At 35.4% G+C, this 144,179-nt stretch overlaps 1 protein-coding gene and 1 non-coding gene across 4 annotated transcripts; one reads left to right on the top strand and one right to left on the bottom strand.

Annotated features, from left to right (window-relative positions):
- Positions 1-53,117: 53,117 nt before the first annotated feature.
- TRNAC-ACA lies at positions 53,118-53,189 on the bottom strand. Its single transcript has one exon. It is a non-coding gene; the product is annotated as a tRNA-Cys (tRNA).
- A 27,551-nt stretch (positions 53,190-80,740) lies between these two features.
- AADACL2 (arylacetamide deacetylase like 2) lies at positions 80,741-138,408 on the top strand. Of its 3 annotated transcripts, XM_032486220.1 has the most exons (8): positions 113,961-114,026; positions 116,174-116,412; positions 117,266-117,527; positions 117,726-117,790; positions 129,456-129,678; positions 132,760-132,829; positions 134,812-134,983; positions 136,506-138,408. In XM_032486220.1, the coding sequence occupies exons 5-8, from the start codon at positions 129,459-129,461 to the stop codon at positions 137,106-137,108; spliced, it is 1,065 nt and encodes a 354-aa protein (XP_032342111.1). In that variant the 5' UTR covers positions 113,961-114,026; positions 116,174-116,412; positions 117,266-117,527; positions 117,726-117,790; positions 129,456-129,458; the 3' UTR covers positions 137,109-138,408. The 3 variants fall into 3 exon arrangements, with proteins under 3 accessions (XP_032342105.1, XP_032342111.1, XP_006189147.1); XM_032486214.1 differs by lacking the exons at positions 113,961-114,026; positions 116,174-116,412; positions 117,266-117,527 and adding exons at positions 80,741-80,963; positions 87,515-87,705; XM_006189085.2 differs by lacking the exons at positions 113,961-114,026; positions 116,174-116,412; positions 117,266-117,527 and having other exon boundaries at positions 117,580-117,790.
- The last annotated feature ends 5,771 nt before the right edge of the window (positions 138,409-144,179 follow it).

The following is a 144,179-nucleotide window of genomic DNA, read 5'->3' as shown; positions in this document are numbered from 1 at the left end:
TCTCCATGAAGGACTGGACTAGAGATTAACACCTATCCCAGTGGATTCCAATCTGTTGGCTAGCCTGTTACCAAATATATTTGCTGAGACCCAGAGTCTAAAATCAAAGGAGTGTGGGGCCTATGAATTAAATGGCTCTATAGAATTGAGCCTACGGCAGCCACTTCCATTCTCCTAAATTTATCAAAGATTGGGCAGAATAGCCAACCATCAGGGAAGATGAGTGGAATAAATGGGATACAGGATTATACGTGGTCTTGGAGACAGAGAGAGAGCGAGAGAGCGTGCAGGTGAAACTTCTCGCATCTTCAGTGGTTCCTAGATCCCAGTGCCTTTTCCCGTGAGGCCCAGTTGTGCCTCCTTTCTGGCCTGCTAGCTTTACAGCCTTTTAATAAACCCTCCTCTGAGCCATTTGATTATCCATATGAATGAACTGAGAATCCGAATCACTCCACCTCTAACTAGATTGTCATCCCTGGTCTATGCCAGGTCTATGTAGAAATTTTGGAATGCATGCTGGGGTGTATGGTTTCTAATAGAAAAGAAACTTTATTAACTTAATGTTGTTATTTTCTGTGTTCTTGATGCTTTGGTATCTGGGGCCTCACTGACTTTAAAGACACTGTCCCTCTCAGATTAACTATTCCTAGAGATAGAAAACATCTTGCAGGGAGTATACCTTTTGTATGCAAACAACCAGTCTAGGACCCTCTTCCCTTTCCCAGATCCCAACCCCTCCTCGAGTAGACTCTTACACTCCTAGCCAATGTTCCCCTGCCCGACAAGCTCTAGGGTGAGGTACCAGACCATTCAGGACAACCTCTACACCTCAGAGCCTGCTGACATTACTCAAACCAGGCAACCTTAAACCTGCTTATCCTAGCTTACCCTGCCTTGATCATTCCTTCCCACAAAAATCATAACAAAGGCTCTGGCCTCTGGTTTCCTCTTACTTTCTTGGACCCCAGATTGACCCCAGTGCTTCCCGGTGTGGCTCCCCACTCCTGCTTGGTGTGCTACATCTCCTGTTTCTAGGGATCTGTGAGTATAAAACTTCATTCTTCACAACAGACATTTCTGTGTCTGTTGGTCTTACCATACATGATTAAAACAAGTCTGAGGTACATGTTAAAACAAAACCGCTCTGTTTTCTTCTGGGCCTCCATCTTATGTTACCTATTGATCTACTTGTCTGAAGAGTAAGAACTCTCTATTCTGGTAGATGGCCCTCTCAGATATTTAAACTGTAAGCTGTCTAGGTGCATAGAAAAAACAGAGCAAAGGAAGAACTCCCCCTCTCTTAAATTTATATTTATGATTACGATTAATTATTCTTCTCTCTAAGCATACTTTTATGTAAAAAGTCAATGCTAATTGTTACAGGCATGCTCTCTCCTGGGCAGAACATGAAAACACACGGATATATTCTTCCTCTTTTTTTTCCCAGACACTGTGAAAACCACCATTCTTTTATTATGACAACAAAACAATGACCTCAGTTCTTTCAGAATTAAATTACTGATATTAAAATCCTCTTGTTAGGGTTTTAAGTGGGCTTTGGGACACTCCTAGACAGTATTTGGCTAGGGGACGTGGAAATGCTTGAATCATGATTTTGATATATCTCTCTAGGGAAGACTCATGGCACAAATTACTCTCTCTATAAACTCATGGCTTTGCTTCTGTTTTTAATAACCTGGCATTCAACCATATAGTTTTTGTTGAAAATATTCATCTCCCTTTAGCTTCAGGACCTCAAGAAAGGGGAAAGTTTAGGACAGCAATATTTTCTTCATTTCCCCACTTAGTGCTGGTGTGAGAATAGAAGTGTATCCCAGCAGCCTTGGGTTCCCAGACATCAAATTAGCAGTTTTCTGGCTCAGGAAGAATGGGCTACACCAGCTTAATGTGCAAGGTAAGGAATCCCCCCAATTGCCCTCTGGTGTATCTGTCAGCGTTTAGTCATGAAAACAAAACTACTTTAAATATTTCAAAGAGAAAGGAATTTAGTATAGGGACTAAGGAGATTATAGGAAAGTGCAGGAAGCCACAGCCACCTCACAGCCCTGGAATGAAGAATGAGAAGCATATGCACTCTGAGGTAGCTTCAGCAAGCCGCAGCTGCTAGTCTACCATAGTGCTTCTACAGCAAGAATACGTTCAGCCTCTTTCCACCTATTGAATGTCACCATGTACGTCTCATTTGTTAGCTGTACTAAAGTCTGATAGGAAGAAACCATGGAAAATGTAGTTCCTAAGCTTCCAGCCGTGTGACACCAGAGGAGAGTATAAAAAGGCACAGCAGTGATGCTGAGTGCTGAAACACAATTTGTCCCACCATTTTTATCAGGACATTATAAGACCTTACCACTCAGACACAAATGCTGTTTCTAAAGGCCTAATAATTTAAAATGCAGTCACAGAGTCTTGCCCTGGTGCAAAGGTAAGGAATACTGACATCATCTGCGGACTTTAGGAATATGAAAGCATTCGTGAATGTTTTCAAATGATCATGATAGGTAGTTACTTACTTACTTATTTATTTATTTATTTATTTTCTATTCATTTAAATTCGGGGGGGGATAATTAGGTTTATTTATTTATTACTTTCGGTGTAGATAACAGAGGTTGAACCTGGGACGTCGTGCATGCCACTAAGCTGTACCCTCCCCCACTATATTTATTTTTAAAAATTTAAAGCAGGCTTTGTTGTAGACTTAGCAACAGGCAATTTTCACAAATGTTCCATGTCCATTTGAATAAAAAGTATGTTCTTTTTTACTGTGGCACAGAGTTTAATGTGTTTTTTTCCTATACAGTCTACGTTATTGATTGTATTATTTAGAACTCTGATATCTTTTCTAATTTTTTTCACTTGATTTTACTAGATTTGAGAGGAGTGTGTTACTCTACTAGTTTATGTCTTTCTCTTTCTTTATTCATCTCCTCTAGTTTCTGCTTTATAAAGTAGCTGCTATCCTATTTTATGTATAGTTATTAATAACATTTTAACATTATGCATTTTAGTCCTTAGAATTACAAAGTATACTTTTCTTGGTCTCATTTTGTACTTTGGTGGCTAAACTGTGCTTGTTTGAAATTAGTATTATGATGCCTTCTATTTATTTATTTATTTAGAGTTTTGTTTGACATCTTCCAGTCGGCATCCTCATCTTTCTGAATCTCCTTTTTGGGATATTTCTATACACACAGATCACACTTGTATTTTGTTTTGGTAGTTAATCTGAACTTTTTCTTAGATATGATATCCTATTTATATTTTATCAAGCAACCAGCACCTTTGGCCCAGGTCAGTCATGTTATTTTACATTTATTTTGTTTATATGTTTCTATATATAGAAGTATATGTATGGATACACATACTTTCAGTAGGGACAATTGTTGTGGGGTTTTTCTTGGCATTTCTTTTGATATTTAGGAAGTTTTAAAACATTTTTGTTTTGTTTTGTTTTTGTACATTGGTTATAGGTTCACAAAAAACTGAGAAAAAGGTGCAGAGATTTCCCATATATTCTCTGCCCCAACACATGCATAGTCTGCCCCATCATCAACATCTCCCACCAGAGTGGCACATTTGTTACAACTGGTTGACCCACACTGGCACATCATTATTACCCAAAGTCTGTAGTGTACCTTACAGTTAACTCTTGGTGTTTTACATTCCAAGGGTCTGGACAAATGTATCCACCATCACAAATCATGCAGAATATTTTCACTACTCTAAAAATCTTTTGTGTTCTACCTATTCATCCTACTCTTTACCCCTCCCCCAATCATTGATTCTTTTACTGAATGCATAGCTCTGCCTTTTCAAGAATGTCACATAGTTCGAATAATATTTGTTTCCATTTCAGATCGGCTTCTTTCATTTGCTAAAATGCATTTAAGTTTCTTCTGTGTCTTTTCATTGCTTAATAGGTTTTTAAAAAATTTATTTATTTATTTATTTATTTATTTATTTATTTATTTATTTATTTATAATGCTGAATAATATTCCATTGTCTGGATGTACAAGTTTATTTATCCATTCACCTACTGAAGGACATCTTAGTTCCTTTCAAGTTTTGGCAATTGTGAATAAAGCTGTTTTAAACATCTGTGTGCAGGTTCTTGTGTGGAAATAAGTTTTAACTCCTTTGAGTAAATACAAGGTATAAGATTACTGAATAGTACAGTAAGAACATGTTTAGTTTTGTAAGAGACCACCAAACTGTCTTCCAAAGTGGTTGTAGCATTTTACATTCCCAACAGCTATGAATAAGAGCTCCTGTTGCTCCACTTCCTGGCCAGTATCTGATGCTATTCAAAGCCATTGTTGTCCAAAGCCATTTTAATAGGTGTGTAGTGATATTCACTGTTATTTTAATTTGCATTTTCCTTATTCCTTTTTAATTAGTTCACATTTACTTACGGTGTGGCATCTTTTCAAATGCTTATTTGCCATCCATGTATCTTCTTTGGTGAAGTGTCTGTTAAGGTCTTTGGGACATTATTCAATCAGGTTGTTTGTTTTCTTATTGTTGAGTTTTAAGAGCTTTTAAAATATATTTTATATAATGGTTCCTTATAAAATAAAAGCAAAAACAGACAAATGGGATCTAATTAAACTTAAAAGCTTTTGCACAGCTACGGACACCATCAACAAAATGAAAAGACAACCTACAGAATGGGAGAAAATATATGCAAATGATGCAACGGACAAGGGACTAATTTTCAAAATGTAACAACAGCTCATACACTTTAATATCAAAAGAACAAGGAACTCAATTCAGAAATGGGCAGAAGACCTAAACAAGCAATTCTCCAATGAAGACATACAAATGGCCAATAGGCATATGAAAAAATGCTCAGCATCCCTAATCGTTGGAGAAATGCAGATCAAAACTACAGTGAGATATCATCTCACACCAGCTAGAATGGCCATCACTGAAACGTCTACAAATGATAGATGCTGGAGAGCGTGTGGAGAAAAGGGTACCCTCCTACACTGTTGGTGAGAGTATAGACTGGTGCAGCCATTATGCAGGACAGTATGGAGGTTCCTTAAAAAACTAAAAATAGACTTACCATGTGATCCAGCAATCCCACTCTTGGGCATATGCCCATAGAAAAATAAAATTCAAAAAGACACATGCACCCCAATGTTCACAGCAGCACTATTTACAATAGCCAAGATACGGAAACAATCCAAATGTCCATCAATAGATGACTGGATAAAGAAGATGTGGTGCATATCTACAAAGGAACACTATTCAGCCATAAAAAAGAATAAAATAATGCCATTTGCAACAACATGGATGGAACTGAAGATCGTCATTCTAAATGAAATGGGCCAGAAAGAGAATGAAAAATGCCATATGATATCACTTGTAAGTGGGATCTAAAAAACAAATAAAATAAAAAAATAAGGACACAGATAAACTACTTATTATTTATAACTTAGATGACTAATTTTTTGATTATGTGTAAGCACATCTGATTGCCCTTTATGATTGGATTACCACATTCTGTTGATTCTTATTTTGTGGTTGGCTTTATTCCTTTAATAACTATGTAAGTTTAAAAAGCTAAAGCTCTAATCTGTTCTTAGAAATAATGATCAGTACATACATGTAAACTAAAAAAAAAAAGTGCAGTATATTGTAAATATGCACTTACATGCAATATAATGTATATGTGCAAAGTGTAGTAATTCTACCTAATAAAACTGAAAAAGGAAAATAAAATAAAATATAATATAATAATGGAGAACAAACAAACAAATCAACACCATACCCAAAGTCATCTTTGTTTTTTGCTATGTTATCTTCTGGGACTTATATAATTTTGCATTTTACATTCTGGTCTGTCATCCATTTTGAGTTAATTTTTGTGAAGGGTATAAGGTCTGTGCCTAGATTCTTTTTCCTTTGTTTTCCTTTCTTTTCTTTCTTTCTTTCTTTTTTTTTGTGTGTGGATGTCCAGTTGTTCTGGCATCATTTGTTGAAAAGACTATCTCTGGTTCTTTGTCAAAAATCAGTTGACTATACTTGTGTGGCTCTATTTCTAGGCTTATATTGATTTATTTGTCTATTTTTTAAATTAATACTGTATTATATTGTATTATATATATTATATTGTAGCTTTATAATGAGTCTTGCAGTTGGGTAATGTCAGTCCTCCACTGTGTTGGCTATACTGGATCTTCTGCCTCTCCATATAAATTCTGGAATATGTTCATTGATATCTACAAACTGTTGGGAATTTACTAGAACTGCATTGAATCTGTAGATCAAATTGGAAGAAAAAACATCTTGACAATATTCCTATCCATAAACATGAAATATCTTTCCATTTATTTAGTTCTTTGATTTTGTTAATCAATTTTGTAGTTTTCCTCATATAGATTTTGTACATATTTTGTTAGATTTATACCTAAGCATTTAATATTTTTGGGTGCTACCATGATACTGTATTTTCAATGTTAAATTCCCCTTGCTTATTGCCAGTGTATAAGGAAGAAACTGACTTTTGTATATTAACCTTGTATCCTGCAACCCTGCTTATTAGTTCCAAGATTTTTTTTTTTTTTTGCCAATTCTTTTGGATTTTCTACATAGATGAGCATGTCATATGTGAACAAAGATTTTTATTTCTTCCTTCCAAAGCTGTATACTTTATTTCCTTTTCTTGTCTCATTGCTCTGGATAGAACTTCCAGCAACATGCTGAAAAGGAGAGGTGAGAGGGGACATTCTTGTCTTGTACCTGATCATAGTGAGGAAGCTTTGAATTTCTCACCTGTAAGTGTGATATTAGGTGTAGTTTTGGTTTTTTTGTTTTTTTGTAGATATGTTTTATCAACTTGAGGAAGTTTCCTTACATTCTAGTTTTCTGAGATTTTTTTTATCATGAATGGGTGTTCAATTTTGTCAAATGTTTTTCTGTATCTATTGATATAATCATGTGATTTTTCTTTTTTAAGTCTGTTATTGTAATAAATTACAATATTTAATTTTTTTTGAGGAACCAACCTTTATACGTGGAATAAATCTTACTTGATTTTGGTGTATAATTCTTTTTGTACATTGTTGAAGTCAATTGTCTAAGATTTTGCTGACAATTTTTGCATCTATGTCCATGAGAGATATTGGTCTGTAGTTTTCTTTTCTTGTAATCTTTTGTCTGGTTTTGTTATTAGGATAATGCTAGGCTTGTAGAATGAGTTAGGAAGTATTCCCTCTGCTTCCATCTTCTAGAAGAGAAGAGGGAATCGGTATCATCTGTTAGTTAAATATTTGGTAGAATTCACTAATGAACCCATCTGGGACTGGTGCTTTCTCTATTGGAAGATAATTAACCATTGGTTTAATTTCTTTAACATATATAGGCCTATTTAGATTGTTTATTTCTTTTTGTGTGAGTTTGGGCAGATTATTTCTTTCAAGAATTTGGTTCAGTACACCTGGGTTATCAATTGGTGGTCACAGAGTTACTCATACTACTCCTTTACTATCTTTTTACTGTCCATGGGATCAATAGTGATGGCCCTCTTTCATTTCTGATACTAGTAATTTATGTACTCTCTTTTTTTCTTAGTTAGTCTTCCTAAAGGTATATTGATTTTATTTATATCTTTAAAAAAACCCAGCTTTTTTGTTTGGTTGATTTTCTCTGTAGATTACCTACTTTCAACTTAATTGATTCCTGCTCTAATTCTCATTATTTTGTTCTCTTTACTCTGGATTTAATTTATTCTTCTCTTTCTAGTTTCCTAAGGTGGAAACCTAGATTATTGATTTTGGGTCTTTTTTCTTTGCTAATATATACGTTCAGTGCTATATAAATTTTCCTGTAAATACTGATTTTGCTGCATCCCACAAATTTTGCTAAGTTGTGTTTTCATTTTAAATTAGTTTAAAATACTTTAAAAATTCTCTTGAGAATGTAGAAGCTATATAACAAGGTCAAGAACTAGGATTTAGAATTGTAATTCACATCCTGTAGCATTTTAAGGATTCAATGCTTTAATTTTAGCTACTATGCTTACAATGCTATACAAACCTTCTCCAGTGGATAATCTTTTCCATTTGTATATAAAGTTCAGATTGTGTCATTTTCTAAACTTGTCCTCAAATTTTAAAGATGCTCCCTATGTCCTATCTGTAACATCTATACTGCATATTGATTATCAACTTTCTGATGATTAGAATAAAAAACTATATATCATAGTGAACTAAAAGCTTGAGGGTCTTTTGCTAGAATGAAAAATAGGAAAAGCATCACTTTCAGTATAATAATAAGAAAAACCTGCAAAATCTATAAAATGCCAGCACTTCAACAAAATCATAACTTTTCTTCAACCAATCAGAGAACTGAGTTTCATAGGGTAATAAACAACCTGGAAACTAAGGAAAAATAGGTGGCTCTATTAAAATATAAGAAAGTGAGTTTACCTGGGGTAAAGCATGGGGGAAATGGGGGTATGTATACCAAACAAGTGGGTAAGAAAAAAATTACCTAAATTTATAATGAATTGTTAAAGGCTAACTGTGGGTTGGAAAACTATTCTTAAAAGGTTAGATAGTAAACATTTCAGGCCTTGTGGGCTCTGTTGCAACTATTTACCTCTGTGTTGATAGTACAAAAACAGCCATAGACATTATGCAAGTGATTTGTGTGGCTGCATTCTACTGAAAATTTATTTACAAAACCAGATGATCGACCCACAAACCATACTTTTCTGGGCCCTAATATAGAATACCTGAAAATGGCAGACACAAAGGCAGTTTGTTTTTGTGCCCACTTCCAGACTCTTTTCCAAGGACCTCACTGGTTTCTCATGATACAGATTGGGAGCAGGGCAGTAGCTCAAAGAGACACCCCTGGCAGTGCAGGACTGAGGTAGGGAAACAGCAGTGGGAGACAGAAACCCCTGCCTGGATTCTTTCCCCTATCTTTTCTATGAAACAAAAACTTTAAACCTCTAGAGGACTGGCAGCAAATACTGTTTTTTCTCAGACATAGTTAGACTCATTGGAGCTTCATATGAGGGAATAGGAAAACAAAACAAAACTCTACTCATGAGAAAAGGACAGGAATTCCCCTTGGCTCAGACCACTAGAGGTCAACTACAACTACTGGCCAGGGGGCAGAATCACTGAACAATCTCTTCCTGTGAGACTCTAGGCAGAGGTCCTGCCTAAGACTGAGGCTAAAGGAGGAAACAGAGAATACCCACCCCCCACCACCAGGCTTGCTAGCACAGGATAATAACTAACAAGCCTATCGCTGGGGGAGGGGCAAGAAGACAGAGATCTCCTTTGAGGTTTAGGTTCATAGAAAAGGACTAAACTTGAGAGTGAAAATGGAAGATTGAGAAATATTTGAAAACTCAATCCCTACCTTAAGCACAAGGCAATGTTAGTGGAATCTGAAGATAGTAGTATGCTAACTGTAAACACAGAACTAACAAAACACAAACTTTACTCAACTTTTGACTAGATCGACTCAACTTTCCATATTAAATGTATAGTAGAAGAGATGTGCTTAAGTCCAGGCATATACCTCTATCTATATCATCTACGTATATCTCAGTCTTTACTGTCCTACACATGATAACCAGCTTTCAATCAAAAATTATGAGATACACAAAAATTCAAATGAAAACAACTTTCTGTCAAGAGACAGTGCAATCTGCAGAACCCAGATGTTGGAGCTATTAGGCAGGGTACCAAAAAGAGAAAATTACGATTAATATGTTAAAGGTTCTAGTGTAAAAGATGGATAACATACAAGAATATGTGGAATTTTCAGCAGAAAAATGGAAACTATAAGAAAGTATGAAATGGAAATGCCAGAAATAAAGATATAGTAACAAAGATAAAGATCAGTCAAAATAAATTATTCAAATCAAAACACAAAGAAAGGGGGGGGAAAAAGCCAGTGCATTCAAGAACTATGGGGAAATGTCAAACAGTGTAATATATGAGCAATTGTAATCCCAAAGTGAAATGAGAGAATGGGGAGAAGACATATTTGAAAATATCATGACTGAACATCACCCCAAACAATGAAAGACTTCGTAGATTTGAAAAGTTCATAGAACACTCAGTAGGATAAATACTAAAAAGAAAAAAAGAAAGAAAGGAGGGAGGGTAGAGAGTGAAGAAGGGAGGGAAGTACATAGGAGGGAGGAAGAAAACACTTAGACACATCATACCTGGACTACTGAACACCACAGAGCCATATAAAGTCTAGAAGGCAGCCAGTTGGAAAAAGATACACACAGAGGAACAAAGTAAGAATTATAACAGACTTACTAGGAGCTATCTAACCATGAAGATGATGGAGTAGCATGTCTATAGTGCTGAATGAGAAAAAAAAATTGTAACTCCACAAGCTAGTGCCTAGTTAATATATCACTGAAAAATGAAACAGAAATAAATACTTTATGGACAAGGTAAAAGAAGAGAATTCAATCAGCAAACTTTCACTACAGGAAATTTTAAAAGAGGTACTTTAAGAAGAGGAAACATGTTACCAGACAGAAGCAGATCTACACAAAGAGATAAAAAATGTTAGGAAGGGAAAAAAATGAAGGTAAATATGCAACTTTTTTTCTTATTTTGATTATGCTAAAAGATTTCTGACTAAAGAAAAATTAATAACAATGTGCTCTGTGTATACAATGTGTAAATGTTTACTGAAATCATTTTAATATTTGATAATTGGGGAAGCCTGTCAAAGTTTGTTGTGACTCAGAACTATTATTTATAATAGCACTTATTCAGCCAACAACTAACCATCCAACAAAAAACCTCCAGAAGTTTTAACATTAAAAAAAAATTCTGTCTAAAATTTTTGTCTTATTGTGTGAATACTTATAGATGATTTTCACTGTGGTACAATTTCCAAGGAGGTCATTCTGATTTTCCCGCTCTGATATCTTTCATGCTTTAGCGAAGAAAGAGCTATATTGCCCAATTTGATCCATTGCAGCAGTCTCCATTTGTTTATACCAGACATTTTTCCAGTAGTGCTCTCTAAATTTATGGTATCATTTATCTACTGTCTTCCCATGTCATCTAAATTCCATTTAAAAAATTTAAAATTTTTTTAAAATCAGGGTTTATTTTTTTCTTGTGTGTGTGAGAGAGAGAGAGAGAGAGAGAGAGAGAGAAAGAGAAAGAAAGAGACAGAGAGATAGAGAAGGAGGAGGAGAGAGAGAAGAAAGGGAGGAGAGGAAAAGCCTTCTATTAAAGCAGAAAGACTATTTTATTATACAATTTTTCATGTTTTGGATAGAAACATTTGTTTTAAAAAGTTCATATTTTCCTATGCATGTTCATGAGTTTTCTTCTGTACATAGAAATGAACTATTATGCTTTGAGTTTAAACCAAACATTTAACTCAGTTTTCATGTTTCCGTGTTAGACTATGGGCAAAAGAAGTCTGCCACAAAAATTCTGTGGTGCTTAGTAAATATGAATTTGATACACCCAGAAGTGATGTAATGTGGTAGATCAGAAACCCCATTCAACTTAGACCCTAACTGCTTCAACAGAACTCAGCAGTTCTCACATTTTCTATTCATCCCACAAGCCTCCACAGACTTCTCATAACCTACAATGATCTCCATCAAAATAGAAAAATAGAGAGATGTTTTAAGAACACAATTTCTTTTCATGCTCACTGTCACAACTAAATACTGTCTGGAGGACTGTTGTTTCATTGTGCTTTTTGGTATATATTCTTTAAAAAATGTGAATCAATATATTGTACATCTATAATTTATATAATATTATACATTACTATAGAGGGAGCTGCATTAAAAAAGTAAAATGAGATTATTAAAACAGTGCTGGCGTTTCTTTTAGTTGAATGGGGTTCCTGGGGTTCCTTAGCTCACCTTATTCACACTCCAAAGATTTCTGTTGCCTCCACCAAGTAATGGATCTAAATTTCACATCTTTTCTTCTCACTGCTTGAAAAAAATCCTTTCCAGAACATTTTGAAGATGAGACTCCTAGTGTGAGAAGCAATAATGGAAACTTAAAAGGTTATCTAAAGTAATTTTAGGCCAAGTTTATAACCTTTCTCAATTCTCTGTATTTCAGTTATTATTAAATGGTGACTGCATTTGTACAATATAGTCATTGTTATGATCAACACAAAATGTTGTTTCTAAAATATATTTCTAAAAGGTAGGTAGAACAAATAATAATTCAATAATAGATTGTCTCATAAAATCTAATCTGCCTTTTGTAACAAACATATTTTCATAGGCTTCCAGAAATACCCAAGGACACCTAATAGTTATCATACATTTTTATTTTTAAATTAATATTTTATTGAAAATATCAGAGACAGACAAAGAGACAGAAAGAGCACAAATTGTAAGTGTAAACCCATGTAAACAATGTCAGATCAAAAAAGAGAATACTAATCCAGTTTCCCAGAAGTCCTATTTGTCTCCTTCCCCATGATTTTTGCCACCAAATTAACTATTATTCTCACTTATTTATTACCATCAATTTATTTTTACAAAATTTTGACCTTTATATAAATAGGCTTATATAGTATATACCTTTCTGTGCCTCACTTCTTTAGCTCATTGCCATGTTTGTGAGATTGATTCATGCTGTTTTGTGCAGCAATAGGTTTTTAGTTTTCATTTCAGCATAGTATTCCATTGTAGGGATATATCACCATTTATTCATCCATTCAACTGTTGATGCTATCAATCAATCAATCAATCAGTCAGTCAATCAACCATTTGTCCTTATCATCCTAGATATGATTTGCAGTGCAATGTTGAATACAAATAGTGGGCACACTTTCTCATCCATTCCCAAAGTCAGGGGGAAGTTTTCAATATTTCACACTTAAGTATGATTTTTGTGATAGTTTTTAATACATATTCTTTGTCAGTTTAAGGTGATTCCCTTCTTTTATTAATTTGCATTTTTCACTAAATCTGTTTTGCTAAAGAAAGCTCTTTTATTCCTAGTTTGCCTAGAGGTTTATTTTTTCTCCCCTGTGGTCTTACACTTTATCAAATGTTTTTCTACATCTTGAGACCATAGTAATGTTTCCTGTTTCATTCTTGATATATGTTATTTGTGGCTTCTTTACTTTTCACTATTTAGTCTTGCTAGAACAGTAACAATTCATTGGTCTTTCCAAATAATCAATTTTTTGACTTATTGATTTTTCTCTTGCATGTGTATTTCCTATTTCATTTATTTTTGTCTTTTTATTGTTTATTATTTTTATTATTTCTTACTATTATTTTTCCTTTTATACTTTTTCTTGGGTTTAATTTGACATCTTTTTCATACTTACTGAGATTAACACATAAACAATTGATTTTCAGGCTTTTTGCTTTTCTAATATATGAATTTTTTATAAATTTCCCTTCAAGCACAGTGATAGCTAAATTATGTCTCAAAATATTACATTTTAGATATTATTCAGCTCAAATATTTTAATATACATATAATTTCATCTTTTGACTTTTTAATCATGCTTAATTTCTAGACATTTGAGGATCTTATTTATCTTTTAGTTATTGATTTCTACCTTTATTCCATTATGTTCAAATAATACATTTGAATTGTTGGAGTCCTTTTAAATTTATTGAGTTTGACTTTTTGGCCCAAAATATGTCTATTTTTGAAAATGTTCCATATACACTTGCCAAAATTGTGTATGCTGTCATTCTTTGGTGCATCTAACAAATGTTTTTATTTTGATAATAGTGTTGCTAAGATTACTTATAGCCTTACTAGTTTTCTGGATATTTGTTTTTATCAATTGTCCAAAAGATGTGTTAAATTCTCCCTCTTTAGATTGTAGATTGGTATAGTCTTCTTTTTTAAACTGTCAATTTTTGCTTTACATATTGTGAAGCTATATTAGGTCTATTCAATAGAATTTTTTATCTTCCTTTTACATATAGAAGGATAGACCCTTCTATTATTATGAAAGATTTCTTTCATCCCTAGGAATACTTCTTGCCTTAAAGTAGATCTTAGGTGTCATTAGTATAGCAAAACCAGCTTTTTTGGGGTAAGCGTTTGTATAGTATATCTCCCTAGGTCCTCTTATATATCAGAGTATATATTTTGGCTTTCTTAAAAAAATTTTTTTTTTATCATTTGATAACCTTTATCTTTTAATTAGAATATTCAGACCATTTACATTTGAATTTATTTGCTGATATTCTTGGGTTTATAGCTACTATATTATTAATACTTGTTTTATTTGTCTTACTTGTTTTATGCTCCTTTTTCTCTCCTTTTTACTTCCTTTTGGATCAATGAAAGTCTTAGGTTAGGTTCTCTAGAAACAGCCTGAGGCAGGGATTTGGATGCACAAGGATTTGGAGTGCTTTTGGAAGAAAGGGAGTAAAGGAGGTAGGATAAGGCAGGGAAGAGCTAAGCTAAGAAGTGGTTGCAGGTGGAATCTAGCTTTAGCTTAACCCCATGGGGAACTTTGGAATTTAAAACTGTACCAGAGAGTTGGTCCAAATTTTGCCAAGGGTGCCAGCCTTTTTCACCCTGTGTCACTTAGTCATTTCCTTTGACTTTCTCTTGGGGTTGGGAGCATATCCTGAAGGGGGAGCTGGTTCCTCTTTGATTAAGGGCAATTCAGATAAGGGAAGCTGTGAGCCATTACTAGCAAATACTCAGTTGGTGTACAGGTGCACTGGCCAGCTAAAGGGGATCTGGACAGGGCACCATCACTATTTATTACTCTACTAATTTTATTTAATATACCATTTTTCCCATTTTCACACTTGAAGACAATATATTCTCCTACTTTTAGTACTTTTGGTGATTACTGTAAAGACTGCAAGATATTTCCTTGACTTATTAGGTTCTAATACTGTTTTGTCCAACATAGTAGCCAGTAAATGTGGCAATTGAGCACTTAAAATGTGGCTAGTTTGAGTTGAGATTTGCTGTAAGTATAAAATACTGAATACTGAAGGTTTGGTACAAAAACATACATAAAATAACTCACTGATGTTTTGAAAGTTGAAATTTTTGGTTAGATGCAATACATTAAAATTGATGTTACCTATTTAATTTTACATTTTATTAACATGACTACTAGAAAATTTTAAATTATGTAAGTGACTTGCATTATATTTCAATGCAACAACTGTGTCTGATATAAACTGGCACTTTTATTACTTTCTACACAATACTACAACCTTACAATCCTTTTAGCCTCTCATATTTGTTATTGTTGCATTTTTAATTTATTATTGTAAACCCCATAAATATCATTGCTATCTTTTTACATGATCAATATTCATTTATAGTTGCCCCCATTTTTATCTCTCTTTCCATTGGTCTCCATTCCTTCTGCATTTCCCTGTTCCTTCTAGAATGATTTTTCTTCTGTCTGAAGAATTCCTTTTATTATTTATTTTATTTTGGGTCCGCTGTTGATAAATTCTCTCAATTTTTGTTTGTCTAGAAATAGTTTCTCTTTCTCTCTCCTAAATCAGATATCCAGATACATATCTTTTTGTTTGTTTTTAGCTCCATGTATTTGGGAGAAGAAGAAAGTGTCTATCAACCTTTTGTGGCCTAACAAACTCACAAACCTTTATACATTCTAGAGAACAATGCTGTCAATCTAACACCATTATCAGGACAATAAGCTACGAAATAAGCGAATCAGTCAGACAGGGATTTGGATGCACACAGTTCTGGAGTTCTTTGGAAGAAAGAGAGTAAAGGAATCAGGATATGGCAGAGAAAAGCTGAGCTAAGATGTGGTTGTAGGTGGAGGCTAGCTTTAGCTTCATCCCATGGGGAACTCTGGAATTGAAAATTGTATCACAGAGTTGGCCCAAATTTTGCCAAGGGTGCCAGCCTTTTTTGTCCTTTGTCAGTCAGTCATTGCCTTTGACTTTCTGTTGGGGTTGGGAGCATAACAAATACTTTAAAGGTTAAAGGTTATCTTTAATAATATGTAACCGTTGCTGAAGTTCAGCTATTTTATAAAATTTCTTTATTAGAATTAACTTTAAGATGGACATTATAATGCAAAATAATAGCTACTTTTCTATAGCTTCAGTAAAAGAGTATATATATGTTATTATTATTTATATATATATATATGTAATATATATATATATTATTTTTAACCTTGCTGGTATTTCTTCACAAACGTTAGAAAGGTCTAAAGGTCTGTAATTTCAAGGCTAAGTGCTATCATTTTACTAATTAGGACTAAGATAACAAAGTTTTTTTGAGGAAACAAAACTTACAAGAGAAGGGGGAAAAAAGTGTTACAACCAGGAGAAGATGAAGATGGAGCATGTAATTAGATAAAAAATATCACTTAATCAGGGCCAGTGAAATATAAGGATAAGCCCCCAGTTGGTAATCTGGGAAAAGTTTCTCTTCAGACTATTCTTATCTCCTCTTGAAAGGGTCATGCTTGAATGTAGCATTTGTAACTACCCTGGATATCTTGCTAAGCTGACATTGATGATTTCCCTGTGGAAAGATGCAAATTCTGGGTCATTGATAACACTGTTAAATTGATTAATCAACCAAGCATGACGGCTGCCAGTGAAACAAAAGATGTCCTTGTTCTTTAAAGCTGACTTGAGGGGTTTCTGTTGCTAGCCCAAATATGCAATGAAATGACATTATAAGGTAAAGGGGAGAAAACAAACAAAAAGAAGTAAACCCAGTGAAACTATTGGCAAAGGAAATGAGATAACACTTGAAAAAATCAGGCCCTATTCTTCCCTGAGCAAGGGTTCAGCATGCACTGAGGTCACTTAAAGTTAGGGGTAGTTAACTGAATTAAAATGACATCAATCCATTGGGAAGGAAAAAGTGCCAACATACTTATAAGTTCCACTCTATCCTACTTTATAGCGTTTCTTTTAATTTAGTAAGAAATAATTGAGGGAATTTGTTTAAACAGTGTGTTGGAATAGAAGAAAATCTCATGACTTATGAGCATTCACTCATTAATTCAATATCCATGAAGCTCCTCTAAGTCCTAGACAATGAGGGTGTAAAAAGATGAATGAAACATGGTTCCTACTGCATTCAAGAAGCTCCACATTCAGGAGATTCAGGTCAGAATTTTCTCCTAAACCACAAGTAGAGAATTTACCTCTGAAAGCCATACTGTTTTTGCGGTTGTACTGAATTAGTATCATCTTGCCTTATGAACTAATATGTAAGTTTGGATTCTTGTTGAGAATGTATATTTTTTGGTCTGGTAATTAAACTATGGTGATGCTTTAATTTGCTTAGAAAGAAGAGCTAACTTTAACTACTTGTACTACTTGAATGGGTAATTTGTTTTTTGGGAGTTGAATCAGGCTGTTTTTGCCCCCCGCCCCAGTTTTTATTGCTTATGTAGGATTACAGATTTATTTTCAAATTGATATTTTATAAATTATGTTTCTTGTTAACATTTGCCCAAACTCCTCCTGTAGCATACTGGCCTACATAAATTTCAACCTTTAAAGACATAAGGTCAAAAGTCTCAGAAAATACTACAAGAATTATACTATAGTATGAAATAGATGAACAGTTAATGTAAACTAATTTTGGAGATTCTAAAAGTTGAGGATTTGTGGTTTCAGATCATAATGTATCAGCTATTTTCTGTGTTTCAGGTAGATGCACGTGTCAGAGATAGACAAATGAAGGGAACTCGTTTGAGCATGTAAAACCATGCTCTAGGATTTTAAAATTCACTTCTATGGGTCTTCATGATGATGGTGTTTTCCCTAATGATCCTGAACCTCCAGGAAAACGTCACTGGGGAGGATTCAGAACAGGGTGCAACAGTGCTCTTTACTATGTCCTGTAGCCCCTATGGCTCGTTCTCCACATTGTCTCAATTCCAGATGTTTCCTGGCATAGTTGATACTTTCACTTTTTTCCCCTGTAGCAACAAGCCTCTGTCTTTCGGGGGTTTATGAGCTAGTCAGAGAATTGTAAGAAAATCATGTGCATATATACAAACGCTGCCATGTAAATTCAGGGACTCCCACATATGAGTCCTTGTTATAAGGTTATAGCCCAGTTTCTGATATGGTGTACAAATTGACGTCAGTTAGGACTTACCGTAAATTAAGTAAATCATCCGTGCATTTAGTAAGTGTTTACTGAGGAGCTACATGCATTGCTAGAAATATAATGAGTAAGATAAACTCCCTGCCCTTATGGGGCTTATATCCTAGTAAGAAGAGAAACTGATAACTATAAGCAGATAAACCAAAGAATATATAATATAAAATCAGGTTAATCACTTATATCACTTATATGTGGAATCTAAAAAAAAGACAAATGAACTTATCTACAAAACAGAAACAGACTCACAGACAGAAAACAAACTTACAGCTACCAAGGGGGGAAGGGGGTGGGAAGAGATAAATTGGGAGTTCGAGATCTGCAGATACTAACTACTATATATAAAACAGATAAACAATGTGTTTATACTGTATAGTACAGGGAACTATATTCAGTATCTTGTAGTAAACTATAATGAAAAAGGATATGAAAACAAATATATGTATGTATGTGTATGACTGAACTATTATGCTGTATACCAGAAACTGACACAACATTGTAAACTGACTATACTTCAATAAAAAAAAATATATATATATATATATATATAAGATCAGGTTAAGCGTAATGAAGAAAAAACAAAATACGGTAAGGGGACAGAGAGTGATAGCATGCTATGAACAAAAGCATTTCAAAATAAAACAAAGTGCAAAAGTGTGCATTTTAAAAATGATTTTTAAGCAATAATTTAAAAATTACTTTTTAAATTTTATTATAATTTCTTTATATTAATAATATACTGGGAATGTAAGATGCAGGAATTATAATAAAAGTCATTAAAGCTTTTTTAGGGTTACTTAAATAAATTGATAAAAAAGAAATGATGGGTAAAATTAACACATTTTCTTTGGAAAATCAGAAATAATCAAAAAGAATTTTTGCTAGATTTTATTCAGTAAAATTTGATGGGAAATTCAGTGAGCTCTTTCTAAAAGTCTTCTTAGCTTATTGCACTTTTGGCTTCTGTAGAGTTAGAGATCAGCTAAAAGCTGGAAAAGACTTGGTTTCCACAAATGAAACCAAATGGAAATGGCTGTAGACGCATATTATCTTCCCACAGACCTTCTGAGAGAGGCAGTGGAGTTAGGTTTTATTTAATGCAGATGTACTGTCATTAATATTCCGTCTGAAGATGTATTTGACAGTGACTTTACAAACACATATACACAGATGTATAATGTTAATATATTTAACCCAGCTGACCACAGAACCCTTGTGTTGCCTTTAGAAATGGCAGAAATACTGAGGAAATTCATGGCCAGTCCTTCCATAGTAAAAATCTCCATTGCTCTTTTGGCCACAGAAGAAGGACTTGCAAGCACATTTGTCTGCAATTTCAGACAGTAGAGTGTGCTCTCCTATTATTATTGCTCAGTCTGAAATATGACAAAATATTTCACCTTTTCACGCCATGCCAGTTGGGAAAAAGGTTTTTTAATGGGAAAACCACTGCTTAAGTCATTGCCAAAAGTGATGCAAATAAACCCTACAGGACTCCAGGGTGATTTGAACTTCTAGTTCCTAAAGTAAATGGCAATAGAACTGACCCTAGTTATTCCTTTATCAATTAATCTAAGGGAAGGATTTTCTTTTTTAATCATGACAAGGAATATATGTTTTTAGAATCCATGATGTACTTTTTAAGAATGTCCTCAATTGTAGTCAACCTTTTCCCTCTGAAGGAAGATACTTTTTTAAAAGAAACAATAAAAAAAAACTTTGGAAGCTGATTTTGCGAGAGGATGAATGATCAAGTTGGGTCATTTTTTTCTTTTATAAAAATCAGAAGAACTTATAAAATAAAGTGGTTGACTTCCTAGAGCAGCTGGGGCTGCTATTACTGGAAAAGAGCCCTTGAAATATTTGAACCCATGTGAGCATTATTGGAATAGTCCCTGAGGGGAACCTTTAAAAGACAACATTCAGTGGAGTGCAGACATTTCAATATACATCACAATCACACCTCAAGTAAAAAGGATAACATGCAATAAAGTAAATCTGGCATGGCACCACAGAGGAAAACGTGAGAATGGAGGCAGTATTCCTGACCATAGTGTTAAGAAAAGCATCATGGCCAAGATGGCTTACATTTTGCTTTTGAAGAGTATGTAAGATTTAGATGTATAGAAAAGGAAGTGTATTCCATCCCATGGATGGAAAAAGAAGCAGAGAAATGCAAAGGAGACTTGTGAGATAGGAGTAGGTCAATCTGATTGAAGTAATGCTTTCATATAGTAAAGAAGCAGGCAATAGGTGTCATCAGGAATATTGGATTAAATTTGCACTTGAGTGCCAAGCTCTCAAGGAATTCTGATTTATATTATGATCAATGGAGAGTCACTGAAGGTTTCTGAGTAGAATCACAGTGTAGAGAAAGTAGGATATTATGAAGATTCATCTGTGGTGGAATGGATTGGAGAGAGGAGGCAACTGGGGAGACGGAGGCCAGGTGTGGGCTCTAATGGCAAAAGAGATGTGATGTGATAAAATCTCCGTTGTGATGGCTATCATGTGCTGTTGAGTGGGAAAACATGATGAAAGTATACATTTCTCACCCCCAAAATGTCAGAACATTCAACTAAAGCAAATATGTATATATGAATAATGTATCAGGAAAGATACAATAGTTCAATAAATTTTCCTACAACTTATTTATAGTGGGGAAAGATTAATTCTGTTGTCAGGCAATTATAGCAAAGATGCTCCAAATATTCTTTGTTAAAAAACATGAAAAATTTCGTATTTCAATTTATTACTGAAAATCATTTTTAATCAGATACAGAAGATGGTTTCTTAACCAGTACTTATTAACAGTTGCAAGGCATCATGCTCAAAGTTGTGAAGGAGAAAAGGGAATTGTAAGTAGAAGCTGCCTTTAGGGAATAGACTATCTAGACGGGGGGATGACCTACACTGGATAAGGAGAATGCAAGGGCAAAGGTGCTAAGTTATAGCTGGATATAAAATGATAACAAGGAGGAGAGAGCATATGCAGCTATTTAGGGAAGACTTGTTAGGGAAATGGCATTTGAGCTTGGCCTGGAACAATGCATGAGATTGGTCATGAAGGTCTAGAGAGAGGAAAATTATTGCTATGCATTCATTATTCTTTTTATTTACTGTTTCATGAAAGATGCAAAAATTTGGGAAATATTTTGGCAGGGAAAAAACATTTTGGCTGTACTAATATGTCATTGTATTTCATTACACTGGGTATACTGCTTTAGGATAAACATTTTAGTAAATTTTTAGTATAGTTTGTAGTGCTAAGAGAAGGAATTAAAGGTGTTTTTAAAAAAAAAAGGAGAATGAAATAATACATCTCCTAAAGTGGTAACAAAGCATAGAGGTTAAAAACATGAACTCTAGGAACAAACTGCCTGGCTTGAAATCCTAGCTCCAACCCTTATCAGCTATTCAGTAGGTGAATGATGGGACTTCTTGAGTGTGTCTTAGTTTCCCTATCTGTAAAAAGGGGGGCTAGAGTAGTGTTTACCTTGCAAATTGTTGTGAGATTACATTATACACATACATACACAGATAAGGGACTGGAATTTGATTTCACCCTACTTAAAATCTAATAAATTACACTGTTATTGTTCCATGGATGTTGGCAAAAGTGTAACAGCTGTGGGTCAGAGACAAAGGACTTCACTATTCAGCAAGCAGCATGACTATCAGGTTTGCATCAGTTCTCTTGACCTCCAAGTCCTGGGGCGGGGGGTGACGCAGAGGATCCAGATAGATGTTATGCTTACAGTCGGTTTGTGTTGTAGCCAGGGACCTCTAAGCTTGGGGAATCCACCTCTTTCATAGCAGCCAGTAAGTCAATCTGCTCTTGATCCTAATGGGAGACATTATCTCATTCCTCAGAGTTACTTGTTGCAAATACAGTCCTGAGCGATGACATGAGTAAAGGGCTATTAAGGCCTTGCATTATTGCCATGCCTAGCAAGACATATATGAGCATGAGAAACTCATGAAGGATTGTCTCTTTCAACTATTTAAAGCACTAAAAAACAGTGCTGTGCACATATTAAGGACTCTTAATGAATATACACTATTATCTTTACTGTGGGATAGTCTATTATATGTTCTAAAATGCAGTTGTTTGAAAGCACAACTATTATGAAATAATCAAACTTCAATTTAATTGAAGGCTTGAGTTTCACAATAGTTAGTATATATTCAGGTAAAAAGTATTACACAGAAATGTGTTTTATATTAACAGGTCTCTCTCAGAGGTATACTTGGAGAAATTTGAAATTTTGTTTCTGACCGGTAGCACTTAACTGCTTTGAGTCCATTGATCTTTTTGACAAATTTTAAACACTCGGTCAACATTTTATTAATTAACCCAAAGTATAACAATTAGCATTTTAAAATGATCTAATTAATGTTGTGATAGCTTTCAGTGAGGGAGCTACAGGCTGTTACCACCATTTATGCACAGCAAATTACCTTTGGAGTCTTTTTCTTTTGATTATTATGTTGTTTAGGACTTTAGATTTTTGGACTATTTCACAAATGCTTGCACATATGTACATATGGAAAATCATCTGGAAAAAATGAAAATTTGTTTTTACTAGAATAGGACAAAGACGTATTCCAACAAATATTTGGAAAGAAAAGGAAAGTCAGGGACTACTTAGGAAGGAAGACAGGGAAAAAAATAACAAGTATATGTAATATTGGTAAAGAAATAATTTTGGAATGTTGAGTGCTTCAGACATTAAATTCCAGAAAGGGATGATATAAGGGAGATTACTGACAGAAAAGACAACCAAAGTTAAAAACTGTAACAAAAAAGGCGACCAAAGTGCTTCTTGGGGGGACCTTTTTTTTTTTTTAAAGAAAATCTGAAGACAAAAGAGAAAGCCTACTTGTACAAACTTCGATAAAAAATTGATAACAGCAACAAATAGAAATTCTGGGTAGATTTCATCTCAGGGGAAAAAAAAAGAGATTGAGGAATAGGTTGAAGGAATGAACTTGACAGATCAGAAGAGACTTTTACTGCAGAGTACCTTCAACTGTGTCAGCTATGCTTTGCCTCCAGCCTGCTCTCTGATTACAGTTCTTTCTTGCAGTTACATTTAAGTGGCTTCTATGTGGTCTGTACCACACTACATTTTAAAATGACTCATTAATAACACTATTTAGAAGCCTTGTACTCCAAATCCTAAGAAACATGCCTAGATTGAGTTTAAGGCTTTTTGGCTAAGCTATAGGAGACAGACTATGAGTGCAATGTTGCAGAGATTGTTTCTTTTTTAAGGGAACTGTGAGTTGGGTTTCTAAGGTTCCATTATGTAACTAAGTAAAAAAAAAAAAAAACTTCCCTTATTTATTCACATACATTTGGGAGGTATTATGAACACCAAACTAGGGAAATGAACAAACAAACCAAACTTGCAGTTACATCTTGTGGTTCAATGGGTTTTACTCAGTACTTGTACTTTCAGACTTCGTTTTTAGTGCCATTCTGTTTTAATTAGCTGAGCCATGAGTGACAATGAACTTGCCACAGTCAATTTAAAAAAATTGTGCCATGAACCAACAGGCAAAATAATGTTTTTATGGGAGTGGGCCTGCCATCGAACATCCATTTACTAGGTACCTGGTAGCCCCTGTGTGAGATGCTTCTTATGAAGTTTATTTATTATTGGATGCATTGGACAAGATGGGGCTATACAGTTTTTAAAGTTTTCTTTGCACTCTTGCCAGGCTAGAGGATAAACAAAAGGCAAAATAGTAAACCAAAAATGTTTCTCAAATAATGAAGCTCAGACTAAATGAATTCAAAACAAAGATATTATGGGGTCTGTGTGTGTGTTATCTGTGCATGCCTGTATGAACTTTGGTCTTTGTACAACTGCCTATGCATTTCTCATGCATCTATGTCCTCTCTCATACCAGCCTCTTAGAAGACATAGTATTCTTATTCACAGCCTCTAAGGTACCTTGTGTTGTATCCCTCCTTCAGGCCACAGCTGTCTAGACCAGAACTGGACTATGGACTAAATTTATGCTGATCATATTTCTTGTCCTTTCAAGAACTGGAGTTAGGTCACTGAGAAGCTGATCGTGAGGTGATGTTAAACGTGTAAGCTAAGTTGACATGTTAGAGTAAGGAGCTGCGTAGGTGCCACGATGAGTGAAAGAAAACCATGGCATGCAAGCCAGAATGGGTGGGGAGTTTGAAACTACAAGTAATGTTTGAAATCATGCAGAAAGGCCGGTGGGATGATAAGCTCTCATGGATTGAATGATGGAGATGAACTTCCAAACTCTGCCAGCAGTTCTTATTGGATCTCAGGCAAGTTATGTAACTTCTCTACATTTCTGTTTTGTTTTTTTTTTCTCCCAGTAAAATAAATGAGTTGAACCTGGGAATCTCTTATCGTTCCTTTATGTTGCTTATTCTGTTCTCCAATGACAAGACTGTGTGTCTCCAATACAAACTATTTCAGAAATAGTGGTCTTCCTTTGGGAACCAGAATGAACCCTAGACCTCATTCTATCTTCATTCACCCATTTGACAATTATGTATTGAGCATCTACAGCTTAAGGTAAAGTGTGGGGTTTATGGACATAATGAGAAAAACAGACATGAATTCTGCCTTCATGGACCTTATGAATCAGACACATTAATCAAGTAATCACACAAATACATCATTACAAGCTTCAGTAAGTGCTATAAAGGACAAGTACAGGAGGGGGGACAGCAGGGCTTGGTTGCTCTGGGTTGAGATCTGAGGCAGCTTCCTTGAGGAAATAATGTGTGAGCTCAGAGAGTTGAAGGATAAGTAAATAAAGATTAGGAAGGAGAACATTCATGGTACAAGGAACTCCTTAACAGTCATCATCAGAAAATATATCTCACTTGGAAACTTTTACTGCATTCTATTTTATCTTAGTCTGGCACACAGAAACCCACAGCTGACGGTAAATATTTTGTCATGCCATAGCCCCCAAGTTATGCATGACAGAGACTATATCTATGTGGAGGCACAAACTAAAATATTTTGGTGAAAACTTTTTCCTGAAACCCATGAAACCCACGAGGAGAACAATAGCAGTAACAGAAAGTTTTACTAGTGCAAACGAGTAGTGATTTTTTTTTGAGTGTAGATGGATTCTTTACCACTTTAAAAAGATTTATTCACAGAGGAATGAAACTAGACCACTGTCTTACACCATACACAAAAATTAACTCATAATGTATTAAAGGCTTTAATGTAAGACCTGATGACATAAAACTCCTAGAAGAAAAAACATTGATGGTAAGCTACTACATTAGTCATGGTGATGAATTCTGGACCTGAATCCAAAAACAAAGGTAACAAACCAAAAATAAACAAGTGGGACTACATCAAGCTAAAATGCTTCTGCACCACAAAGAAAACTATCAATAAAATACAAAGACAACTTACTGAATGGGAGAAAATATTTGTCAGTCATATATCTGATAAAGGGTTAATAGCCAAAATACAGAAGGAACTCATATAACTCAATAACAACAAAAAAATCCACAAACAACCTGACTGAAAAACGAACAGAGGATCAGAATACATGTTTTTCCAAAGAAGACAATACAGATGGCCAACAGGCACAGGAAAAGATGTTTGGCATCATTTATCATTAGGGAAATACAAATCAAAACCACAGTAAGATATCACATTATACCTATCAGAATGACTATTATAAAAGAGATGAGAAGCAACAAGTGTTGGTGAGGATATGGAGAAAAGGGAACCCTTATGCAGTGTTGGTAGGAATGTAAATTGGTGCAGCCACCATAGAAAAGCATATGAAAGTTCCTCAAAAAAATTAAAAATAGAACTACCATACAATCCAGAAATTCTACTTCTTGGTATTTATCTGAAGAAAGTGAAAACAATAATTTGAAAAGATACATGCATCCCCATGTCCACTGCAGCATTATTTAGAAAAGCCTAGATATGGAACCAAACTAAATGTCCACTGATGTATGAGTAGATAAAGAAAATGTCATAAATAGATATAATGAAAAACTACTCAGCCATAAAAAAGAACGAAAATGAAATCATGCCACTGTGACAACGTGGATGGACCTTGAGGGAAGGAGGTTAGACAGAGAAAGACAAGTACCATATGATATTACTTACGTGTGGAACCTAAAAACAAAACCAACAAACTAAACAAAAACAAAAACAAAATTATAGATACAGAGAACAGAATGGTGGATGCCAGAGGGACAAAGGTGTTGAGGAGTGAGAAAAACAGGTGAAGAGAGTCAAGAGGTACAAGTTTCCAGTCAGAAAATACATAAGTCATGGGGATGTAATGTACAGCATGATGAATACAGTCAGTAATATTGCAGAGCATACTTAAAAGCTGCCAAGAGAGTCAATATTAAAAGTTAACTTTGTGTGGTAACAGATGGTAAGACTTACTGTAGAGTTCATTTTGCTATGTATACAAATACCAAGTCACTTTGTACACCTGAAACCAGTATAGTGTTATATGTCAATTATATCTCATTGTAAGAGAAAAAAAAAGATGTATTCCCGACCTCTTCTTCCCACCCCATCCTCCATACCTGCCCTGGGTTTAAATTGTATAGTAGTGCTGGAATACTTTAGCTCAAAGTCTTCCTGCAAGTATTATACATTTTTATGAGCCAATTCTCTTCATGGTGAGCTGGCTTTTGGGACTATGTGAACAAATTTCAGCCTTTAGGTACAACAGTGCTTGCAAAAGTTCAGATACCTTAGTCAAAAGAGAGAACTCTTCATTGTTTGAACATAACTGGAGATGCTAGTGCTGAAGAGTTTCTCTAATTATTTGATCCCCAAAATACAAGTCTGGGACATTATTAACACCATACCTGCTAAGTGGGTGGATGGTGGACTCATTTGTATTCATCAACAAAATTGTTATATAATTGATAAAAGCTCAGTTTAACAAAAATTATTGAGTAACTACTGTGTTCTAGGCATATTCTAAGGGCTAAAAATACATAAATTGGACATAGGAAAGGCAACAGACATCTAGCACTAATAAATATAATAAATGTTATCCATTCAAGAACAGAAGAGCACATAAACTACAGAAGTGGCGAAATTATTTTTCTAATGTGGATGGGGTAGGGGGAGGAGTCGCCAGGCTTCCCAGAATGGGTGAATGCTGAGCAGTTTGTGACTGGGAGCCCCCAGGGCAAAAAAGGAAGGGAAGTGCTCCAGGCTGGGAAGCAGCAGGTATGAGATGATAAAACAGCATGCGGTGTGCCAGAAAGTAGTTGAGGGTTGTTAGAGCAAAAAGTGCCTGTGTGTCTGGGATGAGAGGGGTGCTGAAGGCCGAAAAGGAAGGAGATGAAGCTGAGACTAGGCAAGAAGTGTGCCAGGAGGACCCGGCACGATGGGTCAAAGAGCTTGGGCTTTGTTCTCCAGTCCAGTGGTGGGAAACTGTGGCAAAGTTGAAGCCGAGGAGCGGCTGGTCACACTAGGGATCAGCAGTATCTCTGAGGAAGAATGGCTGTCAAAATACTAGAGACAAGAAGGTAGACTGGTAGGTGAGGACTCTGGTCTTAAAATTAGGGGAGGAAAACTACGGCCCTTGGGCCATGTCTGACCCACCACCTCTTTTTTATTAGGCCCAGGAGGTAAGAAAGGTTTTTATAGATAAACATTTTCAATTGACTTGATAAACATTTTCAGTTGACTCAGCCTTGAACCTCAATCAAGCAAAAATTATTTTCCTAAAAAGAATTGTATTTTTCTCATTAGTAGACCTATATTACAAATTTTTCTCAATCATTATTATATTTTTAATTTATTCAATAAAAAATTAGAGAAATTTGTTTTGTCTTTTGTTACTTAAGCACATAGATAGTATCCTCAATTTTTCCTCTTGGCCCACAAAACCTAGAATGTTTACAATCTGGCTCTTTACAGAATGAGATGGCCAGCTCCAGATCTAAATGAGAAATACTGAGGATAGTAAGAAAGGAGAAGAGGTAATGGGCCAGATAGTTAGGACCATCCACGTGTGAGTTCCTGTAAGAGGAGATTAATTTTCTGACTATATATTGGTTGATTTGGAAAACACATGGGTGTAACAGATATGTTTTTGCCACATAGACAAAATAGTTGTCTAAATTAATCATTTTCAATCTGTTGTATCATGAAGTTGCAAGATCAATAATATTTTGACTTTTAAAAAGGGCTTTATATCATTTTTATCCACTTTAAAGCAGGTAAATAGAACTCCTCTATACATACTGGCATTTTTCACACACCTTCATGTAGCTAAGGGCATAATTTCTTACTTTTTAAAAACAGCTATTAAAAAAATACAAGTAATAGTGCTGATGGTTTTTTTTTAATCCAAAAGGAGAAAAAAATATACAGTAAAAAATGAATTTCCATTTTACTTTAATCTCTAGTCCCTCATTTGGCAGTCCTCTCTGTAGGCAATTTCTTTTGCCAGCTTTTCACACTTCATATCCATGCGCATGTAACATGTATGTGGATATAGCTCCTTTTTTTACTCACACAGTAATGCATTCTACATACTATAACATATCTTCCTCTTGCCAGTCAATATAACTTGGAGTTGGTTTCATATTCATTTCTATAGTTCTCATTAATATCTGAATAATATTCCAATGGACAGATGCTACAATAAGTAACTATGTACAAACATCTATGCATGTATTACAGGGTTTCTATAAGAAAAATTTCTAGAGGTTGAATTTCAATATAGAGGATATTTGTGTTTTAAACTTACAAATATTGTCAAAATTGGCTTTCGAAGGCTGAACTAACTTATACCACCCCAACTATATATCAGAATGTATGTTTTCTAATCTCTTTGTCAAAATAGAATAATAGTCAACTCTTAAATCTTTGTTAGAGTGATAGATGAAAAAACAAGGCATTCCCTTGTAATGTTTCAGTATGTTTCTTAAATGATCATGAAGTTACATCTTTTCATGTATTTAAAAGCCATTTCCTTATTTTTGAATTGTCTGTTCATGTTCTTGGCTTACTCTATTGGGATCATGTTCTGTTTTAAAAATAAAACAATTCTTGAAAGTACTATGTCAAGGAAAAAAATTGACTTCAAGCCAAATTTTGTAGATGGAAAAGAAAAAACCCTTATCGTTCAAAGATTTCAATTACTTTACCAGAAAACAAGAATTGTTCCACTTAGCTTCCTTTTATACCACATCCTGTGAAAGGGGCACACAAATCTATGTGGTCTACAATCAATATTTTTTGTGACCTTGTCTCCCTATTGAATAACCAATTGTTGGCCCAAGGTCTAAATGAACAACTTCAGAATACAGATCCAGGATAAAGAAAAAGTAAAGTAAAACCCTTTTTAGGTAACAGAGCCTTTCCCAAGAGGACTAGAATAGTAATCAGAAGAGAAGGAAAAACTAGCTAATTTTAACTCATGCAGAACAGCTGAAAATTATGCAAAAATACATTTGAAAGAATGGAATTTGGAATTGAAATATACTCACATTTATTTGAGCAAATTTTAAAATCAAGTCTTGTATTGCCTTGGAAGAAGATGCTTACCAAATAAAACACTGTTGCTTTGGCTCAAAGAGCCTGTTTTAAACGAGACAGAGGCTTAATGATCAGACTGCTTTTCTTGGGACCTGTGTTCTCTGCCTATGTATAAAATTTCATGAGATTTAACACATAGGCAAAAATCCAAAGTAAAGTTTCTCAGAGGTGTGAGTTTGAGCTCAGCACCTTTGTGTTTCTTTCTGTCCGTGAGTTGTTGAAGATTACAGAGACTCAGATGCGCACCTCCATAGACAGAGGACCAGTAATAGACACCCAGGAACATGAAATCGCTGAACTAAATGAGCTCAAGAGTCTGTGCTTATGCGGGGAGGACCCTTAAGGGAAGCTCAGTCGAAGCTCTGACATACGTCCCCTCAGGGCAGCAGCCACAGTCTCCAGAGACTTTCTTCCTACAGAAAAAGGTGGCTAAATACCCTCTCAGGTATTTCTCCTGAAGGATCATGGATGTCAAACACATGTCATCACTCAAGGAGCACTGCTATAAGTCACACTAAAGCCTTGGCAAGAATGTCCTACTTTTATCAGTGATATTTAATCAGCAACCCTTAAAGATGAAAACAAAACTGGAGGAAGCCTGGGGGCATATTTATTGTGAATTTCTCTGCTAAGGCAGGCTTTGTTGTGGACAATTTTTGATGTTTTCAGTTGTGAGAAGGACTGGTTATTCTGATGTTTTCCCCATAATAGAACATTTGATATCATTAACTACATATGGAAAATTTACTGGATAATCCCTTTATGCATTTTAAAACAAAAAACATGTATCTGTTCAGACTCCTTTAATAATTTATATTTGATGCTCACGTAAAACTTGGCTTCAACACACGATTTGATTTCCTGGGCTTAATCACTGTATGTTGAGCCTAAGAAGCTAAACTTTCCCTTGGTAAATTGCTATTCCAAATGGTCCCATGCTACATGTGTGGGCTTTGGAACATTTCTGGATCCGCCATAGACAGCAGTGAAATTCTGTCAAATTTAAATTCTATTTAAATTCTATTTAAATTTCCAAATAAAAGATTGATTTTAGTTGGCTTATCACATTCATGTTGTTCGCTTATCATATTTATACAAGTTTGATTTTATGATCTCTCTTCTCTTTCTACTTCTCATCACCACTTCAACATTTATCATCCTCTGATCTGCTGCTCCTGAGCATGGCAGTACCTGCCACCCTCCTGTCGTCTTCACACAACTTCACACAACATTTTCCCCCATTTTTGCTCTTTTAAGTAATAAAGAACTTCTGAACATCCTTGGGACAGCATCCTGAGATTACTGAAGGGAGTGGCATCTTAGTCATTCTTTTAAGAAGACATTATGTTAAAGTTGTTTGTATTGTTTGAGTTTTTGCTTCTGATATTTTCTGGAGGAATTTAAAATATTCATAAATGTTCAATTAAAGTGACTAAAAGAAAAATTTTGTATTAAGGCACAAATCACCTGTCTTGCTACCTCCATTTCATTTCCCTCCCTGTTATTATTTCATATCTGTCAAAATGTGATGTCACTCTCCTGCTTTAAACATTCCTTTCTGTGGTTCCTACTGCTTTTAGGAAAAAGCTCAGATGCCTTAACAGGGCTTCCAAGATTCCCTATGATCTGCTATTTCCCATTACCACTTCCTTATTCTCCTCACCAACCCAAAGGAGAAGTAAAGGAGTCATGGTTAAAAGGATGGACTCTAGAGACAGAACACTTGGCCATGGAACCTGGTTCTCCCATCCATCTCTTTGGCCTTGAGCAAATTATCCTCTCTGTACCTCAATTTTCTCATTTGTACTTTGCAATAATAACTGAGCCTGCTTCATGAGGTTGTCCTGAGAATTAAATGAGGCAACATGTGAAGGGAACTTAAAACAAGGTCTGACATGCAGTAAGTAAAATGTGTTTGCTGTTGCAATTTTTATTTCAATTCTTTTAAGATGCTATACTCTCTTCCTCCAAGTTACTGCACCTTTTTTTTCTTCCTAGAACTTTCTCTCTTTATTTATTATCATCATCTGTATAATTTTCACTCCTTTTTATTAGTCTGGCTTCACAAGAGAAATAGAACCATGGGAGATATATATATGTATATATATGGATTGGCTCACCTGATTATGGAGGCTGGCAAGTCCCAAGAGCTTCAGGGTGACTCAGCAAATCAGCAGAAGAGCTGACATTTAGTTCCAGTCTGAGTCTAGAGGCCTAAGAACCAGGAGAGCTGATGGTGTAGTTCCTGTCTGAAGGCCGGCAGGCTTAAGACCCAGGAAGAGTTATAGATTTGAGTCTGAAGGCAAGACAAAAGCCAGTGTCTCAGTTTCAAGGTAGCCAGGCAGAAGGACTTTTTCCTTCCTCAGGAAGAGTCAGCCTTTTTGTTTTATTCAGGGCTTCAATTGATGAGATGAGGCCTACCACATTAGGGAGGGCAATCTGCTTTACTAAGTCTAATGATTTAAATGTTAATCTCATCTAAAAACACCCTCACGACACACCCAGAATAATATTTGACCAAATATTTAAACACCCCTTGGCCCAAGCAAGATGACGTATAAAATTAACCATCACACCTTTTAAGCCTCAGGTGAAAGTCACATCTTTGAGGAAGCTTACCTTGACTCTGAATCCTCTGAGCACAGGTATGTGTTTCCCTTGTTTTCCACTGTATCTCTAGTACCTAGCACAGTGCACATGATAGACTTTCAATAAATGCTTGTTATCTGATTAGTTAATAGATAATTGTAAACCTTTTCCATTTCTGATAATATAAATATTCAAAAATATCCAAAATATTAGACAAAATACTTTGAAGTATAGTAAGTAACTAGAAGTCAAGATTATCCTACTTACATTTATTGGAACTATTTAATCTTAATCACAGATTCTGTGATTTAATCAAACCCCCAAACTGCCTTGGCTGTAAGCGTCTAGCGAAATGTGCTGATATTCACTGGTAGAAAGCATCATGTATTTTAAACTCAATCTGGTATTTATATCCTTTAACAAAGTAGATATAAACAGGTATTTAGTTTACCTTGGTGAATACTCTACTTGGTTTATTCAATATATTTATATATATAATTAGCTAGGAAGTAAATTTAAAAAATAAGCATGTCATATAATCTTAGACTTGAAATGTCCTTCAGCAAGAAGCTTTTAACAATTCATGAAAGATATATATATGTGTGTGTGTGTATACACACACACACAAACACACACAGCCCCCAACTTTCCTCAAAACCTTTGCTGCTGAAGACCTGTTTGGTGACCTTTGTTTTCAGTTTTCTTTTGGCTTTAGACATTTAAATATGTTCAGTTCTCATTATTTGGAATAGTCATATTCTATACAGTCACCATGAGCACTGAATTAGCAAATATTGAACCATTGCTCCTGGAGGAAAAACAAGGTTAGGTTACTGTAAGGCTCTGGTCAGAACAATTTGTCACAGAATCAATCAATAAACCTTGTTTAACGTGTGTTTCTGTTTAGAGACAACTTAATACTGAACTTACTAACACTGAACTTACTCATTAACACTGAACTCATGGCTAGCAGCACTTGTAATTCATACATGAACACAGCAACACACATTTTCTCCATAAGGCACATCACAGCCTTCTTGAACCTAGGAACACTAGACAGCGCTTCAGCATATGCTTGGGGGTCACTGTATATAGCAAAATCATCAACAGAATGCCGAAACAAGAAGGTGGAGTGCTGCCTTGTTAAATCTCAGTTGGGAATGAATGTGTATTTAGGGCAACTTAAATATTTCACTGTTCTACACGACTGCAAATGACTGCAAAAATGCTGTATTGACTTTGGAGTCACAATTTTAGTAGGTAAATTTGCAAACAGAGAATCTGCAAGGATCAACTGTACTAATATCTGTGGATGTTTCTTTATATATATATATTTTATTAAAGAACACTTTACAATGCTGTGTTAATTTCTGGTGTACAGCACAATACTTCAGTCATACAGGAACATACATATATTCATTTTCATATTCTTTTTCACCATAGGTTACTACATGATGTTGAATATAGTTCCCTGTGCTATACAGTGTAAACCTGTTGTTTATCTATTTTATGTATATTATTTAGTATCTGCAAATCTAGAACTCCCAATTTATCCCTTCCCACCCCCTTCCCCACCTGGTAACCATAAGTTTGTTTTCTACGTCTATGAGTCTGTTTCTGTTTTGTAAACAAGTTCATTTGTCTTTTTTTTAGATTCAACATATAAGTGATATCATATGGTATTTTTCTTTCTCCTTCTGGCTTTCTAGCTTACTTCACTTAGAATGACATTCTCCAGGTCCACCCATGTTGTTGCAAATGGCATTATTTTATTATTTTCTTATGGCTGAGCAGTATTTCGCTGTATACATATACCACAACTTCTTTATCCAGTCATCTGTCGATGGATATTTAGGTTATTTCCATGTCTTGGCTATTGTAAGTGGTGCTATGAACATTGGGGTGCATGTGTCTTTTTGAATTAAGGTTCCCTCTTGATATATGCCCAGGAATGGGATTGTTGGATTATATGGTAAGTCTATTTTTAGTCTTTTGAGGACACTCCACACTGTTTTCCATAACAGCTGTACCAAACTGCATTCCCACCAACAGTGTAGGAGGGTTCTCTCTTCTCCACACCCTCTCCAGCATTTACTGTTTGTGGACTTTTGAATGTGGATATTTCTTAAGAACTTTTAGATGGAATTTTTATAAATATTGTAAAGAGCCTTGTAGTTGTATGTGACTTCTATGACAAAAAGTTTCAATGCACTGTTATATGTGATATTACATACAAGCATGTGAGTTCTGTTAAAATTTCATTTTATTATAAAAGTGGATTATTAATTTTGCTTTTCTGGATTTTATTTCTTAGTATTGGGGATAGGTGTGGTCTATGGCTATGAAAATTATGGTACAATTATTTTAAAATTTTTGATCAGAAAGATATCATGAATTGCCCCAAATTTGATTTTCAAAAACCTTACTATTTTAAAGATGAAAGAAACTAAGGGTTAGACTGGCTAGGTGACTTGATCAAGGCCATAATACTTTTAGTAATGACAACACCAGGACACAGCTAAGTTTCCCTGACATAGCCTATGATCATTTCTTCATCTCGTTTCTGTGTGGAAAGATGACCAGCTTATGGCAAGTCAAATTAATGGCCATGGCCTCAGTAGCTTTCTATTGTAGTGGTTTCCAAAGTTCAGAATGTATCAAAATGGTCAGAATCAATAAGAGGGCTGTTTAAAACAGATCTGGGCCCCACCCATAGAGTTTCTGATTCTGTGGGTCTAGGCTGGAGTCTGAGAATTTCTATCTGTAAGTTCCCAGGTGTTGCTGACACTGGTCCCAGGCCATTTTCACTTTGCTACTTGAACCAGTTTTACTGGATAACATTTCCCAGTAAGGTTGCTGAAAGGAAACAGATCGGGCTCGCTACTCTGCTGAGTGTTTACTAAGTTCTGCTACCTGTCTAAGCATGTACGTGGAACTGTTTTGTCTGTGATTGTGTCCTTGATGCAGTTCAGCTTTGAGCTATTTAAGTTTTAAAAATGTTTTGAGAGTAATTTAAAAAAAATCGTTTCTGGAATAGAGTTTTCAATACAGGACTGGGCAGGAACTACGACTATTAACCTATGACACGATATGGGTCAAAGAGGAACTAATTAAGATTTTTGCTATGCAAATTTTGGAAGTTTCACTGTCCTACTAAGTGAGGGTAAGATTGTTGTTTAGGATTGTGTAAGTAGACACCATGTGCCCCATTTCTGAGAATTTCTTCCCAGAACTCTGACTAACTGTAAGGTAACCCTGTAATCAAGCAGGACCCTATGGGGCCTTCCCAGAATAGACCCTCCCCCATGTCCTCCGCTTGTCTCTTGTCTGTAGGAAAACTTTAAGTCTCCTAGGCTTTCCCCAAGTTCCAACGAGTACATTTAATCAGAGAAGTGAGAAAATGCAGAAAGAAAGAAAAACAGTAAAGCAAGACAAGATAATAATAATTTAACCATTAAACGAAGTCAAGGACCTTTAGTTCCTCCCGAAGGGCTGTGGATAATATTCTGAGCCATTTGTTTTGAGCTGTTTTTCAGATACTAAAACCTTCATCAGGTGGAAGAAGCTAACTGTATGCTCCCCACAAGCACTTAGACCCCAGACCAGTTGGGACCTGTCTGTGTCTAAGAAAGGTGATGATGGTGACTCCCGATTACCTCACCACCAACCATTCGGAAGAACATTCATCAGCTGATCACACACCTCACAACCCACCTCCCTCACCCTGTCTTTAAAAACCTTTCCCTGAAAGCCTTCAGGGATTTCAGGTCTTTTAAGCACTAGCCACCTGGATTCCTTGCTTGGTGCCCTGCAATAAATGCTGCACTTCTGCTCACCACATCCTGGAGTCAGATAGCCTTGACTGTGCGTGGGCAAGATGACACAAGTTTGGTTTGGTAATGGCCCCGTACCCATGTTTATTTCCACAACCTGACTTTGCTCCCTGCTCATTTCTGGAAGGGGAATGGGTGAACACCTGACCAAAAGGGCTAATCAGATTCCTGCTCCTGAGACTTGGAAACAGAGGTATTTGTTAGATTCATTTACTTCTAGAAACTGAAGGACATTTGTATGCAGAAGCAGGGGAGTCCGTTACTTACCTTCAGGTGCAAAGTGAAGTGGAGGAAGTAGCTTGGAGACACGTACACACCTCCACAGAGGGACGGGGAGAGAATAATTGTCTGGGTTCTTGCTGCTTTTCTAGTTGCAAGTTCCAGTTCCTAAGGAGGCCTGACTGGGGATATGTAAGATACTCATGAGTCTTTCTGAGACTCTCTGATTTTTGTTAGGTTGAATGAGTTTTTGTGCTGGCCCTCTAAAATAGCCCGACTAAGAGAGTTTGCTAAAGACACACTCTTCCTATAGCACCACCTTTCCTCAGGGACAGAATTGTAATTGGCAAGGAATGGAGGACCAGCAGTACCCGCTCTGGAACTGGTTACATAACCTCAGGGACATTACTTCCCTGCCTTAAATCTGTCACCTGTAAATAGAGGAGAGTGGATTTAGATGATGTTTTAGAAGAGCTCTTCCAGCTCTAGTATTCTTGCGTTAAAGGGAAACAAAGAAAATCGAAGTTGTCCATTCTTGATCTGGAATTTTAAATGAGAGCCTTACAATCTTGAGGCTGAATTTGGGCGGGGGCAGCAGAGTTCACGTGAAGGACCCGAAAGGAAGAACCAAACTAAGAGTCATGCGATTTGAACAATTACCCCTAAAAATAGAAAGCTTGGGTCATTCCAAACTTCCTTATTAAGACTTTGTGCAGGGTTTTCAACATATTAGATTCATCTGGGAACCAAAGAAAATCAAAATCAAACCCAAAAAATAGCTAATGCTCGTTCTAGCCACACTTCTGGCAACTTAAATCATGAATTCTAGGGTCTGAAGAGGGAGGCAGGCATCCATGGATGTTAAATCTCTCCAGGTGATTACAATCATAGCCAAGATTGAGAACCACTGTGTGTTTCTATTTGTATTTGTTTAAAAAGGATTTGATTACCTTTTAAAGCTCACAACTGAATATAATCAAGATGAGCAGTGAGGGCATGCAGGTTAAGAGGAGAGCTCCTGTAAACTCACAAGAGAAAACTTAAATCTTAAAAAAGAAGTCAAGAGCCATACAAGTCCTCTGTTCCAAAGACTTTTATAATATGGTTTATATGTTTAAAGATTTCTTAAGAATATCAAGGTAATACAGATGGCAAAATATCTGACTTGGAAAATCCTGGACTTACCAAGATTATGTGAAATTTTCTTCATATATTTTTAAAGAAGATAAGTAAATGTATTACTTTTAAGAAGGCTTCTATTAAAAACAGTTTAACTAAAAAGAGAAAGCTTCAGGAGTTAAGGTAAGTTTTTTCCATGTTAAAAATCAGTAATGAGATACCCTTAATCTCAGTGTGTCAACAAAGTAAGCATTATTTGTGTGGAACTGAGTTTGTACAGAAATTAGTGTATGTTAGGGGGTCACAAAAAAGGATTCAAAAATAAACAACCCAATCCAAAAATGGGCAGAAGACCTAAACAAGCAATTCTCCAAGGAAGACATACAAATGATCAATAGGCACATGAAAAAATTCTCAAGATCACTAATTATCAGAGAAATGCAAATCAAAACTACCATGAGGTATCACCTCACTCCAGTCAGAATGGCCATCATTCAAAAATCCACAAATGACAAATGCTGGAGAGGCTGTGGAGAAAGGGGAACCCTCCTACACTGCTGGTGGGAATGCAGTTTGGTGCAGCCACTGTAGAAAACAGTATGGAGATTCCTCAAAAGACTAGGAATAGACTTACCATATGACCCAGGAATCCCGCTCCTGGGCATGTATCCAGAAGCAACCCTACTTCAAAATGAAACCTGCACCCCAATGTTCATAGCAGCACTATTTACAATAGCCAAGACATGGAAACAGCATAAATGTCCATCAACAGATGACTGGATAAAGAATATGTAGTATATTTATACTATGGAATACTATACAGCCATAAAAACCAACAACGTAACACCATTTGCAGCAATATGGATGCTCCTGGAGAATGTCTTTCTAAGTGAAGTAAGCCAGAAAGAGAAAGAAAAATACCATATGAGATTGCTCATCTGTGGAACCTAAAACAAAACAAAACAAAACAAAACAAAGCATAAATACAAAACAGAAACAGACTTACAGACATAGAATACAAACTTGTGGTTGCCAAGGGGGCAGGGGGTGGGAAGGAACAGACTGGGATTCCAAAATTGTAGAACAGATAAACAAGATTATACTGTATAGCACAGAGAAATATATACAAGATCTTATGGTAGCTCACAGAGAAAAAAATGTGACAATGAATATATATATGTTCATGTATAACTGAAAAATTGTGCTCTACACTAAAATTTGACACAATGTAAAATGATTATAAATCAATAAAAATGTTAATAAAAGAGACATTAAAAAATAAAAAATAAAATTGTGAAATTTTGTGTATGTTTCTGAGAATCAATTTTCTAGTCTTCATTAAATATTTTAAAAATATTTAGTAGTAATAAATTCTTGAAATGTACTAATTGACATATTGATGGCTTGTAAATATGCATCTTCTTTATGAATAAAATTATTTTTCATTAACTCCAAAAAAAAAAAAGGATTCAGTCTAGCTTTTGAACATTCAGGCTTCATTGGAAGAGACAGTGGCCCAAGAGAGCCTTCTATGGTCCATGGTTTATGCTCATACTTTGTTCTCATCATTCAGTTTCTCTCTGGTTTCTTCATCCATTTTCACCACTTTCTCTCATTCTAAATCCTTACTACTTGATGGATTCTCCGTACTGCCTTTCATATGCTTAAAACTTCTCTGTCTACTAACCTGAAGGATTTTCAGCCCTCCTTTCACTGACCTATTAGATATTAGGCATTGGGCATACAGCAGTGAATAGGTAGAAAACTTCCCTGCCCTCATAGAAGTAGCATTTAATGGGAAAAAATAGACATTTTACAGGAAAACAAGTGAACAAGATAATGACTGAGTAGGATACATACTAAGAGGCCACTAATAGGTGAATATGATAGAGGGGAGGAGATTGCTGAGTCACAAGTTGGCTGCAATTAGAATAACCTGTAGAGGTGTGGTTTGTTTTGTTATAATTCTGATGCCAGAGTTCTACTCAGATTAATTTGGAGTGGGACCTGATCAGCTGAAATTTTAATAAGCTCCTAGGTGATTCTGATACACTGGAATGATTGAGAATTGCTGTTTTAGAGGAAGATCTCTTGAAGAAGATACTTGAACTGAGATCTAAAGGAAGAGGAGGAAGCCAGCCTGCTGGGGAGGGAGGAGATTGAGAGAGAGAGAAAATGGCATTTGCAAAGGCCCTGAGATGCGGGAGACCTTGGCATGCCTGGGGAAGAGAATGGAAGCTAGCATAGTAGGCGAGAGGGAGAATGGAGATGTAAAGAGGCAGTCAGAGAGAGAAGTTCACATCAGAGCTTGAATTGTATGTGTTTTATATGTTTGAAGTTTAAATGGAATGAGAAGTCACTGGAGAATTGTAATCAGGTGAGCAATATGATCTTGTCTATTCTTTAAAAGAACACACTGGCTGCTGTGTGGAAGATGGATTTTAAGGGGCAGAGGTGGCAGTGGAGAGAACTGGTAAGGAGATTATGGCCTCAGCCCGATAGAGAGAAGATGGTGTCTTGGATAGCGTGGTGGCAATGGGGTGAAAGGAATGCATAGACGTGGAAAATATTTTGGAAGATGAACTGGTAGGACTTGATATGTATCTGTTATCTAACTTTCTAAGAAGGAAAATTTGAGTAGTGAATCAATCACTCCTATTGATAGACTCACTCCATTCCCATTACAGAGTGCAGTGCCATCTTAAAGGCTACTGGTTTTCCTTGTGTTAATCAATGGATGGCTGTCTTAGTATCTGGAGCTCAAATGGGACATGGCCCATGGGATGCATATGGGATGAAGCAAGGTAATTCATACAGAAGGAGGAGCTTTATTTGGAGAGGGGTTACAGGTATGATAGTTACTAGACTTTCTTAGATTCCCCTTTAATTATCATTTTAAAAATAAGATTTGTCTTTAGTTGAATGACATGATGGTCAAATAAATAATGATAACTTTGAACTTCCCACACAAGGTGTCTGTAAATGTGTTTCAATTAAACTCAGGAATGCATACTTTCAAGACAAAGGTGTTTTTGTTTTTTTAAATTGGGTTTATTCTGCTGGCCTCAGGATGCTCAGCTAAACTGTGACTTTGTTTTTAAAAAAAGTACATAGTAGGTTAGTTATAAATGAGGAGGAAAACGTAATTATTGTCATAAATTTATTGTCATATATCAAGTTTGGAAAAAACAACTAAGAACGTATTTTCTAATGTAGCTTCTTGTCATATGCAAAAATCCACGTATGTTCAAAGAAATTATAAATGAGGATATCTCTATAAAAATGTTATAAACAGTCTTCAAATTTCTTCTGAAAAAATAACACCTGGAAAAAATACTTTCACGTTTTCAATGAAAACTCACCAAATGTTTACTTTAAGTTTTCAAAACTTAACGCACTGAGTCTTTGGGCATTTATTATTCATACATTTTGAATGTAAAGTCTGTTACTTTTGCCTGAGACCACATGGGCAAAACATACGTTCTGAGCCTGCACAGATCCAATGTCTTGATTAACTGACCTATAAAATAAGAAATTCTTGATTTTCTTTCTATAAAAAGGGAAAGAGAAAACATAAGAGCCAGAGCAAAAATAGTGTCCTTTAATGTTTCCTTTTCCTCATGGATTTCTCAATTCTCTGTAATGGATACCTTCCATGAGTCCTTAAATGGGATTTCTGTTAGCCAGAGAAACTTTCCATCAGCTCTCTTGCTTGCCAGAATTATTAAGACCTCCTGACATGATGTGTGCTAGCCCAACAATAACAAATTCTACCTCTAAAATTTTAGCTGCATGTAGAAAAGCAGGTTAAATCATATGTTCATTTTGCCACTTGTATTTTAACTTGAATTCTGCATTCCTTCCTCTTCCAAGAATTAAGATTTATTACGTGAATAACTATACTAGGTACCAGACTGGGTAAGGAATATTAACTAGTTAACAAAAAACTATGCAAGAATCCCCTTCCAGGCTGAGCCACAGACTAACCTTTAGTCTTAAGATAATTCTACTAGTAAATAGGAAAATCAGCCAGATGTGAAAAGTTATAGAAGCTCAGATGATCTGAGTAAATGTTGCTACAGTAGGGAAGTTAAAAGTATTGATCATAGGACTGTTTCCCTCCTTATCTTCCAGTCCTCTAGACTTCTCCTTGTCTCCAGAAGAATGTCTAGTGGTTCTTTTGTTCCAAGCTCCATCTTTCACTTTCTTGTCTTTAGCTTCTGGACCTAGTATGTACTTAAAAAGTCCTCAAAGCATCTTCTTTCTCTCTTTCACAAACTTCCTGAAATCTCAGCACACCAGGAGAAGCCCTGGAAATGAACTGATTAACATTTTCTTTTTCATTCAACTCCCTTGGGTGTGGCCCACACACAGTGTGAGTAAGATGATTCCACAGCACAATCTTAGGCTGTTCTAATCATAGAAGATGTCTGATTGTGTGATACACACATACCACAGAACCGGTAATTTCAGCACCACAGGAAATGTTTCTCAGGTGGTGGTTAATCTTCAAGTTTCTCTCTTCCAAAATGACCCAGAGGGAAAGAATGACGAAAGAGTATAGAAAGTAGAAAAGAAGGGTACTCCACCCCTAAAATAAGCCATTCCCAAAAAAGTTATCTGCACCCAACACTTTGCTGAGAACACAACTGAAGGAAATACAGATACAAATAAAAGAGCAACAATTAGAGATATGGGCATATAGGCTATAAGATTTGTAAGGGAAAGACAGAAAACTCTCTGCAGTGAGAATTAAGGACCTGATATACAGAAACAAATTTTGAAACAGATGCTTATGGATCAGGACCAGTGCAGAACATAACAGAAGATTAAGAAGCCACATCCAATCAACAAAAAGGAAGAATATAAATTGAACCAGGGAAGATTAATTTCCCTGTTGTATTAGTTTCCTATTGCTGGTGCAAAAAATTATTAGAAATCTAGTGGCTTCATACAATATACATTTATTATCTTATAGTGCTGGAGGTCAGAAGTCATAAGTTTGTCTTACTTGGCTAAAATCAAGGTGCTGGAAGGAATGCAGGGTAGCATTCCTCCGGAGGCTCTAGAGGAACATCTGCTTCTTTTTCAGCCTTTAGAGGTTTTCAGGGACCCTCATACTTTATTTTATTCCATAGTTTTAGCATAGTGACTGCAGTGTGTGGTGAGAGGTGGCTATGCCAGTAAATGTCACTGTTACGGAAACAACAGGCCAGTCAAGAAACAAGCACCACTCGGAGGGTTGGAGTACTCAGATGTATTACGCCGGCAGGCTCAGAGGGGCTTCTGCTCTGAAGCTCTGAGCACCTCCAAGACGTGCGCATGAGGTTTTATAGGGTAAAGTACAAGTTTGGGGAATTCGGCCAATAGGCATGGAACAGCTTTAGCAGCATTATCACAAAAGTGGAGGCGGGGAGGCAGCAAACCAACATTCCAAAGCCAGATATGTATCTTTGAAAACCCAGCTGGCTAGCAAAATAACACGAACAGCAAACCAACACTAATTATAGCCTAGATTTACAAGTTAGTTTAGCAGAACTCAGATCAGTATTCCAATATTTAGATTTGTGAGTTATCTTGTTAGCCCAGCCCAGCCTCTCCTTCACATTCCTAGACTTGTGAGTTATCTTGTAAGACCAGCCCGGTTTTTCCTTCACATCACGTGTTGTTGGGGAACAAGAGTGAATGGAGGTGGCTGTAGAGATTATCCAAGGAATTTAAGTACATGCAAATCATCCTCTGGGTTCTCCCAGAAATGCTTGCAATTTACTCAGCAGAAGACAGATATTACTGGAAAATGCAGGCAAGAACCAGTGTAATTTGAGTTGATACTATTGTGATCTTTGGATCTTGGTGTAACTCGGGTTACATGTATATAGTCCATTTCTGAGTTTTTAGTTCAGACATTCTCAGCTAACCTTTTCTTTTCTCAGCTGTATAAATTCTAAATTCTATAATCCATTTATATATTGCTAAAGATAATTACTTACACCAGATAAATCCCAAATGAACTTGTTTGTACATTTTGGTATTGTAGTTGAACAGTCTCAGTAGACAGCGCCCCTTACAGAAAGGGTCTAGCAATTATTCCTGTTTGGGTGAATTACACATGACATGAATAGCTCTAAAGTGTTATGACATAAAAGCCACAATTGTTTTGGTTTGCCTGACATAAAAAAATTTATATATTCCATACTTGATTTACTGTTATGTAATTTTAAATTATATGTGCATGTTCTTATTCAATTTAGGAGATTCTTTCCATAAAATTAATTTGCACTTTGAAACAACTTTATTGTGATATATTATTATATAAAGAATGCATATATTTAATGTGCACAATTTGAATTTGGACAAATGCAAACATCTGTGATACCATCAGGACGATCAAAGTAATGGGCATATCTGATACCTCCCAAAGTTTCCTTGTGTCCCCCTGCTCTTTTTTTTTTTTTTTGTGTGTGTGTGTGGAACAATGCTCTTAATTATGAGGGAAATGCAAATGAAAAATAAGAGATACCACCTCACACTGGTTAGGATGACTATTATCAAAAAAAAAAAAAAAAAAAACCCAAAGATAACAAGTATTGGCAAGGATGTGGAGAAATTGGAACACTTAGACACTGTTGATGGGAATGTAAAATAATGCAACAGCTATGGAAAAAATTATAGAGGTTCCTTAAATTAAAAATACAACCACCATATGATTCAGCAATCCTCCTTCTGGATATATATCCAGAAGAGGTGAAATCAGTATCTGGAGGAGATATCTGCACTCCCATGTTCACTGCAGTATTATCATAATAGCCAAGATACAGAAACTATCCAAATGGTCATCCACAGATGAATGGATATACATACAACAGAATATTACTCAGCCTTAAAAGGAAGTCCTGCCATCTGCCACAACATAGATAAACTTAGAGGACATTATGCTAAGTGAAATAAGTGTCACAGAGGAACAGATGCTGCATGATTCTGCTTATAGGGTATCTAAATTAGGTAAAGACATAGATGCAGAGAATACTAAATTTGCAATTAAGTGCTCCATATGCTCATGGATACAAGGTTACATTTTGTACACACGATCCTTAATGTGTTGGGAAAATGTGTTTATTATCTATTGTTTATAATACCGTTAGATAACGCATTGTTAGAAATATAATCCTTTGTGTTGAGACATTCTCTCCAAACACTTTTGTATAATGCATATGCTCCTAAGAAAAGTGGCTCATTTGGTTTTGATTAATGTTAGGTCATATTCTTTATGAAATAGTTTCTCAAATAGTAACTACTTTGCAATGAAGTTACTGAGGAAATGTGAAATTTATATAACTAGGGAAACATTAACAGAGCACTGAAGGAGGTATTCTGTTGCAACGTAGAAAGGCATAATACTTCTTAAAAAGCCATTGATATTCAAGTTGGGGAAAGGATTATCTGTATGGAAAGAAGTATCAACAATGCCAAGGTGAGTGAATAGACTCCAGCGATGATCTTTGTTTAATTTATAGTTTTTTCTGGGTATCCCAGTGTGAAGGAGTTTACCTAGACTTCTGAGTATGTCCCAAATATGCTTCTTAAAACATGCTTTAAGAGCCAATGATACAGTGTTTAAAATTTTGGCATATGAAAAAACTAATGGTGCTATGGAAGGGGCATGCATTTGGTTTGGTGTTCACTGACTCAATGACTAAGCAAATATCCACAGAAACCCTTACAAATTGTTTAGGTAATTCTCTTCAGTATGGCTTCTGGCAATTTGCATTCTTTATTATTACAATTCTTCAATGCCAAAGAATATCTTTTCTAGACTTCAGAGTTGGATCTTAGAAAACTGAATGTTTTTCTTGATGTCATTAAAATGACAGATAATTTTGGAGGCTAAGAATTTGTGTTTATAAAAGGCAGTTTCTACCTTACAAACTGCATTTTTAAAGTTCATCTTGAAGTTCACTGTTTGGAACCTAGAATACATTTTCCCTGAGAACCAAACGTTCTATATAGTAGCTAGGTTCCCACAACAGCTCTCAGAAGCCTCTTTAACTCGCAGCATTCCTGAAATGTCCACAGATACTAATACCATTAAGGAAACAGCTATCACATATAACGCTGCTCTTGGGAAAGATGAGCTTCAGTGCCAACTGGGGATTCTGGAGCAGTCTCTTCCCCTTACCTTTTGCAAGTCATGGCAATAAGAGAAACTCTAGAAAGAAAAACCAATTAGAGTGCTAAGGAACTTACTCAGACCAAAGCACAGAGAAATCAATTAAATAAAAGAAGAAATAGAGCAGTTATAAGAGATGGAAAACAGGTTTTTAGAAGAGATACCAAAGGAGAGAAAATAATAGAAAATTAGAGAAGCAATATTTGGACAGAAAAATTTTGAGAATTTGGTATATGGAAGAACAAAATGCCAAGAGTTGCTAAAATAACTTTTTAGAAAAATAAAGTAAAATTATAAAACAATAATAAGTTATAAGTAATAGAAATTATAAAATAATGGTAATGCAATATGGTATTCAAGCAGGCTAGATAAAGGGCTCAACTGAATGGAATAAAAAACTCAAAAACAGATCCACCTATATATAAAAATTTGATAAAATAATGAAATTTGTATTGTGTATTAATAGAAAAATGATGCAACAAATTGTACTGCATAGCTATTCATGTTGAAAACACTGTTATATCCCTTCCTAACACGATGCACAAACAATAATTCTAAGTATTATGTACTGCTAGTAAGCTTATAAATCAACATGAGCTCACATTTGTCTAGCAATATGGACACATATTAAGTTTCTATTACTGTTGTAACAAATTAAGTAGTTTAAACAACACAAATTTGTTACTTTACAATTCTGGAGATCACAAATCTGAATGGGACTCTGGATTAAAATCAAGCTGTAGTAGGGCTGTGTTCCTATCTGGAAGCTCTAGAAAAGAGTCTGCTTCCTTGTTTTCTCTGGGTTCTAGAAGTAGTTAATATTCCCTTCATCTACAAAGTCAGAACATTCAGCTGAGTCCTTTCCATGACGCCATCTCTCTGGTTCTTCCTCTCACTCTTTTGCCTCCCTCTTGCATTTATAGGAACCCTTGTGATGACATCAGGCCCACCTGGATAACCCAGGATAATCTCATCTCAAGGTCAGTTGGTTAGCAACCTTAATTTCCCTTTGCCATGTAACTAACATATTCACAAGTTCTGGGGATTAGGACATGGACTTCTTTAAGGGACTATTATTCTGCCTACAACAGGAACTATCTATTAAAATTGAATTTGTTTGTGTCTAATGACTTTGCAATTTCATTTCTATGTATAAACCCTTGAGAAAATATACCACATTTTCAAGGGAATTTATATAAGATAGTTGCAGCATTGTTTGATAGTTAAAAATAAATCTAAATGCCTATCATCAAGAGCAGAGAAAAACTGTGGTCTACAGATATACCAGAATATTATACAACAGTCAAAAATAATGAACTAGAGGCTACAGGTGTCAACACAGACATTTCTCAATAACAAAATGTTGTAGAAAGCCATTTATGCTGTGATACTATTTATGTAAAGTTTAAAAACCTGAAGACAATCATATTTTGTTTATGGACATACTACATGAGGTATAAATAATTCTCACCTAAACTACAATGTTTTTAGACTCACCCTTTAGCTTTCACTTTTGTGTTTATGCCTACTTTTCTATAGCAGGGGTTGGTAAATTACATGATGTGGGCAGCCCATCTTTTTTGTGAATAAAGTTTTAGTGGAATACAGGCTGCCCACCTGTAGAGCCATGCTCATTTTTAAAAAATGTATTATCTATGGCTGGTTTCATGCTTCAGTGGCAGAGCTGAGTAGTGACAGAGGTTAGATGCCCCTCAAGTCTACAATATTTACTACTGGCCCTTTAAGGAAAAGCTTATTCATATGATTAACACAGGTTGAGTTAACATCATTTGTTCTGTCGCAGGCATTGAGCTGGTTCCTGGAGATACAAAGGTGCTTTGAGGGTCTTGCCCTTAAGGAGCTTAGACTAACAGAGAAAGAGATAAGTTTAACGAAATGGTTAATACTCTAGGAAGGAAGTTGTAAAGTGGGACATAAATCTTTCTTCAGAGGTCAAAAGGACAAATAAATGAGGACTTGAACTATAAGGTGCCTGGCTCATAATAGGACTTCAGTACTGTGTACTGTGGGTTTACTATTTATATTCCTATGTTTGTGACTGCCATCATCCTATGAAACACGTGAATAAGAGTAAAGAAATGGAGGGAAGAAAAAAAGGCAGAAAAAGAACATTTAGAATAGGAGAACACTGAAAGTGTATTAAATAATGAAAGATAAGAAATACTCATCTTTACTTTTTTACAAGTTAATATTTCAGAATAGTCAATAAAACTATTATTTATCTTTTTATATCAATGAAATACAAATCAGTAATTTTTGCCAGAAACACAGCCATTTGATCTCCCTAGTGCTAACTTAAAATAAGGTAAATAAGATTTCTCAAATTATCTTGCTTGGGTTTGCACATTAATATTTCTAGAATATACATGTCTGTAAATTATAAATATGGCTTATTTATAGTATACCAAATAACTTTTTTGAAACAAATTCTTTCTTTTGAGAGAACCCATCTATTTTAATAGAATCTTAAGGTTAAAAAAGAAGGTGTAGATAAGTTGTTATCATGATCATTATTCATTTTTATTTACTGATATCCCAAGACCTGTTCAGCTCTCCACAGAACATGTTTCCCCAAATGGCCATTAAAGTTATTTTGGCTCATTGTTATTTTTCAAGAGAGAAACCACTTTTATCTGTCTCCAGAATAATAACAGTTTATGTGTAATAGATTATTCTCTTCTTCACTTCCCTTTGATCATTTAGTGGCTTCATGTGTTTGTTCTCTTGGGAGTTCTGCTGAGGAAGAGTGGGGCATCTGCCTTAAATAATTTTCACTCAATTACAAAACTACTATTACTTGGTTTTCCTTCCTGGATATTTTTAAAAAAATTTTCAGCTATCATTAAAATCTCATAACTATGGGATTTTCAGAGTTAACTTAATGAGAGCAAAGCTTCATAAAAGTGCATTTTGCTCTTACCTCTGGTAGAATCTTCCTAAGCTAGTAATTTGCTTTTAGGGCTAAAGTTTCTTTCTTAGTTCTATCATGTAGAGCATCAAAATGATATTTCATGAACAAATAGGGAAGAGAACTTTTGTCTTTCTCTAAAAAAATGTTCATTTAAATTCTGTTTAATAGTACTCCTATGGTTTTTATTGGGCTTCACTTTTTTCTTCAGTTGGCAGTGGCGTTCTTAAGGAGGACAAGTGGAGAATCAACTAGTAACATTACAGAAAAGTGTTACATTTGGGAGGGCAGAGGGACAGGAAATCTAGCTGGTGCTGCTGGTTGAACAGGAATGAAGTACACAATTGACGAAGGTCAGAAGACATGCATGTTCCATGAACTTTCCTACCAACTATGAATAAATGACCCAACTACCCCAAGGCCACATCCACGACATCCAGTAGATGCAGTTTTGAAATGGCATAATAGTTGAGAGATGACACATTTCATTCTGACTTTGACCTCAGAAACCTTTGTTTAATTTTACTCTTAAGAATTTTATTTTCTATTAAAGTAATGAAACATATTTGGAATTCTAAAATCTAAAGTAACAAAATATGTTTAGATTTCAAAATGGTTGCTTTACCATTGGTGCATTTTACAACTATTTATCCTCTAATGCCTGAGCTTTGGTGTCCAAATTCAAATGCATTATTCTCTTGGCTGATGTGGTCCATGTAAATAAAAATTACATGATAGATGTTTTTGACTATTTTGGATGGATTGAACAAGTAAGATCAATGTAATAATAGTTTGAATTGAATTAATAATTTAGTAGAACAAAGTCTAGAAAGTCACTGATTTATGAAAATGTTTTGTTGGCTTGATTAAAATGTCATAACTAGTTTTGGGGTTGGTGTGTTCAGAAAGGAAATAACATAACATGATGGTAAAGGGTAGAAATTTTAGGGTCAGCCCTGATCATGTTTCTAGTTATTAGTTCTATGACCTTGTGAAGTCTCTTAATGTCTACTAAGCCTTAATATTCTCATTTCTAAATGGGGTAACAGCATTGTATATAAAGAGCTTGGCATAATGCTTGTCAAATTATAAGGGCACAGTAAGTGTTACACTACTATGACAGTCACAATGTATTTGAAAATGGGTGGCAAGCAATAAAGCACTACACAGATGTGAGGTGCTGTTGCTACATAATTTTCATGAGAAATATGTAGATCTCCTGCACAGAGTTGAGATGGGGAGACTGTCAACCAAACATTGTTTATATTGCCAGTGGCTCAATAAAAGGGAGAAAGGCTTAGTTACAAGTAACAAAATTTAAAATGTGGGATATCAAAGATGAGTTCAATACAAGGGTTTTTTGGTTTTGCTTTGTTTTACCTGAAAGCATGAGCGAGCAACCAAGAAACAATGTTCTGAAAATGCCTCAAGGGGTAAATGAATCCTGTAGAGTATGATCTTCCCGAAGCAATTCTAGTATAGCGAAGATCTGGCTACTGTTGGAGCATGTATGTGGGGCAGAGGAGTGTGAATGCAAACTCCTGGGTATGATATGCAAGGCCTTCACAATCTGGTCCCTGACACCTTTCCAGTTTTTTCTTTGCATTATATTCTTCCATATTTTGTATAATCTTCATCATCTCTGATCAAGTCATACATTTGCAAACATCTTTGCTTTTGTTTAACCTAAAATATCTTCTTTCTCTCCCTCACAATTGTACTTGACATAATCAGCACTAAAAAAATCTTGAGAGCTTTTCTAGTCTCACTTTTAGAAATCATAGTCTCTCTCCCTGTGTCTCCCTATCATATTTCTTTTGTCTCCATTTGCACAAATACGTCTAATTTTATTTTATTCTTTTACTTGAAGGCCAGCTCCTTGAGGGTAAGTTCCTTGAGAGTATTCTCTATGCTTTCTAGGCTCTGTAGCCCCTCAGTGCCTGGTCCAAAGCCTTGCATAAAATGAGGATTGAGAAATGATCGTTGGATTGAGTTGAAATCGGAATTCCTTGAATAAAGTCCATTACCTATGGGAGTATTCCTTCTGAGGTTTTGGGACATAGTTTTCCAAATGGCCTTAATAGTTGGAAGTAGACTCTCTAAATCATGGTAAACTTTGCTTGTTCCAGAGAAAGGGGACTTTGTAAAAAACTTTGCTCTTATTACTGAAAATGATCAGGCTGACATCAGGTATTAGAAGACCTTGAACCGAATAATTTTGGTCAGATCACTGGAAAAGGAGCTTCTTACTAAAAACAGCACAGCTGTTCCCTTAATGATATATTACCCCAGAAGCCTGTGGCCTTCTGAAATCTGTTAACATATGCTGAAGGCAGAAAATTTTAATACCACAATTTTTGGTAAGTTTGTTTAGATACAGCTGAAGAAACATGCGTACTGAGCCTCTACTAAGGGCCACACAGTTCAGTGTTCTAGTCTCTAATGTGGCATTTGATCAAGACATATAACTAAAACCCACTGTGTTTAGAAGACTGGATGTCAGATTTTGTCTTGTGATTTAAAGCAATAAAAATTAGTTCACCTAAATGGAATCTTTCATATGTCTTTAATGTCTGTATCACCTTCTTATTTAGTAGTTTTCCTTAAAAAGTTTTATATTTATTTCATCTATATAAATATAGACTTAATTTCCTTTTAAAATTTCTTACCTATTACCAGCAGTATCTAAAAATAATACTTTTTTCTTACTGTTTCATACTGTGTTTTAATTATTCCACCTTCTTTTTTTTTTAACTTAAAAAAGTAAACTCCAAGGAAATTAAGAAATTTGCACCAAGGGGTAAATAAGAGGACAAAGTTGTGCTAAGCATATGAAATAAGCTTAATGAGAACCTAGCAATGCGGAATTCATTTAAAAAAAAAAAAAAGCTTTCTTTATAAGCTCTTTATGGATCAAATAAACTACAAAGGGAAGCAAATAAGTAATGCTGAAAGGAAATGAAAAAGGAAAATGGAAAATAAAACAATTAAAAATAGTGATTAAAATAGCACACAGAGGTGGAGATGAGTCTTTTGAAGGACAAAAGAGAAATACTGGCAGACAGTAATTCTTAAAATGTCAAAATATTCATTTAAATACTTAACAGTCAACCTTGGCTTCCTGAAATTGCATCAATTTATAACCACTTATCCATTTACCACACACTTATTTTGTTAATGTTCTTTCATTTTCATTTCATTCATCCAACATAGATTACAGGTTTCAGAGATAGATGGTTTTAACTTGATGCAGTAAAGCAATGGAAATATATAAAATTTCTGTAAACATAATAGAATGGTGGCAGTATGTTTTCTTTTTCACGGACATTCATTAGGTTAAAATATTTTAAAAAGGAGGCAGTGATTTTATATCCTGGGAAAATTCTTTCATAGGAAATGTACATTTCCTGTAATAAATACTTAGAGCCTAATAAAGCTTTTAAAAATAAAATAAATGGTTATTTTTAAGGTGATACCTGTCAATAAAGTTAAGAGTATGAAGATACGAGGAAATATTCTTACCAGAGGAAACAAGTGAAAAGATTCATAACTTTAACTGTCATTTAAAAAATGAATAAAATATTTTGTGTTTTTATAAATTAGCTCATGTCTTCTCATATTTGGGAAAAAGAATAAAATAAATAACCCAAAAGTAGCTTTCCTACCTCAGATATACTGTCCTTCAAAGCTGAGTATAAGTCAAATTCCTTTTAAGGCTACTTTTGGCCTTTAACTCCACCAAAAGACTGCTAGAAACACATACTGATCAAGCAAATCTGGGTTTGTCAGACTCAGTACAGTAAGGGAGAACAGCAGTGTGACAGATTTTTAGCCAGGTCTCTAAAGGGAGAGTCCCCAGGAGGAAGTACACCAGGCCTTATGTGATTTTAAGGCAGATGTTTGCAAGGAAGGAAACTGGGATTGGCAGAATTCGTAACAAAATAGCTTTGGTCTGGTGGATATGGTAAGGAGGTTGTCTTGAAGTGGCCTATTAGACTTTAAAAGTAAGCTGTTTTGGTTGGTGCATAGATTTATCTTCCAAAGTATTTCTTATAGCAAGCAGCTAAGTTGCTTTTGCTCAGTCTGAGTTTTGTTTAGCACAGGAACAGTAAAATACATTAGGTCTTGAAACTTTTTAGCCCAGGAACAGTATTATTTCCTCACTGCAAATAACTTAAAATTAATTCAAAGACTGCACACAGATATTTTTCTTTTAGGATAAGCATGCTTCTAGATCTAGTTCATTCCTTCACCATGAAGAAATCTTAAATGACCACTGTGCCTCTCTAATGCTTTTGGTTCATAAAATATTATATTCCATCTCCTTTTTAAACAGTCAAACTCCTGTTGTTTAATTCACTTGTTTTGTTGACTTCTGTTTTGCAGTGTTGTGCTAGCTGTCAGGTACATAAAATTGAATGAGTGGAATCTTGGATGTGACAAACATGTAAACAAATACATGCAAGAACTGATGACTTGTGCTGTTGAAACATTTTGCAGAGGGTACACAAAGAGGGTGTGGGCGATGTGACAAAGTTTTATGCAGGAGCTAACACTTTTTTTTTTTTAATGGAGGTACTGGGGATTGAACCCAGGATCTCATGCATTGTAGGCATGAGCTCTACCACTGAGCTCTACCCCCACCCCAGGAGCTAACACCTGATCTGAGTTTCAAAGAATAAGGAGGAGAGGGAGAGAAAGGAAGGGAATTGTAGGCTAAAGGAACAGGTGTGAAAGTTTGGGAAACTGACAACTAAACAGAATGACAATTTTAAATAAGTATTACTTTATATTAAAATATTTCATTTTTGCTCACATTTTCTTTGGAATATAGATCTTATTCCCTCAATAAAACTGAAAGGATCTTGTACATGGGAAATCTTTTTATATCCCTCATGTCATCTAAATCTGTATCTAGAGAACATGCAATAAATACTTTGATTTATTTGTAAGTGGTAACTGAGAAGACTAGGAGGAAAAGTATTGTGGGTTGGACTATTTACTTTAACTAGTTTAGCAGAATACTGTTATTTTAACAGGATTTTCAATGGGTAGAAAACACTTGGGTGATTCCTATAGTAACTCAAATGTGTAGCTCTCCTCAGCTCTACAATTATGTTTTCAACATTCAAGGTCAGATTATTAATAACATCAATTATCAATAATAATAACTCATAAGAAGAGTATTTGCCTGATACTTAGGTGCAGTAATTTTGTGTGGAATGAATGGATGCATGTGTGTATCACATTAATATTACTAAGCGTGAAAGGAAGTCAGCTAGGGGTTTGGGGAAAGCTTTTCTTCATGCACTAAAAAGACAGCCCTGTGAGATTTACTCTCCTTCTTTCTTGTCATCTGTGATGCTCATGTGATACAGTCATGCCTAAAGCTCTGATAGCTGAGTTGTTTCAATGAGGTTACAAGAGCATAAACACCAAAAGCCCCCAAACTGAAGATGGCTGAGCAAGAGGCTATAAATAGGCTCGGGTTTTGACGAGTTTGAGTTGAGGAGCCAATTCTGGGCTTCCTAGTTTCTGACTTCTCCTTATGGAAGATTATTAAATTGCTTAAAGAACTGTTTGTCAGGTCCTAAAAGTTTTGTAGGGATAAGCATTCCTTACAGAAGTAATCCCAGTATATGTCTCTTACTAGCTTTTCAATGGCTATTTGTGTAATGAATGTTACTGAATTCAGCGGGGCTTGTGGACACCTGGTGGGCTAAACTAAATTGTGTGAGTCTGCCAGGGCTTCCATAACAAAAGATCACAGAGTGGGTAGCTTACGCAACAAATTTATTTTCCAACAATTCCAGACACTAGAAGTTGAAAATCAAGGTGTGTACTGGTTTGGTTTCTCCTGAGGCTTCTCTCCTCACCTTGCAGATGATCACCTTCTTGCTTTGTCCTTACATGTTCTTTTGTCTGTGCATGAACATCCTTGGTGTCTCTCTAAGTGTCCTAATATCTTTGTATAAGGACACTAGTCAGATTGAATTAGGGCCCATCCTAATGGCCTCACTGTAGCTTAATTACCACTTTGAAGGCCCTGCCTTCAAATACAGCCACGTTCTAAGGTACTGCAGGAACAGACTTCAACCCAGTGATCGTGAATTTGGGAGGACACAGTTAATTCCATAACATAAATATTGTGATTTAGAGACTATTACTGCTTATTTCTTCATATGAACTTTTGAATCAGCTCGTTTTATTCCAAAGAAAATAAATTCTTATTTTTGTTGGGATGCGTTAGATTTGCTGACTATTTTGGGAAAAATTAGTAACCTTATGCTATAAATCTTGTATAAGGACAGGTAGGTTTTTCTTCTGATCAAGTGCTTTTCTGTCTCTTAGGAGAATTCTAAAGTTTTCTTCTTAGAAGTTCTTCATTTTTCTTGCTAATCATTATGTAGCTAGATTGTCTTTGTTTAAACATACTGTATATATTTTCTTTATTATGCTTTTTAAGTGGTTGTGTTTTTATTGAAATCTGATTATATTTGTACACAAATCCTTCATATAGCTTTTAACAGTTTTGATTTTGAATCTCTTGGCTTTTCAAGTACTACAGTGTTATTATTTGCAAGTGATATTAATTTTGCATTTGTCCTCTAAGTTTTACAACAGGTATTTCTTTCTTTTTTTCTTTTCTTTGTTCTTTGTCTAGGTGTTTTAGCTAGAAGCCAGTTTTCATCTTTCAGTGTTTTCTGATTAAGTTTGATGATGGATTTTGTATTTATAAATAACTAGAAAATATCCATCTGTTGTTATTTTATGAATGTTTTTAACCCAGAATAGATATTAAATTTCATCAAATGTTGCTTCAGCAACTTTGGCACTTATGCATCAGTATGGGTGCAGATCTCATGCAGTCTTTCGGTACTCAGATGAAACGTCTCTAGTTGTTAACTGTGTGAGTGGATAGAGCTATTTCACCTCTTATAATAGGCAGGCAGTATGGTCCTGCTTTCTGGGCTCACATGGGGAGCCATTTCCTGTTCCCTGCTATGTGTGTGGCAGATTTGACTTCCATACCTACGGTCCCTGAGGTACCATCTCTAGTACATGTATATGGTTACAGCTCCGTCTGGCTTTAATACTGTAATCTCTGCTATTGCTCTGGGCTCCTTCTGCTTCTGAAGCATGAAGATTTTCCACACTTTTTGAGTGTGGTCCTGTACCTTTTAATATTTTAAAAATATTTTATTTCTGTTTTGGTGTGGAAAGAGAGATATCTGAATGAGGAACTCCTCCATCTTGACCCAGACATTCTATTCTCTCTGTGCATTGTCATGTCATTGAGATACTGAACAGCTTTTATCCAAAGATGGGTAACTCTAGTCTACCCAAAAATTATGAAGCAAAATGTTCTCTTCGGTCAGGCCATGTGGAATAGTGAAAAGTCCCTAAGCTTTGAGGCCAGTAAGACTTGATATTGAATCCCAGCTTTGCTATTCACTTGCTTGGGAAACTATTTTAGGACAAATTATTTAACTCCCTTGATACTGAATTTGCAAAATAGAACTGATGATAGTTACTACTGATTAAAGGACTAAATAAAATAATAATTATAAAATGCTTCCCAAATAGGAGAGGTTCAATACATTTGTCATCAACACTTGCTCCCCAGGAAGAATACATATGACATACAATTTTATTTTAATATATCCCCATTTCACATTCTTAGGCAAGAAGGAAGGAATTGAGGGCAGGGCCAGAGGGCTGGAAAAGAGAAGAGGAATAATGGAAAGACTTTAGAAGGGCAGTAAGGTAAATTTTCAAGGCCCTAATTTGCTGAACGTACCTCAGATATTAAGAACAGGGTAGTGTGGATAATTGAATCACACTGGAGTTTTTGGTGGAACTATTAATTTGATAAAATTACTCTGTTTGTCAACACTGAATTCACTGAGAATGCCCATTATGATTTTAGATGGTGGGTCCCAATTTGGATTCATGTGCTACAGTTTACAAAAAATATCTTTAAAGAGCACTAAGACCTTAAAGAATACCAAAAACATTTTGATATTTGGGGGCAATTGCTAGCAAAGGGAATCAAAGAACATATGGTGAAAAGCTGTGCTTTTTTTGCACAAACTCTGAGTAGGACTGGACTGGGAGAAATATGAGATAAAAGAAAGTGGCCTGAAGACTTCTCTTAATTCCACCAAACCCAGCAGCCCAGACAGCTCCCCCATCCTTTTTATCTCCCATCCTCTACTTACCCCTCTATCACCGTCACCAATGTCTTTTGGTTTCAGAAACAGATCTGACAAATCTCTTCACTTTGAGGTATTCTTTGTTAGGTCATGATATATAAACACTATTAGAGACTCTTAAATAAACAAAGTTTACAAAAGTTTTAAGCCAACAAATGAACATCTAACTATGGAATGCAGGCCATGAAGGAGCTGACTGAAGGAGAATTTTAGACAGTATCAGGCTTCCTACCAAAGTTTGCCTTGACCCTGGAAGATGATGATCTGAACTTCTCTGAATATACAATTTAGAAGAAAATTCAGAGAGCATGAAACCTACATGGGAAAAGTTCCAGTTGTTCTAAGTTTTTCGTGTTTCTTTTTGGTTTAGTATTCTTTTTTCCTTGACAGTTACCTGGGGAATGTTTTCTTTAGAAGGGATCTTCATTTTTAGGATACCTAAAACCAAAATTCTCTTCAGTTAAAATGGCTGCTGTGAAGGGAATGGACTGGAAGGGAGTAATGAGCTGCTTGCTTAGGGAGAGGGAACCGGAAGCTATGCTAGGAGTTCTCAGATCAGGGTAAGGAAGGCCGACAGGAGGAAGAGTCACAGGGGAATCAAATTATTCTCTCCACTTACTGTGGCTCCTCCAGTGCCTCCATCATTATCTGATTTCCACAGACTACTGTACTTCTGGGGTTTAACCAAAAGTGCTCTCAACAAAGGAATCCTATTCCTGCTCACATTACTTTGAAGGAATTAACTAGAATGTTTCACAAATAGCCCAAATGAACAGGTTGAAAGGGCAGATGTTAAGTTTAAATGCCACATATGTCTTGGTTTGGTTCTTGGAAGACCCAATGCTAAATGACATCAGATATATATTTTTTGCCTTACTTATAACATAACAACATTTCACCAACTCCTTATTGTTAATGTTACTTCCAAAGGATTAAAGAAGGAAGATCTAACCCTGCATTAAAGCTCCTTAGACTTTGAACACAGCACATGTTTTCCAAAAAGAAATCAGTAAAATTTATGGGTAGATTCAAATAACATTTTTTGCTCTGAAGCATTATTTAGGTGATTTGAAGTTCTTCATTTTAAAACTTTGCAAAAAAAAAAAAAAATCATTCAGGTCTGTGTTCTTGGTTTTCTTATTGATTAATTCAACAAATATTTATTAAGTACTTAGCATAGGCCAAATATGGTGATAAATTGTTGAAGATATAAAGACAATTCTGAAGAACTTCATAGTTTAAAGGGGAAGACTATGTCATGAAGTAACAATTAGAAATACAGTGTCATGGTTACTACCAAAAGAGGTAGAGGCAAAGTGTGACCCCAAAGGAGACCAGAATTCTGGAGGGAAAGTTAGGAGGAGCCAGGGAAGGCTTTCCTGCCCAGTCTGATGAGGAGGGCACAGAAATTAGACAACACGAGCACAAAAGACATTCAGGCTACAGGACAACATGTGCACAAACTTCAAGTTGCAGCATAACAGCAAATGCACACAACTGTATTCAGCACAGTCCTACGGCTCACTTTGTACCATCAGCTGGAGCAATGCTGGATAGTTGTGGGGCTTCTGCGTTTGATGTTATAAAGTGTTCTAAAGTTCGACAACACTGGTAGGTTTTTTGCTGTTGTCGTGGTTAAGTTGGTGATCTTGAGTGCTAGCACATGAGAGAATCAACCTGAGCTGATTAAAAATATGAAACCTGGGCCATTTTCCCAAAGGGACTGACTCAGTAGGACTGGGTGGGGCCTAGAAATCTGTATTTTTAAAATCCCTGTAATGATTTTCAGTAAAGTATTAGGAAGGTTACACTGTAAGAAACACTAGGTTAGGGCAATTAGGAAGTAATGAATTTTCTGTTTCTTATTTAGCTTTTTATTTGCAGAAGGAAAAAGTGAAAAAGAGAAAAGATTGCTAAACAGTGTAGAAAACAGGAAAATGGAGATAGTTTGGGGGAGGAACTGAGCTTTTGGCCAGCAGGGATCTAAGAACCAGGAGATAAGTAGATGATTATTTGAGGCTGGGAGGGGGGTTTACAGACAAAGGCACATAGTGGAAGAAAACAGCGATCACACTATTCATTGTTGCAAAAATCGCAAGAGAGAAACAGGCTACAGTAATACTAAGATAAAAATAGCCTTTTTAACAAATACATTAAAAAGGGTGACCAATGATAAAGAAGAGGGTCGCTCTTTTATTTTTATTTAATATTTGGATATTAAATAAAAGGTTGGCCCCAGAAGGTTTTTTTGTGTTCAGGCACCATTTCTGCTTGCTTGCTCAGTGCTGGGAGGCATCTCTTTATGTCTGTTCTCTCACCATGAGAAGAAGGTAGCAAAGCTATTGTTACAATGCCACAACTCTTTGGGACATGTCTGCATTGAAACAATAGAGATTTTGCTTTGAAGTTTCCTAATATCATTTATTTAATTACTGGTTAAGTCACTGAATGATGTATCATCGTGAGTATTGTGACTGCCATAAATATTGGTTTTCAGTGACTCTCAAACATTATTATTCTGGTCTGTTCAGTGCCACGTATGTATTTGTGACACATACAAATACAAGTCTTGCCCACAGTGTGCAGAAAAATATGAAAACAATAATTCATCTTCTGCTCATGGTAAGTTTAGTGATTGGAACTGTACAGCATAAACTAAAGCAACATATCACTCAACCACGTCTTTAACTTTTATTTGCAAGGACTGCATTCTGAGAATGATTCTTTTCAGTGTGGACCCTGCCTGTGTCTTCCATATGCTGCCACCACTAGGGAGAGACATGCACATCCCAAGGGCAGGACAGCAAGAGCAGTCCCATTTGCATAAGAAACATCCATTCCTTATCTGGCGTGGATTAAAACTGACCCAGGAGAGAACAGTATCACCACGTCGATCAGAGTCAAGCACGGGCAGTGATGACAAGGCCAGTGGGCACAGTCTCTAGAGCCCCCAAAGGGCAGCTGGATGCAGGACGCAGACAGAGAAAGGGGTGGGCTGACCACTCTGAGTGCCAGTGATGGGGCACACGGGGTAAAAGACCACTGCCCCACCATCCTCAGGTGCTGCAAATAGTTAAGTGACACCACGGTTGAAACAGACAGGCAAGTGATGATGCAAGGACTCGTACATGTGGCTCAAGGCCAAGTATCATCAGTGACCCACAGTAGCCCTAAGCCTGGTACTTGGCCTGTGAGTAAGGAAGGAGTCAGCCATCCTATGGCCCACTCTCAGATCCCGTGAAAGAAATACTGCTCTAAGTCAGCAGGAATGACCCCCTGTCAGGTCACTGTCCTGGAACCCATTCTCTTGTTACCCAGAAGTGTGAGTTCTGAAGCTTCTCAGGATCTAGTTGATACCAAAGCAGAGCAGAGTTGAAGAGCATTTGGGAGAGAAGAAATAGGTCCAGGATCCACATGGTTCTTTATCCAGCCTCAGGGCATTTTTCCCAGATAGTACTGATCGGTCTCAGTTACTTGAGGGGAAGTTAGAACATTTTGAAGTAGCCATGCCACGGCACAGAGCCTCAAGCATGGGCCCTCCTTACCCAGATCTGTCCAGGCTCATAATCCCAATTCCACTGTTTGTAAACCCTGTGATCTTAGACAAGTTACTTAGCTGAGCCTCAGTTTTCTCATAGGTAAAATGGGGATAATGCCTTACAATGATGTGAAAATTATATGAGCTAATTTATAAAGTGCCCAACATGTGGAAAATGCTTGGTAAGGTTGGCTATTACTAGCAATTCTTACCTCAGCCAGGGACCTGGTTGGGGTCAGATAGAATTGTTTGAGTATATAAACAACTTGCTACATTCAGGAAACTCTTCTACATAGAAAGTAATTTTTTTCTGATTATAAAAATGGTTATTTTAGAAAATTTGAAAAAATATACAAAAACACTAATTTATTCAACAAATATTAAGCATCTACTGTGAGTGGTAGTGTTGGTTTTGAACACTGATGATCCACAGTGAACAAAATAATGACACTCTCCTCTTAGAGGAGGGATATATAATAAAATAGACATACAAGTTACATACACACATGCATATACACATAGACACATAAATTATATATAATATGTCATGATATGTCAGATGGCAATAAGTGCAAAGTAAAAACAATAAAGCTGGGAAGGGAAATATGGAATGCCAGGAGGTCCAGAGGCAGCAGTTACAAATATAGTGGTCAGGAAAGGCCTCACAGAGAAGACAAAATTTGAGCAAGGTCCTGAAAATACCTGGAGGAAGAGCACTCCAGGCAGAGGAGCAGTAAGTCCACGAGTCCTGAGCAGGATTTTACCTGGCATGTGTGAGGAACAACAAGGAAGCTGGTATGACCAAAGTAGGGTGAGTGCTTAGTAGAGAGACAGGAGTTTGTAAAGACGGAAAGACAGAGGGGTGGAAGAATGCAGACAGCGTAGGTCTTGTATGTTATTATAAAGACCTCGGCTTTTATTCTGATTTACATGGGAAGCTATTGTTGGGAGAAACTGTCTTCTAGGATCTCTGGCACTCCGATATGTCTTGCTAAGTATGCCAAGAATGCAAGGTCCTGACCACTCTTTATCCAGGCCATTTTTCAAGGTTGTGTTTATAATAAGCAACCTTGAGGGGTGAAGCAATCTCTTTCTTCAGGACAAAGAGCAGGCTTGCTTAGTGCCTTCTACAAAATGATGGGCTTCCCCACCTCAGTGTTCCTCTCCTACAATGAGACCCATTGTCTGTGCACATATTCATTTAGGCCCATTGTGTTGCCCTCTTGGAACCTGGAGGATATGAGGAACTGATGCAAATATGCTGGTGCTCATGCTGCTTGCCAGGCTGTGAGTAATAAAATCCTTGTTTTGGACCCAGGAGTCTTTAGTCTTTTGCCAGCATCCATGAAACAGTAGCAGGCTAGTTTATTTACTTGTAAATAGGATAAAATCAGATCTCAGATGCTTCATGGTTCTTGGCAGCCATTGCAAAGTTTTGATCAGTAGAATGACATGATCTGACTCATGTTTTAAAGGGACTGCTCTGACTACCCTGTGGACTATAGACTTATGGAGCCAGGATGAAAATGGAGACCACCAAGGAGACAGCACAATTATCCAGATGAGAAAAGGTGGTGGGTACAATCAGGGTGCTTTTGTGGTATTAATGAAAAGTGGTCCCATTCTGGATATACTTGGCCAAAAAGGATTTCAGATAGACTGGCAAAGAGTTTGTGAAAGAAAGCGAATGAAAATGAACACAAGATTTGGTCCAAGCATTTGCCATTTGTAAGATGGTTTTTTGCTTTGTTTTTCTAACTAAGTGGGGAAGAATGGTGAAGGATTTTATTGAGAAGGCCTAGAAATTGAGTGTTTTGTTTTGTTTTTTACATGCTACATTTGAGTTGCTTATCAGACATTTAAATAGATATTGAGTGGACAGTTCGATATCTGAATCTGGAGTTCAGAACACAGGTCAAGACATGAGATATAAAAGTGTAAGAAGAAAAATTACTCCCATAATTCCACTTGCTGGTTTACCTCCTCCCAGTCTTTTTATGCAGAGACATTATTTGAGCAAAAAGAGTATTTAAAAAAAATAGGCCCTTAGCCAGAGGCAATGACATTTTATCTCTTAATTTGATTTGGAAAGACATTGCTGAAACTCTAAAAACAACAGTCACTTATTTATAGTGATAGAAATGCAAAATTTGCAATGATCTGTCAGGGTGTCGCCTGGGCTTACAATGCAGATATTCTGCCAGATGGATTTGCCTCTCTAAAAAGTTGGGTAACTTTTTACCTGGACCAGACTCTGTGATTTACAGCACACTGCTTGTTAGCCAAAACCATTCCAGTTGAAATTGAAAATGGGCAGATGTGGAAACCATGCTGGACAAGAAGGAAGTGTATTTTTCTCCTCTAAGCCACATACTGACAGTTTATGCCATGAACATTACCCTATTGTGGGTTTTTAAGTGAATTCCTTTCAGTAGAATCCAGGGCCTCAGGGTAAAAATTAAATCCAGAAATTCTGAAACAAGTTATCCTGAGCCCCCCAGCATGGGGATGAAATCTAACAGCACGACCTTTGTGATCTATGCATGTTTGTTACCACACTGGTGCTTCTGAGCAGGGTGGTGTGTTGCTGTATCTCTCAAACTGAGCCTGCATCAGGGTCCCCTGAAGACCTTGTTAAAACACAAATTCCTATGCTCCACCTCCTAATTTTCTGATTCAGTAGATCCGATGTGGTGTCCAGGAATTTAAATTTCTATCAAGTTCCCAGAGGATGCTGCATTGCATGGTGGTGGGGACCACTCTATGAAGACCATTGGTTTAGTGGTTAAGAATAGGAACCCTGAAGCCAGACTGTCCACATTCAAATCAAGGCTTCAGTTGGGTAAATTACTTAACTTCTCCATGCTTGGTTTCCACGTGGATATAATGAAAGTAGTGATTATATCTATTTCATAAGTTAACGATGAGAATTAGAATAAATTGTGTTTGGCACACAGTAAATATGTTTGCTACTCTTATTAAGAAAAACTTCTTTAAAAATTACAGGGATTCTCAGTTTCTGGAAAAATTCCTCTTTTAATGTCTACAATTTTGGGTTAATGCTTACTGAGGGCAGTAATGAGAGATACGAACAAATTGCATGAAATAAGGTAAGTGGTACAAAACTTGAGAACAATCAGCTACTCAGACATTCAGGAATGACCAGACTGAAAAGGTGAAAGATCCAACTTTAAATAAAGTGAATCTGCTTCTCTTCCCACCCCCAACTCATGTTGACGATTTTAGAGCTACAACAACCACAGCATATACACACAAGATGGTACTTCTGCCTTCTGCTTCTAATCTATTCATATTGTGATCATTTAGTCACTTTTTCCATAAACTTCCCTTTATCCTGTGGCTGAAGTGACTGGCTTCACTTCAAGATCAGGTTTGTTGATATTTAAGCAGTTAAGTAATTCTTGGCTTCCTATCCTTGAGGCCTTTGCTCAACCAACCTAAAGCCAGGAAATCTTGCACACTGAGTTGCAGTAATTACTTCAGCATTTGATGTTTAATGCAGTTTTTCTGAGCCCTGCATATAGTAATAGGTAGGTTAAAATTGCCCCCAAATTTAGGTTCCCAGTGTGTATTTTTTTTTACACCCCTAACGCAAAACAAAGAGTTGCTCTAATAAGAATTTCAGTGTGAGCCACATGGAGAATTTGTGACAAGGATAGAACTGTTTTGATGGTTCACCAAATCCCCTGGAGTTTTTCATGGCTCAGTGTGCTTCCTTGACATAATTCTGGGCAAAATTCAGCATCCACATTGACCCATCCTAATCCCTTAGGAATTCCGCCAGTCGCCTACTTCAAGGACATTTTTCTTCACTCAATTTTTGCAAGGCCCTTTCATGCCAATACTCTGAACCTTTTATCAGTTGTAACTTTTATCTTTGAAATCTGGAACTTTGACATTCCATCCTTTAACCAAAACTTTCCACCCCCTTAACTTGTTCTTCCATCACGTGGTGGTCTTGATTGTTACCTGCACTCTCATTTTCTCGTGTCCTCATGTCCTTCCCTCCCCAGCCTGGACCCTACAATTGATCATTTTAATCTACTTCCCAGTAATTCCTCAAGCCCTTTCTTACCACCACTGCAATCCTCAACTCACAGCCCATCAAACAATCCTTTCTCCTTGAATTGACATGAGCTGAAGAAAGCATGTATTTGGGCTTAACTGGTGTCATCACAAATTTGTGGTTTACAATTTTGGCTGAACTCCTAATAGTGCATAAACGCAAGCATGAGCTGTCAGTCACGTGAGCTGCTCCACCTCATGTGTTACACGGGAAGAGCAAAGGGCTTTACTTATTTAATGATGACTAACACTTCTCCAGAGAAGAGTTCTAGGAAGGCAGCTAATGGAACAATAAAATTAGTCACACAAGGCACAGTATTTTTGGACATGTTAATAAAATTCACTGCTTTCACTGCCAAAATTTCCTCTGCTATACAGGGACGTGGCAGCTGCCTTTTTGGAATCTGATCTGACAATGACAGTACTCTCTGCTTCCTCATGTCTTCCTTACTACTTTTCAGCAACAGGATTATACTTCAAAAACTACTTAGAAATCAACTAATCATTTTACCACAAGCATGAGACTTTGCAGGGCCCAAACCGCCTATCAGAGTAAACTGAAGGGCACAGTGTGGTGACAGATTCCGGCAAACTTAATGTTTCCTGTCATTTACCTAAGTCCTATCTCTTCCCAACTCATATTTTTGATTTATTCCTCCCTCCTAATGCAATTTCCAAACTAAAGTCAGAATATTGCCTTTAGGATCCCCTTCACCAAGGAATCTTGGAGGATTTTGGTTACTTCCTTGGCTGACAAACCATCCTTATTTGCCCAGCACTGAGGGGTTTCTCAGGGTCTGGATTCTCAGTGCTGAAACCTGGATAGACCTGGGGAAATCAGAATGTCTTGGCCCCTATATATGTCTTGTTCCTCACTGTTACCTGAAACTCACTTATATCAGAAAAAATACTCTTATAGCCTTAAAAAGCAGCCCCCTCCAGGGGTTTAACACAAGTTACCCTGTTCTCCAAGCAGTTAATTCTAAAACTAAATCTTTTTATGCTTTTTGTAAAAACCAGCTCCTGGTTACTAGTTTGATGTATGGTAGCAAACACCCTTTCATCAAATATTTCACTTCCTTTATGCTGGGGTACAGCTCCCCACTTAGGAGACTGGTGTTCTCACAACAAAAGTTGCATGCTCTTTGTATGTCCTCTTACCTCCACTCCACTCCACTCCACCGTGCCTTCTTTCTACCCATCTCCTCAGCTGAGAGGCCTTCTAGAAAGAACAAAAATGGTGGGTCAACATGGTTTCTCCTTCATGGTTTCTGCTTTGTGTCCTGTAATATCAACCTGTGACCGTCCAGTCCCCATGGCCTAATCATGCCTTTACCACTTATTTTCCTATGACAGAATTACTGGATACGTCCATACGTCCTATGAGGCCATGATACTCATTTTGAGAGAGAACTGTATCTTGCACCAAGTCTGATGTAGCACATATTTTCTTTCATTATCCTTCAAAATTTAGCAGATGTCTCCCAAATCATACACTGAAAACATGGCCGTTTCCTCGACTTATTGAAGATTATGTTTCCTTCTCTATTTTTCATTGTTTTGACCTACTCAGTGGGCCTCAAAGAGAGGAGTGGAGAAAAACACCTTTATTTGCTGTCTTCACTAGAAGAAAAAAATTTACTGATTACATTTTTCTATTTCTCCATAAATAGTATTTTCTTTCTCTTTTCTTGGGCACATATGGTATACTGAGAACCCACACAGACATAGGGTTCTTGAGGACTCTGCTGGGGCTCTCATCTCAACCTGACAACCTGGAGATGGGCTAAGCACAGATTCAGTCTGGTTGTTTTCATTACTTTTTTTCCATTCTGTCACTTCCCTTTGCCCCATGTCAAAGAAAAAAGGTATCAAATTTATCAAAATATAAATGACACTTGGAAATTCTTTACACATTGGTGGAGAAAGCCTTTTGCAAAACTCCTAGTGGTCCTGCATTAGACATTTTTTTTCCATCTCTTTTTAGAAGACAGGTTAAAAACCTAAGCTTTCCCTGACCCTAATGAAAACATTTTGTGGAAAATCAATAAAATGTTTCTGTACTTAAAAAACATAAGAAATGGCATTCTCTGAAAGACCCGAAATTTATGTTTAAAGAAGAGTGTATTAATATATACTTATTTCTTTGGTTTCTAAATAATTGTAAAAAAGAAATGTTTCTTTCTATGTAATTGAATACATGTCTGGAATTTAATGAAGCTGTTATAATTAAAAATCCACATGTTCCCCTTGTAAATCTGACATTTAACAGTTCTATGTACTAGGTTTCTAAATGTCAAACATTACTACACATTTATTACTACATGATGTAGTAGTGTAACTCTTTCAAAGATTGACCTCTGCTCTGTAAATAAGACCTAAATCCCTAGTTCAAGCTGTGTTGGAACTGAAGTATTTTTTAATTGACTGGTATGGCCCTGGGCAAAAGCAAGGGAAGAAAACTGTGAAACTACTCTAACTCTGAGACCTCAAACTTTGCAAGTCTAATGACATTAAAAATAAAAGGAAAATAGTATTTTTTCCTCAAAATTACTTATCTTCTAAATGAATCTTTTTGTGTTATGTTCAATGTTAGTAAACTCTTTTTTAGTGTCTACTGTGTTCCAGGTCCTGGGAATAAAAAGGAAACTCCTTCTTTGAAGGAGCCTACATTCGTTATTACCCTGTGTGATGATGGCCACTGTGCTTTGGGGTTTTTGGAATACTCTTCAATTCAGTTGTCCCATAAATTCAAACATATTTTGGAAACCATGGTTACTAGATCTATGCTAGAAATACGGCTTTTCATCTGGAAAATGACTCTGACTTATTACTTGAGACTTAAAGATTCCACCCCTTGCTCCCCCCATATTATTACACGCGTATTTGATTTGATTACATTTTATGCATTTCTTTCCTTTGTCTTTCTTCTTCTTTTTCATTTTCCAGAACCTTTAAACAAAGCTGACCATTCTAAACACACAATGACATTGAAGAGGGTGGCAGGGTACCAAATCTCTGAGTTTTCCTCCCACCTTTCTGGTCTTTCTTCCTTAGTCACCTTTTCTGAATCCTCCTTTTCTAATTGACCTCAGAACATCAACTTTCCATAGGACTTGAATTCTCCTTTAATGACATGCTCTCCTTAAACTGTGTCATCCATTTTCATGGCTATAAATACCATTTATTGACTGACTGCACCACAGATTTCTCTGTCTCAAGATCTTTTCTCTGAGCTCAGTTTAGGAACTACCCAAATTTAAATCCTGGGCTCTGCCCCTCATCAGCTGTATTGACTTGGGCACATTTCTTAACCTCTATACACTTCAATTTTTTCATGTGAAAAGTGTGTTTAAAAATAGCATAAAACTCGTAAGTTTGTTATGAGGATTAAATGAGTTAATACATAAAAATGAGCTTAATAATAATAAAAATGCCAGGGGTTGTTATGTGGCCTGAATTACTTATGTCTTAGATTGGACTGCTGTAACACACTATCATAGAATGAGTACCTTAAACAACAAAATTTATTTCTTATAGTATTGGTATGTCTTCTGGAGGTTGTAAAGTCCAAAATCAAGGTGACGGTAAATCCACTGTCTCATGAGGTACCCCTTACTGGTTTACAGATGCTGTCGTCTTCCTGTATCGTCCAGATCAGTAAGGGAAGTTAAGCTCTTGTGTCTGTTGTCAGGTTACTAATTCCATTTGTGATAACTCCATCCTCATGGTCTAACTCTCAAAGGCTTTGCCTTTGTTAATACCATTTATTCAGGATTAGGACTTCAGCATATGAATTTTGGGGAGACATAAACATTTAGTCCATAACAGTATATAAAGCTCTTAGATCTGGAGTGCAGTCGAGTCATCAGTAACCACTGGCTATTATACCCAAATACCTACCCTACTTCTCTGCCAAGTTATATCAAAGCATCTTAAACTCCTGTTGTCCCTCTACCCTTTTGTGTCTTATTTTTCCCATATCAGGAAAGCATTAACTTTCACGTAGTTATCAAGCCAGAAGTCAAGAATTATATTGTCCTTCATGCTTGCCTCTGGTATTCTAGATGTCACTGAATTCTCTTAGTCTCAAAATTTTTTTTAATTCACTCACTTTTCTTCATTTTAACTCTCAATTCTCTGACCAAGTACTTGTTTGTTGTTCTCTGGACTTTTGTAGAGGACTTCTAACTGCCCTGACCACCTCCTCTTCTACCTCCCACCCCTGCCCTTTTTGAACCATTGTCCATACTGCACATACCAGTACATATTATCATTGCTCTGCATGAAATTCTCCTTTGAACTGAGAAATGGGACATCTGCACCTAGGGAAGAGGAAGCTGAAGCAGGGCTAGTAACTAAAGGGGGGGTTGGGGGTGGTGAGGAGGGGAATGCCCCCTAGGTGTGCTGAACTAATCTGTAGATGTGGGTGGAGTAGGAGTAGCCAGTGGGAAACTGCGCTGGGGCTGGGTCAAAGGGACTGTGATGAGAAATCCAAAGCAGATGGTGGGATAAAGTACTGCTTGTGTCCTTAGTGGATGTAGATGAGAATAAAGCTATCTTTGGAGGGAGTAAACAGGCTGATTTAGGGATCCCAGAGATGCCTGCTTAAAGCAATCAAGAAGCCAGGCGCAATGGAAGTCATTTCAACCAGGAGAGCAGAAAGGCGGCCAGCCAATAATAGAGCCAGTCAGGCACAGTAGCTGAGAGTGTGTAATTTAAGACTACTGTTTTAACAAGCCAATTTGGCATTTCCTGGGAAGCTCTACCTTGGGTGTTGTCCCTCCTTTTTTTTTTAAAGGGGCTGTGTCTGAAAAAGAAACTGTTAAACCCTCAGGCAGGAGTAGGGCGTTGATTTTTAGAGTTCTGATTCATTTTTTTAAGTTGAATAAATGTTATAAAAATAAAAATTCAAAACCATATACAATGAACAGTAAACCTTCCTCCCACTCTTCCTCTGTAGCCACCTAATCCTCCTCCCAAGAGGAAATCACTAGTACCAGTTTTGTGTATATTTTGGAGATAAGCCATTTCACAAACTAACTATATATGCCATGTGAAAATACGTTAGGAGAATAAACACAATGCTTGATGCCTTGATTTTTCACTGTAACAGTCTACATAGATACATCTTATTCTTGTAATCAGAGGCTGATTATTCCATTGCATAGATGTGCACCACAATTTATTTAGCTAGACTCTTAGTAATAGACATTAAGGTTGTTTTCAACCTTCTGATCTTATAAACAATACTAAAATGAATAACTTCTGCATATGTTAGTTCCCAATACAAATCAGGTTGTATTTATAAAAGTGGCTTTTCTGGGTCAAAGGATATGCACACTTTTTATTTGAGTTGCCACTGTTAAATCACCCTTCTCAGTGGCTGTTTGAATTCATACACCCACTAGTAATGGATGAAAACGTCTTTTTCCACACCTTAGCAAGTAATTTTTGTTTTTTGAAAATAGTACTTTGTGATCTTTGCTAGCTTGACAAGAGGAAAATATCTGTAGCTGCATGTGATTAAGAGCTATTTGAGGTTTTATTTTGTTAATTTATTTGCCTATTGTTCATGGCTTTTGCTGAGATTCCAGTTGGGTGTTTAACACTTTATTACTCATTTGTACCAGTTCATTATCTATTAATGAAGTTAGAGCATTGTCTATGATATGTGTTGTAGATTTGTTTCCCAATTTTATTTCACCTTCTGTAGATTATTTTTCTTGGCCCTGATCATTTTTTTTTTGGTAGTTGAATTTATCAATCCTTTAATCTTGCTTCTGAGTTTTGGGTTAACACCTAGAAAGAAAATTTTTACTCCAAGTTTATTTTAAATGTTCCTTCCATATTTTCATCTTGTAGGTTTAAATTTTTTATTGTTGATGACAGCATTTACTGAATAAACTATTTTCTTCATTGATTTGAAACGCCACTTTTATTATATACCAAATCTCTTTATATGTTTCATCTATTATTATATTTCCTTTTCCCATTATCAGTTTTCATTATCATATCTAATTATATGCTTTTCATTCTGGGTTTATAACATTTATGTACTGGCTTAATTATTATAGTTTTTGTAATATGTTTGACTTTTAAAAAACTGATGATCCCTCAGTACTATTCTCTTTCAGAATTTCCCTAGTGATTTTTCTTTGTTTTCTATATGAACTTTAGAATAAGCTTGTTTCGTTTTGAAACAGACTGCTGGATGTTTTCATGGTGCTGAATCTTTCTTCCTGAGGACCTGTACTTTCCATTTGCCTCTTTCTTCCCTTGTGTCCCGCAGAATTTTAAAATTTCTTTCAGAGAGACCTTGAAGGCCTCTATTTAATTTTATTCCTATATGTTCTATATTTTTATAGATAATTTCATTTGGGACTAATTTATAACAGTGTATCTTCTTTACAGGTTGTTTTTATACGTGGGTTTAAAAATTTCTGTGCATTAATTTTATATTCACTTACTTTGCTGAATTGTCTTACAAGTTATCCTTTTTCATTTGGTTCTCTTTGGATTTTTAGTAGCAATGGGTTTTTAATTAGGATGTATATATGAATCCCCTGTGGTTTTCTTTTTTCTTTTTAAAAATACATACAAATTCTTGTTTCCTATCTTTGGAGATTCAGTAATCCTGGGATGGGTTCTGAACATCAGCATTTTATATAGTTTTCTAGGTAATTCTCAGTCCTGCGCAGGACAAGGACTATTTTTTTAAACTATTTTTTAAATTGAAGTAAAGCTAACTTATGGTATTATCTAGTTTCAGATGTACAGTATAGTAATTTAACATTGTTACAGATGACACTTTATACAAAGTTATTATAAAATACTGACCATATTCCCTGTGCTGTACATTACATCCTTACAATTTATTTTATAACTGGTAGTTTTTATCTCTTAATCTCCTTCACCTATTTTGGCCCCCAACCCCTCTCGCCTTTGTTAACCAACAGTTTGTTCTCTGTATCTGTGAGTTTGTAAGATGTGTTATTTTAAACTAAGAAAGATGACCTAAAAATACTAAATCCCAGCTGGTTGATATTAGGGATAGCTGCAAAATAGAGAATCTACGGTTCTCTGAACATTGAATGTGTGCACAAAATTCTGAATTACAATCACAACAGTTCTTTCTTTCCTTCTTTCTTTCTTAATTCCTTGCTTCCTTCCTTCCTCCCTCTGGTAAAAGGGAAAGACTGATATTGTAACCTGGAAGTATGTATATAAATGAGGGCTAGGGCACATATATCTGTTAACTTTCTCTTCCTCAGAGTTTGTTTTTCATTAATACATTGGTTTTATGTTCTGAGAATTTGTTTTCACTTTTTTATAATAATGATTATGGTGTAGTTTTTTAATTGACAAGCAAATTTTCTGTGAAAAGGAAAAGGAAATCCAGGTTACTCAACTGGCTTTGGTATAGGTTCTGCTGTAATAGAACATCTTTTTAAAAAATTCTCTTTACACAAAATTTTTTTGATCAACTGCACAATTCCCCATTCAAGGAATAAATGTTCTGGTATCTGTACCTATTTTCCCTAAAGTCCTGAAAAATTATTACTCTTACTTTCAAGGGGAGAGACTGACAAGTACATTTGCAATTCTATATAAGATGCTATAAAAAGAGTAACTTCAGGGCACTCAGGATTTTTAACTCAGGCCAGAAGTCAGGAATATATTCTTGAATCCTTAGTAACATGTCTCAAAGAACAAACTACTGAAAACAGGAAGGCAAAACTAAGAGAGACCCACAGAAAATAAACACACATGTATTTTGCATTCCTGGGATAGTCCTGTTGTACTGTCTCGAAATGTTAATGATTTTTATTTTCCTTGAGATATATTATCCTTTCACAGTGATGTTTTGGAAAATATTATTTGCATATGGGAGATGAGCAATTTTGTCAAAGTGAAGCAGGTCTTTTGTGTTTTGGGTTGAGTGACTTTTTCTTGGATATTGAGGGAGGTTAGACCAAAGAGGGCTGAAGTTAATCTGGGTTTTTTCAAGCATGCCTTATTTACAAAGATACAGGAAAACTGTTTCCAGACTCTCTTGAGTGTTTTTTTATCTCTGTCTTTTGATTTCCAGTCTCAGAAGCTTTCTTTTTCAGTCTTCTGTGTAAAGAGTGAGATTGGTGCACACAGCTCAGGTGTTTTAGGTTCTTAAAGCACTTTAGTGTCATTTGAAAAGTCCTAGAGAGCCTCTATGTCAGGCCCCTAAATGTACTGATACAACCTTGGAATACTTTGCTGAGTAACGTAACATTCATACTGCCTTTCTCTAAAACCACCCAGTCCTGGGTTACTTTGTCGTTATCCTCAAAGTATCGTTTTAAGAAACAAATGAAAGTCAACTCTTTTTCTAATTATTAAGGATCAGAGTCGTATGTCATCCTTAGAAGGAGGGGCAGGAAAGTAGAGACCAAGAAAGAAAAAAAGAAAGCTCAGCAGGATGCTAACCACTTTAGCTTGAAATTTCTAACTAAAGCCAAACTAAATCAACTTGGATTTAGTGTTCTGAGCCCTGAAAGTGGTATTAAAAAAAAAAAAAAAAAAAGTGGGATCAAGCCCTGAAAATTACACATAGGAAGGGGATAAGTAGGAAATTCACTTCATAAAACAGCCCCGAGAAAGCCATTTTCAAGTAAATTTTGAAGAATCAAATTGACTTCTTATGTGTGCTTCTCTTCTTTCTTAATTTTTCTTTCATTTTTTTCTTAGAGTATTAATACTCCATAATCATCCATTTGAAAAAACATGGTATATATGTAAAAGTTAAATGGATGAAAATCAATTTAAAACAGAAAATGTATGTAAACACAATTAAAATTAGTGAATTCCAGAGTTGAGTAATTATTTTTGACTTCTTAATAAATGTTTTCTTCTTCTTCTTGGTCAAATTGTATTATGAAAATTTCCAAACATAGATGATTAAAAATAACACAATGAACACCTATACCCATTATTAAATTCAACAAAGATTATTTTGCTTTCTCTATCTTTATTATATATTTTTAACTTTTTATTTTGAAATATTCATAGGAAATTGCAAAGATAGTACAGAGACATCTAGTGTACCCTTCCCCTTGTAGAAACTATTATTTTTAAAATCCTATTTGCCTTTAATTAATTTGAAAGGGCAAAATTTTTCTCACAAGTAATTGAGTCTTTTAGTGAAAAAAAATGCATTTCTTTTTTTCCCCAACTTTACTGAGATATAATTGACATACAACATTGTGTAAGTTTAAGGTGTACAATGTGATGACTTGACACACCTACATACTGTGATTACCACAATAATCTTAGTTAACACATCCATAACCTTCCATAATTACCTTCTTGTGTGTGTATGTGTGTGTGATAAAGACATTTAAGATCTATTCTCTTAGCAACTTTCAAGTATATAATACTTTTCTCCCTCTTTTTTAGTTTAGCTAAATGTCTGTCAATTTTATTCACCTTCTAAAAAAATCAGCTTAGTTTTGTTGATATTTTGTTATTTTTCTAGTCTCCATTTCATTTATTTATGCTCTGATCTTTGTTATTTTCCTTCTCTTTAATTAGTAGGTTTTCCTGTTTTTTGAAGTCTTTCTTTTTTCTTAATGAAGATGATTATCACTATAGACTTCCCTCTTAGAACCGTTTTTTTCCCTGCTTCCCATAAGTTTTGGTATGCTATTTTCATTTGTTTCAAGATATTTTTTAATTTCCCTTTGAGTTCTTTGATACATTGGTTGATCAACAGTATGTTGTTTAATTTCTACATATTTGAGAATTTTTACAGTGTTCTTCCTTATTAATTTTCTGTCTGGATAATCTGTCTGTTGCTAGAAGTCAGGTATTGAAGTCCCCTACTATTACTGTCTGTTTCTCCCTTCAGATCTGTTACTATTTGCTTAATATATTTAGGTGTTCCAATGTTGGGTGCATATATATTTTGAATTGTTATATTCTCATTATAAATTGACCCCTTTATCATTATATAATGACCTTTTTTGTCTCTTGTTACAATTTTTGACTTAAAATCTATTTTGTCTGATATAAGACTGGCTACCCCTGTTTTCTTTGGTTTCTATTTGCATGAAATACTATTTTTCATTCTCCCACTTTGAAACTGTGTGTCCTTAAAACAGAAATGAGTCTATTACAAGCAGAATATAGTTGTGTCTTATTTTTTTAATCCATTTAGCCACTCTGTACCTTTTGATTAGACAGTTTAACCCATTTACTTACTAATGGCATTTTATTAATTATTTTTGACTGTTAGTAGTCACCTTGTTTCTTCTTCTCTTGCTGTCTTTTGTAACTTCATGATTTTCTGTAACAGTATGCTTTGATTCTCTAACCTTTATCTTTTGAGTATCTGCTGCAGGTTTTTGCTTTTTGGTTACCGTGAGGCTTACATAAAACATCTTATAGATAAAACAGTCTATTGTAGGTTGATAGCAACTTATTTTTGATCTCATATAAAAATTTTACTTTTTTACTTCCCTATTAAAGATTCTGAGGCTTTCTCAGATCTTTTACATGAATATGTCCACTTTATATTTCTTGTGCCTTCTTGAGGAGGAATTCTCAAAATTGTATGCCTTCTCTGGGTCCTGCAAAGCCAGGCCAGGTGCTCATAGTCTCTTGCTTGCTTTCCCTAGGCTGGTGCTAAATGCTCACGTTTGTGTATTCTTCCCTAAACCTGCAGAGGTGAGCCTCTTTCTGAACACATTCACTAGCTGTCTGCAAAGGCTTGCTCTTACTGCTGTTAGGAGCACACAGAGGAAGCTGGCCATGGGGTGTGTGGAGGGGTGAAGTGTTGGAGAAGCCCATGGGCCAGATGGGGTGATGTGCAGGTGAGGCAACCCCAGAGGCTCATGGGTGGACTTCCTGTTGGAGTCTGCAAAGCAGTTAGTAGGATCTGCATTTCTTTGATATGTTTCATTCGTAGCCCAAGCTGCTATTCTCCCAGCAGCTCACTGACCCCTAGTTGTGCAGTTCATGACTCAGTATTGTGGGTGGGGCAAGAAAGAAATGGCAATGATCAACACAGCTGGGGAAATTAGGTGCTTATTCACATGTTCTCAGTTTCCGCTGTGGCAGAAATCATGGGCTGAGAAGGTCTCTCTTGGCATTGAGTTGTGTCACCCTGGGGGAAGTGACACAGGTAAGGTAAAACTGTTCCTCTTACCCTCTTCAATGTGTCCAACCTTAGACTTTTTTGTTCCATTGATATGCTGGATCTTCTCTGCTAAACTTTGAAAACCCACAAAGGCTCTCTCATTTGTGGATGAGTGTCAAAAATCTATTTTCCTTGGGGAGGAAGATAGTAGAAAATTCCTATATAGCCATTTTGATGATGCCACATTATTTTTATTCGGTAATTTTTCTTATGACTAATACAATTGGCTTCATAAAAACCCAAATAACATTTGCAGTTGACCTTAGCATGGACAAAAGAAAATTAATTTAATAGCTGTGAAATCCATTTTATTATCATTAAACTTTTCTAAGCCTCATTTTTCTCCTCTCCCTATTAACTCAAACATTTGTAGGTGGAAATGGAAAATGAACGCTACAAGGAGGAACAATAAACAGAACGTAAAAGAAAGTTGTTTTGAAGATAAAGGGAGAATGTACTTTTGGAACAATTTGGGGAATAGAATTAAAATGATCAAAAACAAAATGAAAACACACACCATCATTTACTCCTTTTTTCCTCCATAACCTCCACAGTCATCTTGGCACTGAAACATAAACTTGTTAACAACCAAAATAAACTTTAGATCAAGCCTCGGTTGTTTTCTGACTTTAACTTTTTAGTCTTCATTTCTGCTGGTGATAATTTGTATGATCTGTTTGTGGATGTTCCAAAGATGGGTTAAACTAGTGTAGTGCTAGAAAGAAAAATATCTTCAATCATAAAGGTGAAATAAATACACCTACAATGCTTTGTCCTATTTCATTACATAGGAGCAATATAAATACCAAGAAAAGCTTTTGCAGAACTATGGAAGAACTTCATTTAAAATTTTTCCTGCAAAACAGGAGCAGTAAACGTATGTAAAGCTTGTATTTTGGCATCTGGCCTTTATTCAGTAAGCCCTCAACAAATTATGGAACAAAAGCCTTCAGTAAATCATAGAATAAGAGCACTCAACAGATTAAAGAACAAAAGAAGGGTTTCCATATTCAGTGGTGATCAGGTCCAGGCCAAGGGGGTGTTATTTGTCCTTTATGGAAATTTTGGAAAAGCTATTCTTGATTCTTATTGGAGCTTGGCTCCAACGCTCTGAAAAGCTATAAGCAGGCTCGCTGATGTGGATGTCAAATATCTACTAAAGTTTCCTTAGATTTTCTTTCTGGCAGATCATTTTGTTCTAAGGCTATTTATAGACAAATGAAAAATTACAGAAGGGGCTTTAAGTGATAATTTAGATTTCTCATTGTCCCCATGATGGGAATAAAGAAGACAGGAGGCAGTATAGTGGGATGGATGCATTACTCCTTTTTGGCTTTGGGTTCTTAGAGAGGTAACTGAAAAACGAATGCTGTAGGATGACTAGACAAGTCTAAGGGGCTTCCTGGAACCTTTCAGGGGGTGATCCTCCAAGAATTCTGAAGTGAAAGGGGTCCATATAAAGCTGCTTCATCTTAAGGCAGGTATGGCTGAGAGTTGTAGGTGGTGATCAATGTCTGATCTCCTCAACTCAGAGTTGCCTCCCATATCTGTTCCAGCTGTAGGAGCCTTCCCAGTAGACGAGTCTTCTCTTCTCTGCTTGTCCATGGAGTCTCCTCAAAAAACATTCTTTCTTCAACTCTGGACCGACTTTTGTTTTACTTCCTTATAAGCATTATCTCAACTCTCACTTTCTCCTTGACATCGAGGGATGAATTTATGAGTTAAATATGTAATGCATATGTGTGTATATATATTATATATTACTAATAATTCAAGTAACATTTTATAGCTTTCACATGTAACAATTTCTTCTTATAAAAAATAATTTCATAGTGTTCATCTGTCAGAGAAGGAGTTACTACAGAGTCTTTCTTTATGGAAAAGGCACTCTGGTGAGTAAGGATTTCTTCTCAAATCCTGTCTGTTATATAAGGGATTGTAAACAGGAATTAACAGATATATTGAATTTTATTCAATCACAAATAATCAGCAGACCTATTTAACAAACATTTATCCACCACCTACCACACGCCAGACACTATTATCTCCTTTTGCTCATAACCCTACAAATAACCCTTTCTCCTTTGCTGAAAGAACATTCTGACTTACTATTAAAGGAATGTGTCCTGTTTAAAATCAAACCTTGGACTCTTCAGAGCAAAACTTATGTGTACCCAGATTCTAAATACTTCTTATTACCCACTGATTTGTGATGGATGAGCAGTTAGAGTTACTTTTGGGCAAGCACTGGCATCCTGATCTAAAGCTTAGCGGAGTGTGTTTGGTCTAGAAATTGGTCAGGCTATTTTAGTATTTAGACCATAAAATGGTACAATGAGACTTCCACTTCAGTTCCAAGATGAGAAGAGAAGAAATTTAGAAAAATAAGCAATAGAAGTCATAACCAAGATTTCTGACTTTGAAAAATGTGTTTTAGTCCTACATTTGGAAAAAATTAGTCTTTTTTTTTTTTTTTTTTTTTTTTGGTAAGAGAAATATCTCCTTTTCCTGTTTGCTTTTATTTCTTTCTATTGATGTCATTCTCCTTATTGTAATTAGTTCTAGGTTTTTGGAGTATTTTTCAAAAATCCTAGGCTTGGAAGTTTATTGATCATGGAATTATTTTTCATTTCTTGAAAGTGCAGCAAACCTATGTTAATAATTGGAATATTTCCAAATATCCTAATAGGCACTAGATATACTATAATGATGTATGTTGTAAATCTCCCGTATCAAATTTCTTATAGTTTGATTCATATTTTTATTCCTTTATTCTGTAAAAAATCATGTGTTGTACCCCTTCTATGTTACTACTTGCTAGTCTCTATGCCAAACTTCAGGAATGTATGAGTTGGTTGAAATACTAACATAAAGCCTATTAAGAAAGAATAGATGTAAACAAATATAATCCCTTGTTCCTACATGGAATAGCATCACCATGATAAAGTATAATGGTACCAGGGAGGAGGAATTGACTTACTCTATTCGGAAGGAAGGGGTGAGTGAAGACTATTGGAGGAAGTGACACTTGAACTGGGTATGGAAGGACAAATAGGTAAATGTTAGAGATAGTGGAGAGCAGCAGTGTGGTGTGGGGTGTAATGTTTTTCTAAACTTGTGCAAAAGACTTTAGGAGCACAAAATAATACTATTTGTTAAGGAAAACATTCATTCTTTATTCTTTTACTTGGAAAACATTTATTAAGTGCCTGCTTTTATAGAACATTGTATTAGGAGAAACAAAGGTAATTAAAAAGTTTCCTCTCCTTAAGGGGGAAGGTAGTAAGAGATAAGTCTGGAAAAGTAAACAGTATCATACTAAGAAATACAGATTTTTACCCTGATAGTAATGAAAAGTCATTGATGACACCAAGGTGAGAAACAAGAACAGACCAGTATTTTAAAAAGATAGTGCTAGGAGCAGTTTGGAGGATAGGCTATGGGAAGGGAGGAGAAATGAAAGACATCAAGCCCCCTGAGGAAGCATTTCAGGAACTCAGGAGAGATAATTAGGGCTGAGTGAGAGCTGAAATGAAGAGAAGTTACTGATGTAAAATTAGATGAGGAATCAACCAGGTTTGGGGAAGGAAAAGAGAAAGAGTTTTAAACTTGTAAAATAGACTTGGATGAGGTACTAAAATCAAGATAGAGAAAATAGGTCTAAGAATAAATTGAGGGATAAATCAATTATTTGGGGACCTACTGAGCTTAAAGTTTATTTAAAGTTTATTTCTAGTCCAGTCTACTCCTCTGATAATGACATCTAACTGCTTATTAAATGTCCCACAGATACTTTATACTTTGTCTCTATGATTTTTTGAGTCCTGTACATATCTCATATAAGTGGAATCCACAGTATGTTTTTGTGTGTGTGTATGTGACTAGCTTATTTAACTCAGCACAATGTCTTCAAGTTTCATCCACATTGTAGCATGTCAGAATTTTCTCCTTTTTGAGGGCCAAATAACAGTCCATTGTATGCATATGCACATTTTGCATATCCATTCATCTCTCTATGGACTCTTGAGTTGCTTCCATGTGAATAGCTATTAGCTATTGTGAATAATGCTGCTATGAAAATGGTTGTATGTGTTCTTTGAGACTCTACTTTCAATTCTTCTGCGTATATATATATCCAGAGGTGGAACTGTGGGATCATATAATTCTATTTTTTATTTTTTGCCATACTGTTTTCCGCAGTAGCTGCAACATTTTACATTCCCATCAAGAGTACACAGGATTCCAGTTTCTCCACCTCCTTGCCAACACTTGATATTTTCTGTTTTTGTTTTGTTTTTGTCCTGTAGTAGCCATCCTAATGGGTGTAATATGGTTATCTCATTAAAGTTTTGATTTGCATTTCCCTAATAATTAGTGATGTTGAACATCTATTCATGTGCTTACTGGTCATTTGTGTATCTTCTCTGGAGAAATGTCTATTCAAGTCCTTTCCCTATTTTTGAATAAGGTTCTTTTGTTAAGTTTTGAATTACAGGAATTCTCTATATATTCTGGATATTAATCTCTTATCAGATATGTAATTTCCAAATATTTTCTCCCATTCTGTGGACTGCCCTTTTACTCTGTTGATATTGTCTTTTGGTGCACAAATTTTAAAATTTTCATGAGGTCCAATTTGTTTCTTTCTCTTGTGGCCTGTGCCTATGGTGTCCTATTGAAGAAAAGATAAACCAATGATTTTTATCTTTTCATGAAGCTATTATCCAGAAGTCATCTCACAGTTGAGCAGATAATACAAATATAACATTGTGTTTCAAATTCAAGAAATACTTTATTTTATTAGATGTAAAATATGACTTTGATTTTTTTTTTGAGAACTTTAAAAATATCTTTTAATACAATCTTTCCTGAAGAGACATTATACTATATCTGGATTTCTGAGAAATCTCACATGATCAGAAAATAAGCATTTTTATTCCAATTCCCAATTTTGGGTAATATTATGTAGTATCATTTGAAAATTATCTGCAGTAGCTTAGGTGAAGTTTCCCCTTACATAAGCAAATAACTCTCAAATATTTAGTGGTGGTGGTTTTTAACATGTGTTGAATATTAGCTTTTATTTCTTTTCCATGTTTTTTTTCCCTCCTTTCAACAAGCAGTCTATTAAAAATGGTATTGTTTCAACAACTTTAAAAACAATTGGGAAATAAAAAGCTAAAGCCCATTTAGAGACTTTACATAATTTTGTGTGTAATTTTGGAATGTGGAGGGCATCAAGGTCAGTCTGAAGAGCAGGGTCCAAAACTGACTAGCTGTTACATCCCACAGATCTAAAGCAAAGGTCAACTTCACGAGGTGGACAGAGGGACAAATAGACAAGAGGTCCAGAAAAGTGGAGGCTCAACAGCAGACAGTATTGACAAAAAGGAAACACCAAGAGTGAGTCGTATTATGTATGACAGGTTAATTGCTATTGATTTATTTTATAGTCTTTGTTGTGTGTGGAAAAGCACGTGATGGTGGAAGTCTAGGCTTCCATTTGCCCTTTTTTGGCATGGGTTGGGGTGAGACACGCTTTTTTTTTTTTCCTGTTTTGTTTGACTGGAATAGAGTAGTTATTATCTATTCATTTATGTCTTGCTAAGCTGCCCCTTTTCTAGTCCTTTGCTAGAGAGAGCAGTTTTTTTGTGTGTTTTTGTCTATGCTCCTTGGATTTCCTAGGCTGCTGTTTTTTCAGATCCAAGTCTGGGATTTATGAGCCAAAAAAGAAAACCCAAGGAATGCACCACCATTTGTTCCTTAGGTCCAGAGCTCCCTAGCTGGTCTGCCTTCTTTCCACCTTTCAGAGACTTCTTACTTCTCTTTTATACATAATGTTCAGAACTTTTAGTTGTACTTAATGGGAGAAATAGAAAAAAGTGTGTCTCTCCCACCTTCCTGGAAGCAGAAGTCCATTTCTATTTGTTAGCCTCTCTGAGTTACTTTGATTAGAGTTGTCTCTTGTATACAGTGTATATTTGGGTCTTGTTTTGTGAGTCAAAATGAAATTTTTAAAAAATAAGTGAGTTAAATCCATTCACATTTATTGATATGACTGATATGTTTGATTTCAATTGTCATATTTTGTAATTATACATTTTTTTTTAGTATTTATGCATATATTATAGTATGCTATGTGTCTTTTTGAGATGTATATTATTTATGTTGCTTGCTCATTATGTGTGTTTAGGAAGGTTTGGATTTTTGTTCTTGTAGTTACTTTTGTATTTATTCCTTTTAAAAATATATTTAGTTTTCTGTTTTCTTATCTAAACTTTTACTAACTGGTTTATTCTATTTTTTCATCATTTTTTAATGCTCATCTATTGCCTATACAGCAATGAGCCTTTTCTGTTTTCCTTTTTCCTTCTGGTTGTTCTACTTTATTTTGTCAGTTGCTTAACTTCTACTATGTCACAGTATGTAACATTTGTACATTAGTCTTCCACTTTTATCCCATACTGTTTTAGTCTTATATGTGTATTTATATATTTTAATACTTATTATTGATCTTTTTGATGAAGGTTTCCCAATCATTGCTTGAAGTTTATTTGCTTGTGAATTACTCAAGAAGGGCTGAATGCAGAATCTCTTATGTTTTTATATGTTAGAAATAATTTTACTATGATTGGTATTTGAAGGACAGATTTTTGGACATAAAATCCTTTTTTCCTATTTTCTTTTATTGAATATTTTTATAAAAGTTGACTCATAGTTGTTCTGTATTTGGTTTTGAAAAGGCTGTCAATCTAATTATTTTGACTTTGTAAACTATTTGAATTTTTTCCTTGGACATCTTGAGGATTTTATATTTATCTTTGAAATCTAATTATTTTTTACTAGGAAAATGCCTTCATCTTTTTTGCCAGCTACTCAGTGAAACTTTTCAGTGTGTAGATTTAGGTGATTTTTTTTTTTAATTTCTGGAACTTTGTCTTGGACTATAGTTTTACATATTATTTCTGTTCTACAGTCTTGCTTTTTCAGTGACTGCTGATATGTTCTCTGTGGCTCTTTCTACTTCTTCATGTCATTTTCACCCTCTTGGTCATTTTCCTGCCTTTCTTCAATGACCTTTATTACATTTTCATTTGACATGATTCTGCCTTAAGCATCTTATATTCTTCATTTCTGAGATAATTGTCTTTTTCTTCCATATCTTCCCTTAGTTCAAGCAACTCTTTTATTTCTCCCTCTTTTTTCCCCTATATCTTTTTCTATTTCTGATTCAAGGTAGCTTTCTTATCTTCAAATGTTTGAGTATATTTACTCCTCTTTCTATATATTTATATCTATTTATATAGAATTTTTTTCTGGGTGCCTATAGTCTTCTGATCACAGTAATCATGTTTTTGAGGCTATTGAACTTCTTTCTTTTAATACTTTCTACCACATTTAGCATATGTTACGCTTACCCAAGAATTTCAATAAATACAAAGCTTCTCTATAGTTTTATATCTATAGATTTAGTAACTTGAATAATGAAATATTGTTAGACTCCTGTAAATTATAGCTTAAGGAAACAAAATATTGATCACCTTGCTCAAAACTTTTGAGACTAAAATATTCCTTAGCTTTTAACTATATGATTCCATATATCTATGCATTAAATAAGGTGAAGGAGTATCTCTCTAGCAGAGCATTTCTCAAACATTAGTGTGTCTATGAATTAATTGGTGTTCTTGTTAAAACTGCATAATCTTATACAGGAGGACTGGGATGGCCTGTAATCTGGAATCTATAATCTCCCAGGTTATGTCCATCTTGGTCTAAAATCCACATTTTGAATAGCAACGTATTCATGCTGTATGATTCAGGCTTTTCTCATGCAACTGAAATGGTCACTTGTATTATTTATTTGGTTTTATGATGTATCTGTTACCTCTGTACCTCTGTAATGTTTTTGGCAAAGGAAGACCCCCTTGAAGGGGCAACATCTGAACTGAGATGTGAGAAGTCCACCAAATTCTCCTGTATCTCTTGATGCTTTCTTCTTTATTTAAATTTATGGAACCCTGCCTAAGCCTTTATGTGTAGGGTCATTCTTTGGCATTTCCTGGAGCTCCACTGGTCTTGGAAGGTGCCAAGACCTCTATTTCAGTCTACTTCAATTACTTTCTTATCACATTATTCTATGGTCTCTTCACCTTGTCTTCTTGGAAGCCTTGGATCCTGTAGTACTTATTGCCTTTCCAGCTATTAAACTAGCTGATTAAAAGAGTCTGAGTACTGCTTTCAATGTCTGTGTTGGTCAGGAAGCTTTACTGCCTGAAAGTCTTCTGCACCATGGGTGAAAAGTGCAACTTCCTTGGAGCCAGGTACCCTGAGTTAAAGGTTTACATGTAATTAAATTTTACATGTAGTTCTAGAGATATTCTGACAGTGTAAAAGAAGATGACCTTCATCATGTTTGTGTCCATATGGACCATACTACACTTCTCATATGTTGAATAAATGTTTTTATAAATCTCCTAAGTATATTTAGAATAGTACAATTATATCATACTATAAATTTTTATGTTAAGTGTAAACATTTAAATAAAATTCAGTTTTTATAGACTTCTTTGGGTACATCTTCGTTTATCAAAATATTGGTAGCCTCAATAAAAAAAGAAAAAGCTGTGCCTCTTTCAAGCTGAGTGACTGAGCAAAATGCAGTTGCTGTATATTTATCTTTTATAATATAAATCAACCAATATAACAGTGTAGTATTTCAACTCTTTTTGTACTTTGATCTTTGCCTTTCCTTTTTCATTGAGATAATCAAGATTGAATAATGAAAACTATGTTTTGAGCGGGGATTACTCAGCCATAAATTAAATTCTTTGTAATCATGAGACAGCATGCAGAGTGTTAATTTGAGATATTACAATAATACTGAAGAAAATATAAGCTCATGAAATATACTTAAATGCTTCTAAATTACTAAATCTCCCTTAAAAGTGAATTCAGTTATTTGATGATGTAAGTGTCAATGAATCAGTAACATTTGGATTAGATTTTTTTTAATTGCATGTGATTACTGAATAATGGAATTCTGCCTAAAATACATTTTAAATTTTAGTAATCATTTCTGGAATTATGCCTAAGAATTGTGCACATTCCTTTAATGGTCATATGTGGTAAAGAAAGTTTATTTCCTATGGTCTCAGAATTATAAGCTAAAGGTCACTTTGAGCATAAAGTTAAGGAGATTAACTTGGAAAAAAAAATCCCTGGACATCAAGTAACAAGTCAGCCAATAAACAGTCAAGCAAATTTAATTTTAAAAAGTACTATGTCTGTTTTTTTCATTTAGCAGGTTATTTTTCATGTCATTTGTTTTCCTTAAAATCCTGTGTATGTGTGTGTTTCTTTATAGTTAGTATATATTAATTATATAAAAGCATTTATGTTGGAAAGAAGAAAAATGATCACATGGATTTCTTTTCATCAAAGGTAACCATTATTAACACTAACATTTTTCTGCGCTTTTTTTATGCATATTTTTATCACTGAGATTCTGTAAAGATATTTTCATCCTAACTATTTTCACTTAACATTTAATCTAAATATTTTTCCGCATTACTAAACATTCTTTGAAGTATTTTTTTAGTGGCTATGTAGTACTATATCACATAGCTGTACCATATTTTGCTTTTGCATTCCCCTATTATTGAACTGTTAGGAGAATTGGAAACAGTTCAATAATAATTCTCCTATCTCATAAATATGGCTATGATGAACATTACACACAAAATAGTTTTCTTTGTATATAAAAGCCTAATTTATTACTGGATCAAAAATAAAAATATTTGTCAACATCTTGATGCAATCATTTTCTCCAAAAATATTGTACTAACTTAAACTCATATTAGCAATGGGAATTCTTAAGTCTTCCTTAATAACAGGCAAAAGTTTTACCTCATTTAAATTTTTATCTACTTGCTTATAAATCTACTGGGATCTTAGAGCCTTCATTTTTATTTGTAGGAGCTGTTATGAGGAATGAACTCTTTTTATTTACTCTCCTATATTAGAAGATGTTCACAAAGATAGGATAGGACTTTGCACTTTCTTGACTGAGCTATGAGGGAGAAAAGATGTATGAACAGAGGATGTCTTTCTATTTATTTGGATATTCTTTAATTTTTTTCAATAATGTTTCATAGTTTTCAAAGAATATGTTTTGTACTTCTTTTGGTAATTTATTCCTAACTATTTCATTCTTTTTTATGTTGTTGTACATAGAACTGTTGTTACCTTAATTTTATTTTTGAATTGTTCATGCTAGTGTACAGAAATAGAACTGATTTTTATATTTCCATCTTGCACCCTTATAATTTAGTTCAACATGGTTCTCCATCTCCTGTATTTCCTGCAAATTGGCAGCTAGATTGAAAGTCCTGATCAAACTTGGGTTCTGTCTCTTTGGCCATTCTGTAGGTGAGGTTGTGTTCTTACATCAGAACACACATGCTGTCTAGTTTTTGCTCTTTTTTGTGGTGAGTAACCACTGATGCTTAGTGCCGAGGCGGTGAACCCCAATTGGGTTTGAGTAAAGGTGATATTCCAATTGTATTACTTCTTTTTCATTTATTAGATAAAATTTTAATGAAGAGACTTTTCCTCTTGCCTAGTCCTAGGTTGACCAGTAGTACAGTTTATATGGGAAAGTCAAGATAAATTCTTGTTTCTTTCCCTTTATGTGGAGTTTTCAAGATGACAAACTGCTTCACTGTCATTCTCAGAAGGTATCTAGTTTATTGTTTTCTTTTTAAATACTATAATGAAAGTACAGATTTGAATACTTTTGATGGAATTCACTCAACTGCATTTCTTCTCCATATTAAACTGGTCCATATTTGGTCAGTGGGAACCCCTTCAAGTTGGCCTCAGTGTCCTTTCAACATGACCCTTGTAATATTTGATAGCTTCCTTATTATCTGGTAGGATACGGTGTTCTTGGCTCAACTAGTACATTTCTTACACTGGAATCAGTAATTTTTCAAGATGTTCTGGCTTCTTTCACTTTGAATTGTTATTTCAAGATCACAGTCTGGATACTTAAAATGCTTAATGCTCATGGGTTGGTTACTGTAGCTCATTCTATGCTGTTTTAGTTGACAAAGGTAGAAAATGTTTTGTGTGTATGCACACACAGAATTATTTATACACAAGGATGAAATACATTGTGGTCTTACAATGACAGTTCTACTTAGTATGATTTTATAGGTGTTTTTCCTCCCAAGAGTAGGCTAGTTTATTTCCCATGATGAGCATCTCATCATCTGAGCCTCCTCTGACCTGCTATTTTTATTCATGCTCCTCAAAGTCTCATCCTGTTTTTTCTCAGGCTCCCAACTAGCTTAATGTGAAATAATGAAACATGAGAAAGATGTTTTCAGGAAGTGTCCCATCCGTACAAAAGCAAAACTGTTTTCACTTAAATTAGAATTAAAAATATTACAAATTAATATTGCTTGGAATCTGGATACTTTGTGATAAACTTATTTTACTATTGAATGTTTGTTTTATTCAACGGATTCTAAATTTATTTCCTATATAGTGCCTCTGATTTAGGAGTGTCTCAAAAATAGCAATATAGTCTTTGAAAACATGATTTTATAAGTGTACAATAATGTCATATATAAAGGAATAGTTTTTTTGAGCAACACAGATGATTCTCATCTGTAGGGTATATGATTTTTTTCTTTTTTATGTAATGTTCTTCTCATGTATTGTTTTCCTGATTTCATTTGGTTGTCTACATTCTCTTATAGCTCACTGAACTTAAGACACTTATTTTGCATTTGTTGTCAGGTAATAAGATCTCTACTTCTTTAGGGCAGTTACTAGTGCTTTATTTTAGTTCCTTTGGTGGTTTCATGTTTCTCTGAGTCTATGATCTTTGTAGCCTTGTGTTGGTGTCTGTGCATCTAAAGAAAAAACATTTCTTCCATTCTTTGCAGGCTAGCTTTGGCAAGGAAAGCCCTTCACTAGTCAGCCCAGCCAAAGATTCTGAGTGGGCTGGCTGATGGAGTCCACAGTGTTCCAGGGTGTGCAGCAAAATCCCTTGGTCACTTCACTCTCCCTTTCCCCATGGGAGAACTTGGAAGCCAAGGGGATTTCTTTTGGCATTGCATTCTGATGGGTGATGCAGGTAAAGTGAAACTATTCTTACCCTTCTCAATGCATCTTGTTTGTTTGTTTGTTTCTGTGCTCTTCCCCATTACTGTTATCTTTCACCTGGATTTCAGAACTCTTGTGAAGGTATTTTCTTCTGTAAACGGTTATAATATTGGTGTTTCTATATTAGGTCTATAGGGTTTCTCTATAGGAACCTCCTATTCCACCATTTTCCTGATGTCATTCAGCATTTTTTTTTTTTTTTTGGTTCTTCTTTTGGTGAAAGATACTTTGGCCCAGGCCTGCCTCAAATATTTGAGATATCTAAGCTGAATACCTCTTTTTTGGAGTTATTTATTCAAAAGATGGTTCATGAAATCAAGTTACTTGTCTCCATTTGTGCAAGTCCTAATCTGGTAATTAATATCAGATGAGAAAGAAAGCCATTCTCTTTTGCATTAAAAAATTTCAAATAGTTTTTTAAATATTTTGGTCCCACTTACAGATTCCTTATTAAAACAAGTGACATTAAATGGACTCCTCTACAGAACAATTATCCTTGCAAAAAAAAAAAAATCTATGGTTAAGCCTCCACTCCCTCATCTTTTCCCCCAAGGAATGTTAAGATCCTAAAAATGACCATAAACTGGTGATGTGTGTATTTTATGACACAACTTGGGCTACTTTCAATGATTTGTTGAAACTACCAGGCATATTTTTATAGTAAAATATATACCTGTATTGTTGTGAGATAAACAGAAATCAAAATGTATAGGTCATATCCAACTGCATCGAATTAATTAAATACCACCCTCGCCCCGCTCCCAACCTTTTAAAAACTCTAACAGCATTATGGGATGTTTTAAAGATAAATTATGGTTAGTAACAAAGTATAGAATCTGCAAATAACAAGTCTGAAACTTCCACTTCCAAAATTCTTTTTAACCCTTCTTAAACATATTTGCCAATTTCAGTGTATTTCACCTGTTATGATTTTCAAAGGACATATCTGTATGTGACTTTGGTGCATAAAACTTGAACCAAATGAATGTTCTTGATCTTTCCCTGGTGATATTTAAGGCAGATCATTTTCCTTAACTGTTAGCTTGTTAAACAACAGGATGTCACTAGACATTTATGTAGAACCTCTATTCTCAACTATTTTAAAACAGGATGAGTAGTCAAGAAATTTGGCCTAGGTGGCACTTATCTTTTTTAGTTCATCGTTTTCTTCATCTGCCAAATTAATAGAAATGTAAGTCTCCTATTTTCATTTTCGAAAGGGAAGGTAAATTTTACTCAGGAGATTGTGCGTGTGATCTGTCCTGGACAAAAAAGTATACTGGACTTCTCCTGTCCAGTCCTTTCTTCCTTGTGTACCAGGTGAGAGGAAAAGTTGACTCATTGTTCTTGGCCATTCTGAACAAGCCTATTACTTGCCATGAAGAGTTGGGGGAAGCAGTTTGCATCCTGAGATATTCTAACAAACAGCCTTTAAATGTGCATTTGTATATGTCTAAAATAAAAATATGAAGGCGTTAAAATGGTTAAACAGAGGAAGCTTACAGATAATAGAGGAAAAAAAAAATACCTGAACAGTTCAAAGGAAAATTGATCTCTGAATCTACTGACTACTCTTGACAAGCAGCACTACATTTTTCTATTCTTGGACAGCAAAGTTTCTTATAATTATCAAAACAATCTCACACAAGAGCCTACTAATTTTGTGTGTGTGTGCTTTTTTCACATTTTGAATAAATTTTTAACAAGATTTCACTCTTGAAAAACTAGGTTTTTAAATATATTTTGTTACTTGCTGCTGTGTTTTTTTTGGTCTAAATCAAGATTATAACTATTTCCTATAACTATTATCTTTAAAATCTCATTACATAGATTGTCTCCTTTCGAGAGTAACAAATTCAGCCCTCAAAGCCAGAATAATAAAACTATCAAGTTGTCTTTATACCCAGAAGACTACTAGATCAATCAATAATTAAACATCAGTAACTTTCACTTTTACTTTATAAAAGGAGGGATGCTAAAAATAATTGTGTGTGTGTATATATATATATATATAAAATCATATCATAATTTTAATTACTTCAACACTCCTCTCAAAACTACTCTCGTCCTGTTTACCAAGCCCAAGACATAAGAAGAGATGACAAGTCAAAAAGAGCAGCTTTTTTCCTACAATGATTATATGCAAAATAAATGTTTTAGTACATTTGTACTTTTTTAGGATGAATAGAAAGTTAAGTCACTGTGCAAAGACAGCTATATTGTACAAAGACAGCCAGTGTAACTATCAATAAGCTTTGATTATAAAGATTTTCTGTGTTCAAAATAGCTTGCCAATTGGTGAGAATTATAACATACATTTTATGGGATACATTAAAAGACTCTGGAGACTTGTCAGTGACCTCACTGTTATTAATATGTTCTTATTCTCAGCGTAATCATTTACAGAATTGTTAAAAAATTTGTATGAAACTTCAATAGGAGACTTCCTCATTCTTATTTTGTTCATTATTATAATTAAATAAAGAGAGTCTTTCGATCCTATAATCAAAAAGTGGTTTCTACTTTTCATTCACACTGGCCTAAAGGCCCCTAGTACAAGGTTCAGGGTGTACTGGAAGAAACATCAAAAGAATGATGACTTCAGTAAAGAACTTGACCACATACTCTTAACTACTGATTCTATGTGGAACAGCCTTCAGCATACAGGTCCTAGGAACAACTTCCTATCAGACAGTATTTCTAGCACTCCTAGTATAGGTGCAGATGACTCTGTGATAGTGGACTCCCCTAAAACCCAGGATCAAATGAGTAAGAAGTAAATACCTCAGACTGAATGACACTAAAGAGAAAATTTAATTGTGTTTAATTATTTTTACTAAATATGAGAATACTTTTCTTCTTGATCTATCCATTTTAACAGGCTACCCTATTACAAACTAGAAAAGTTCTTTAAATGATATCTTATTTGACTTCTTAGGATGCAGTAAGAGTCCTGAAAACAAAACCCTTAACAAACAAAATAACACAGTTGGAAAAATTTAAGAAAGATGATTTTGTTTAAATCAAAGATATATTATTGGTTTCTGTTGACAGAATTGCTCAGAATAATGATTAAATATTGGCCAAAATGCTTTAATGTGTCCTGTGGCTTTTTATTAGAATATAATTATTTGCAGAGTTTCACTAAAATCTTAAGGCATAATAAATCTATTGAGGAACAAACAATATTCTTTTCACATAGAAATAATACCACAATATACTCCCTGGTGCCTGCTCTATGATTTATAGATTCCAAGACTTACAGATAGGAAAGAACGCCACTTTCTTGCAGGACAGGAATTTTGGAGATCTTACAGAAAGAGAAATACCTCTGCATTTATAAGTACTGCAGTCAAAACCAAAGATGCGCTGGCTGTTTTATGAACCCAAGCCTTGCAATACACAGTTATAAGGGCAATAAAAGTACTTCTAGCAGATAAGAGTGATTAACGTATAGACCTCAGACCTTTACAAAGCCTCTGAAGAGAAATTAAATGTCCAGCTCTAGTTCATATCGCTCTTGTTATGTTAACCATATTAACAAGGACATTTCTGTTTATTAATTACAATAAGATAAATAAAATCAGCCAAATAAAACATCAAATTATTGACAATGAACTAGAAAATAGCTATACAAACATATGTGGTCAAAGCTCCACTTTATGTGGTAATGAAATTTGACCAGAAACAGGGACTAAGAGAGGAAAATGGACTGCTTGCTCTGCTGTCTTTTTGACTAAGCACCTCCCATAACAGAAAAAAAAGCAAGCTGTATCCACAGATTAAGCAGAAACATAATTTTAGAGCACTAGTTTCTAAGTAAGTTAAGCCTTGAGCCCTTTTGCTAAATTAACTCCCTGACTTTTGATAACTGAAAATATACAATGACCTTTGACCCTTGCACATATGAAAATCAAGAGAGTAAACTGCTATTTTCCCACTTTGAACAGACTAACTAGAAATGTGGTGATATTTTTAGTTTTTTTGGTCTTTACTTTAAGTACTTTTTGTGTTTGTTCTGATAGCTAATTATTCTGAAGTCATTTGTGCAAAACATTGCCAAGAGGAAAAAAAAAATTTTTTTAATGGTTGGGTCCCTCTGAGTTTTTCTTTGATGGAGACCATGTGGTAAGTGGCACAGTATCACCCCGCAGATGCAGCAGGAACCAAAAAAGTTCTCTTCATTGCTTCAACTAAAATGTTTTACTCTGGGTTTGTCTTGTTTAGTTTTATAAATGTCTTATACCTTCACAGTGGATCATTTAATCCTTACTTCTGGGTTTTTCCATTGCATTAGTTTTAGTAAAATTCCTTGCTGAAAATAGATGCTTGGCTCAAATAAGATCCTTAACAAATGTTGGATCTATCCCAGTTCTAATGATGATAAATATTCATTTTGTGATCTTGCTGGGAAACCATTTTTCTTAGCAGTTTTCAGTTTTCCAGGACATGTTTCTAAAATTTTAAGCTTGATTTTTGGTTCTACAGAAAAAGAGTCTGTAAGAAGAATGAGATTGCAGATGATTTCCTCATTCTTTATGTGCACTAAAATCTTCAAGAGTAACATTAGTATGCTCTGGATCCAAAAAGAAAATTAAAACCATCTTTTCATTGGAAAAAAGGATAATCTGGGGGACTAGACTGCCTCTCAGTGGTTCATTTAACATTTACTTCAATTATAAAATGTTTTACAAAATAAAAAAACTAAAATTTGTAGTAAGAGATTTTTCCAGTACTTTGACTTCAGTGATTTCCTAAGAGTAATAGTAATGTAAATTATCTTGTGTTATGTGTGAGCATATTCTCATTGAAACCATGATATGTTATAAAAAGAGTTTCATAGTCTTCTTTCCCTGAAGCAGGAATGAATGAGGCTACATGCCAAAGAGGCATTGGTATACTGTGAAGATGGTCAAGCGAGGCTGAGAGGAGGGCACTATTAGGGAAAATCTCACTTCTCTGAACATTTTTTGTTCTGGGTCCAGACACTACTAAGATTTTTTTAATATATATGTTTTGGTATCCTGACAGTAAACCACAAATCAGCTAAAAGTTTACTTTGAGAGTCCCACCTATTAAGTTGGCTTAATTCAATTTTGAGGGTGTGTATGTCTAGAAGCCAGAAACTTCTAGAAAGACAGAGACAAAAAAAATTTGTTTTCAGTCATCAAAGAATTCATTATAACAAAGAGAATTTTTACTTTACTTTGGTCCCCTTAATATTAACAAGCATTTCTTGACTCACTGAATAATCAAAATTGTCAACTATTTCTCCTTTTTGTGTGTGAATCTACAATTTGCTGAAAGATGTTATGTAATAAAGTGGAAAAAACAGGTTTCAAAACCTGGGGTTGCTTTATATTGGGTGAGGACTCACAGTGTGATGTTTGACTGAGGTTTTGAAAACATGCCCTAAACTGATTTATGATCTTAGAGGCATAATTTATTCAAGACTGTCAATGGTTAGAAGTTCCAAGATAGACTTAAGTGAACTGGAAGGAAGCAACAGTGTTGAAAAGATAATCTTATTTAAGCCTTTACAATTTCACTATAATAAAAGTTCTAGAATTTGAACAAAAAAGGTGTTGTATAAAAGGGCTAGGAAAAAAGAAATGCAGTGAGTAATTATTTACCAGGTACACTTTTTGGCACTGAGAATCAGTAGATTAGAAACAGGTAAATATTGGCAGAAGGCAGCCGGAGATCAATTATTGCTGCCTCTGACATCTAACATGGAACAAGGAATACCACATGGTGATGAGGGAAGGAAAAGTCAGAGAGGGAGAATCCTAATTTGACTGAGCAGTTTCCCAAGAGAAAATGAATTTTAAACTGTAAGTAACTGAGTTTACCCTGAATTAACAAGACTAAAATTCTCCCTTATGGGCAATTATGCATGAATAAGAGCTAAATAAAGTTTTATTACAGCAAACAGAGTTACATTTTTGAATATTGAGCCTTGTGCAATAAATTTACTTCTGCTACAAAATATCTGGATTTTTGGAAGAGGAATCAGCATATAGTTCATCAGAAAGGGCAAAGAGCTAGATGACATCACACAGAAAGTTCAAAATAGAAGACAATTGAATAGGAAAATAGAATCTTGGGGTTCCAAATGAAGGAATCAGGATAAGCTAACCCAAAATACACCACTGGGGTATAAGGTTTATTTTGAGCTGAAGGTAACTGAGAAACGGCAGATGTTTCTCTGTGCTCCTCCACCTGCCTATAATCAGGACAGACATGTCCCCTAAGAAAAGTGCCCTCTTTGTACCAGGAAGAGGAGAGCATTCTTACACTGGAGATGAGTCTACACAGAGATGAGTCTGTATAAACCACCTTACTAAAGTATCTTTATCCTTCATTATTTCTCCTCCAATATAATTTCCAGTCATTTCCTCACAATTTATAAGCCTTAGAAGCTTAATTATTTGGGAACACAGCACAATTATGAAAAATCTTAAATTGTCATAGAAATGTGATGACATGCATATGATTGAAACTCAGGAGAAATTTATTGGGCTTTACAAGGAAACCATCTAATTACCAATTTAGACTATAGGTCTTCAGAGTTAAGATACTCTTTAGGCTTGGATTGGGTAAGACTTCATAAGGAACTGCCAAATGCTTAGATAGTTGATTATTTGAAAGTACAAGCAAAAAAGATGTCATGGTTTGTAAAATTCATGTATGACCAAGAAAAAATTGTGTGCATTACTAACAGAGACTCTGATTTAACTATTTACTGTTGGTATGTTCCCAAATAGTTTTGCCTGGATGGGAAACAAAGACAACCATGGCCATCATCAAGTATCAAAATCTCATTATGAGGCACCCACTGAACAGTACATATTGAACTTCCCATGTTTAATCTATATGACTCTGATTAAGACTTGAAAAACCCACCCTATAGGTCACATTTTTTGGCTGCACTGTGTCTAAATAAATAATTATACTCTTTTAATAGTCAACTGTATCTGCATTATAACAGGCATTCACTTTAGTCTATCTAGATATACTGGAACTGGAGGGAACTTGCATCCCAAAGTTAATTGAATGAAGTTGACTTTTTTTGAAGTTCTATCTATAAATGCCATATTTGTTTGTCTATTAATTCAATGATTTTCTTTTCTACATCATCCTTCTAATCAAAGCCAGTTAACAAAACATTTTGCATCAAATTTATAGCTTGAGTACCTGGGTGCATATTGGTTACTTTTACTTATAAAAAATTACTTACAAAGAACATTCTACTTTATCAATAATCAGATTGTTGAATTTCTAAATCCAGACTTCGTTTATACTGGAAATTTAGAGCTGACTGAGATGGTGGGCATCATTATGGAGAGTACCAAAGAAAAAGTAATGTAACAAATAGCATGTCTGTTTCCTAGGAAATGTGATTTTAAAGTATCTGAAATAACCCTTCTGTGAATAGGTCAGCAAGGTAGTCTATCAGAATAATATTAAGTTTGCTAGAATACCTCCTTTCAGTTGAGTTCAGTGCCAATATCAGCCTAAAAACTTAAGTTTGAAAGTTGTTTACAGGAATGCATCCCTTGAGAAGCGCAAATCCAGCTGAGTTTTTCTCTTACCTTGATAGCCACGGGTGATCAGCATCAATTTGAGTGGGTCCTTCTCAGGGCAGTCAGTGACAGCCCATCTTTCCTCTGGAATACTTTCATGCAAGTGAGATCTCCTGGTCAACAGCGTGGCCGACTTTTTCTGGTGGGTCGTTCCAGGTCCTTATGACTCTATGTCTCAGGGTTTCTAGGAAAGACAGAAGCTCTTTTAAGTACTGGATGATTATGAGAGAATTAAGTTAAATCAGGCACAGGTCATAGTCTCAGACCCAAATTCATAGGTACAACAATTATAAATTTAAGAGAATCTGCGCTTGCATGTAGGGGTCCCTCTAATTTTTAACAAAGCTAGCAGTAAAACTCTAAGCCTTTTTTATATAAGAGGTTGCAGAATCTTTGCCAATGAGTTTTTTTTTTTTTTTTCAAGTTTGACTCATTCACTCTACTTGTCCAGAGGAATGAGGCCTATAGGAATCTGCAAACATTTGTATAATTCCTGGACAACAGCAGAAATAAACGACTTCTAATGTGCTCTGATGTGCCCAAAGTAGGAATTATGTGTACTGAGAGGCTTTACTGCTCCCTGGGTCACTCAGACACCACACCCATCATAACTAGACATAATCTTTTACCTTTTTCAGGCCTTAATTCAATGAAATTCAACTGACACCAGGTTCCTGGACAGTTGATTAGAGAAAATTTCCTGCACTTACTTTGGAAGTGGCCTCAAAGAATTCTGATACATAGCACATTTCTTTAATATTTTAAATAATTTCATCTTTTTTACTAGGCATAGTAAAAGTCTAGTTCCTTTAAAATCCCTCTTATTCGGATGACTTTGGCACAATATTATTAACCAAATAGGGTATAGGAATTACTCTGTTGGGTCATTCCCATAGTCCAAATTTCTTTTAGCTCTTTTTATGGTCCATTTGTCCCTTTCATTTTGTGAAGCATATTTTTCAAAATGAACAAAAGCTTCTTCCAGTGGGTCTTCTAAGTTTGGAGCCTGCCGGAAATGAACAGCAGCTTGCGAAACTCCGTCAGCAGGATTACTGCCTTTAGAAATTTTGTCCTTCTGCCCTGTGTGAACTCTGCAATAAATCACTAATACTTGAGGAGGCAGTTGTAAAGCCTCTGACAAAGCAGCTATCAATTTCCTATGGAATACCTAAGCTCAGTTGATATAAAAAAATTGTCTTAAAAAAAATTTACCCTGGACCTTGGAACAAGACGGCGCAGCAGCGGCGTCTGTGAGGCGTGGGGGTCGTGGTCAGCGAGGTGTGTGGGGCGGGGCTGTGAGGCGCAGGGGACGGGGTTGGTGAGGCGAGGACGACAGCGGCAGCAATGGTGAAGCCTGTGAGGGGTTTGGGTTTGGGCGGCTTCGGGGGCCCCAACACACGACGGACCAGGCTAAGCTCCACAGCCTTTTTCTGGGCCACCGACTGCCCCTATGGGACTGGGGCACCCTAGGAACCCTTAAAAAAATTTTTTTTACCCTGTTGGGTGACCAATACTACGCATATATTTGGTAATATACAGACTCATTGTGAGTGAATAAACCAAGAATTACAGCTCTCGGAACTGCTATTAACTTACCTGCTTGTGTAGACTTAATTCCAGATCAAAAAGAAAATAAGTAAAACCCCACCAAATCCCTCCAAACTTCCAAATTTCATAAGAAGTCACCGCAGCATAGCACCACTGCCAGTCTTACTTGCTCAGTGCCTCATATCAGCTGGCGAGAAAGTCACGTGAACTACCCTGGGTAGCATCTCAGTGACATCAGCTTTGCTGGTGATCCGAATAGGAAGGTCTTGTTTTCTTCATATTAAGACAAGAAAAATGTAAATTAGATGGCACTTTGGTTTCCTTCCTGTGTTGACGTTTATCAACCTAACACCTTGTTCTTTTGCCTTTTGGCAAGTGACTATGCAGCAACTTCCCAATGTATTGCCTTCACTTAGGGCCACAGGTTTCTCCAAGTTCTCAACCATCAGGCCTCTTCATTATGTCTGCTTTCCTAGCTACATGGCTTCTGGCTGAGAAGGGACTTGCAGAGGTAGATCTGAGCTAAGACGCAGACCTAAGTAACCAGGTGCACAAACTTGTGTCCTCAAACAGGGAACATAATTGATTACCAGTTGGAGAAGTTGTGACCTTCTGTCCCTCTCTACAGGGACATTGCCTAACAAAGGCAACTGCTGTCGTAAAGATCATTGCCTCCCCGTTCCCTGGAGTCAGTTTGAGGCTGGGACAATAAAGTGACACAGGAGGAGCAGAGGGAGAACGGACAGTAAGGAAGGAGGAGGCTTTTTATGAAATGACCAGTGCCTTGAAATCTCACATTTCTTCTTCCATTTTCCTCAATTTTTTTTTCTTCTGGCTATCTAAATCATTTTTTAGGTTTTTTTTTTTTCCTTAGAATGATTTTTATCCCATAAATACCAATGATTCATTTACTTGAGATAAAGACTGTCTTAAAAACCCCAGCAAATATGTTAATTTATTCAAATCAAAGGAAGCATCTTCAGGCAACTGCAAAACTGGATTCTCACACACACATTTCAAATGTGACAAAGATACTAACTTTTTAAGAGAAAGACCTATAGGCAGTATTCATGGCTGTAGGGGAGAAAAATTAACTTCCTCTCTATCCTTCTAGATTCTTAGCTGAGACCTCATGTGTAATAAAAGATTAACAGAGAAAATCAAATAGAAGTTTAATAACATGTGTACCTCTCTATCACGAGAGTCACCCAGGAAAATGAGTAAATCCCTTAAATGGCTCAAGCCTTTGCTTTAAGTACCCTCTCCAGATGCGGGGTGGAGGAGTAGACAGCCAGTTATGTTAGGTTACCAGAAAAAGTACAGTGAACAGGGTATGGCTGTTAAGCAGATTTAAGATAAGAGTTTCTAGAGATTTAGTCATCTGCCTCTTCCTGGTACAGAGAGGGAGATACCATTACAAGTGGAGATTTTTCTTGTAAATATTTCATACAAGAGGGGAACTTCTACTCAGTTTTCAGAGCATAATCAGCCTAAAATAATCCTTATGCCAAAAAGGCGTATTTTGGGGTGGCATGTTCTGCTCCCCTTCAAGACATTTCATAATTTCCAACCACATGGTAAGCCTGGCAGGATTTCAGAGCCCATGCTACCCATGCTTATTCCATAGTAAAGTCTTGAATTTGGAGCATCTGATTATCATTCCAAAAGAGCAAGAGCTAGAACAGAGACTTTTCTAATTCAGAATATCTTCCCTGACTATTGTGTGGCCAGAAACCTTCAGTGAGTACATTTAATTTAGGAACTCCTAGACATCCTGTTCTAGTCACCGGAATTGGTAGAGAAATATAACTCAAAACAAAATCTCCTAACTCAGAAAACCTCTCCACAACAGTAAAAGAGAAGTTTTATTACTGACTAAGCATTAAAAAAGAACAAGGCATGTATTATAGATAGACAATCTGATAGAGGGATTGTAAAGAAAAAAGAAATCTCACCCAGAATCAACACAGTATATACATATTTTCAAGATAAATAGTAACACTTTCCATGACGTTTTCTGTTATTTCACACCAAAAATATGGATAGACTTGTGATAAGGACTCCCTCCCCCTCCCTAAATGAACAAAATTACCATGTAATGCTCTGATAGGAGAGGATATCAAAAAAGTGCATGAAAACTCACTAATATTATTAGCTATTAGGCAAATACAAATTGAACAGATACTACTATACACCTATTAAAATGTCTAAAGTATCTAGAATTTTTAAAACACGACCATATTGGATTCCATAGTATCAGTGGGTGTGCAATAATAGAAGCCAGGTGGCAGCACTTCATCAGCATAGAAAAGGACGTATCTACTCTGATGAACAGCAATGCCAAACTGGTCACTAGGGGGCTTTGACCCACAGAAATTAGTAATAATGGCCAAGAGACCAAGGAGTTCTGAGGGACAAGATTTGTGGGTAGCTCACAGGGTTTTTCTTGAATACCTATCTAGTTTCAGAAAAATAAAGATGAAGTAAACAGATAAAGACTGATGTTAGCTTCTCTAATAGGACATCATAATCCCTGATATATTGCTAGCTTAATTAACTACCTTTTAGATTCAAAACTATATATTGAAAGAGAGACTGAGTGATCTTTAGGAAGGACCCTGGGGTGCCACAGCTAGTGTTTGTATTGAGTAACGAATCTCCCAGTCCTTGCCCAAAGGGACATACAATTATTTGCTTGAATAGCTACACTGAGGAAAGGGAAATATCCAAATATTCTATGGGATGTTTGATATAGATTCTGAGCTGACACTCATATCGGGGGACCCAAAGCACCGTCATGGCATCGCCTTCCCCTGCTCACCACCCATTTACAGCAGGAAAACATAGGGATTAGGTAATAATCGGTGTTTTGTCTATCTTACAATGAGTTCAGTGGATTCATTTATACTCTCATTACTTATTCCTTCTTTCTTGGATCATCATATAAATGAACATTCTTAACCAGAAGAACTCTCACTTTGATTCTCTGACCTATAGGGTAAAAAGTGATTGTCATAGGAAATTCACATCTTTGAGACAATGGGAAAAGAAGAGTTTAGCTGCCTACCTGGGGAAAAGATCAGGGCCAATGAGGAAAAGGAAATGCTGAGTGAGGCAGGGAAAATGGGAAGCATACCAAGTTATAATTTTACTTTTACTTATTCCTACTTCTATGCTTTTACTTTATGTAGATGTGAGTTCCTGACCTTATCTTTAAAGAACTTTTTAGCATTTCTTACAAGGCAGGTCTATTGGCAACAAATTCTCTCAATTTCTGTTTGAAAAGATATTTCTCCTTCACTATTGAATAATTTCAGGGTGCAGAATTCCAGGTTGGTGTTTTTTTTTTTCTCTCTCTCAATATTTTAAATATCTCACTTCATTCTTTTCTTATTAACGTGGTTTCTTCTTATTTACATCAGAAGAGAAGTCAGAAATAAATCTTTTTTCCTCTATAAGTGAATTTTACTTTTTTCTTTCCCCTGACTTCTTTCAGATTTTTTTTTTTTTTAATGCTTGATTTTCTGTAGTTTGAAAATTATATGCCTAAAGTGTAGTTTTTTGGGCATTGTTCTTGACCAGTGCTTTCTGGATTTATTATTTGGTGTCTGACATTAGTTGAGGGAAATTCTCAGTCATTATTGTTTAAAATATTTCCTGATGTTTATTTCATTGTCAATATTAGACAGTCTCAGAACATACAAATCTAAATTTCCACTTTTACTTTCTTAACTAAAAATATCTTGAACTTTCCTTTTAGAATTAAATTACTTACTTTTTATGCTTCTGTGTATGCACAGACCTTTCTAAAAGTAAAAACAAGAAAAGGGGAGAAATTAATTTAAAGATTGGTTTAGTAATTGAGTGGCTTTTGCTTACTTGGGACAAAATACATTTTTTTTTTCTGACTGGATGGAATTATTGCAGCACCATTATGTTTCTAAAAGAGAAATTAAATCTTTTCGTATGTCAAGAAGTCAGAAGTAATCATAGTTCTTGGTAAAGCTGTTTGAAAAAATATTCATGAAGATGCAATGATATGTTTAATTTATATATTGTGTTTGTCAGAAGAAACAGTATGGACTTTGGATCTGGTCAGCAGGAACTACTTAATCTCTGTGGTTCAGTCTCTTTACCTTGGAAGAAAACAGGAAATATAGTCTACATGTTCCCACCCCACATATGGATTGTATCTAGTAGATTGTATTGAAAGCCAGCAAAAGAACCCATCTTGATTATGATATGACTATGGCTAGATTTATGGGAAAAACAAAAAACAAAAAACACACTACTATATTTTGGTAAGACTTTGGGAATAGTATTGAAGTAAAAGGAAATCCATGGTATGACACTTTAAAATATATGGGAGCTGGAGCAGTTCTAGGGAAGAAAATAGTAGTAATTAGAGTTGTAAGAGGGAAGAATAAATCTGACTCCATATTAGATCTGTTCCTTTAGCTCTAACCCTGTGCTCTGTTGCCTGTGCTTAGTCATGCTGGTTCTGCACCTTTGGTAAAAAAATGTTGTGTATAGCCTGGAATATACAGAATAGCCCATTCTTAAAGCTCTGATCTGTAAAGGTATGATACTTTCCATTCACATAGAGATAAAAATCTGCAGAACAAAGAATAACATTTGTCTTGTTGGTGGTTTACTGACCTAAAGAGACAGCTGCAAGAACAAAGGATTCTGACACCAAGAACTTTGAAAAAACCAACCACAGCCCCTACCCTTTTAGTATAAAATTGGCCTGAATTCTGACTTGGGTAAGATAATTCTCTAGGACATTAGTCCACCATCTTCTCAGTCTGCTGCCTTTCCAAAAGTTGTTATTCCTTGCCCCAAAACCTCGTTTCCTCATGTACTGGCTTGTCATGCAGTGAGCAGAACGAGTTTGCACTCAGTAGCAGGGTGACTGCCAGGGTTTATTTAGCTGCAGGAATAAATCCTTCCAACTATTCTCATACTTTTTTTTTCCTTAACTTTTTTTTATTGAGTTATAGTTATTTTACAATGTTGTGTCAATTTCCAGTGTAGAGCACAATTTTTCAGTTATACATGAACATACATATATTCCTTGTCACATTTTTTTCACTGTGAGCTACCACAAGATCTTATATATACTTCCCTGTGCTATACAGTATAATCTTGTTTATCTATTTTGCATATGCCTGTCAGTATCTACAAATTTTGAATTCCCCATCTGTCCCTTCCCACCACCCACCCTCTTGGCAACCACAAGTTTGTATTCAATGTCTATGAGTCTGTTTCTGTTTTGTATGTATGTATGTATGTATGTATGTATGTATGTATGTATTTATTTATTTATTTATTTATTTATTTATTTATTTATTTATTTTTTAGATTCCACATATGAGTGATCTCATATGGTATTTTTCTTTCTCTTTCTGGCTTACTTCACTTAGGATGACATTCTCCAGGAACATCCATGTTGCTGCAAATGGCGTTATGTTGTCGGTTTTTGTGGCTGAATAGTATTCCATCGTGTAACTATACCACATCTTCTTTATGCAGTCATCTGTTGATGGACATTTAGGCTGTTTCCATGTCTTGGCTATTGTGAATATTGCTGCTATGAACATTGGCGTGCAGCTGTCTTTTTGAAGTAGGTTTGCCTCTGGATATATGCCCAGGAGTGGGATTCCTGGGTCATATGGTAAGTCTATTCCTAGTCTTTTGAGGAATCTCCATATTGTTTTCCACAGTGGCTTCCCTTGCTTCCCTCTCCCACTCTTAATGATTTAGTTGTCTTCTTCTACAATTTTGTGTTTATTATTTTTGTAATTCATGGCAGTTATCTCCTTTCCAGTTATGAGTTTCTCATTTTTGTAGCATCCTGCTTCTTTTCTATTTAGAGTAGACCTGTCAATATTTCTTTCAGCATTGGTTTAGTGTTGCTAAACTCTTTTAGTTTTTGCTTGTCTGTGAGGTTCTTTATCTCTCCTTCTATTCTGAAAGATAGCCTTGCTGGAAAGAGTATCCTAGGCTGCATCTTTTTTCATTCAGGACTTTGAATATATCTTGCCACTCCCTTCTGGCCTGTAGTGTTTGTGTACAGAAATCCGCTGAGAGCCTTATGGGGGCTTCTCTTGTAACTCACTCTTTGTTTTTTTCTTGCTGCCTTTAGGATCATTTCTTTCTCCTTGACTCTGGCCATCTTGATTATGATATGTCTTGGTGTGGGTCTGTTTGGGTTCTTCCTGTTTGGGACCCTCTGAGCTTCCGGTACTTGGATATCTGATTCCTTCTCTAGGTTTGGGAAGTTTTCAGTCATGATTTCTTCAAATACCTTTTCAATTCCCTTTGTTCTTCCTTCCCCTTCTGGAACCACTATTATGTGTAGATTGGCACGCTTTATATTATCCCATAGGTCCCTTATATTGTTTTCACTGTTTTTTATTTGTTTTTCTCTCTGCTGTTCTGATTGGAGTGCTTTCTGTTGTCCTGTCTTCTAGGTCACTTATTCATTCCTCTGCATTATCTAGCCTGCTTTGTACAGCCTTTAGGTCAGCTCTCATCTCAGCAAATGAGTTTACTAATTCTACTTGGTTCTTCTTTATAGCTTCTATTTCATTTTTGACATATTTTATATCTCTAAACACTATCTCTTTTAGTTCCTTCAGTACACTGATCACTCCTTTTTGAAATCTTGATCTAGTAGGCCATCAATGTCTATTTCCTTGATCGTGCTTTCAGGGGATTTCTCTTGATCTTTTAATTGGGAGTGGTTCCTCTGCTTCTTCATATTGCTCATATCTCTCTGGCACTGTGGCTCAAGGAGTATCAGTTATCTAGTTCTCCTGGAGATGGTGTGCTCTTAATGATTTTTATAAAGAGGTCTTTGTGTCTTCGCCCTGTTTTGCAATCTCAGCTTGCTGTTTCCAGAGGCCCTCTGTTGGCACCCTCTTCTGTGCTGCTCCCAGTGTCTGTCGGCTACCAGATCATGCCCCCTCCTAACACTGGGTCAGGTGCTGAGCTCTTTCCCAGTGAGCGGGCGGGTCACTCCCCCTCCCAGCACCGTGGTCAGGTGCTGCACTCCTGCCAGGAAGGCGGGTGGCCACTGCCCTCTCCCAGCGCTGATCGCTTCTTTGCTCTGTGCAGCTGCATGCTCCGTCAGCCTCAGGGAAGTTGGCAGAACAACCCCACCCCTGCTCTGTGCCAAAACTCAGCTCCTTGTTTGTCTTGGCAGTGCAAGTTCTCTGAGGTACCAGGGCAGAAAGATCTTATCTGGCCTTTGAGGCTGCTAAGCCCTTAGGTACAGATTCAGGTTTTGACACTGCCCCCACCTGGGTGCTAAGCGCTGGAGGATATGGCAACTGTGGCTAAGCCCCACCTCTCTTCTCCCGAAAACCTTTGGCGGGTTTTTAGAGATGAGGGTATGGCACCCTTCCCCCCAGGGTACATCAGCCGTGTTGTTTTATGGAGGGCCCGGGTTGTTTTGCCCTGTGTACCCATTCATCCATGGCACGCTGCACTCTGCAGTCCTCCAGGGTTGCCTCTGTGCAGCTGCCCCAGTCCTCCGCCCAGCTTGGGCAGCCTGTCCCATCCCCTACCTGCCGCTTTGCCTCTAGGGCTGGGAGTTGCAGAGACCCTCTGTGCCCGTTTAACTTAGTTCTGTCAGTCAAGGGGTGCTCCGTACAGATCCAAGCCTTGGAGGTTCCCCCTCCAGCCCACTGACCTTTCTGCTGGAGAGGGGGAGATTCAGCAAATGAGCGCTATTCCTCCTTTGCCACTTCTCTCCCTGCAGGACTGGTCCCGCACTGTTTTGCTTTTTCTTCTTTCTTTTCTCTTTTTCTCCTTCTAGATTTGTGGTGTCTGTCTTTTGAAGAGGGAAATATTCTGTCAGAATTCAGCAGGTGCTCTTGTTGCCTGGGTAGGCCCATGGATGTGAATTTTGGTGTATTTGTGGGAAACGATGAGCTACAAGAACCCTTCTACTCTGCCATCTTGACCCCTGACCCTCATACTTTGCATTGCTAATTCAGATTGAAACCCCAGTAAGTGAGCACCTGATTGGACACTTGGGTTACCTTCTCATCTACTGACTGAAAGAGGTCAATCTCTTTATCAGTAGCCCTGTCAAAGGTTTTATCCAAGCAAAGAGTGGGAGTATCCTATATCAAACCAGGGCAATGTTACCGTAAGAATGTTCCCATGAGAAAATCCTCTTCTGCAAGTGCCATTGTGACACATAGTCCCTTGGAGGCCACCCAGCATGTCTTTCACATTCATTATGCTTCATTTACCTTTGATAATCCAGGCATTCTTCAAAGTAAAAGTCAATCTTTTTTGTTTTCTCTGAAAAGCCTTTTCTGATTTCTCTGATCTTCATTAATCTCTTTTTCCTTTGAATTCCTATAGGTTCTTTCACAGAATTGAGTAATTAATTATACATTTTTAAAAGCAGATCGCACACTGACCTAAAAACCTGGGTTAGATCCAGCCTTGCCATTTTCTAAGCTGTGCAAATTTGCTCAATAAGACTTTCTGGGCTTCAGTTTCCTTATCTCTAAAGTGGAGGGATTATATAATTTCTAATACTCTATAAAATCTTAACAGGGTAATATACAATAATAATAATGAAAGTACTCTGCAATGACATACTACAAAAATGTTTAAAAGCCTGGACAGAAATAATGTAGAGGGACTTTGCATCAGTGACAAAAAGTATACAAAAAAAAAAAAAAATCATCTAAAAATCATTTCTAAAAATTTAGAAAAAAGATGATGAACATAAAGTAGAAAATACAGCTTTTTAGTAGTTTGGTAAAAATGATTTTTAAACATTTGAATGAAATTGAATGAATAAATAATGAAAGGAAAGGAAATTATTGGAAATAAGACTACCAAGACAATAAAGCAGAATTATAAAATCTGTTATTTTCAAGTAATACAATAAAAAATACTTAGGCCAAGTATAAAAGAAGCTGCCATTATTGGGATGGCTTTTGGATAAAGTTACTCTTATTCTGAAACTCTGACTGTCTGAGATTCCTCCAAAGATAACAGTCATGCACTATTTTATGCAGTGATGTCTATACTGCTTTATTTGGAATTAATGTTTATAAAATGTATTTCTTTACATCCTTTGCTTTTAAAATTTATTTCTTTTTCATATGCATTTGTGATTTTTATTTTTGGTTTATCTCTGGTAGGTTATCTATTTTTGTGTGCGAAAACCTAAGTCTTATAATTGAGTGTTGAGATAACAGACAATATAATGAAGTCAGAAAACAATGAAGCATTTTGGGAAAAGAAAGTTATTACATTTAGCTTCCCAGAAAGGAAGGTTAGAGCCAGATATTAGATGCTTACAAATGTTAAAGGCCGTTTTCTAGAACTGTTAAGGGGATTTGGTGATTAGGGTTGCTCCCTCTGACTGAAAGACCTTCTCCTTGTCAGCACTCCTCCCCCATGAGGGGGTTCCCAGGGCCATGAGTGCTGCTTTACAAGATACATTAGTGTCATTAATCTGTGACCACACTAAAGTGTCACTGCTGCCTCTGCATGCTTCCCCTGATCTTCCATCCTGGTTGCTGTTAATGGGAAAAAAACTTTGATGTTCTTCCTGTGGTGCCTAGAAGATTTAAAACTACTTTTAATCAATGAAATGGCCTCTGTAGGCTCATCTTCATATTGTTCTTTCTTTTCAGGTTCTACAAAATTTACTTTGAAGGAAATAATAGTTCAGTTGTTCATTAGCAACTGGAGTTTTCTTTCAAGGCTCCGATACCAGAGCTGGTCTTGGACAAAGTGTTCCCTGAAACAGGAGTTTAATTATGGTACCAGTTAGAAACAGCACAACTGCTTCCTCTCCAAATGGCTGTCAGATGTGAGATGTTCTAGAAATACATCAGATTTCACAGGAAGCTCCCCTTGACTAACACACTAGACACTATCATATGATCCTAGCTATTTTCTATGTCAGCAGTGGTCTGACTTGCACTATGGTGGTAACTTCCATTGTTCCTCAAGTTACCAATGTCTCAGGTTCATTCAGGCAATTTGAAGACTCCTCATATAGCCCTCCCATTTAACAATAGCTGCTTATAGCTCCCCAAGTATCTCTGAAGAGGTATTCATACTCAGGTAACTCCGCACCCCAGGCAGTACTTTTTGCGGACTGTCATTAACAAGTGTGCTTTGTGTGTGTGTCCAGAGGAAAGGAATTCTCACCATCTCAGTAAACTAGCTTCAGTAGTTTGGCACAGGAAGGGACAACAGTGGTCTAAAACACCATGATAACATGGGCATTTTGGCTTGCTCTTTTCCTATCCCACTAGCTTTTTATAATTGTATAGCCTAATGTTGTTTCTAGGTTTCTTTGGTTTAAAGTTTAAGGTTTGCTTCAACCCCTAACACAATAAAAGTCTACTCACCTTTTTCCCAACACTTCCAAGGATTAGATCAAATACCTAACTTCTATCTTTATTCCAGTTTCATTTGACAGAAGAAACTGACCACATGGGCTTTATATACCCCTGAATCAGCAATACCTGCCTGAAAAATGGTGTGTAAGGAATCTCTTTGGCAGTTCCCAGTTATGTATTCACTGTGATTTTCTTCCCAATAGCTTCTGAATTGAAGTTGATGACTTATCCTCTTTCAGGAAATCATCTGCCTGAGCACCCTGGGGAGAGATGTGGGGCTTGGAGAGAACTTCTGTCAGAAAACTTTGTCTTTACTATTTTTCATTTTAACTTGTGGAACCTCTGTCACCTTGAGAGAGCATTGCAGAGGTGGTTGGATTCCATTTACTCTTCTGAGGTGCCTCTTGGATTTCACTTTATTCCTTCCTTTACAATCAGCCAGCAACTATGGTGACAGTTTGACTTAGAGACACATCCCCCAGACGCTGAACTTTTTACAGCAGCAGGTATTTGTTCAGAATCTGTTGTTACAGATGCCAGTCTGTACCTGAGACTATTGGTCCTGGGAAGTTAATTTCAGGTTCTCCCCTGCAGTTTCCAGGACTAGAGGAAAAGAAAAGATCTCTCCTTGCCCAATAGTTAAGGATAAACTTTTCTTCTCTGGAAGGATTAAGAGGCTCTGAATAGAATCTCCTGCCTTTAAAACTCATGGATATTAGAAAATGTTTTTTCATAATTTCTTCCACTTACTTCCTACCACACTGTAGCCTTTCAAGAAGGGAAGTTATTATCTATTAATGTTACCTATTTTGTGTGAAATTCAGTTTGCATTTGGACAATATATGAAATTGGAAAGTTTTCCTTAGCTTCCATGATCATGATATCTCATTATTATATACATTTATATTATTAATATATATACTTTTAAATGTTCCTTATTACACATACATATGTGTATATGGATATATTCATAATTTTAGTTTAAAATACATCTATAAATTTAGCTAAGCATTGAAGTTATAATTTTTCATGTACTTGAAAGACATTATTAAACTTGTTAAAATATTAATAAGTACTATACTAATTTTTATAGATTTATACCTTGTCTTACCTGTATCTATGCTTGAAATGAAGTTTCTTAATCATGTATTTTTGGCAGCCTCTGACTTACATATACTTATAATTCTGACAGGTGCATTGCAGTTCTGAAATAAAAAAACAAAATTGAGAAACAAGCTTTAATTTAGTCTGGCTTAAATACAATTTATACTTCCTTGCCATCTATCCTATAAAGTTAGAATTTCAATTTATGACAAGTTATTTGGCAATACAATGAACTGACTAAGGAGGAAAGATTTCCCAAACAATAGGGAAAAACCCAACTTATGTCTATGGAATCAATATCTGTTTACTGGAGTAACTTACTTTCTGAGAAATACAGAAGGGATTAGAATTACGATAAACCAACTCTTGGAAGATATAGTTATTCACTTCTAGGACTTATTGATAAGAGAATATCACCCTTGTTGGCCAATGATTCTGTTACAAAATTTTACATCAATCGACATTCTCACTTGTCAGTATGATTTAAAATAATTTATGACCTTATGTTTGTTAAAAGTTTTCAGAATGTAGGAGTTTAAGTTAATTATGACCATATAGAAGATGGATTCCATGGAACTTTAATATTCATAGAATCTTTTTCATTTATGCCTAAGCACAGGATAAGAGATAAGCATATTAGTAGGCTGAATAAAAACTTATAAATATATAATATGTACATATAGCCCATCATTTAGTAGATATAATCCAAAGGTTAAGTTATGATATTTTAGAGTAAAATGGAAAGAATTATGGAATTAATGTTGGCCAAACTAGGTTTGAATTAGAGCTAAAACAATTATTGTATGCCTTGGGAAACTTTATTGTTTTTTCTGATCTTATATCCTGCATCTGTAAAATGAAGAAAATTGCACCTATTCTTTACTTGAACTATAATTCATTCTGATGGAGCAGCTCTTAAAATAGGCCAGTTGTATTAAGAGAATAAGTGAAGTGATTGTACTTTTCAGGAAATGTCAAGAATGATATTGAGTAGGGAGGTTTAAGATAATAAATAAAAATTATAAGGGCATTTGTATGTAGGTAGAAGAGACTACATTCTCTTGTGAAATTTTATGTCAATTTGTATTCATAGACTAGTGACTTTTTTTTATCATCTTTAATGCAAAAAAGATTTGATTTCAAGTATATTGGTTGGCTTCTTTTTTGTAGAAGGAAATGCTTAATAGCTAGAGTCTAATTCCCTTTTGCAACATCAAACTGCCATGCATAGATTTTATTATTTTAATAATGTTCCTTAACCAACTGCACATGACTGTCTTATTTTTATTACATTACTTAGAATTTTTGGACTGTGGTATTACTCAAGAATGGAAGCTCATCACCGATCCTTACAGGGGCTACAATGACATCTTAATAATATTGAGTATTTTAGTAAATGAACATATCTCTCCATTTATTTAGGTATTACTGGATTATTTTCATCAGTGTTTACTTTTCAGTAGAGTTTCAGTATATATGTCTGAATACATTTTGTTAAATTTATACTTGTTACAGTTTTTGCTGTTGTAATTTTTTTTTCAAATTTCAATTGTTTATTGCTAGTAAGTGGAAGATTGATTTCGTACTCTCTGATTGTGCTAGACTCACTTAATATGCTGGGAGATTTTTCTTTTATAGATACTTTGCAATTTTCTATGTAGACAATAAGGCTGTCCATGAATAGAGACAGTTTCACTTTTCCTTTTCCAAACTGATGCCTTTTATTTCTTTTTCTTGTCTTGACTAAAACTCCCAAGTATAATGATGAACAGGAATTATTAAAGAAGACATTTTGGTCTAGTTCCCATTCTTAGTTGGAAAGCCTTTCCCTGTTAAGTTAGCTGTATAAATTTGTAGATGCCTTTCATCAAATTAAGGAAGTTCCCTTCAGTTCCTTGTTCACTGAGTGTTTTTATTATAATCGACCTTGAATTCTGTCAAATGTATTTTCTGCACCTATTTAGATAACCAACTGTTCTTCTTTATTATTTATTAATATAACTAATTCCTTTGATTTTTAAATGTTGACCCAGGCTTGAATTCTTGGAATGAAACCCCTTGGTGAAGATATATTATATAATGAACCTCTTTAAAGTATTACAGTTAATTAAAAACTTAATATAAAATATAATCAAAATACCAAATCGAGATGTTAGTGTGTAAATGCAGCAGTGATCAAGTAGACAAGTGCTAAGTTAATTTATTTACTTGTTAGGTAAAGAAACACTTGCTAGAACACTGAGGAGAAAAATCCAGAAATTTTACGTCAGGAAGATAATTTATCTTATGGTTACAGTAATTAAGCTCTGATATTTGCACCCTGGATATAGTAACATGAGTCTAGAAATCTGTCTTTGATTGGTTAAAGTGAGTTTCTTGTTTATTGTTCAGTGTAAAACCTTCCATTAAGTTCTGGGGTTGGTAGTGAGCTGAGTTTATCAGCCTGGCTGGTTAGACTCAGTTATAGTGAAATACAGTGTCCTATTTAGATATAGTTCAAGCTCTAAGTAGAAACCCTTTCTTTAACATTGGTATAAAGAAACATAAAAATAGGGAATTGTAATACTTTTATGACTTAGCTAGAATGAGATGGCTGAAGGTGTGCTCCAGTGGGAATCAACAGTGGTACTTAATGGAGGCAAAGTCCTCCTAAACCAGTTTTTAAGTGTACCTCTTATGCAGAGATTGTAGACAGAGGTGTGTACTATTTCAAAGGTAAGATATCATGTTTTTGAGGCTTAACAATCTGATATTTAGAAGGGTGAGAGATGTGCAAAGTGATGATTGTGATAACTTTAATCAGAATATACCAGTTTGCCTGATATATGTACATGTATAGTCCATTTTAGTTTGTTGTTGCTGTTATTATTAATGATACCATAACAAATCAAATCAGCTCCCTTAGAGGAAAGTAGGTTTTGACTAGAAGGAGACAACTAGAGGTGATTTAAGTAGCATCTAGGCACTGTAGGAAGATCTGAGAGGGGTGGTCAGTGGGGGAATTCAGACCTATGAAAGTGAGTGGGAATAGGGTGCAGAAAATGGGATGGAAGACACCTGAAGAATCTGACCCACTGAAATGAAGGTTCAGCCCTGGGTACTATTCTGGTCCCTTAGGTAGCCAATGCCAAATTTAGAGAAAAACAGAGATCTGACACCTGCTCATACTGGACACACTAGATACGAGTGTTCTTCCCATGGGCACGAGATGTCAGCCACTTTGCTTTGTGTTAGGCTTGAGTTTTATTGTTTCTTCTTCTTGCTGAAATATCAGGGTATGAGTCTACAGTTCAAGAAAAAGTCAGGGTTTGCGGATCTGGGAGATTACTTTGTGAATTTCTCCCTTCTTGTTCTAAGTTGATGAGACAACAGGAAAGTGCTGCACATTGCACTTCCTGCCAGGGGCTCCCTCACACACAATTCAGTGTCATCAGATTTTCTGTGGGTGACTGGGTGTCTTTCCAATATCTTTTTTCTGTCAGTCTAATTATGCAAGGTCAGATATGTGGTTACCCTAACCACCTTTATAGATGGGCAACCAGATAATTTATTGTATAAACAAGATAATTGTGAAGATGAAGTAGGCGTTATTAACACTTACACAAGTACAGCATGAATAAATTGTGATGACCTCACGGAAAGAGAACCATATGGTTCCCCAGTTCCCTCAGGATAAAGCCCTAACTCCTACATATGGCCTATAAAATTTCTTTATCTCAGGCCAACTTATCTATCTCTCTGTCCATAATTGCACTCTGTAATTGCCTAGAATTAAGAAAATACACTAAACTCTCATTATTCAGGGCCTTTCTTCTACGAAAAAGATGTTACCTCTTACCCTCTCTCCACACAAGCACCAACTCAACTTTCATTTCCTGTCTTAAGATGTACTCACTTACCCTATGATGCATTTTTGTGACCCTTTCTAGGTAGAATTAACCATTTCCTTCTGTTGTTCTACCACTGGAATAAAGAGGGGATGGGGAGTATACATATGCACAAACTCATGTATTTATATTCATAGACTTTGTTTCTTTATATCTGTGTTTTGTTAATTGCCTCAATGCGAGGGACAAGGATGAAAGGTAAGTGTATCATTTACCCTTTTTTTATCTTTCAAAGTGTATTGCATGTGAATTAACACCCCCTGCAGATATGAGTATTTTTTAGATACCTGAATTATGCTCAAGATATTTTCAAGGGTCCTGAAAATTTTCATATATCTAGCCAACTAGTAAAACATTATGACCGTGATTCAACTATTCTGCACATTTTATTTATCTTGATTTGAATTGCTAACAGTTTCATGTTTTTGTATCTATGTTCATGAGTGATAATTTCCTATAATATTTCTTCGAATGTCCTTGCCATGCTTTGATATTAAGGCCATACTGAACCCTCTAAGTGAATTGGGAAGTATTTCTTACTGTTACATTTTGTGGAAGAGTTGGGCTAAAATTGTTCTTTCTTACTTAAATGTTGGTTGTAGTCTCACATATCATAGGTAGTATTCCCCAGAAGCAGATTCTTAGACAAAGGGACATGTGCCAGTAATTTCTTAAGGAAAGCTCTCAGAAAATCTGTAAGGTAACATAGGAAATAGGAAGATGAAAGTGATGAGGTCATGTGAGTATATGGAGTCAGGCAAGGAGCCTCAGAATATAGATTCAGTCTGATTGGAGTGTAGGTCACACATCAGAGCCGTCTGGACCCCAGCCAGCAGGGCTAGGGGTTCTATATTACTTTATTTGACAAAATACAGTTACAGCCTGGGTGGTGGTGGTTGTGGTATGAATTTTAGGGCACTCTGTTTATATACAATGTGTGGACAAAGTGTGCTGGTGTAGTATCCAGGAAAGTTTTCAAAATGAGTCACAGGTGGATGGATGTCTGAAATAAAGTATACCAAAGCCAGGATACACAAAAAAATAGTTTAAAAGATATCTAAGAAGACTTACATTATCCACTACTATCCACGTATTGCACTGCACTGTACAGCTCACTTATATCTCATATTAAATTTATTCTCTTCAGTCATGGATTATTCAAAATGGTAGTTGGTGTGGCCAACTAGTGTGTCCACCAATTATACTTGCCTCATGTTATTTCTGCATTGTGGAGTCCTTTTTTAAATTGAGTACAGGCTGGCCTATGTTACAACAGAATACAATTGAAGTGACAGTGCATAACTTATGAGGCTAGGTCACAAAATTTTAAAAATACCATAGGTTACTTGAGGGACCAAGACCATGCGCAGGGCTAAGTAGAGCAGTACTGCAAAGTGGATCAAATTCTTCAGAGGTCCCCCAACTCATTTTCTGTACTTTCTCCCCTGCTTACTTCTAAGGGTCTGAATTTCCTCAGTGACCACCATTTTCTTTGTTACGGATACTTTTGGTGTCATATCTAAGAATTCTCTGCCAAATACGAATTTATAAAGATCTACTTCTGTTTTCTACTAAGAGTTGTACAGTTATGGCTTTTACATTTAGGTCTTTGATCCATTTGGGGTAACTTTTTGTATATTGTGTGAGTTAAAGAATCAAATTTATTCTTTTGCAGGTGGCTATCCAGTTGTCCCAGCACCATATGTTGAAAAGATTATTTTCCCCACCATTGAATGGTCTTGGCATCCTTCCCCAAAATCAGTTAACTATAGACATGTAGGTTTATTTCCAGACACTCAATTCTATTCTGTTGATTTATATGAGTATCCATATGCCTGTACTACACCAACTTGATTACTGTTACTTTGTAGTAAGCCTTGAATTTGGGAAATTTGAGTCCTTCAATTGTGTTTGTCTTTTTCAAGATTCTTGGTTATTCTGGGTTTCTTGTAGTTTCATATGAATTTGAAAATTAGCTTGCCACTTTCAACAAAGAAGTAAATTGGTATTCTAATAGGAATTTCATTGAATCTGCAGATCAATTTGAGGAATAGTGCCATCTTAACAATATTAAGTCTTTCAATTCATAAATACACAATGTCTTTCCATTTATTTAGGACTTCTTTAATTTCCCTTAACAATGTTTTGTAGTTTTCAGAGCACAAGTTTTGCAATTACTTTTATTCCTAAATATTTTATTATATCTGATGCCATTGTAGATGGAATTGTTTTCTTAATTTCAGTTTGGACTGTTCATTGGAATAGTGTAAAATAGATTTGACTTTATATAATGATCTTGTTTCTATAATATTGTTTAAATTGTTTATTAGATCTAAAGGTTTTTATTAGAATCCTTAGGGTTTCCTGTAAACAAGAGTGTGTTATCTATGGGCAGAGATGATAATTTTATTTCTTCCTTTCCGAAGTATATGCCTTTTTTCTTCTTTTGCCCAATTATCCTGGCTAGAAGTTGTAACAATATTGTAACGTACAGAACATTTGTATACAGTTATGAATACTGTTTTAACGTCTTATTCTGCTAATTCTGACATTTGTGCCAGTCTGAACAGACTGTCTGTTGCTTGGTATGTAATATCATCCATCCTCTTCCTGTTGTTTCCTTCAATAATATAATGTGCCCCCCACTCCAATGGTTTCTTTTAACATTTGTATTAGTTTCTATTGCTGTATAATAAGTTACCACAAGCTTAATGGCATAAGACAATGCAAACATTATTTCAAAATTCTGCGGGTCAGTAGTCTTGCATGGTATGGACGGGTTCAGCCCTTAAGGGTTTTGTACTGCCTAAGTCAAGATGTTGGTGAGAGCTATTAGCTTCTCTGAGCTCAGAGTCTTCTTCCAAGCTCTTTTAGGTTATGCTAGAATTTAGTTCTTTATGGTTGTAGGATTTAGGTGCCCATTTTTTGGCAGGCTGTTGCCTGGGAGCCACTCAACTTTCAGGGTCTGCCCACATTCCTTGACATTTGGACCTCAGGATTTTCAAGCTGGCATTTGAACTTTTGAGGTCAGCTGCTTGAAACCTTAATTACATCTATAAAATTCCTTCATAGCAATACTTGGATTAGTATTTGATTAAATAACGAGGATATGGTGTTTGTCCACAGTGACTGAAAATCTTGGGTGGTCATCTTAGAATTCCAATTACAAGATTTTTTGTCTTTATCTTTGATTTTCAGCAGTTATAACTATGATGTGCCAATGTGTGGTTTCCTTTGTATTTACACTATTTTCAGTTCACTGAGCTGTTTGAATTGTGGGCTCATGTTTTTCATCAATTTTAGAAATTTCTCATCAAATGTCTCTTCCAATACACTTCTTCCCCATTTTTTCTTTCCTGTCCTTTTGGGAATGTTATCAAACATACATTAGACCATTTGATATTGTACACATGCATAATTTCTATTGGTATATCTTCAAGTTCATGTCTTCTAAGTCCACTCAATGAATCCTTAATTTCTGACATTATATCTTTTAATAGTAGGACAGTTTATATTCTTAGAATTTACTTTTCTATGATGAATTCAACATTTTTATACATTTCCCCATCTTTTCTAATTTCTTTAACATATTCAAAATAGTTATTTGAACATCTTTTTACTGTTGTTGTTAATTCCAATATCTGAGTTATCTATGTATGGGTATGCTTTATTGCATTGTGTGTGTGTATGTATATGTATACTAGACATCATGGTTAGAAGCATCTTTGAAACTGAAGTAATTTTTATTTTTTACAAGGAAAGGAAACATCCTTACCTATATTTTGTAGCAAGTGTGAGGACTGATTATTTCAAACCAATTAGGGATTTATCTGAGTTGTGGCTATGTAGCATTATTAATTAGTTTTAATTCACATCTGATTTCTACAATTTTGAGATTAAGCTCTGTCCTATGTGCTTGGCAGACAATTCCCTCCAGCAGAAATTTGGTATATAAGCACTGGAAATATTGGGAAAGATTTGTCTGCTTTCAACCTGGTTACCAGCCTCCCTCACCAGCACACCCATTAGGAGAAAAATAATCAACCAAGGAAAAATATTTCTGCATTTGAAGCTCTTCCAGATCTCAATCAAGTGTATAAACTCATGTCTTCATCAAGAGTCCTTTTGTTAACATAAGAACTTAGATTTCAAAATGCAGAAGGTAGGAAGAATTTGTCATTTTTTCTATTTTCTGACAGTATATTCCCTCCTTGAGAAATTAAGAGAAAAAGAGCTAGCCATCTAGATGGGGAGAAGGGCAGGGCCGGTGAGATTCCACGTAAGGCAGACAAGATGGGGAAGAAAGAACATGCAAAACTAGACTGATATTTCAAAAATGTTGATTTTCCCATTATGCTTTTCCACTTGTTGGACTGTTCATATTTAGCTTATTTTCAACCTTCTTATCCTCTCACCCACATAGTTCTTATTCATGTCCTTGATTCCTGTCAGTCTGGCGCTTACATAATAAAACAAGGTTGTAGTAAGAAATTATGGCATAGGGATAATATATCAATTACAGTAATGGTAATAACTTCTGTTGCAAAATGAATAGAGAAACAGGAGAGGCCCCAAATAAACTATTCTATGACAAAATTTCCAAAAATGGTCTTAAGGAAAATGGAAATTAGAAAGATAGCTAGAAAAAGCTCCATGAAGGAAAGAACAAATGCCAGGTTTTGCTCAATTTTGTTACTATCTTGCCCAAAACTGAGTTCAGCATATGTAAGGCATGCAATAAATATTTGCTTAATGAATACATAGTTTTTGCACTACTCAACTATATAGATTGAATATTTGCACATTTAACATAAGTAAACACTTTATAAATATTTCTGGGCTGGATGAATTAACTCTGGAAAACTTGGACAAGAATACCAGGTTCCTTTCTCCTTATCTGAAGTTCAGATGATGACAGTGGATTTTAATTTTGTTAATAATCTATGCTAAAGGCATTAGGCTTGAGGCTGATTAACTATTACCTGACAGGGTTTTGTTTTTTTTTTTTTTTTTAGCCTCTTCACACTAATATTTGCAAAATACTGATGTGAGAAACAGACTCCATGGTTTGTCTCGTGCTCTGCTTAGACTCCTAATAAAATTTATTGTGCTGAGATAATGACAAGTGTCACAGGGTGAAAGAACTTCTACCAGCATTTTAAATCATCTGCTATTCTGTCAGCATATCTGATGAGATATATGGTGAATTGTATTTCAGATAGAGTGTGTAGTTGTTGAACTAGTTGCTACAGTCACTGTTAATCTTGGAACTGAAAGGTCAGTATTGCTAAAATGGCCCTATTATTTGAGTTTGTCATCTACCTTTGTCCTACTACTTAGCATTTCAATATATATTGGGTGCCATTAAATCATCACTATACAGAGGTTGTAAAAAGAATATCATGGGGTACAAAACTCTGTGCTTTGGACTGACTTGTATTCTCTTTGCTTATTTTATTTATGTACCAATACCAGAAAATGTTGATGAACCGTGGAAAGTAAGGATCGTGGATGCTGTTGTAAAAACAACTTCACTTACGGTAATTTTTTCTTCCAGGGAATTGGGATGCCTTGTTACAAGTACATGTAAACTTTCTTTCAATTAGCATTTTGAAAGATTTTTTGATTTTCTTTTAGGGTAAATCGGACAAATATTTTTAACTGTTTAAATTAATAAATCATCATGAAACCTATTTGAATCTGCATAAAGTAGGGGGAAATAAAATTTTTGCTGATAAGATAAATACAAATTATGTTGTGACAAGAATAAAAGGAATGGTATTGTTTAAGTGGAAAATTTGGAGGATTTTTAAATAACTTATATTTGACATTCTGAGAAAACCTAGTCTCATACATTCTCTTAAAACTTACAAATGTATATTGATTATATTTTTATATTTTGATGTATATTTAGCACCTATATTTTAAAAATAGTAAACTATTTTTATTGTATTGTTATTATAGTTAAAATTAAGTAGATGCTTGTTTGTGCCACTACAGCAAGCACTTTTGATGTTCATGTTCTCATTTAACCTTTTTTTCATTCTTATATTTTATTGAAGAGTAGTCGATTTACAGTGTTAGTTTCAGGTGTACAGCAAAGGGATTCTGTTATACATATACATATGTATTTTTTCTTTTCAGATTCTTTTCCAATATATGTTATTATAAGAAATTGAATATTGTTACCTCTGCTATACAGTAAATCCTTTTTGTTTATCTATTTTATATATAGTAACATATATCTGTTAATCCCAAACTCCTAATCTATCTCTCCCCTGCCCCACTTTCCCCTCTGGTAACCAGTTTGTTTTCTGTATCTGAGAGACTATTTCAGGTTTGTAAATAAAATTTGTATTTTTTTCTAGATTCCACATATAATTGAGATCATATATATATATCTTTCTCTGTCTGACTCATTTCGCTTAATGTGATAGTCTCTAGGTCTATCCATATTGCTGCAAATGGCATTATTTCATTCTTTTTTTGGCTGAGTAATATTCCATTTTGTGTGTGTGTGTGTGTGTGTGTATGTGTATACACATATACACACATCTTCTTTATCCAGTCATTTGTGAATGGACATTTAGGTTGCTTCCATGTTTTGGCTATTGTAAATAGTGCTGCTATGAACATTGGGGTGCATGTGTCTTTTTGAATTACAGTTTTCTCTGGGTGTATACCCAGGAGTAAGATTGCTGGATCATATGATAAGTCTATTTTTAGTTTTTTAAGGAACCTCCATAGTGTTCTCCATAGTGGCTGCCCCAATTTACATTCCTATCAACAGTGTAGTAGGGTTTCTTTTTCTCCACACTCTCTCCAGCATTTATTATTTATAGACTTTTTAATGATGGTCATCCTGGCTGGTAAGAGGTGATAACCTCATTGTAGTTTATTTGCATTGCTCTAATAATTAGCAAAATCGAGCATCTTTTTAATGTGCCTGTTGGCCATCTGGATGTCTTTTTTGAAGAAATGTCTATTTAGGTCTTCTGCTCACTTTTTGGTTGCTTGCTTGCTTGTTTGTTTGTTTGTTTGTTTGTTTGTTTGATATTAAGCTGTATAAGCTGTTTGTATACTTTGGAAATTAGTCCCTTGTCAGTCACATCATTCACAAATATTTTGTCATGTTCTGTCTTTTTGTTTTGTTGATGGTATTCTTAGCTGTGCAAACTCTTTTAAGATTAATTAGGTCCTATTTGTTTATTTTTGCTTTTGTTTCTATTACTTGAGGAGTTGGTTCAAAAAAAATATTGCTGCAATCTATGTCAAAGTGTGTTCTGCCTATGTTTTCCTCTAGGAGTTTTATAGTATCCAGTCTTACATTTAGGTTGTCCTTTTTGTTGGCATGTAGTTGTTCATAGTAGCCTCTTATGATCCCTTGTATTTCTGTGGTGTCAATTGTAACTTCTCCTTTTTCACTTCTGATTTTATTAATTTGGGCCCTCTCCCTTTTTTCTTGATGAGTCTGGCTAAAGGTTTATCAACTTTGTTTATTTTTTCAAAGAACCAGCTTTTAGTTTCATTGATCTTTTTAAAATTATTTTTTAGTCTCTATTTCATTTATTTCTGCCCTAATCTGATTTCTTCTACAAACTTTGAGTTTTGTTTGTTCTTTCTCTAATTGCTTTAGTATAGGGTTAGGGTGCTTGTTCGAGATTGTTTCCTGAGGTAAGCTTGTATTGTTGTAAACTTCCCTGTTAGAGCTGCTTTTGCAGTGTCCCAGAGGTTTTGGATCATTGTGTTTTCATTTTCATTTATCTCTAAGTATTTTTTGGTTTCCTTTTTGATTTCTTTGGTGATCCATTGATTGTTTAGTGGCACATTGTTTAGCCTCTACATGTTTGTGGTTTTTGCAGTTTTTTCTTGTAGTTGATTTCTAATCTCATAACATTGTGGTCAGAAAAGACACTTGATATGATTTCAATTTTCTTAAATTTACTGAGACTTGCTTTGTGGGTCAGCATGTGGTCTATCCAGGAGAATGTTCCATGTGCCTTTGAGAAGAGTATGTATTCTGCTGCTTTTTGATAGAATGTTCTATAAATATCAATTAAAACCATCTGTTCCAATGGCTCATTTAAGGCCTTTATTGCCTTACTGATTTTCTCTGTGGATGATCTGTCCACTGATGTAAGCGAAGTGTTAAGATCCCCCACTATTATTGTGTTATTGTCAATTTCTCCTTTTATGTCTGTTAATAGTTGCCTTATACATTGAGCTGCTGCTATACTGGGTGCATATATATTTACAGTTGTTACATCTTCTTGGATTGATCCCTTGAGCATCATGTAATGTCCTTCTTTGTCTCTTCATCCCCTCACTTTCAGTCTATATGTGTCCCTAGCTCTGAAGTGGGTCCCATGGAGACAGCAAATATATGGGTCTTGTTTTTGTATCACCAGTTTATGTCTTTTGGTTGGAGCATTTAATTCATTTACATTTAAGGTAATTATCAATACATTTAGCAGTCACCTGTAGTTTTGTTGTGATTATGAGAGGAGAAGAGTTTGTGGTCCTACTACTAGACCATCTTGACTGGAAATTCCTCAGTACCTACACAGTTTTAATGCCTTTCTCTTTCTTGATGATTTTCAAACTTTTGGGTCTCAGGAACTCTTTATACTCTTTAAATTATTGAGACCTCAAAGAGCTTTTCTATGTGGACTATATTTATTAATATTTACTGCATTAGATACTGACCTTATTAGAAAATAATTCACTTAATGATGATGATAAACCTATTAAAAGTTAACATAAATAAGATCGTGGCAGTTTTCCATTTTTGCAAATCTCTTTTATGTCTCACTTTATGAAAGATAGCTGGATTCTCTTATCTGCTTTTGCATTTAATCTGTTGCAATATCATTTGTCCTGTAGCCTCTGGAAAACTCCAGTGCATACTCATGAGGGAATTAGAGTGAAAAAAGGAGGCAGGAAGTGTCACAGTATTATGCATACTCCCTGACTATGTCTCAGAGACTCACAAGAATTCCAAGATCATACTTAGAAAACCACTGCTTCTGTCTTCAATCCTAAATCACTGAATTTTAGAATTTTTTTCTGTGACAATGCCAGAATTTGAACAAAGATCTACCTCACTGAAAATATCATGCTCTCCTGTCAGAACCTGCTGCTATCTGGAGGCCTTATGGATGATATGGACAGTAGAAAGTTTTAGGGAGAATACATCAACAGGCAATAAATGATCAGAGAATAGAGGGCAATGCACAGTGTATGGTAAGTGGCTGCCTAGTGTGCTACCCAGAAGAGATGACAGATCTGTCAAACTAGACATCCAGGTTATCTCCTGCCCAAAGTCCAATGTTTGCCAAATCACTGCTTGCCCCTAGTTTTTCCTTTTATTGTCAGTGCTTTACATTTTCATTCACTGGACTGTAGATGAGCAAAAAAAAAAAAAGCAAGTGCAGCCCTACAGAGGAACTGCTGTGTTATTTCATTCTTCTGAAGGTAATTATCCAGTTTTCCCAGCACCATTTGTTTATTTATTTGTTTGTTTATTTGTTTATAGTATATACCTAGGATAAACTCTTCCACAGGTGCACAAGGAACCACATATTGGCATGTTCATTGTGGCTTCTTTTTTAATTATTATTGTATAATTTAATTATTTAATTTTGTTTTATTTGGGGGGGTAATTAGGTTTATTTATTTTTAGAGGACATACTGGGGATTGAACCTAGGACTTCATGCATGCTAAACATGCACTCTACCATTTGAGCTATACCCTCTCCTACTCCAGCACAATTTATTGAAGGGACTATTCTTTCCCATTGCATCTCTTGGCTCGCTTATCAAATGCATGTTGAACATTTATGAGTGGGATTATTTCTGAGCCCTTGGTTTGGTTCCATTGGTCTATGCCTCTATATTTTGCCGGTATCATACTGATTTGTTACTATATCTTTGTAATAAAGTTTGAACCTGGGAATTGTGATGCCTACAGATTTTTTTCTTTGTTCTTTAGATTGATTTGGCTATTAGGGGTGTTTGTGGTTTCACACAAATTTTAGGATGTTTCTTCTCCTTTTCTGTGCAAAAACCACTGGACTTTTGATAGGGGTTGCACTGAATCTATAGATGATTTGGATAGGATGGCATTTTAACAACATTAATTCTTCTAATCCATGACCGTGAGAACTCTTTCCATTTATTTGTATCTTCTTCAGTTTCTTTCATGAATGGCTTGTAGTTTTATAGATCTTTCACCTACTTGGTTTTATTTATTCCTAAGCATTTAATTCATTTTGATGCCATAGTAAATATCCTTGAAATTCAGAGTAACAAATGCTTATTTTTCACTCTGCTTCATCAATGTTAGTACATTCTGAAAAAATGCAACTGTAGAACTCAACTTCTACTTTATCAAATGCAAAATAGAATTAAAATGCTGCACTTTACCTATTTGCTTATATATGGATTATATATATGCAAATTATGCTAATAATCGATCAGTTTCTACGTGTTCAAGTGATAATCATTTTGTTACTGTCATGAGGGATTTTTTTAAACTTTTTTTTTACTGAGTTACAGTCATTTTACAATGAGTGACTTTTTAAATGTATGTCATGAAAGTAAACACAGTTTTTGATAAAATGGTGTGGAGAAATTCATGTTACTGACAGCATAAACTAGAAGAAATAGCATGCACTTTAAAAGCCAGTCAGATCTTACAGAAACTACTTAACCCTTCTGTGGCTCAGTTTCTTCAACTGAAAAGTGAGAAGTCTATAAACACATTGCAGCATTACTATGAGAATAGGAGGGCAAGTGTTCCAGAGTGGCACATAGTCTAAGACAGCAGCTGGTTTTCATTCAATAGAGTGTTAGTCAGCAACTACTCCGTGATAGGAGCTATGAGAGATGAGGGGCTAAAATTCTACAAAAGTTAATTTTAAAATGATTTATTTACTAAATTGAAATGATCTTCACTATGATTATCTTCAACCAGCAAAGAAAATATTTAAGAACATTTTCTATATATACTAATAATGAAAAAAGGTAAAGCTTATTGAACACTTATAATGCACCCTGCCTACATTAATTTCCTTTAAAGTATTTTTTAACATTTACAACTGCACTTTGAAGACATCACTATTATTACCCTCATTTTATAGATGAGAAAAATGAGGCACAGGGAATAAGTAAACCAAAGACACACAGTTAATAATTTGTAGAATTGGGAATCAAACCTAGATAGTCTAGATTCAGACTTCAATGTTTTTATCATTGTACCAAATTTTAAATTTAACTTTAACTTTGCATACAGTAAACTTCATTCTTATGGTTATACAGTTCTATGAAGTTTAACATAGGTATAGATTCACGTAACCATCACTATAATCAAGATACGGAAACATAACCCCTCAAAATCACCTTTTGCCACACTTTTTGGTAGACACTTCCCCATCCTAAACTCCTGATAACCATAATAAATCTGCTAACTAATTCATTTATAGGCTTTGTGTAAATAAAAATTCAATTTCTTTTGGATAAATACCTAGAACTAGATGTGTTGGGTCATATTATAAGCATATATTTAACTTTCTAGAAAACTGCCTGAATTGTTTTCCAAAGAAGCTATATCATTTTGCATCATACCAGCAATATATGAAAGTTTTAGTTGTTCTGTGTCCTTACCAACACAGTATTTTCAGTTTTTCTTTAAAAAACATTCTAATAAGTGTGTAGAACTATCTCATTGTGGTATACATTTGCATTTCCTTAATGACTACAAATGTTGAGTATCTTTTCACCTACTTACTTGCTCCTCCATATTTTTTTTTTCTGGTGGTAATACGTGTGCTGAGATCTTTTCTCCTTTTGAAAAAATTGGTTCTTTGTTCTCTGTTTTGCTGTTGTTGACTATTCAGAGTTCTTCCTATTCAGAATACAAGTCATTTAGCAGATACTTGATTTGCAAATATAGTGTGTGGCTTCTCTTTTCCCTGTCTTAAGTTACACAGCAAAAACTTTTACATTTAGCTGAAATCCAATTTATCTTTTTTTTTAAATAAAACTTTTAGATTATGTTTTGATACTGTATCTAAGAACTTTTAACCTAACCTAAGATCACAAAGATTTTCTCCTATGTTGTCTTCTGGAAAGTTTTACATTTTACATTTTACATTTAGACATTGGATCCATTTAAATTAATTTCTGTATAAGGTGTGAGGAACTGGTCAAAGTACATTTTCTTCCACAAGTATGTCCAACTGTTCCCTCACCATTTATTGAAACACTTACTTTTCTTCATTGAATTGCTTTATATATATGTCAAAAATAAATTGGTCATGTTTTTATTGGTTTATTTCTGAACTGACTCTGTTCTCTACCCTTGATCTGTGAGTCCAGCATTTCACCAATACTACACTGTATTGACTACTATAGCTTCTTAGTAAGTCTTGAAACCAGACTTGTATGCGTCTTCCAATCTTGTTCTTCATGATCAGAATTGCTTTGGCTATTATAAGTAATCTACCATTCCATATAAAAGTTTAAATGCTGTGACTATAATAAGACTTAGCAGTGACTAAAAATTATGATGAGATTTTTGCCTGATATTAGATTGACTATAAACCAATTTCAAAAGAAATGACATTTTAACAAAATTAAGTCTTCTGATCAGTTTACATATATTTATCAATTTAATTAAGTCTTTGATTTCTTCCATCAGTGTTTTATAGTATTCAGCACACAAATACTGAATATATTTTGTTATATTTATAACTAAGTATTTCAATTTTTGGTGCTGTTTTAATTGGTACTCTTAAAATTTTGGTTTCATTTGTTCATTGCTATACTTGAAATAATTTTTTAAAAAATATATTGACTCTATATCCTTTATTCTGGGGCAGAGCTTACTTATTTGTTTCATGAGGGTTTTTTTGTAAATGCCATAACGTTTTCTACTTAGATAATCATGTTGGAAACAAAGACTGTTACTCTTTTCTTTCCAATCTGTGTGACTTTCTCTTCCCCTGATTTATTATATTAACTGGGACTTCCAGAATTATGTTGAATAGAGAGCAGACATTCATGCCTTTTCCTGCTTTTAGGAGAAAGCATTCAGTCTTTCACCATTAAAAATGACATTTTAATCTTTTTGTAGCTGCCTTTTATCAGATTAAGAAAGTTTCTTTTTATTCTCAGTTTGCAGATAATTTTTATCATGGAAAAGCATTGAGTTAAGCCAAATTCTTTTTCTGAATCTATTAAGATGAACACATAATTTTTCTTTCTCAGTATCATGAATTACATTGATTTTCAAATATTTTACTAATCTTGCATTCTGTGGACAACACTCAATTGACAATAACGCATTACCTTTTTGTATCATTGAATTTGATTTAGTATTTTGTTAAGGATTTTTGCTTCTATATTGGTCGACAGCTTTCTTTTCTTGTAATATTTTTCCTATTTTGGTAACAGGATAATCTCAGCACAATAAAATGAATTGTGAAGTATTCTCTTGTGTTTTATTTTCTGGTAACTATTTCATAAAATTGGTATAATTTTTTCTTAATGTTTAGTATAATTTGCTAGTGTAACAAATTGGGCTTCAAGTTTTCTTTTTTTTGAAATTTTTCAATTGCAAATTCAATTTTTTAAGTAGATATAGACAATTCAAGTTATCTATTTTTGAGTAATTTGTGGAAGATTGTGTCCTTTAAGAAATTTGTAGATTTCATCTAAATGATAGAATTTATGGACATACAATTTTTTTTTAGTATTCCTCTGTTATCTTTTTAATGTTTATAGAGTCTACAGTAATATCCCTTCCTTCAATCTTTATATTGGTAATTTGGATCTTCTCTTTTTTCTTGGTCAGTATGTATACTCTTTGTAAAGAATGGACTTTTGTGTCAATTTTTCCTCTATTTTTATCTTGTTTTAATTTTACTGAGTTCTGATCTGATTATTATTTCTTCTGTTATGCTTTCTTAGCATTTTCTTTTTTTGCTCTTCTCTTTTAGTTTAAGATGGAAGCTTTAAATATTGATTTGAGACCTTTCTTAATTTCTAATATGATAATTTTATAAATTTCCCTCTAAGCAGTTATTTAGGTACATACCACAAATTTGGATATTTGCATTTTTATTTTTATTCAGGTCAAAATATCCTCAAATTTCTCCAGAGAATTTGTCTGTGACACATCAGTTAGAATTTTTTATACTGAAAACCATAAAACACTGATGAAAGAAATTGAAAGCAAAAATAAATGGAAAGATACCTTGTGTTAATGGATTGGAAAAAATCAATATTTTCAAATTGCCCATATTATTTAAAGCAATATATTGACTCGATGCAATCACTATCAAAATTCCAATGAAATTTTTCATGGAAATAGAACAAACATTTCTAAAATTCATAAGGAACCACAAAAGATCCTGAATAGCCAAAGGAATCTTGAAAAAGAATAGAGCTGCAGGCCTCACACACCCTGGTTTCAAATTATATTACAAAGCTATCAGAAGCAAAACAGTATGGTATTGGCATAAAAACAGACAGATAGACCAATGGAACAAAATAGAAAGCCTAAAAATAATCCCAAGCATATATGGTATACCAATTTTTACATGAGTGCCAAATACACAGTGGGAAAAGGACAGTCCCTTCAATAAATGGTATTGGGAAAACTGGATAGTTGTATACGAAAGAATGAAACTAGACCCCTATATTATACTGTACACAAAAGTCAACTCAAAGTAGATCAGAGATTTATTATATTTATGTAAGACCTGAAACCAGAAAAACTTCTAGAAGAAAACATAAGGTAAAATTTCCTTGACATTGGCCTTGGTGACGACTTTTTGGAAATGCCACAAAAAGCACAAGCAGCAAAAGCAAAAATAGACAATTGGGACTATATCAAACTAAAAAGCTTTGGCTCAGCAAAAGAAACAAGAAAATAAAAATGAAAAGGCAGTCTACGGGATGGGAAACAATATTTGCAAACCATTTATCTACTAAGGGGTTAATATCCACAATATATAACGAATTCACACAACTCAGTAGCAAAGAAACAAACAACTCAATTTAAAAATGGGCAAATGGGCAAGGGGCCTAAATAGATGTTTTTCTGAAGACATATAGATGCCAACAAGTATATGAAAAGATGCTACATTATTTGTAAAATAAGACATTTTGAATGACAGTTCTTTTTGATAATGTTTTAACCTATTGGCAGCAATATCCTAGATAAAACATAAGAGCACTTTTCTTTTGAAATGATAATCTTTTATTACTCAGTAATGTGCAAAATGGCTCTCCTCTGTCTACAACTGAGCCTCTGTCTAAGTCTCAGTCTTTCCCCAGACCTAACTGTAACATGTGGAGTTGTTTTTTGCTTTGTTTTGTTTTAGTAGTAGGTAAACAAAAGAAAGGTATGTGACTATGGCTAATTTAAAGAAATGCTAATAATCACTATGATAATAATAATAATCAAATGAGAAATTTTTGTAAGATGTTGGAAGCTCATAGATTTGGGAGAAAATCGAAATTCTAATCTTCAGTGAAGTCAGCAGCACCAGAGGAGTCAGAATCCAAGAATAAATCTCTGCAGAATGCCACTGTGGTGATAATTCATCGCTAACTGTTCCCATTCTTTTTGTCTCTGTTTAAGAATCAATTTCCAGGGAGAGTACACTAAGTCTACCTTAAATTTACTTATATCTTGACTAATGAGTGATTGTTCCCTTGATCAACTTGCCAGTCAAAGATTTCAACTAATGAGAGGTGATATTTCCCTAAAGTAAACTAGGAAACTGTTACCGAAAGAAGAGTTTTCATGTCTGCTTAGCTTCTAAAGGCAACAGATATCTACAGCCCAGAATTTTATATTCTCTCTCTGATTGAGCTTATTTTCAAGGTTCAAAGATAAGTGTATTTTAGGGGTTGGATGTGGCTATGTGCTTTACAAATTTTGCATACAAATGCTTTATATATGTTTGTTTTAAGTTGATATTTCTATAAAGATACATAATTTTTTCCTATGTATGTGTGTTTTTAGTTGAAGTTTTTTTTTAATGGAAGTACTGGGGATTGGACCCAGGACCACATGTATGCTAAGCATGCACCCTACCACTGAGCTATTTCCCTGCCCCCTTTAGTTAAAATCTTAATGGTACCTTAAAGCTACTTAACAGTGTTTATGTGTCAAAATGGCTGCTTTGAGGCTGTACCATGTCAATCAGCATGTCACTTATCATTCATTCATTATTCCCTATGTAACTGTCATTTTTTAAGTTTAAAGCCCAGCTCTTCCTATCACAGAACCTTTTCTGATTGTGCTAGCTCTTAATAACCTTGCTTTCCTTCTATTTCTTATATGTTGTTTTAAAAAACATAATTTAGTAATTAATTATATGTAGAGGAGCATATGTAGTACCTGCAACATTAGCCAAGAAAAATGGGTTTACATCTTCCCAACTGCTCGCTGTCTAACTTTGGTCAGTAACTTCTACTTCCCAGGTCTCTGTATACTCATCATTAAAGCAGATGGGTTATATTGTAAAATTTTAAAATTTTGTAAAACCTTGTAAAATTTTAGCAACCTCAGATGGCTATAATAATAAATTTTTTAGAATGTTCCTTTCCCTCACAAGATTTCAAGATTCCTTTACTGTGAACCATTCAGTGAAATGTTACAAAGATTTTAGAAAACTTACCAAAAATACTGAAGAGAGCTTTATTTCAATGGCACAAAATTTTAAAATAATGGGTTTTTTCCCCAAGTGTTTTTAACAAAAAAGGAACATATTTGTAGTTCAAAAAATGGGAAAAGCTTTATTAGTAATGTGATAACTATATGCTTTCTGAAATTTTAAATAAATTGAATGACCAATAAAACAAAATGAAATAGAGAATATGCATATAAAGAAGTATAGAACCTTATTAGATACTTTTTCACATAAAAGTTTACAATTAAGAAATAAGAAGACCAATGTAAAATAAGCTGCCAGGAAATTGATGCCATTTAAATAAGATTTTTCTTATTTTAAAACACTGAATACTTGAGGTTTATTTAGAAGCAGGAATAATATCTATGTTAGGATGTACAGAAAGACATCTAGATTGTCATTATATTATTTATTCTTTTTGGTTGCATATTTATATGCATTTGATGTTACTAAAAATTGAAATGTTTAATTTTTAATTTTTTTTGTTTTGTTTGGACAGGCTATGTTATTCGAAAATATAGGTCTTATGGGATATGAAAAATTGTTTTCCACATTAGTAAAACTGGACTACACACAGCCAATTTCAGATGAAAACGTTACAGTGATGGATACAACCTTTACTGATATTCCAGTACGTCTGTACTTGCCAAAGAGGAAGTCAGAAAGACAGAGGCCAGCTGTAATTTTTATCCATGGTGGTGCCTTTGTTTTGGGAAGCTGTAGTAAGTGCATTTTATATAAGCAAATGTTCATGTGTATATGTGTTTGTGTGTATTGCATATTATATGTATTTATGTTAAAATATAGTATATATAATCGGTAGAATGTTGGTATTTATGTTTCTTAAGTATGTGTATGTATCTTAGCAGAGAGATAGATTATTTATTTGAGATAAATATGTATGATTCATACATAAATATTTATTTAAATAAATCATAAAAATATTAGGTGAGATTTTTGATTTTTAAAAAGTCTTATTATCAAATAAAGTTACATTGACAGTGTAAATAAAATGGGAGGTTCAAGTAGTAAACTTAAAAGTTAAGTTTAAAATTACCAAATGACCTGAATTTAGGTTCAGAAAAACAGAAGTGAATAAGATGATTTAAATGTTGAATTAGAAGTGATATTATTTGCAGCTTCTAAGTTCCATATACATGTTCATATTGCAGACAGTGAGGCATCAATACTTACCATGTTGAGGCTTAGAATCCAATGCATAAGTTCGAACTTAAAATGAAAAAATAAAATAGAACTATCAGCTCCTCCCTTAAAGTCTGTTCCCGTGTTATTTTGGAGATCATTCTAAGAAATGCAATGGTGTAGCTAAGATACTTACACACTTACATACATTCACACACACACATTCAAACATACACACACACTCACATACACATATACACAATTGACTTTAGACTTCATATTATTGACTCACCACAAAGCACCGAGTACAAGGGATATTATAGGTACTCAGATGATGTAAGAAGCAAATGAGGACTCCTTTCCTCAAAGAACCTATAGCTCAAATCATTATATCCAGAATTTTGACTCCATGATCTGTTAACGTTTCAAAACAACCACAAATGCCACTATAGTCAGCTGAGTGGTCGCCTTTCATTTTGATAGGTAAGCACATTCTTAGGATGGGTGTTATTATCACAATTTTAAGGATAAAAAGGTAGATGCAGAATGGTTCAGTAACTTGTTCAAAGTCCTATATTAGTAAGTGGTGGAACGAGTAGCCAAACCTAAGCCTGTCAACAAGATCCACAGGCTTAACCCTCACACCACTGGAGAGCAGTCCTATCCTACTCTCAAGGTGGCTGGAAGACGCTGTTCCTTGTTTGTGTGTAGTTTCTCTCCTTCACGTCAATGACACTTTCAAACCTTCAGAGCTCTTTCAAGTCTCTCAGCTCATCCTTCCTCAGCTACCAAGGATGTCTGTCCATAATTCAGCACCACTTCACTCCTCCCCCACACAGCCCGGCCGCCACCCCTCGCCTGCCTCGTGCGTCCTTAAAAATCCTTAACACTATTTTAATCCTTAATTTTACTTCTTTCTAATATGTCCTAGAAAAATGCATTTTTGTCTTATGGCAGAGTTCAATCTCTGCTTTGCCTGCGACCGTATTTACTCCTATGGTTTGGTTCTGTCATTATTTCTCATTCATTCATCTATCTACAAATGTGCCCTCTCTATTGACACCTAAACATGTTACAATTTTTTCAGCCTTGATCTCCCTTGTTCCAAATCACTCTCTCTAGGTAGTCCTCTTTCTCAGGCTCATTTTCATACACAGTGAAATCTTTTCCCATTTTGAATAATTCTTTAAACTCTGTAACTGGAAAATGACCACTTCTCTCTGCTTCACTGAAACTCTGTTCCCTTGATTTCTTTGAAACAAATTTCTTTCAACTTTCTTTTGCCTCTCCCTCTTACCTTCCTGTGTTTTTCCCTCTTTACAGCAAAACAATACAAACACAGAAAAACAGGTCTGTCTTTACACTTTATAAGTGTTCATGTTTCACAGTTTTCCTTTCTTTAGTTTTTGACTCTGCATGCTCTTTTATTTAGTCCCTTATACTTTTCAACCTTACCCATCCCCCACAACACTCTGCTGCTGACTTCCAAAGCTGTATTTCCAGCTATAGCAATAGTCCTAAATTACAGATCAATATATACAAATGCAGCATATGCCAGTACATCTGGAGGAACCACAGATAATTCAAGTTTAACATGACCAAATACAACTTACCCCATCTACCTTCCAACAGTTTGAGAAAAAAAGAAACCCAAATAAACAATAACAACTTCAACAAAACAAGGAAAGCAAATGCTCCTCATGTGTGTTCTATCAGTAAATACAGTAAATGTCTCTCAGCATCTGCATTTAATTACCAGTTCTGTCTACCTTTCTAAACATTTTTTTCTTTCTGTCCACATTTAACAAAATTATTTGCCATTAGATTTCCTTCTGCTTACTAAAAATTGGCACGTGCCATCTGCCTCTACAAGGATTGGATCACGCTGGCACTTGCCATCTAACTCTACTTGGATTAAATCACCAGCAGCTGCGGCGCCTGATCTCCAGCACTCCCTGAAAGGAGTACAGAGTGGAGGTCAGGAAGGAGGTGTTCTGTGCTATGGGAAAACTGGCTGAACAGGACTTCAGATGGCTAGATATTTTTAGAAGATTTAATGACCCCAATTCTTGCGTCTCCTCATATCTAGAAAAGCACTAAAATCATTAATGGTGACGTCTGCTCCTCATGACTAGCAGCAAGCCTCTGCCTAAATGTGTGCTTGACTGCACGTCCCCCTCTTCACTGAAATCATGTATAATACAGAGTTTTCCTCCTGCCTCTTTGAAACAGTTTCTCAGAGCTTTCTGGGATGCTGTCTCCTTGGCTGTAGTCCTCATTTTGCCCCAAATAAAACTTAGCCCACAACTCTCAACATTGTGTGATTTTTATTTCAGTCGACACTTCTATGGCTTTTTCTTTGCTTGTTCACCACCATTTCCTTGTCTATGTCAGCCTTTTTCTGCCCTTTTGTTGTATGCAAATCTGGTCATATGACATAACTAAATTCTTTGGTAACCTCTGCCACCTGTTTACAAAGAAATCCCTAGTGTAGTACCTAAGTACTGACACCTGTATTCCTATTTTCCTACGTGGTTCCACTTTATACCCTATTCGTCTCTCAATTCTTATTTCAGGTGTATTACATTTCACACCTGTAAGTGGTTTTCCATTGCTCTTTATTCATAAGGTACACTTTGATATTAACTTTTTCATTTCAGGGCAGTCACCATTGGACCTCCTGAACAGATTGACGGCAAACAAACTTGATGCTGTTGTTGTGGGAGTGGAGTAAGAGAATGACCTTTTGTATTTTTCGTATTATGATTCTTGCCCTTGTAACACAGAAGTCTGATTTCCAAAGAAGGTGCCCAAGCCTCCCAGAGGACTGGGATTCTAGAGTTTGGGATTTTTGACATTAGCATCTTTTATTCGTATCATATTATTCACTCCTCCTCAAAGGGGCCTAGCTTCTCTTTAACCTCAGTCATTATAGAGACCTCTGAGAGGCATCACAGAACATCTTTGGAAACATAGCTGTGGTAATTCTAGGAGAGCCTAGGTGCTCAGTTACCTGTTACACATTTGGGATGTTGAGTTTTGTTTGAGCTGGTAATAAAAGATTAATTTGATAGATACTTTTAAAAAAAATTGAACTATAGTCAATTTATAATATTGTGTTAGTTTCAGGGGTACAGCAAAGTGGTTCAGTTATACATAGATATATACATTCCTTTTCAGATTCTTTCTCATTGTAGGTTATTACATGCTATGAATATATAGCTGTTCTTAATTGGAGGAACATCAGCTGCAAATGTTGGGACCATCTAAGAATTTTAAGTCATTCTCAAAATGAAAGAACTTACTTGCTCATGATCTCTGCCCAAATTTCCGTCAGTATACCAGAATGGCTAACAAATGGCCAGTACTTTCTGACCTATTCAGGGGTTCTCTGTACTTCATCCGCAGGATGAAGATTTTTTTCCCACTTCTCCTATCAGTTATGTAGTACAGAAACGTACTCAGAGACTCCTAGCCCAAAGCTGAAGCAAGAACATTAGTGGAATTTCCTGGTGAGAACCTAAGAGGTGTAAACAGAACACACAGGTGGAACTAAGTGCTGTCCTCCCCGTTGTTTCTACCGTAGAGCAACCAGAAGACTGTGTGTTTTCAGAGATATTTCTAATTCATAATAACTAGGATGCTCTCCCTTTCCCTCTATAATATTTTTAACCTAACATACCACTTTGCTATTTTAAATATACTTTTTAAATGGTGATATGTGCTGTACCTAGTTTAAGAATTCCATCAGTTACTTATAGTATTTGTTGTTTTTTTCTACTCTGAAGAACATTTAAAGTAACAGTTACATTTTGATATAGTATTTTGTTTAGTTATACTATATTTCAGATATTTTAGATACAGATTATAATATGACAGAATTGCAAGGGCCATCTGGCCAGCATTTAATGGTTAGTTTTGACCTTATTAATTCACCAATTCTTATGGATAGTGAGATTACTAGTATAGGTAGAAATAAAAAATAAGACAACCCAATAGTGTGCTCCCACATTAGAAGAAAAAATATAGAGGTATATACATATTATACACATCAATGGATGCTGTAATAATTTGCTTTACAAATGACTTTACAGCTGTTAAGCAATATCACTTACTATACTTAAAATATTTGTTTCAAAGCTTCTCTTTTGAATTGTTTTCAGGTCGTATGTAAACTCATCTTTATGTATTCATTCAGGTTATGATATAAAACAGGACATGCTATCTTATGGAATTTTTACCTAAATAAATTTCTAATATAAGAAACCTACAAGTCATTTGCTCTCAGATTTGCTGCTTTTAAAATTTCTTGTGCACTCCCAACAATAGTTGTGAAAATATCTGTCACTGACTACATTGAGAACCTGATAAATGCTACAGTGCATCTCCCCAACTGATTGCACTTTTGCTGACAAATTTACATACAGTTTTACGAAGATGAAGACATAATCCTTATCTTTTGCATCTCCCCATAGAACCCAGTATTTAAAAAACTTTACACCAGAATCTATTTTTTATTTTAAAAAGATATGTTAGTAGTAAGTCCAGGTATGATTGGTGAAATTAAAGATTCAAAGTAAGGCCAATTTTGTTCTCTGGACCTGCTGGTTAAATTGAGAGATAGTTGGATATATGCAACTGAAGTTTAATCATATGTGCTTTGTTGCTTTCTTTCTCTCTCTCTCTCTCTTTCTTTTTTTTTTTCCCTGAAGCTACAGACTAGCTCCTCAATATCAGTTTCCTACTCCCTATGAAGATGTCATTTCTGTGGTCAAATTCTTTCTAGAGGATAAAACTCTTGCAGAATATGGAGTGGATCCCACCCGAATCTGTATTTCAGGTGATAGTTCTGGGGGTACACTGGCAGCAGGAGTGGTTCAACAGGTATGTTTTATGTATTATATGTGTTTATAACACATACACACATGCTGTAATTCTAACAGAAAAGAATAATTTTATTTGTTAGAATATTTTTATTGGCCTTATATTTCAAACTGTTCAATGGCAAAAACAAACCAAAAACAAACCTCTTCTGTCCTTTTACATAATTTTATCTTTAGACAGAAGTGGTTTTAGAGGCATGGGGAGAAACAAAATATCATGTTAAATAAGGCTCTTATTTTGCCACCAATTTTGAGAAAAATAGAAGAGTGTCTAGGAGCTACTATTTAACATGACAAGGGATTTGTCGTTCTCCTTGGGTAAAGCATAAAGTCTGCCAAGTACTTGGGATTACTGGAGTTCATGTTTTCAATCAAGGAGAGTGTCAGCAGATACCGTTCGGGCCATATGTCATGCTTACATGGGGGAATCACTATTGTAATAAAAAAGAAAAATGGCCTACATTAAAACCCTTGTTGTGTGCAGTTAAATAATAACTGCCCAATTAATTATTATATTTGAAAAATGAACTCAGTCCAATAGAAAATTCTTACCCCCCAAACCATTTTTTATGGAGCAAATGTATCATAAGCAGAGGGATACATACCTTTACAACTAGCAGGATCTGCTAACTCATCTTGTGGGATCACTTCTGCTGCTAGCCTGAGAAGGTACTGGTTGATTCTCTCTGCCTCTTTTTGTTTATGTGGTGACTGCTGTTTCTTCCACCCAGTCTGTGAGGTGATCCAGTTGGTTTAGCCTGTCTGAGGGCACTGGGGAGTAATCAAGGAGTGGCAGCAGGTATATTGACTTGTCCAGATGTCACTGTTGCAGATGTTGGTCTGCGGCTCAGGGAATTGCTCCTCAGGGATTTAATCAAAGGTTTTCTCCTGTAGAGTGGAAGTGTAAAAGAATAGGAAAGGGAAATGTATGGCGGCTCTTTTCACCCCATACCTTAGATCTTAGGTTATCTCTAGTAAGAAAGAGAAGCTCCAGCTACAACGCTCCATGTCTTTTCTTGCCCTTCGCATTTTCATAAACTGCTATTACTGTTATATTTCCCATCATATTACACTATTTTCTCCAGAAGGTGAGTTGTATATTAGGAATACTTCCTTTAACTTGGCTCAGTTCCTGTTGAGTCTAGTTAATATGTGAGTTTGGGCATTGGTATTTTATTATTATACTCATTCTTTCTCCTTACTAACATTACTTTAGTTCAAAAATGATTTAATACAGAGAGCTTGTCATCTTCCCTAGGAATCTGGTAACTGTATTTTTATTTGGTGGTCATATGTGAATAAACATGTGTGTGTAGGTATGTGTGAATCATTACTGATGAAAAGTAGGATGACACATTTCAATGCCCTTAAAGTACAAATACTGTCAAAATAAACATTAGGTACTATATCATTTTTATAATTATTTACATCATAACTGCTGATATGATTATTGGAGTAAAGCCTCCCCCTCTTGCAGTTTGGAAGCCTTTGACTCATTCATACTTTATTATACATTTTTTCAGATACAAAATGATCCAGAATTCAAAAATAAATTTAAGGCACAAGCTTTAATTTACCCTGGTTTACAGCTAGTTGATATCTCTATGCCATCTCACCAAGAATATGAGCATGGACCAGTTCTGTCAAGGAACATGGCAATTGAACTCGGATGCCTCTATTTGACCAACGATAAAGCACTGACCCAGGCAATGAGAAAAAACCAACACATGCCTCATGGATCAGGACATCTGTTCAAGTTGGTTAACTGGAGTACCTTCCTTCCTGAGAAATACAGAAAGCAGCATGTATATACTGAACCAGTTTTGGGGAGACTTAACACTTCGTTTTCAATACTTTTGGATAATAGGTTATCACCTTTGGCAACCAATGATTCCCAGTTACAAAATTTGCCATTAACTTATGTTGTCACCTGTCAACATGATATCCTAAGAGATGATGGACTTATATATGTCTCACGACTTCGAAATGCCGGAGTTAAAGTTTCTCATGACCATATGGAGGATGGAGTCCATGGAGCTTTATCATTCATGACATTACCAGTTTATTTACAACTAGGTATTAGAATAAAAGATAAGTATATTAATTGGCTAGAAGAAAATCTATAAATCATACATGCAGCTAGCTAGTCACTTAGTATTGTAGTCCAAAGGTTATTTTGAAATTTGTGAGTTTAAGGGACAGAATAGTGATTTTAGTTTTGGATAAACCTAAGTTTAAATCAGAGCAAAGGTTACTGTGCATCTTTGAACAAATTAATTTCCCTAATCTTAGATCTTGCTTAAATGAAGAACTTTCACTGTATTAATCCCACTAAATTTCACTTATTCTGTTTGATAAATTTTAAATATTCACCAATAATAGTAAAGTATAAAGGGAAGCATGATTATAAGCAAAATAGGCACTATCCTTTTCAGGCAGTGACAGGAATGGTAATGCTGAGCAAAAATTTTAAGACAGGAAAATTGCAATGGCATTTAGATGGGGCCAGGGAACCCAACTTATAGTCAAGCCTTTTTTTTCTTTTTTTCAATTTGTGGTCCAAAAATTAATTTTATCCACTCTATGTAAGTTATCACATTTTTCCTGATTCACTTAATATACAAAGTCTTCTTTCAGACGTATTGGTAGACTTCTTTGCCTGTAGAAGGAAAGACTAACATCTGAACTGCAAATCCTTCCAAAAGCCTAAGTGTTTGACCCTTAATCAAACTTTTAGAAATATCAGCCCCGATGGTAGATGAGTTACTGCTTTGATTTCTATGTACTGATTATTTATCCAAGAAGTTCCCTCACCAATTGTACATGGCAGTGAGAATTATTTATTTTATTACTTTGAATTTCTGGAGTGAATCATTTATCCTCACAAGAGTGACATAACTAAAAAGATATTTAAGCTGATGGTCTCTGGATCTGTTGACTTTCCTATGATGATAGGGCCCAAGCTCACATTAGTCCACATGAACCTCATGACTAAAATGTATTCCTGTTAAAGGACATCATAAGCTGTATCTAATTTACTGAGGCCCCTGTGATGTTGCTTTTTTCATGGTGCTGTTTTCCCTGTTCTGTGTATTTCCTAAAGCTGAGTAAATGTGTTGCTATATAAATCTAATTGTGTTTTGTTAGTTTGATTGATAATCTGATCCCAAAACACATTTTTGGGGTCATTTTGGTAGCTTGATTAGTTGCTTTTGGGTTCTCTGGATACATAATTTGTTCACTAATCTTTCAGCACATTTCACCACATTAGGCTCTTCTCTGAAATTCAAACACTGAGCTATTACATTCCAAAAGTGTTGATGAATATGTTTTCTTTGCTATTAGTTGCCCCATTGTATGTAATGTGAGAATATAACGTCCTATTTAACAGTTTTCTAGATTCATTTATAAAAGAGAAAGACATTAGTCAAAGATGTCATCTTAAACCAGGCTTGGCAAAAATTTATTTGCATGAATTAATCATTAATCACTCAAATCAAATGAGAAGGCAGTTTATGTTCAAGATTTGTTTTATAAACATTATCCACTAAGAAAATTCTTTAAACTAATTGCAGCATTATTGCATATAATTTTTCATTGATTCATTCACAAAACTTTGAAGGATAAAAAATTAGATATGAAGGTATTAAATGTTCTTGAATAGAAAGAAACTATTGTAAAAAGTTTATTCTTCCAGATTAATATGTATGTACTGAAATTTATGTTCAATCCATAGTATTGCTTTTTTGTTTTTGTCGTTTTAGTGTTCAATAAGAGAGTCTTAAAGCTTATAGGGAAAAGTAAATGTTCAAAATAACTCCTCCGAAAAAAACTGTGGAAGAACAGTGAGAATGGAACTTTATGAGGACTCCAGCATCCAAGATGATTAGAAAAGAACTAAACACATTCAAAAACTAAACTCTTCTGTAACTAGATTATATATAAACATGCATGTACCAAATTGTGCATTTTTCTAAATTTGTTTGTGTAAATGCACTGTTACAGTTTTTACATAAGTTGTGTTTGACATTTTCTATGTTGGTATAAACAGATGGGCCAGAAAAAGTAGGTCTCTCAAAGACAAAGCACAAGACTGCCATGCATGGCTGAGAAAGTTGTGAATTACATTTATGTTAACATTCAGTGAAATCCCAGGAAGTGTACAGATAGAACAAGCTGTGGTCTATGTGCATTCTTCATATGCCTAGAGATGTAATGTCACTACTTTTACTAGTTCTTAGCTTTGAGGGAAGCAAATAATATGAACTAACACAATTTTAGAGTCATAAGGGAAATGAAGATGGCTTTGCAGGTGACCTCATGTTCAGCATGAGGCTAAATGGAAAAGTAAATCTTTATAATACCCACTTCTGGAGCACTGTGAAATCAACCTCCTCCAATTAAACATGTAAGCGAATGTGAAATTTCACACCTTTCGCTACATTATGCACACTAGTTTTTGGTACATGATTTTATTCAGATATGATTTTGTTCAGATATGCAAAACACAATGATGGACATATATCTGGACATGTTGATGGAGTGGTTTGTCCCTACAGCTGCAGGATATTCTTGCAACTTCATTTTCTAATAGGATATAGATGCCCCTCACACCATCTCTTGGTCACTATCTTTATCAATGACTATCTTCCACGACCAGGATTTGGCATTCTGTACAATGTTGCCCAGTTTTGAAACAGTGTTATCCAAATTACCCAATATTATTATAAAATTATAGGTATAACTTTGATAGTTTCTCACAAATTGGGTTTGACTACATGTTAACATATAACAGCTGCTGAGTAATAAATTTCTGAAACTAATGCTTTTTAGAATTGTTCTACACTACAAAGTCACATAATCAAATCAGTTTTGGTTCAGTCTGGAATTGACAATGGTAAGCAGTGAAACTAGAGAATACAGAACTTCAGTCTTCATGGTGAATTGTTAAAGGCATTGTGTAGGCATTAAATTTCTATGCAGAAGAAATAAAAGTGGAACCCAATTTTATATGATAAATGAAAAGTAAGTTCTATTAGTCTAACGATATGAATAATAAATCAAGAATAAATTAAACTTTGCAAGAAATTTTAGGTATTCACTATATGTCTGACTTACTCTATGGCAAGAAACAGGTAATAATTTTCATTGCTGTCCATAAAGTTATCAGTGTTCTCGCAATGTGAAGCCTCCTACTATCGACCTCATGGGAAGTTGTCATCTTCCAAGCATCTCTGAAGGGGCTGGCATATAACTGACTCAGAGCCCTTTGTGCACTAGGCAGCACCTTTTTGGGGTTGTACTAAAGGATGGGGATTTTAGTGTATGGTAGTAAGGAGAGAGATTCTCACAGTCTCAGCATGATGCTTTAGAACAGCGGGCACTGGCAGAAGAGTCACTAGGGCCCAGGACAACATGGCAGATGTGGTACTTGTAAGCTGCCTTCATCCTGTCTGTGCTTTCTCCCTCTTGCTCCTTTTCCCTTTATGCTAACATCTTAATATCTTGGCATTGCTTCTAGCTTCCTTTGATTCAAACTAGGGTTGTTGTTTTTTTGCAACTCCTACTAGAAAAACCAGTGTTGTTGCTTTTAAAAATAAGACCAAATAATGCTATAAATTTAACTTCTATGTTTCTTCTGTATTTCAATATAATTTGGCAAGGGAAGAGATTGGATGATGGGTTCTGCATGCCTCTAGAACAAGCAGCACCTGCTAGCTCATCTTTTGGAACAGGTATGTCTATTTCTGGTATTACTCGAGAAAGATGTGGTAAAATCTCCTTCCCCCTTTCTGTTTATAGGGATTTATGTGGTCAACTGTTGTCTGCTTCTTTACTTGACTGAGGCTGGCATGTTCATGAACTGCATATTTGGTTTAGTAAATTATCTGTCCTAGGCCACTGCAGGGGAACTCAGGGCCTGGGAAAGAGACTGCAGGCTAAAAGTGTTCATCTGTTGGGGCTTGTCACTGTGAGACCAATTCTCTAAATACATACTAGAATTTCCAGCCCTAAATGGCACCAGCAATGACAAATACTAGAAATCTGAGTGACAGAAGCTTTTATATAAGAAACTAAAAATCATGACATGGATGCTATAGGGAGTGGATGGTGGTTGGTTGTTTGCTGACTAAATTTTAGAATGTATCTAAGATGAACATCTCTTTCCATACTAAGGTCATTGAACCTTTCCAATGAATAATACAATGTCTATTACAAAGATACAGGACACCTTCAGAAGGGAATCTGATTAAGAACTTTGGCTGGAGGGAGGGGACACTCTGGGCAATGATGACCCTGAAAGTCATCAACTCAGCAGTACTAAGCAAATTCTCACTCTCTTATTTAGGAGTGAGGGAGCAGAGAAGGCTGACTCTGAACTAAGGAAAACTGCAAATAGAAAATGAATGTTAGGAAAAGGGATTCAGTCTTTTTTTTCCCCCCAAGGACCTTAAAAGACATATTGCTGAACGCTTGGAGCCAATGAGAAATCATTCATGTGGTGCTGTATTGCATCCAGAGGGCTCAGAACAAGAGTGGCAGAAACAGATGGAGTTCTGGAATGTACTACATGCTGACTGTCCCTCTGGGCTAGAGATAAAACTTTAAAACTAATACATCACTTGATGTTGATGTAAGATGGCAGATGACATCATGTCTTAATCCAAGACTTGTTCTTTCTGGAACCAGAGAGAAAGAGATGCTTCCTCCAGAGCTGCTTCTCAGAATCTCTTCAGATCCCATAGCCACTAGTCAAATCCTATCCTTACGGACTGAGTTTTAGAAGCTTGGAAATTTATTCATTGGCCCATCATTTTCAAGCTTATAGTATTATGAGTAATAATGCAATAATATCTATCTGAGAGGTAATATTCAGCAATATGAACCTACTGGTAGGGTCAGATTTAAAAAAAAATTTTTAACCTAATTATGATATGGCCTGAGAATATGGTATTATAAGAATGTAATAAACCTCTTTAAAACATCAGATTTAATTACAAAGCTTAATATTAAACAAAATCAAAACATTGTAGCTGTTAATATTACAAACATCAAGTTGATGTATAAATACTACAATGATTAATGAGGACTTGGAAAGGTCTGTGCCATTAAAGATCATTTTCAGACTATCAAAAAATTATGACTCACATGCAGATATAAAAATGAACACATGTTAAAGACTGTATTAATTCATTCAGTGAGGAGACCAACCGGATGTTGTAACTCCTTCAAAAGAGAATTCAAAGGACCAATATAATAAAAAAAAAGCTCAAAGACAATGGGCAGTGGAGGTTGTGCTTAATGTAGGCAATGCATTGTTATAAAATATTTCAAAGACCATCAAAGACTAGAGCCAGATAACCTAGAGACAGATACAGATGACCTAGAGAGTGATCTTTTAGGCAACATACAGTTTTTTGTTGAAGTACATTTTTTTCTATAGTGAAAAGAAAAGCAAGATGAAGATAAAGTTCTCTACTCTTTAAACCACAAGAACAATTTTGTAGGTGAACTATATCTGTAGGTATGTAGAGATGGATGGATAAGTCAACTGGAGAACTTTAGGAGGTGTGGTTAAAGCAACAATAGCAATCAGAAGTGAGACTACTGCAAAAATAAGACACTAGTTTTGAGGCTTAATCATCTGTTATTTAAAAGGACATGAGATGTGTGAAGTGATGATAATGATTATTTTCATCTGCATATGCCTATATGTTCAATCAGTTTTACTTGGTAGTTACTTTTATTATTAATGTTATCATAACAGATCAAATCAGCTGCTCTAAAGGCAAGGAGGTTTTGATTAAGTAAGGTGACAGCCTTTCAGCACTGCAGGAAGGGAATGATCTGAGAGGTGTGGTCACTGGGGAAATTCAGAACTCTGAAGGCCCGTGAAGGAGAGTGCAGAAAATGGGATGGAAGGCACTTGAAGAATGTGACGCACTTTTAACTCTGGCTCAGCCCTGCATGCCATCCTGGTCCCTCAGGCAGCCTATGCTAATTTTAGAGAAAGTCTTAGAGCTCCTCATTCTAGACTCGGTAGACATGAGTGAGCATTCTTCCTACCAGCACCAGCTGTGGGCTTCGGATTTTATCGTTTCTCCTTCTTGCTGAAGTATCAGGGTATGAGTCTACAGTTCCAGTAAGAGGTCAGGGCTTATGGATCTGGGAGCTTAGTTTGTGAATTTCTGCCCTCTGGTTTCAAGGTGATGAAGCAACAGGAAGATAGTACACACTGCACTTTCTGCCAGGGGTTCCCTCACACACAATTCAGTGTCATCAGATCTTATGTGGATGACTGGGTGTCTTTCCAATACCACTTCCCTGTCAACCTAACTAATCGAGGTCAGACACAGTTACCCTGAATAACTTTTATAGATGGATGAGCAAATAATTTATTGTACAAACTGAGATAATTGTAAATATGAGGTGGGGAATAAGCTGGGATGGCCTCAGGCAGGAGGAGTACAAGGTCTCCTGACAAAGTGTGTAACATTTCCCCAGCTCCCTCAGCATAAAGCTCAGATTCCTGTGTGACTTGTGGAGCCTGAATTTATCTCCAGGCTTATCTCTGTGTTCTTGGCTGTTCCCTATAGTTAGGCAACCAAACCCAAACTTTTCAGGTGACTCCTGACCTTTCTTTCTGCAAGGAAGGTGCTACCTCTTACCCACAAGCGCCACAAACACCTGAGGATTATCTATTCAAATAGCTCTAATTCACTTCTTAAGAGATTCTTACCTCCTCTATGATAGCTTTTGCTGACCCTTTCTCAGGTCACCTGAGAATTTCTCAGAATTCACTACTAAAATAAAAGGGGGAAAAAGTGTACGCAAACACACATGCACATCAATTCATATGTATAGACTCTATCTCTTTACAGCTGTTTCTTCAGTTACTGCCTCCGTGGTTAGTGGCAAGGAAAAAAGGAGAGTCTACCACAGATGCATAAGTCATATATTTTGAGATGTTTTTCATTTTGATAATAAAAATTTTGAATATACATTTTTGTCTGAGTGCTGTTTGAAAGGCTTTCTGCACTTTTTGATATCTACTTATTCTAAATATTTTCTATTTCAATTGAGTCTTACTTGATATTTGAATTTAGACATTAAAAAAAATTTTTTTAACCTAAATATAATATTATTACCCGACTCTGAATCCCTAGGAAATCTAGTTTATTCTCGCACAATTTAAA

This window comes from Camelus ferus, chromosome 1 (genome assembly GCF_009834535.1).
Source record: "Camelus ferus isolate YT-003-E chromosome 1, BCGSAC_Cfer_1.0, whole genome shotgun sequence".
Classification (NCBI taxonomy): domain Eukaryota; kingdom Metazoa; phylum Chordata; class Mammalia; order Artiodactyla; family Camelidae; genus Camelus; species Camelus ferus.
This window is presented reverse-complemented; position numbering and strand designations above follow the sequence as displayed.

Bases quoted from the DNA above. Each gene is read 5' to 3' on its own strand.
- AADACL2 (XM_006189085.2), top strand. From the start codon at position 117,653: ATGGGGTACAAAACTCTGTGCTTTGGACTGACTTGTATTCTCTTTGCT. The intron at 129,679-132,759 runs GTAAGTGCATTT...TTTTCATTTCAG, and splicing joins CTTTGTTTTGGGAAGCTGTA to GGCAGTCACCATTGGACCTC. The intron at 134,984-136,505 runs GTATGTTTTATG...ACATTTTTTCAG, and splicing joins CAGCAGGAGTGGTTCAACAG to ATACAAAATGATCCAGAATT.